The 144,179-nt window shown below is 43.6% G+C and overlaps 2 protein-coding genes, 1 long non-coding RNA gene, 4 other non-coding genes and 2 pseudogenes across 9 annotated transcripts; 4 read left to right on the top strand and 5 right to left on the bottom strand.

Annotated features, from left to right (window-relative positions):
• The window catches only part of LOC100991860 (neuroblastoma breakpoint family member 15-like), a 21,377-nt pseudogene extending 5,426 nt beyond the window's left edge, over positions 1–15,951 (top strand).
• Positions 15,952–33,796: 17,845 nt separating this feature from the next.
• LOC117981296 (thioredoxin-interacting protein-like) lies at positions 33,797–37,946 on the top strand. The gene is made up of 8 exons (XM_034965524.3): positions 33,797–34,361; positions 34,905–34,977; positions 35,090–35,237; positions 35,351–35,453; positions 35,582–35,838; positions 35,945–36,101; positions 36,215–36,366; positions 36,496–37,946. The coding sequence occupies exons 1-8, from the start codon at positions 34,112–34,114 to the stop codon at positions 36,529–36,531; spliced, it is 1,176 nt and encodes a 391-aa protein (XP_034821415.2). The 5' UTR covers positions 33,797–34,111; the 3' UTR covers positions 36,532–37,946.
• LOC117981392 (myomegalin-like) lies at positions 35,729–82,238 on the bottom strand. Of its 3 annotated transcripts, XM_063606121.1 has the most exons (14): positions 82,125–82,238; positions 59,443–59,619; positions 58,435–58,548; positions 57,804–57,993; positions 56,990–57,114; positions 53,655–53,893; positions 51,591–51,707; positions 50,798–51,024; positions 49,723–49,866; positions 48,498–48,636; positions 48,146–48,192; positions 47,201–47,252; positions 46,388–46,484; positions 35,729–35,857 (listed from the first exon to the last, which is right to left on the bottom strand). In XM_063606121.1, exons 7-14 carry the CDS (start codon positions 51,670–51,672, stop codon positions 35,833–35,835), a joined length of 813 nt encoding a protein of 270 aa, XP_063462191.1. In that variant the 5' UTR covers positions 51,673–51,707; positions 53,655–53,893; positions 56,990–57,114; positions 57,804–57,993; positions 58,435–58,548; positions 59,443–59,619; positions 82,125–82,238; the 3' UTR covers positions 35,729–35,832. The 3 variants fall into 3 exon arrangements, with proteins under 3 accessions (XP_063462191.1, XP_063462186.1, XP_063462188.1); XM_063606116.1 differs by lacking the exons at positions 35,729–35,857; positions 46,388–46,484; positions 50,798–51,024; ... (1 more) ...; positions 53,655–53,893; positions 56,990–57,114 and having other exon boundaries at positions 46,491–48,192; positions 82,125–82,226; XM_063606118.1 differs by lacking the exons at positions 35,729–35,857; positions 46,388–46,484; positions 50,798–51,024; ... (2 more) ...; positions 56,990–57,114; positions 82,125–82,238 and adding an exon at positions 70,161–71,989 and having other exon boundaries at positions 46,491–48,192.
• Positions 80,999–82,803, bottom strand: LOC134730726 (uncharacterized; annotated as a pseudogene).
• Positions 82,804–82,999: 196 nt separating this feature from the next.
• Positions 83,000–83,073, top strand: TRNAN-GUU (transfer RNA asparagine (anticodon GUU)). Its single transcript has one exon. It is a non-coding gene; the product is annotated as a tRNA-Asn (tRNA).
• Positions 83,074–92,921: 9,848 nt separating this feature from the next.
• LOC129395138 (U1 spliceosomal RNA) lies at positions 92,922–93,086 on the top strand. The gene has a single exon (XR_008622635.2). It is a non-coding gene; the product is annotated as a U1 spliceosomal RNA (small nuclear RNA).
• A 1,593-nt stretch (positions 93,087–94,679) lies between these two features.
• On the bottom strand, positions 94,680–115,484 carry LOC117974589 (uncharacterized). Its single transcript, XR_010112709.1, has 7 exons — positions 111,592–115,484; positions 109,635–109,889; positions 107,085–107,300; positions 105,818–106,020; positions 101,147–101,310; positions 98,537–100,108; positions 94,680–96,602 (listed from the first exon to the last, which is right to left on the bottom strand). It is a non-coding gene; the product is annotated as an uncharacterized LOC117974589 (long non-coding RNA).
• Positions 99,013–99,084, bottom strand: TRNAQ-CUG (transfer RNA glutamine (anticodon CUG)). Its single transcript has one exon. It is a non-coding gene; the product is annotated as a tRNA-Gln (tRNA).
• A 23,598-nt stretch (positions 115,485–139,082) lies between the features above and the next one.
• On the bottom strand, positions 139,083–139,156 carry TRNAN-AUU (transfer RNA asparagine (anticodon AUU)). Its single transcript has one exon. It is a non-coding gene; the product is annotated as a tRNA-Asn (tRNA).
• Positions 139,157–144,179: the final 5,023 nt, after the last annotated feature.

Raw genomic sequence — 144,179 nt, 5'->3', positions numbered from 1 at the left:
AAGTCCTGCTTCCTGGTGCACAGGCTCTTGTTCCTAAAGAGGAAGAAAGATCACACCCGAGAATGTGTGGAAGCAGCAGTGCAGTGTGCAAAGCAGGGACCCTCAGCCTGTCTCCTGGGCTCCATCCAAGTTGCTTGTTTTGTCTGTCCCTCAGTTTCCTCATCTGTTCAGAGGGTACTACAATAATACCTACCTCTGTAAATTGCTGCAATGAATTACATGAGGTATTTCCTGTCAATCTCCTTGAACATTAATTGGCACAGTGTAAACACTATCTATTAGTTCTTCATTCTGATGTTTCTAAATTAACACAAACTAATCTTATGCTGTTTCTAAATTAACACAACTAATCTAAATCTTAATGCTGCCTCTCATACTAATAAAGTATTTGGGCATATTTCCTTCATGGCCTTATTGTCTTATGTCTCACACTTTATGCTTCAGAGATGATTCTTAAAACCATATCTGAATATTGATTTAAAAATGAAATATTTTTAAAGTCCTTGACATATTTGTCCTTGAAATACCCAGTAAAAGGGAAACCATCAGTCCCATAGTCATAGGGGCCTTCCCGACTGTACAAGAAATCACTACTTCATGCCCCAGTGCAGTGTTTTATAGGAGAGGCTGCATGGCTTGGGAAAGTGGCCCCGCATTCAGAGTCAGACCTCAGGGGCTGTGAGTTCTGACTCCACTTCGTTGTGGTTGAATCATCTTGTCAACTTCCTTGATGCGCCCTTGAGTTTCTCTTTCTTCATCTTTAAATGTTGGAGGATCAGATGCCAGAAAGTCAGGAGACTGAAGAGTAAAGATGTGGAAATCCCTGTCTAGACCCTGGTACTGGGGAGAGTTTTGTCCTTGGGATGGACCTGGCTCCTGCCCTGTAGGCAGTGACCACAGCAGCATGTCAAACCTTCCACTGAGGCAGGCGTGTCTGTCTTTTCTCAGAGTATGAAGAGTGTAAAGACCTCATAAAATCTATGCTGAGGAATGAGCGACAGTTCAAGGAGGAGAAGCTTGCGGAGCAGCTCAAGCAAGCTGAGGAGCTCAGGTGAGGGGACCCCGTGGGGGGAGGGAGGCGGGTAGGTGTGTAGATCTCTCAAGTACAGCAGCTCGGCGGGGAGAAGTAAGAACGAAGCTGGGCCAGGGGAAGGGCAGAAATTGCCATGGCAGGCTCATGACACACAAATATTTATCAGAGAACAAGGATAATAATCAGTTATGTGTTGCAGTTGTTTCTTAGAGCCTTGTTTTCTCTTTTTCAAACAAGTAATTGTTGAGGTGAAATTTACATAACACAAAATTCACCAAAGGAGTGTGAACCACCCAGCAGCATTCAGTATACTCAAAATGGTGTGCCATCACCACCCCACTTACCCTTAGTGAGAATCAACTCCTGACTGACTGCGGCTTCTCATTCTTTCACTCAATCAATGTTGCCTTCTCGACCCTGTCATTCTTTTCTTCTTTTGTCTTTTCAATTCTCCCCATCTGCACCTGGCCTCATTTCTGTACATGGCTTTGTATCTAGTGGCCGCAAGATGCACTATGTGTATTTTCACATGGAAATGTCCATGGCCAGAGTGAGGAACTGAAAGGATGTCTTTTTGAAATGGAATTAGGAAGACACCTACTTTTGTTTACAGAAGGGAAAGATGAATGGAACATCATCGAGGATCTTGCAGGAGCCCTCTCTGATACAGAGGAAGCCTGTAAACCATTTTCTATTCTTTCTCTTGGCCACAGACATTCCTTTCAACATGTGCTGACCTTCTGCTTGAAGGTCTCCTTGAGGACATTGTCTCAGAAGTCTCTGTTGCAATATTTGAACGGATCACTCAACCCTTTCTACTCTTAAATTTTCTCTACCGTCTCACCTTAGGCAATATAAAGTCCTGGTTCACGCTCAGGAACAAGAGCTGACCCAGTTAAGGGAGAAGTTACGGGAAGGGAGAGATGCCTCCCGTTCATTGAATGAGCATCTCCAGGACCTCCTCACTCTGGATGAGCCGGACAAGTCCCAGGGGCAGGACCTCCATGAACAGCTGGCTGAGGGGTGTAGACTGGTACAGCACCTTGTCCAAAAGCTCAGCCCAGGTAAGGTGGCCATAGGCCCTGATGACCCAAAACCCCAGGCTTATGAGAGACTCCAGACCTCCATACTTTCACAATGACAGTTGAATCAATGGTGTTTTTTTCCACTAAGCTTATGTGGCCATGACATGACCAGGACTTCTTGGGTAAGAAGGGAGATGGGAAACCCATGGGGTTGGAGGTCACAGTATTGCGAGTGTCCCTCCTCCCTTGATGGAAGGTGGTCTTTGGAGTAAGAGGCAGCATCTGTCTAGTTTTAAAGGACAGGAAGGAGGCTGCGATGGGAGCAGACTTGTTAGAGTGAAAAGAGCTCTGGACTAAGAATGAAGGTTCCCAGGCTGTCTTTTCGGCAATGTTCTTAGTAACTGTCAGAGAGTGAATGACTTGTCCTTCCTGAGTTTCTCTCTCTCCCTGGCAGACAAATTGTCTCCTGCAAGGGTCTGAAGCATTCAAATGTGGGAACACTTACAACTGCTTTCCAAAATGAGATGAAGCCCCTCGCCGTGTGATGTTGGAGAAGGCACTTGATGTGGGGGTGTTTTGTGGTAGGAAGTGCTTCAGATTGGAGCACTCCCCATGGATAGAATGTCCCTGAATAACACAGCAGAAGCCACTTGGAGGCTTGAAATCTTCTGATGCATAGAGGACTGTGGGACAAGTTTGTCTGCTTCTAAGAGAAAGAATTAGGTTTGAAATGCAAACTGTGACAGGACACCAAGCCCGTGCCTGGGAATCAGATCTGGCAGGATTGGGGAGACAGCTGCCAACGTCCAGAGAGAGGCTGCACAAGCCTCCAGTGATATGGGAAGCGAAAGGTCTTTTCAATATTTGGCCACATCTTGATGGTGGCCCTCCACATCAGAAATGCATTGCCTGATGGATCAGGAAACCATGCCAGGGCATTCTGTTAAAGATAAAACATGAGAGTTTTCAGTTGAACGGTGACCCATGCCTAGATGTTCATGTCTCTGTTGCACATTGGGCTGACTGTGCTTGCAGACTGTGAAGTGGGAAATATCTGAATGAACACTTCTGTATTTACAGAAAATGACAACGATGACGATGAAGATGTTCAAGTTGAGGTGGCTGAGAAAGTGCAGAAATCGTCTGCCCCCAGGTAACACTGAATACTCAGGAACAATTAATGGATGGTAACATATGAGGAATATCTAGGAGGCACACCCTCTCTGGCATCTATGATGGGCCAAAAACCCGCATTCGCTTGGCCACAGTATGTGAAATATAACCCAGCTTAGACACAGGGTGCGGCAGCTGTCATGTTTCTCTGTGTGTGCCGAGTGTCATGTCTGCACTGTACAGGGATAGCTGAGTCTTCATCCTCCTCAGCTCCTATCTGTCCAGTGCAATGAACCCAGCTGCTCTCTTCCTCTCTGGTTCCCATGGCAGCCATGCTCTGTTGCAGAGAGAACAGGATTGCATGTTCCCTCTTAATGGGAACCTCCATTTTGCTTTCTGGGACCACTCTCTTAATGCCGCCTGTCAAAACCAGCTAGGACTCCCTGGGGTCCAATCCCTCTGTGTTTAATCTTCTGTCATCTCTGTCCCACCTGGCTCATCAGGGAGATGCAGAAGGCTGAAGAAAAGGAAGTCCCTGAGGACTCACTGGAGGAATGTGCCATCACTTGTTCAAATAGCCATGGCCCTTATGACTCCAACCAGCCACACAGGAAAACCAAAATCACATTTGAGGAAGACAAAGTCGACTCAACTCTCATTGGCTCATCCTCTCATGTTGAATGGGAGGATGCTGTACACATTATTCCAGGTAGCCTCTGTTTTCCTTGTGTCTCATACCTCTCTCTAGGCTGAGGAAGATAAACTCTGAAGACAGGCTCTATAAACACAAATTCATTTGAATAAAAAACTATGATGGGTTTCTAAACAGATATCAGGGAGTTTTTTTGTCCTTCTCAGCTAATGTCATGCCTTTGTCTGCCAGTCCCCAGTATCAAGTTACTCAACCCCAGGCAAGTGTGACAATCTCATAGTCACCTGAGTGCAGGAGGTGCACAGGCAGTATCTGTCAGGCCTCCTAGCTTCGATTCAGTATCGCTTGTCATCTGTGATTAAGTCATCTGTCCCTGAACAATGTCCATGGAGTTTCTATGCCTGTTTAAGGAAGCTGGCAGCCTTGCCTTTGTATTTGGAAATATTGTTCCCCAGGCTTCACTGCTCTCAGCTTTCATCTGGATCTCCTTTAAGTCAGCTTGCTTAGCTGCACAGTCACCCTGAAATCAGGACGGAAACTTTTCTTCTTTACTTTGCTGATATATTTCCATAAAGCAAGGCTGGACCCTGGTTTTCCACCCTGTCAATGCAATGGCTGATCCAATGTTTCTTTGTAGCATCGTGGATTTTTTTTTTTTTGCGATGGAGTCTTGCTCTGTCACCCAGGCTGGAGTGCAGTGGCACCATCTTGGCTTGGTGCAACCTCTGCCTCCCAGATTCAAGTGATTCTCCTGCCTCAGCCTCCTGAGTTGCTGGGACCACAGGTGCACAACATCACATCTGGCTAATTTTTGTATTTTTAGTAGAGACAGGGTTTCCCCATATTGGCCAGGGTAGTCCTGAACTCATGACCTCAAATGATTCACCTGTCTTGGCCTCCCAAATCACAGATTCTTTTTAAAGCAAGAGTTGTTCAAATTTATCTGTCAGTCATGTTTCATGTATAGATGCCTCTAAACATTTAATGTCCATGTTACCTGGTGATATAAGTCCGTATTGCAGCAACACTCTTAGAAAATTGTTTGACCAATTTTTGGAGATTTTTTTGGGGAAAAAATTTTGTTTAACTTTGACTCAGGCAGGGAATATGGCATTATGGTCTACACGTAGAGGGAGATTTTGGCCTGTGGGTCTGGAAAGCAGGGTCATCTAATTCTCACCAAAGTTAATCTAGGACACCCTAGAATATTCCTGTCAGAATCCTTATTCTTGCACTGAGAATAGTTATGTCCTTGTGCTGTGACTGGACAGTGATTTGTTCATATGTGAAGTATGAATTGCTTAATGTGACCTGCTTCTCTGAATTTATTTACAGAAAATGAAAGTGATGATGAGGAAGAGGAAGAAAAAGGGCCAGTGTCTCCCAGGTAATGTTGTGGAATTGTTGGCTGTTAATTCAGTAGTGACATCTGGAGATGGTAGATTTAGGGAAAATGAGGAAGTGATGAATAGAACTATTGCTTCCATTCACCCAGCTACAAATTGTGCTGATTTACAATGTTGTATGTTATTTGTGGCACTTGTATTGGTTTTAATTTCATAGTCCTCTCAAGATAGGAACTTGCCATCAGATGAGCCAGGTGAACTAGCCAAACAGGGTTTTCTTGTTGATCTTTTCAAAAAACCAGCCCTGGATTCATTGATTTTTTGAAGGGTTTTTTGTGTCTCTATCTCCTTTAGTTCTGCTCTGATCTTAGTTACTTCTTGTCTTCTGCTAGCTTTTGAATTTGTTTGCTTTGCTTCTCTAGTTATTTTAATTGTGATGTTAGGGTGTCAATTTTAGATCTTTTCTGCTTTCTCTTGTGGGCATTTAGTGCTATAATTTTCCCTCTACACATTGCTTTAAATGTGTCCCAGAGATTCTGGTATGTTGTGTCTTTGTTCTCATTGGTTTCGAAGAACATCTTTATCTCTGCCTTCATTTTGTTATTTTCCCAGTAGTCATTCAGGAGCAGGTTGTTCAGTTTCCATGTAGTTGTGTGGTTTTGAGTGAGTTTCTTAATCCTGAGTTCTAATTTGATTGCACTGTGGTCTGACAGTTTGTTGTGATTTCCATTCTTTTACATTTGCTGACGAGTGCTTTACCTCCAACTATGTGGTCAATTTTGGAATAAGTGTGATGTGGTGCTGAGAAGAATGTATATTCTGTTGATTTGGGGTGGAGAGTTCTGTAGATGTCTTTTAGGTCTGCTTGGTGGAGAGCTGAGTTCAAGTCCTGGATATCCTTGTTAAGCTTCTGTCTCATTGATCTGTCTAATATTGACAGTGGGGTGTTAAAGTCTCCCATGATGATTGTGTGGACTCTAAATCTCTTTGTAGGTCTCTCAGGACTTGCTTTATGAATCTGGGTGCTCCTGTATAGGGTGCATATATATTTAGGATAGTTAACTCTTCTTGTTGAATTGATCCCTTTACCATTATGTAGTGGCCTTCTTTGTCTCTTTTGATCTTTGTTGGTTTAAAGTCTGTTTTATCAGAGACTAGGATTGCAACCCCTGCCTTTTTTTGTTTTCCATTTGCTTGGTAGATCTTCCTCCATCCCTTTATTTTGAGCCTATGTGTGTCTCTGCATGTGAGATGGGTTTCCTGAGTACAGCACACTGATGGGTCTTGACTCTTTATCCAATTTGCCATTCTGTGTTTTTTTAACTGGGGCATTTAGCCCATTTACATTTAAGGTTAATATTGTTATGTGTGAATTTGATCCTGTCGTTATGATGTTAGCTGGTTATTTCGCCCGTTAGTTGATGCAGTTTCTTCCTAGCATCAATGGTCTTTACAGTTTGGCATGTTTTTGCAGTGGCTGGTACCGGTTGTTCCTTTCCATGTTTAGTGCTTCCTTTAGGAGCTCTTTTAAGGCAGGCCTGGTGGTGACAAAATCTCTCAGCATTTGCTTCTCTGTAAAGGATTTATTTCTCCTTCACTTATGAAGCTTAGTTTGGCTGGATATGAAATTCTGGGTTGAAAATTCTTTTCTTTAAGAATGTTGAAGATGCTGGAGAGGATGTGGAGAAATAGGAACACTTTTACACTGTTGGTGGGACTGTAAACTAGTTCAACGATTGTGGAAGGCAGTGTGGCAATTCCTCAGGGATCTAGAACTAGAAATACCATTTGACCCAGCCATCCCATTACTGGGTGTATACCCAAAGGATTATAAATCATGCTGCTGTAAAGACACATGCACACATATGTTTATTGCAGCACTATTCACAATAGCAAAGACTTGGAACCAAGCCAAATATCCAGCAATGATAGACTGGATTAAGAAAATATGGCACATATACACCATGGAATACTATGCAGCTATAAAAAATGATGAGTTCATGTCCTTTGTAGGGGCATGGATGAAGCTGGAAACCATCATTCTCAGCAAACTATTGCAAGGACAAAAAACCAAATATCGCATGTTCTTACTCACAGGTGGGAATTGAACAATGAGAACACATGGACACAGAAAGGGGAACATCACACACTGGGGCCTGTTGTAGGGTGGGGGGAGGGAGGAGGGGTAGCATTAGGAGATATACCTAATGTTAAATGATGAGTTAGTTAATGGGTGAAGCACACCAATGTGGACATGTATACATATGTAACTAACCTGCACATTGTGCACATGTACCCTAAGACTTAAAGTATTAAAAAATATATATATATACATACACACAAAAAATAATAAAGGAAAACTATACATATGGAAAAAAAAAGAATGTTGAATATTGCTCCCCCTCTCTTCTGGCTTGTAGGGTTTGTGCCAAGAGATCTGCTGCTAGTCTGATGGGCTTCCCTTTGTGGGTAATCCGACCTTTCTCTCTGGCTGCCCTTAGCATTTTTTCCTTCATTTCAACCTTGGTGAATCTGACAATTGCGTGTTTTGGGGTTGCTCTTCTCGAGGAGTATCTTTATGGTGTTCTCTGTGTTTCCTGAATTTGAATGTTGGCCTTCCTTGCTAGGTTGGGGAAGTCCTTCTGGATAATATCCTGAAGAATGTTTCCCAGCTTGGTTCCATTCTCCCCGTCACTTTCAGTACACCAATCAAACGTAGATTTGGTCTTTCCACATAGTCCCATATTTATTGGAGGCTTGTTCATTTCTTTTTACTCTTTTTTCTCTAAACTTCTCTTCTCGCTTCATTTCACTAATTTGATCTTGAATCACTGATACCGTTTCTTGCACTTGATCGAATTGGCTACTGAAGCTTGTGCATGCATCACGTAGTTCTCGTGCCATGGTTTTCAGCTCCATCAGGTCATTTAAGGTCTTCTCTACACTGTTCATTCTGGTTAGCCATTCGTCTAATCTTTTTTCAAGGTTTTTAGCTTCCTTGCGATGAGTTCGCACATCCTCCTTTAGCTCAGAGAAGTTTGTTATTACCGACTTTCTGAAGCCTACTTCTGTCAGCTCATCAAAGTCATTCTCCATCCTGCTTTGTTCCATTGCTGGCGAGGAGCTGCGATCCTTTGGAGGAGAAGGGATGTCAGGTTTTTGGAATTTTCAGCTTTTGTGCTCTGGTTTCTCCCCACCTTTGTGGTTTTATCTACCCTTGATCTTTGATGATGGCAACCTACAGATGGGGTTTTGGGGTGGATGTCTTTTTTGTTGATGTTGATGCTATTCCTTTCTGTGTGTTAGTTTTCCTTCTAACAGTCAGGTCCCTCAGCTTCAGGTCTTTTGGAGTTTGCTGGAAGTCCACTCCAGACCCTCAAACAGGGATTTCTTGGTGTTGCCTATTCTCTCCCATGTGTTTAAATCCAGGGAGAGGTGTATATATGCTTTCTTCCTATTTGTTGGTAGTATGTTGGCTAGTATTTTTGCAAGAAAAGAAATTGAAAAAGTAAATATATTATATCAAAATATTGGGAAAATGGGGCCCTTAATACACAAGATCTGTGTCTGCACTGCGTCAAGAACTCTCTTCACTTGAATGCTGCATGTAAAATTCAACCCAATTTATGCAAAGTAGTTGAAGCCCTGTGTCAGTTCTCTGTGCTGCAAGTCATGATGGTAGTTTACAGGGAGAGTCTGGGTGCCCTGAGTTGGCTCATCCGTGGCAAATGTACTGAGCACATGCTGCCCATTTTTGCTCTGTCCCCAGAGCAGTCACCCTCCACCCTGCATTTAGAAGGATAGTTTTATTTCTCTTGAAGGAAAAATGCCTTTGGTTTCTGTGACCACTCCATTCTGTCTCCCATCAGATCATCTGGGAGGTTTTGTTGTCTAATGTCTGTTGGTTAAATCTTCTATCATCCCTGTCCTGCCTGGCTCATCAGGAATCTGCAGGAGTCTGAAGAGGAGGAAGTCCCCCAAGAGTCCTGGGATGAAGGTTATTCGACTCTCTCAATTCCTCCCGAAATGTTGGCCTCGTACCAGTCTTACAGCAGCACATTTCACTCATTAGAGGAACAGCAAGTCTGCATGGCTGTTGACATAGGCAGTGAGTACTCCATTGTGAAGGTGTTAAAGCTCCAGTTAATGGCCCAGGTAGACCCCATAATCTTCGGGCCTTGTGCCCCTGGTTGGGCTGAGAGTTGCCATCACTGCGGGCTAAACCTATATATCAATGTAGATTTCAGTCACTCTGGAGTCGAGTCTGAAGCACAGGTATGGGGTGGGTCAGTGAGCTTTGCTCTCTTCCTAGTCTCAGGCCATGCCCGTGCCAACCTGGACTGACTGTCACGACATTGAACTCAAGGCAGGTGTGGCAAACTCACACCAAACTATGCAGCACATGCCCAGGAGTTGTCCGTCAGATCAGCTCATCTGAATTAAATGTCTCTTGCCAGCTACAAAATTCCTTATGAGTTTTGTTCCCAAAGCATGTCTGTGTGGTTCTTTACCTGCCCAAGGCCAGTGTCACCCTTGTCTACATCTCAGTGAAAGATGTAACCCAGGTTTCACTGAATTTATCCCCATTTTCTGTGTCTTCTAAGTTCGCTTGTTTTAGCTCATCTGTCCGTCATGTTCCTGGTATGTTTTCTAGATAAATGGCTGACTTTTCACCCGCAAAAGCCATAATAGCTGATGCTTCTGTGTAGAACCAAGTTTCATTTTGACTCAAGAGCCGGTACATTGCACCCCTTCATCAAATCTCTGTGTCCACAATCTCATAAACTATCAAATTCTGGGTATTTGATGAGAGAAAGCTTAATATTGAAGTATCTCTCCTATGAGGTGTTAGAACTATTTGCCTACAATTTATTGGGGAAAAAATTGCTCATTTGTGTACACAAACCTAGGACAGAGCACATAGGGAAGATAACATTCCAAAACAGGGTAATTTTGCCCAAGGCTCATGAAAGAACTCAAGCCAGTTTTCTCAAGACTTGACCTCAGGCCTACTGGAATATTTCTCTCAAAGTCTCCTGTTCTCACACTGACAAGACTGATGTCCCTGTGTTAGGATTGGACAGAGGAATGTTTCCGTGTGCAAGGAAGAACTGCTTAATGTAAGAGGCCCCATCTGCATTTATTTGCAGGACATCGGTGGGATCAAGTGAAAAAGGAGGACCAAGAGGCAACAGGTCCCAGGCGAGTTTGAGAAATTGTGGGCAGTTAATTTGATGTTGACACCTGGAGATGCCAAGTCCAGGGAAAACAGTACGTGCTGAAAATAATAATTTCATCTTGACAGACAAGTCTGAATTATGCCTACTAACATTGATTTTTGGTTCTCATTAGAGTAAATGTTTAGGTTTCCATTTCTTCCTACCCTTATCATTTACTAACCTAGTGAAGGTTGACCATACCTCAAAAGCTGTATTCTCATGGTGACTGCAGGGAAACTTGAGCAAATTTTATGCAAAATTATAGAGGACATGCTTTTCATGATCACTGTTCACTGTGTGTCCTGAGAGCACAAATACAGAGTGTCCTTTGACTCCCTGATCAGTGTGTCACCTGGCCAATTCACTGAGCTCACTCTGTGTGTGTGTGTGTGTGTGTGTGTGTGTGTGTGTGTGTGTGTGTGTGTCTTTCTCTTTCATCCTTTTCTACCTGGCCCTTGTCTATCCCAACATAAAGGCAATAATTTGTTACCTCATTAATGGATCTGTCCTTTTTCTTTTCAAACTCTTCCTTACGTTAGCCATGAAATCTAGCTGGGGCTGTGTGGTTTCTGATTCCCCCTGGCTTATTCTTTACTTTTTCCCACTTTTCCAGGCTCAGCAGGGAGCTGCTGGATGACAAAGGGCCTGAAGTCTTGCAGGACTCACTGGATAGATGTTATTCGACTCCTTCAGGTTATCTTGAACTGCCTGACTTAGGCCAGCCCTACAGCAGTGCTGTTTACTCATTGGAGGAACAGTACCTTGGCTTGGCTCTTGACGTGGACAGTGAGTACCTTACTATGAAGGTGATAAGCCTCCACCTGGTCTTCCAGATAGGGGTGATATTCCTGTTCCAAGTGGCCCTTACTGACCCGAGAGATGTCATTGCCGCAGGCAGGACCTATGGGCGCATATAGGTTGTAATGAAACTGTAGTCTCAGCTGGAAGCCTAGACATGAAATGGGTCAGTGAGCAAGGCTCTATTCCTAGTCTCCAGCCATGCCTGTGGCAACCTGAGCCCGCTCTCAGCACATTGGACCCAGGCAGATGTAAAAAATTCACAGAACTATGATTTGGACTCAAGGGTTTGTAGATTTCCTCCCTCATTCTAATTTCAGTGTCCAAAATTCTTGCATCCATGAACGAGCTGGGCATTTGATGAGACAGGGCTGAATACTGCAGTTTTCCTCCTAGAAATCATCTGGGGCATTTTCTTTGAACTGATGGGAACAATAAGGCATAACTGTTTGCACAAACTTGGGATAAATGATTTTGGGATAACGATCTACCAGAATAGTGATATTTCACCCTTGGTTCTGAGATGCAAACCAAAGAATATCATGACCAGCTTTCAGGCCTCCCGACGTATATCTCTTACATTGTCCTGTTCTCATGCTGAGGAGCCTGAGATCCCTGTGTGGGGATTAGACAGTGGACTGTTATGGGTGTAGGTGAATTGGCTTATTTTGTCTGTCCCTGTCTGAATGTATTGCAGGAATTAAAAAGGACCAAGAAGAGGAAGAAGACCAAGGCCCACCATGCCCCAGGTAACTGAGCAATTGTGAACAGCTACTTCTGTGTTGACATCTGGAGACTCCTGGTTCAGGGAAAACAGAGCGGGCTGACATTATCGATTACATCTTTTCAACCAAGCCTGAATTATTCCTACTAACATTGCTGTTGGTTTTCATTGCTGTAGATATTTAGGTTTCCATTTCTTCCTCCCCTTATCATTTACTAACCTACTGTAGGTGGACCAGACTTCAAAAACTGTATTCTCATGGCGACTGCATGGAAACTTGAGCACATTTTATGGAAAATTATTGAGCACAGTCTTTTCATGATCACTGTATGCTGTGTGTCCTGAGGGCACTAACTCAGAGTGTCCTGTTACTTCCTCATCAGTGTGTCACCTGGACAATTCACTGAGCTCGTTCTCTCTCTCTCTCTCAGTGTGTGTGTGTGTGTGTGTGTGTGTGTGTGTGTGTGTCTGTCTGTCTGTCTTTCTCTTTCATTCTTTTCCATTTGGCCCTGTTCTGTCCCAACATGAAGGCAATAATTTGTTACCTCATTAATGGATCTATCCTTTTACTTTTTTAACCACTTCCTTATGCTACCCATGAAACCTAGCTGGGGCTCTGTTGTGTCTGATTTCCCCTGGCTTATTCTTTACTTTTTCCTCCTTTTCCAGGCTCAGCAGGGAGCTGCTGGAGGTAGTAGAGCCTGAAGTCTTGCAGGACTCACTGGATAGATGTTATTCAACTCCTTCCAGTTGTCTTGAACAGCCTGACTCCTGCCAGCCCTATGGAAGTTCCTTTTATGCATTGGAGGAAAAACATGTTGGCTTTTCTCTTGATGTGGGAGGTGAGTACCTTTCTATGAAGGTGATAAAGATCCACTGAGTCTTCCATATAAAGATCATATTCCTGCTCCAAGTGGCCATTACTGAGCTGAGAGATGTCATTGCTGCAGTGAGGACCTATAGGCATATGTAGGTTGAATGAAACTCTAGTTCTACCTGGAAGCCCAGACATGGGATGGGTCAGTGAGCATGGCTCTCTTCCTAGTCTCAGGCCATGCCTGTGGCACTCTGATTCTACTCTCATGACATTGGACCTGGGCAGATGTGACAAATTCAGAGAACTATGATTTTGACTCAAGGGTTTGTAGATTTCCTTTTTCACTCTAATTTCAGTGTCTGAAGTCCTCACAACCACGAACAATCTGAGTATTTGATGAGACAGGGCTAAATATTGTAGTTTTTCTCCTAGAAATCATTTGAGGGTATTTGCTTTAAATTGATTGGAAAAATATGGCATAACTGTTTGCACAAACTTGGGACAAATGATATTTGGATAACGATCTACTAGAATAGGGACATTTTACCCACAGTTTCTGGGAGAAAAACCGAGGAATTTCTATCATGACCAGCCTTCAGGCCTCCTGAAATATATCTCTCACAGTGTCCTATTCTTATGCTGAGGAGCCTGAGGTCCCTGTGTGAGGATTAGACAGTGGATTGTTATGTGTGTAGGGGAATCAGCTTAATGTGTCTGTCCATGTTGGAATTTTTTGCAGAAATTGAAAAGGAGAAGGGGAAGAAAAGAAGGGAAAGAAGATCAAAGAATAAAAGAAGAAGGGGAAGGAAAGAAGGGGAAGAAGATCAAAACCCACCATGCCCCAGGTAACTTTCAGCAATTGTGGATGCTTAATTCTGTGTTAACACCTGGAGGCAACAGATTCAGGGAAACCAGAGTGTGTTTGATGTCACGTTTTCAACAAAGGCTGAATTACTCCTACTGACATTGCTGTTGGTTTTCATTGTAGTAGATGTTCAGGTTTCCATTTCTTCCTCCCCTTATCATTTCCTAACGTACCATAGGTTGACCATACTTCAAAAGCTGTACTCTCATGGCCACTGCATCGAATTTTGAGCATATTTTATGGAAAACTATTGAGCTCACTCTTTTCCTGATCACCGTTTGCTGTGTGTCATGAGGGCACTAACTCAGAGTGTCCTTTTACTCCCTTACCAGTATGTCACCTGGCCAATTCACTAGCTCACTTTCTCTCTGTCTCTGTCTCTGTCTCTGTCTCTCTCTCTCTGTCTTTTTCATTGTTTTCTACCTGGCCCTGTTCTATCCCAACATAAAGGCAATAATTTTTTTTTTTTTTTACCTCATTAATGGATCTATCCTTTTTCTTTTCTAACCACTTCCTTATGTTACTTCTGAAATCTAGTGGGGCTCTGTGGTGTCTGATTTTCCCTGGCTGCTTCTTTAGTTTTGTCTCATTTTCCAGGCTTAACGGTGTGCTGATGGAAGTGGAGGAGCCTGAAGTCTTACAGGACTCACTGGATAGATGTTATTCGACTCCGTCAATGTACTTTGAACTACCTGACTCATTCCAGCACTACAGAAGTGTGTTTTACTCATTTGAGGAACAGCACATCAGCTTTGCCCTTTACGTGGACAATAGGTTTTTTACTTTGACGGTGACAAGTCTCCACCTGGTGTTGCAGATGGGAGTCATATTCCCACAATAAGCAGCCCTTACTAAGCCGAGAGATGTCATTCCTGCAGGCAGGACCTATAGGCACGTGAAGATTTGAATGAAACTCTAGTTCCATTTGGAAGCCCAGACATAGGATGGGTCAGTGGGCATGGCTCTATTCCTATTCTCAAACCATGCCAGTGGCAACCTGTGCTCAGTCTGAAGACAATGGACCCACATTAGGTGTGACACGTTCACATAACTGTGCAGCACATGCCGGGAGTGATCAGTCAGACATTTTAATTTGAACCACGTATCTCTGGGTAGCTACAAAGTTCCTCAGGGATTTCATTTTGCAGGCATGTCTCCGAGCTTCTATAACTGCTCAAGGTCAGTGTCATCTTTGTGTTTAGCTCATCCAAAGGTGTTACCCTGGTTTCAATGAACCTAACCTCATTCTTTGTGTCTTCAGTGTTGGCTTGTTTTAGCTGATCCATCTGTAACACAGGAGGGATCCTTGGCTGAGGATTGTATTTCAGAACCACCAACTGCTCTTGACAATTGTTAACCTGCTAGGCTCCTTTGGTTAGAGAAGCCACAGTCCTTCAGCCTCCAATTGGTGTCAGTACTTAGGAAGACCACAGCTAGATGGACAAACAGCAATGGGAGGCCTTAGCCCTGTTCCTCTCAATTCCATCCTGTAGAGAACAGGAGTCAGGAGCCGCTGGCAGGAGACAGCATGTCACCCAGGACTCTGCCGGTGCAGAATATGAACAATTCCATGTTCTTGCAGAAAACGCTTAGCCTGAGTTTCATAGGAGGTAATCACCAGACAACTGCAGAATGTAGAACACTCAGCAGGACAACTGACCTGTCTCCTTCACATAGTCCATATCACCACAAATCACACAACAAAAAGGAGAAGAGATATTTTGGGTTCAAAAAAAGTAAAAAGATAATGTAGCTGCATTTCTTTAGTTATTTTGAACCCCAAATATTTCCTCATCTTTTTGTTGTTGTCATGGATGGTGGTGACATGGACTTGTTTATAGAGGACAGGTCAGCTGTCTGGCTCAATGATCTACATTCTGAAGTTGTCTGAAAATGTCTTCATGATTAAATTCAGCCTAAACATTTTGCCGAGAACACTGCAGAGACAAGGCTGTGAGTTTCCAACCTCAGCCCATCTGCGGGCAGAGAAGGTCTAGTTTGTCCATCACCATTATGATATCAGGACTGGTTACTTGGTTAAGGAGGGGTCTAGGAGATCTGTCCCTTTTAGAGACACCTTACTTATAATGAAGTACTTGGGAAAGCGGTTTTCAAGAGTATAAATATCCTGTATTCTAATGATCATCCTCTAAACATTTTATCATTTATTAATCCTCCCTCCCTGTGTCTATTATGATATTCATATCTCTACGCTGGAAATTTTGGGTCTCAATTTTTACTGTGCCTTTGTTTTTACTAGTGTCTGCTGTTGCAAAAAGAAGAAAACATTCTCTGCCTGAGTTTTAATTTTTGTCTGAAGTTAATTTTAATCTATACAATTAAAACCTTTTGCCTATCACTCTGGACTTTTGGATTGTTTTTTACATTCAGTGGTATAATATTTGATTATGCTGATTGGTTTTGGTGGGTACTGATGCGAATTAATAAAAACATTTCATTTCCATGTTTATTTTCTAATCTCTTCCACATTGTAGGCTATGTTTACCATACGTAGCAGAATGTATTTACATTTCTTGGTTCTAGTCATTTGTATTCTTCGTGAGTGTGTGTGTGTGTGTGTGTGTGTGTCTGTGTGTGTCTGTGTGTGCCTTTGGCATTTAGGAAGGGTTGTATAGCTCATGTTAAATATTGCACTAAAAATGTTTTCGATGGTTTTCCTCCCTTTGAACTAGACACACTTCTAATATTTGGTTTATAGTTTTAAATTATAACTTTCAGCATCAAATATTTCCATACAACAGTCAATTACATGATGTGTTTTCTTTTTCCTACCTCCTTTACCTGCCACTTCTCATAATAGTATTTGAACCTAAACATATACCGGTGACATTCTGTGATTATCATCTTGCCCCTACCTTGGTTTTTATCCATTGTGGTTTAGGTGCACAATGAAATATATTAACGCTCATGAGCTATTCAAAAGTGAATGTCACAGTCATCACTTGCTGAGTGGTACTCATTCTTAACAGAGTCCTCATGAGGGAATCAGGTCTCGCTGAGTTTAGCATGTTTAATAATCTTTTCTCACGGTCTCGATACATGGATCGCATTACTAGATATAAGGTGCTTGCCCAAAATGATTTTTCTGGAGTTTTTAGGAGATATTGTCTTCCTTGGGGGACATACATGGTGTATGTTCTCATTGTGGGATTCTATTTTGTTCTACCAGGACCTCTAATTTCTGCCAGTTACTTCATTCATTTGTTCTCTTCACCATGAGTCTCCAGAGGATACTTCCATGGTCCGTGCCTCCCCATCTCCCAGCAATTCTGCATTTCCAAGATTGGCACCTCTGGTCCTCTGCACGGTGAAGCCCCTTCCTTTCAATTCCCCAGTAGCCAGTGCTCTAATCCACCAGGTCTCAGGCATGATCTATGTTTCTCCACACTCGCTTTCTGAAGATAGTTTTACCTGGGTTCTATCATGAACAGGCCCTCCCTCCTGTCCTGGCCTCTATTTGCCTAGTGTTTCCTGCTCCCTCTGCCATTGTGTGGCTCCCAGACCTGGCTAAAGAAAATCACCTGAGGGCCACAGTGTTCCCTAGCCCTGGTGTTTAGGGCAGGATTATGGGTGAGATTTTTGGGTCTCTAAGTTGACTCCTACGGCTCTGAAGTGTAAGTTGAGAAATTCAGCTGTTATCATCCTAGGTGGACTTGCTCCCTCCTATCCTCCTACTTCAAATGCAGAACTTCAATCATTTACAAAAGAAGACTGAATCGTATAATAGAACACACCCTTATTCATTGGCTGGCTTCACCAATCATTTCATGGCTGAACTTGTAAAAATACAATCTTAGCCACATACCTATGAAATGTATATGTGTGTGTATATATATACATGAATTTGCTTCTGAGATTATGGAGGCTGAAATTCCCAAGATGGAAGGAAAGCTGGATACCCAGGAAAGCATTTGTTTCCCATTAGGCCTCTTAATTCTCTCCTGGCCCTTGATTGATTGCATGAGGCCCACCCCTATTAAGGAGGGCAATCTGCTTCACTTAGTCTGCCCATCCCAATGTTAATCGTATCTGAAAGACTCTCTGGAACACAACCAGAATCATGTTTGGCCAAATGTCCTGGCACCCTGGTGCTCGGTCACAGTGACAAGTACAAGTAACTATCACACATGCCCTTTGTCATATTGGTGATTTCCACTGTTTTTCTCCCAAACTGCAGCTTATATTTGTCCTCTTAATACTGTTGAGCAAAAATTTTTAATTTTTATAAAGTCGAATTTATCAGTGTTTTCTTTAATGGTTTGTGTTTATTGATAATAAAGAACACTTTGCCTAACTTTGTGTCATGAAGATTTTGTCTTATATTTTCTGCTATACTTTTTCTAGTTTTATAGTTTATATTTAGTTGCATAATCCATTTTGAGATAGTTTTTGAGTTAGTATTGAGGTTCAGGTGAATTTTTTTCCTTTGGGGATAAAAAAAAAATTGTGTAAAGAAAAGTTGTTTCTACACAATTTGTTGACAAGAGAATGCCTTCTCCACTGAATCATATTTGCACCTTTGTCAATCCATTGGGTGGTTGAGACTGGTGAGAGGACTGTCCTGGTGTTTGTTTGGACAGAGAGACAGGGCATGAAGTAGGGTGGTTCTTATGGGAAAAATTAAGGAAGACACATTTTTCCATGAGGAATAGGAAATCCCCAAGCACAATTGGGGTACCCTCTACCAGCATGTTGTAGCACACTCATCTCTGCTCTACCTGACCTGCTGCAAAAGCTTGGGTGTGCATAGACACTGAGGTTGAGTGGTGTCTTTGGGCATTTTGAGCATTGACACCAAAGTTCCAGCATCAAATATTAGAATATCAAGCAGCCAGATGGATCACCTGAGGTCAGGAGTTCACGACCAGCCTGACTAGCATGGTGAAACCCCATCTCTACTAAATACAAAAAAATTAGCCAGGCATGATGGTGCATGCCTGTAATCTGAGCTACTTGGGAGGCTGAGACAGGAGAATCGCTTGTGTACCTGGGAGGTGGAGGTTGCAGTGAGCTGAGATCACACCATTGCACTCCAGCCTGGGCAACGAGAGCAAAACTCTATCCCCTCGCAAAAAAAATAAATAAAAATAAAAGAATATCAAGCAGCCAAAGAAGCAGGAAAACATGACACATAATGAAGAATCTAATAATCTAGTTGAAATTGACAGACATGTTGGAAATAGAAGAAAAGGACATTAGAGCAGTTAGTATAATTGTATTTTAATTAAATGGGGAGGTTGAAGATTTTTTAAATATCAAATTCTGTAAATAAAAAGTATGATTTACAGTCTGAAATGGAAGAAGGCAGTGGATTAAACATTGCAGAAGAGAAGATTATTGAACTAGAAGGAATAGAAGTTGAAACTAACATAAATGAAACACACAGTAACAAATGACTTGAAAACATAAAAAGACCATCGGCGTCAAAACTTTAAACCCCCCAGTATAGGGCTAAATGGAATCCCTGAAGGGCGTGTAGAGGAGAAGAGAGACAAAGATATTTAAAACATACTGGATGAAAGATTTAGAAGCTCCATGGAAACCATAAACTTCAAATATTACAGAAATATGATTATTCTAAGAACAAGAAACATGAAGAAAACTTCACCAAGGAATGCCTTAATCAAATCCATCAAAACCAGTGATAAAAAGGAAATCCTAAAAGGAATAAAAAGGGAAAGAACATGTTACATACAGAGCACTAAATATAAGGATGGCATAAGATTTCTCATACAAACAAGAAGTTTGCAATAAAGAACTTAAAAAAAGAAAAACTGTCACCTACAATTCTACACCTGGCCAAATTATCTTTTAAAAATAAACATGGGAAAAAGCATTTTTGAACAGAAAACAAAATGATCTCAATTTGCAGATGGTGTGATCCTATGCATAGAAAATCCCAAATAATACCTACAGATGCAAACACACATACATGCACACAGAGGCCAGACACACACACACACACACACACACTCACATACACTACCAGAGTTAATAAGCGAATTCAGCAAACTTTCAGCAAACAATCAGTTGTGTTAGCAATGAACAATCTGAGAAGAAAATTGACACAATGATTTCATTTATAATAGCACTGGTAAGAATAATATGCCTGGGAATAAATTTGTTCAAGAAGGTGCAGTACTTGTACACAGACAACTACAGAACATTGCTCGAGGAGATTCAGGAAGACCTAAATCAATGGACAGACATCTTGTGTCCATGGGTTGGAAGTTGTAACATGGTTAAGATAAAAATACAACTCAAAGCAACCCACAGATTCAATACAATCCTATCAAAAAGTGGCCTTTTTTTACAGGAATGCCTAACAAGAACTTCATATTCCTAAAAAATAGTGTGTCCCCCCAAAACAAAAGCAATCTTGAAATGCAAGAAGAAACATGTTCTATTCCAAAGGTCTTTAACTGCTCTAAGCAGTACTTGGTAGTCTTCAATATATAGGCTTTCACATCTCTTTTTTTCTTCTTTTGTTTCTGCACAGGATCTCACTCTTTCACCCAGGCTGGAGTACACTGGCACAATCACAGCTCACTGCAGCATGGAATTCTCAGGCCTATGACATCCTAGGGCCTCATCCACTGATTCCTGGGACTACAGGCTCACACCACCAAACCCGGATAATTTTTCTGATTTTCAGTAGAGATGAGGGCTCACTATGTTGCCTAGGCTAGTTTCAAGCTTCTGAGATCAAGCAACCCTCCTGCCACAGCCTTCCAAAGTGCTGGGATTTGAAGCCAAGCCTGGCTGGCTTTCATGTCTTTTCTATGTAGTTTATATTTCTGGATGCCATTGAGAGTCTGACTGGCTTTCACATATTTGCTATGTCGTTTATATTTCTTGATGTTATTGTAAATGTTTATTAAAGGAATCTTTTAAAAACTTTGTTTTGGCCAGGTGCAGTGGTCCATGCCTGTAATCCTAGCACTTTGAGAGGCCGAGGTGGGTGGATCATGAGGTCAGAAGATCGAGACCATCCTGGCTAACATGGTGAAACCCAATCTCTACTAAAAATACAAAAAAAAAATTAGCCTGGCGTGGTGGCGGGCACCTGTAGTCCCAGATACTTGGGAGGCTGAGGCAGGAGAATGGCGTGAACCTGGGAGGTGGAGCTTGCAGTGAGCCAAGATGGTGCCACTGCACTCCAGCCTGGGAGACAGAGTGAGACTCCGTCTCAAAAAAAAAATTGTATTAAAATTATATATTTAAGGAATTACATATATATTTATATATATATATAATACACATCCTTAAATTATATATATTTAAGGAATACAACCTAAGGACTACATATACATATACATAATGAACTAATGCCTACTAGGTGAGGGGCTGCCTTGTGAGCAAACCCAAGGTCCCTGGCTTATGAAGCCTTTGTCTAGAAGGATGGAGGGATCAGCAAGGTGGGCACGCAGCAGGTTCTGTCTTTGGTGTGGGCATCTGCCCACTCGGGTCTCTGGCAATACTAACCAGGCTTCACGATGGGTGAGGTGAGCTAGGAATGGGAAAGTGGATGACTTCAGATCCAGAGACTGCAGTTGTCACCTGGGGACCTGGCGTAGGCGTGGAGGAGTCTCCCACTGACTTGGCCCTGGGTCAATGCCCAAACATGCACAAGGATGGGACTCTCGGCCTCAATGCTTTAGGAGCCCCCAGTCTTCTAAAGAGGGTTTGTGGTGGGGAAGAATGTTCAACAAAACAGAAGAGTTATGGGTACTCTAGCTTGGCAACGGAGAATACTTCCTTGTGCTACTAAATGGCAATATTTGACAATTATGGATGACACAATTGAGCAACAGCTTTCACTGTTTAACAAGCAGTGTCTCTGGAACACTAGGTTAGTGCTGTCGGATGTTGACTGAAAAGTCAGTGGTTTGAGCCCATCCAGTCATATTAATGTTTCTAGCTGATGTGACCTTCCATCTGAAGAGTCTCTTCCTTGGACCAAATATCTCTTAAAGCTTCTCTTCTTCTTGTCTCTTGTCTATTTTCTAAGGTGCCTCTTTGTTGCTTGGGGCAAAAAAAGTCCATTTTTAATCCACACCCAACAAACATCTACCCTTATGTATCCTGGTTTTTAGGGTTTTGAGTTTGTTGTTTGTTTTCTCAGCTTCTCATATTTGGAATACTGGAAATTCCTAAAGTGGAGAACGACAGAACGTGAATCACACTTATGGTGAAGCCACAGGTTCTGGATGAAAAACCTAATCTGCCAGGGTTTGAAGTGAAACACATTAATCTTCTGTGCCTCCATTTCTATCTGTCCAATGGGCTAAATCAGAACACTTAGGTTGTCCAGTGTTTAAATGAGCAGTGCAGGAAAAGCCTGGAGCCAATGCCTCCAGCTTTTCTCACTATATGTTTGCTAACATTTTATATATTTTTACAGTCCATGATCTGCTGAAGATTTTTAATAATTTGATATGAATGGAAGCAGATGGTATATACTCTTTTTTTTTTTGCGGGGCAACAGCTTTTTTCACTTGCATAATTACTTTGAGATTTATCCATGTTGTGTATATCAGGAATTAATTTCATTTTATTGCTGTGTATTCAATTATGTGAATTTACTGCAATTGGTGTATCCATTCACCATTTCAACATTGAGTTGTTTCTCTTCTGCAAAATGTCTTCCTGCTTACCTGGTGAGAATCAAATGTTTGTGCAACTGCGTTATAATGCATATATATAGATATATAGATGACAAAATATAATTAACAAAGAAAGTACTGGCCGGGCATGGTGGCTCACACCTGTAATCCCAGCACTTTGGGAGGCCAAGGTGGGCAGATCACCCGAGGTCAGGAGTTCAAGACCAGCCTGACCAACATGGAGAAACCCTGTCTCTACTAAAAATACAAAATAAGCCAGGCATGGCGGCGCATGCCTGTAATCCCAGCTACTTGGGAGGCTGAGGCAGGAGAATCACTTGAACCTGGGAGGTGGAGGTTGCGGTGAGCCGAGATCGCCCCATTGCACTCCAGCCTGGACGACAAGAGCAAAACTCCATCTCAAAAAAAAGAAAGTACTGATCTGGCACAGTGGCTCATGCCTGTCATCCCAACACTTTGGAAGGTCGAGGTAGGAGGATCACTAGAGCCCAAGAGTTAGAGACCAGACTGGGCAACATAGCAAGACCCCCATATCTACAAAAAACTTAAAATTAACTAGGCATGGTGGTAGTCCCAGTTCCTCAGGAGGCTGAGGCCGAGGGTTGCTTGAGCCCAAGAGTCAGAGACTGCAGTGAGCTGATCGCACGACAGCACTCCAGCCTGGGCAAGAGAGAGGCCCATCTCTTAAAAAAATTAATTCATTTTTTCAAAAGGCATTGATGGATCTAGAAAAATAAATAAATGTTTTAAAATTTTTTCTTAGAAAAGAAAGTATTATTAATTGTCAGTCTGGATAAAAAAATAGAAACTTGTTTTAATGTAGAATTTCTTTCCCTCAGTCATGAACACCACATTTCCTTCATTTGTTCCTTCTCATAATCAAGAATCATCTTTGCCACTCAGGGGAGTGATCTGGGCTGTTTTGGCTCTCAGAAAAGCTTTTATTTGTTTGAGACAATTCTTGGACTAAGAATTTTGACAGTATATTAAACTGCCCACTAGGTGGCAGAGCTGAGTCAACCGTATTTCTGAATTGTGTAAGAAATAATTTCTCAGAAAAGGGGAAGTTGGGTTGAGCACACAATGTCCCATCTCCCTCATACTTATAAACACCAACGCAGTCCAATTTTCTTCTCACAGAAAAACAAACCACCACCTCTCGCCTCCTTCCCGTCCCTGCTCTGATACATATTTGGGCCACAGGCTTTGAGGAGGGACAAATATGATACAGTTTAGCATAAGAAACTGAGGTTGAGGTGTCAAGTCTAATAGTAATAAGAAATAATACTAGGATCTGAATTACTGGTATATTCTATCCAGAGACATAACCCAATCTATCAATTCAATCAATCTCTATATGTATGTGTGTGTGTGTCTGTGTGTGTGTGTGTGTGTGTGTATATATATATATATATATATTTTTTTTTTTTTTTTTGACATGGCAATTCAAGCCATCCTCCCACCTCAGCCTTCCGAGGAGCTGGGACTACAGGCGTGCACCATCACACACAGCTAATTTTTTTTATTTTTAGTAGAGACAGGGTTTACCCATGTTGCCCAGGCTGGTCTCGAAGTTGTGAGCTCAAGTGATCCGCCTGCCTCAGCCTCCCAAAATGCTGGGATTACAAGCGTGAGCCACTGCACCTGGCCTCAATTTATATTTAATAATATATTTATTCTGTGAAATGTACTCTAAGAGATGCTAGGAAGAATACAAAGATAAAAAAGGGCATAGTTTCTATTCTCTAGGAATTAATTAGGAGAGAAAAGGCACTTTACGTGTTAGTGCTATGTAAGAAATATAAATGTGCTATGGAGTATTCCAAAGAGAATGAAAAAATATTTGATTGTAAGGTAAAAGATGAGGGGATTGGCTGGGCATGGTGGCTCATACCTATAATCCCAGCACTTTGAGAAGCTGAGGCGGGTGGATCGCTTGAGCTCAGGAGTTCAAGACCAGCCTAGGCTACATGGTGAAACCCTGTCTCTACAAGTTTTTTTTTCTTTTCTTTCTTTTTTTTAAGTTAGCCGGGTGTGGTTGCATGCCCCTGTAGTCCCAGCTACTCGGGAGGCTGAGGTGGGAGGACTGTTTGAACCTGGGAGATCGAGGCTACAGTGAGCCATGATAGCACCACTGTACTCCAGCCTGGGTAACAGAGTGAGACTCTATCTAAAAAAAAAAAAAAAAAAGTTGAGGGGATTGGGAAGCAAGAAATGTTTTTGGTTTTGCTTTGTTGCTTTGAGATAGAGTCTCACCCTGTCACCCAGGCTGGAGTGCAGCAGCATGATCTCAGCTCACTGCAACCTCCACCTCCGGGGTTCAAGCAATTCTCCTGCTTCAGCCTCCCGAGTAGCTGGGATTACAGGCACCTGCCACCATGTCCTGCTAATTTTTGTATTTTTAGTAGAGATGGGGTTTCACCGTGTTGGCCAGGCTGGTCTCAAACTCCTGACCTCAGGTGATCCACCCACCTCGGCCTCTCAAAGTGCTGGGATTACAGGCGTGAGCCACTGCGCCCAGCCAAGAAAGGTTTAATAGAGGAAAAATTATTTGGCTGTCTACAGAAGAGTGGGTAAAATTTCAAAAAGCAGAGATGGGGAAGGACAGGCACTCCAGGTACAAGGAAAAATGTAAGCAGGGACATAGAGACAGAGAAGGATATATTAAGGGAACACTGAGTGCTCAGTTTTGGCTGAAGCATAGGGTACATATATGAGGAAATAGTGGGAAATGAATGAGAAAATTTGAGGACATTTCGTGAAGGCTTAAATGCCAGGTTGAAGCATTTAAATGTGATTCAGTAAGCAATACATTTTGCATTATTATAGGAACACACAGGAACTCAATTCTGTGAGATTAATCTAGTGATGTTCTATAGATTACAGCAGGAAAATCAGTTAAAAGCTATTAAAGTAATCTAGGCAAAAGTAACAAAAACATGAACCAGAATGGTGGCAGTAGAATAAGAAACAGGAGACAGGTGCTAGAAACACTAGAAAGACGGCTCTATAGAATTCAGCAGTTGACTGGATGTGGGGCATGACAGAGAGGAAGGAATTAAAGGCAATCCCTGGATTTTAAGCCTTTATAACTTGGGGAATATATAATGGTTCTATTAAAACAAACAAGGGGGCTGGAGGCAGTGGCTCATACCTATGATACTAGCACTTTGGGAGGCCAAGGTGGAATGATCCCTTGAGCCCAGGAGTTTGAGACCAGCCTAGGCAACAAAATGAGATCCCATCTGTACCAAAAATTAAAGAATTAGCTGGGCATGGTGGCATATGCCTGTGGTCCTAGCTACTTGGGAGGCTGAGGCAGGAGGATCCCTTGAGCGCGGGAGTTCAAGATTGCAGTATGCTATGATCCCTGATCCCACCAGTGCAATCCAACCTGTGTGGCAGAGCGAGACCTTGTCTCAAAAAGAAAGAAAGAAAAAGGGGGGGAAAAAAAAGGCCGGGCGCGGTGGCTCACGCCTGTAATCCCAGCACTTTGGGAGGCCGAGGTGGGCGGATCACCTAGGTCAGGAGTTCGAAACCAGCCTCAACATGGAGAAACCCAGTCTCTACTAAAAATACAAAATTAGCCGGGCGTGGTGCTGCATGCCTGTAATCCCAGCTACTTGGGAGGCTGAGGCAGGAGAATTGCTTGAACCTGGGAGGCGGAGGTTGCGGTGAGCTGAGATCACGCCATTGCACTCCAACCTGGGCAACAAGAGCGAAACTCCGTCTCAAAAAAAAAACAAGGCAAAGAAATGGGTTTGACCACCAGGGAAAGATTATGAATTCATTACTAGACAAGCTGAATTTGAGATACCAGCTGGAACTTTGGAGACAGGCTAAAGGTATAGCATAGATTTAAAGTCATTTACACAGAGTGATGTACAGACAGTCAAACTGAAAAGTGAAACTTCAAGAAAGAAAAGGAGAGGGCCCAGGACAAGCCCTTAAGAAGAATTTTCAGGGAGTAGAAAAAAAAAGAATTGTTAGCAAAGGAGAAAAGGATGAAGTCCAAAAGTCAAGATTTAAGTGTTTAAAATTTTAAAACGTGGCAGTTTCCAAATCATATAGAAGTCAAAAGGAATAAAGCCTATAAAAAGTACTCTGACTGGCCGGGCGCAGTGGCTAATGCCTGTAATTCCAGCACTCTGGGAGGCCAAGGCAGGTGGATCGCCTGAGGTCAGGAGTTCCAGACCAGCCTGGCCAGCATGGTGAAACCCCATCTCTACTGAAAATACAAAAATTAGCCGGGCGTGGTGGCACGTGCCTGTAATCCCAGCTACTCAGGAAGCTGAGGCAGGAGAATTGCTTGAAGCCAGGAGGCGGAAGTTGCAGTGAGCCAAGATCGCGCCATTGCGCTCCAGCCTGGGCAACAGAGTGAGACCCTGTCTCAAAAAAAAAAAAACACCCTACGTTGATTTTGCCAGGTATGGTGGCTCATGCCTGTAATCCCAGCACTTCGGGAGGTCGAGGTGGGTGGATCACTTGAGGTAAGGAGCTTAAGACGAGCCTGACCAACATGATGAAACCTGGTATCTATTAAAAATCAAAAATTAGCTGGGCGTGGTAGCACACGTCTGTAATCCCAGCTACTTGGGAGGCTGAGGCAGGAGAATTGCATGAACCCAGGAGGCAGAAGTTGCAGTGAGCCAAGATCGCACCAATGCACTCCAGCCTGGGTGACAGAGCAAGACTCCATTTCAAAAAAAAAGGAAAAGAAAAGAAAAACTACTCCAATTTCCGCTGGAGACCTTGAAGAAAATAGTTTCAGAGAGACCAGAAGGCAGACTACAAAGGGACAAGTTCAGTCCACAGAAAAAGCTGATACAGGTTATTCTCTTAAGAAATTTGACAGTAAAAGAAGAATACCGCCTGGGCACAGTGGCTCACGACTGTAATCTCAACACTTTGGGAGGCCAAAGTGGGTGGATCATTTAAGGCTAGGAGTTCGAGACCGGCTTGGCCAACATGGTGAAACCCCATCTCTACTAAAAATACAAAAATTAGTCGGGCTTGGTGATGGGCACCTGTAAACCCAGCTACTCGGGAGGCTGAGGCAGAAGAATCGCTTAAACCCAGGAGGCGGAGGCTGCAGTGAGCCGAGATCCAGCCACTGCACTCCAGCCTGGGTGACAGACTGAGACTGTCTCAAAAAAAAAAAAAACTGTAATAACATGAGAAGGGAAATAAGATATTTTTATCACACATAAAGGCAACTTTAAGAACTATGGCCCAGCACAGTGGCTCACGCCTGTAATCCCAGCACTTTGGGAGGCCAAGGTGGGTGGATCACTTGAGGTCAGGCGTTCAAGACCAGCCTGGCCAATGCCTGTAATCCCAACTACTCTGGAGGCAGAGGAGAATCGTTTGAACCTGGGAGGCAGAGGTTGCAGTGAGCCAAGATCGTGCCATTGCACTCCAGCCTGAGTGACAGAGTGAGACTCTATATAAAAAATAAATAGATAAAGCTGGGCATGGTGGCTCAAACCTGTAATCCCAGCATTTTGGGAGGCCAAGGCAAGTGGATCACCTGAGGTCAGAAGTTCAAGACCAGCCTGGCCAAAACGGTGAAACCCCACCTCTACTAAAAATACAAAAAATTAGCTGGGCATGGTGGTGGGTGCCTATAATCCCAGCTACTAGGGAGGCTGAGACAGGAGAATCACTTGAACCTGGGAGGTGGAGGTTGCAGCGAGCCGAGATCACGCCACCGCACTCCAGCCTGGGTGAGAGTAAGACCTTGTCTCAAAAGTAAATAGATAAGTAAATAAAGCTAATTACAAAAAAAAGAAAGAAAAGAAAAAGAACTACCTTTAGGAAGTTATTGTAAGGGCCTTCAGAAAAGAAAAAAAACTTTTTTGTTTTTTTTTTTTTGAGACGGAGTTTTGCTCTTGTTGCCCAGGCTGGAGTGCAATCTTGACTCACTGCAACCTCCACCTCCCAGGTTCAAGCTATTCTCTTGCCTCAGCCTCCCGAGTAACTGGGATTACAGGCATGCGCCACCACACCTGGCTAATTTTGTATTATTAGTAGAGACGGGGTTTCTCCTTGTTGGTCAGGCTGGTCTCAAACTCCTGACCTCAGTTGATCTGCCTGCCTCGACCTCCCAAAATGCTGGGATTAGAGGTGTGAGCCACCACGCCCAGCCAAAAAGAACTATCTTAAATGAGCCTACAATACCTCCAAACAAGTTAATTCAGCCCCTCTCCCCATCTTGCCATGACATTGGACAAGACTGAGATCTCTATCCTTTGCTTATCATGGTAGAAAAATTGATCTCAGTAAACACGAAATGTGGGCTTCCAGATGAGATATTTTTAAAAGTTAAAACTAAATTAACAAACAAGATTGGACATGGTGGCTCATATCTATAATTCCAGCACTTTGGGAGGCCAAGGTGGGTGGATAGCTTGAGCCCAGGTGTTCCAGACCAGCCTAGGCAACATGGCAAGACTCCATCTCTACCAAAATATACGAAAATTAGCCCGGCATGTGCCTGTAGTCCCAGCTGACTCAAGAGGCCAAGGTGGAAGGATCACCTCAGCCCTGGAGGTTGAGGTTACAGTGAGACATGGTCATGTCACTGCACTCCAGCCTGGTGATGAAGTAAGACCCTTTCTCAAAAAAAAAAAAATTAGCTGGGTATGGTATATGTTCCTAGTAGTTCCCGCTACTGAGCTATGCTTGTGCCACTGTACTCCAGTCTGGGCAACAACAAAATAAACAAATAGATAATAAAGAGAATCCTGGGTTTGGAGAGTGGCTCCACCAGATACTAGCTTATGTCCCAGGTCAAGTCACTTAACCAAAATAAGAACTGGTTTAAAAAAAAATAAAAGACTGCTACAGTCCCATTTAACTCTAAAATTCTCTGAGTCTTGCCCTGAATCCTTTATTAGACTATTGTGAGAATCAAACAAGATACTGTGTATCAAAGCACTGAGAGCCAAGACAACACATTTTTATAGTACATACTTTTAGACAGACATGGGCGGGTTCAAGATCTTGCTCTACTTACAAAATCTGTGACCTCAGGCAAATTACTTCACTTCTGAGCCTGACTGAACCAACACCGAGTCACAAGGTTATTGAGAGAATTAAATGAAACAATCTAACCTCAAATACTTTCTAGAACAACATGACAGATGACCTTATAAATATCACTGACATAATTATATAAAAGACTTGGTTCATTATAGGTGCTTAATAAATGGCAATTACTTAAAAAGTCACTTGGAACTCTAACATGCTATACAATTTCTTTTTTTTTTTTTTTGAGATGGAGTCTCACTTTGTCGCCTAGGCTGGAGTGCAGTGGCGAGATCTCGGCTCACTGCAAGCTCCGCCTCCCAGGTTCACGCCATTCTCCTGCCTCAGCCTCCCAAGTAGCTGGGACTATAGGCGCCTGCCACCACACCCGGCTAATTTTTTGTATTTTTAGTAGAGACGGGGTTTCACCGTGTTAGCCAGGATGGTCTCAATCTCCTGACTTCGTGATTTGCCTGCCTCAGCCTCCCAAAGTGGTGGGATTACAGGCGTGAGCCACCGCACCCAGCCTTTTTTTTTTTTTTTTTTTAAAGAGAGATGGGGTCTCACTACAATGCCCGGGGTGATCTTCTTGAATTCCTGGCCTCAAGTGATCTTCCCATTTCAGCCTCCCAAAGTGCTGGGATTACAGGCATGAGCCACCACACCTGGCTTACAATTGTTAATTGATTCTTATTGATCTATGACTTGGGGCAGTCTTCAAACTCTTAATTTGCCTCTAAATTCCTTAGGGAAAAAATTGAAAGGGAAAAGGGTGCCTATAATCCCAGCACTTTGGGAGGCCGAGGTAGGCGGACTGCTTGAGCAGGAGTTTGAGACCAGCCCGGCCAACATGGTGAAACCCCATCTCTACCAAAAATACAAAAATTACCTAGGCGTGGTGGAGCACATCTGTAGTCCCAGCTACTCGGGAGGCTGAGGTGGGAGAATCACTTGAGCCTGGGATGCGGAGGTTTCAGTGAGCCAAGTGACACTGCATTCCAACCTGGTTGAGAGTGAGCCCCTATGTGGAAAAAAAAAGAGAGAGAGAAAGGAAAATGGGTAAGGGTAAAAGGGAAGTTTACAGAGTAGAGGTGAGAGAAGTGATTAAAAGGACCAAGAAAGGGCTTTGTTCTGCATTAAGAACTATGAGTCTTCATGTTCTAAATGTTTGTCAGGCCAGAGGTTAAAGAAAAGAGAAATGCAATCAATGTCTTGTCTCTGACTGGCAACAAAGTGCTGAGGGCACTTCCCTCCCTGAAACTGCTGGCTTTATTCTGTCACTTGCAGTAAAGCAAACAAACAACAATCACCACTTGGTTTCCTGTTGGCACTGGGACTGAAGAGGGTAGAGAAGGGGCAGATACAGATGATCCAACTTGCAAAACTCTTTGACTGTGCCCTACTTTGCTGTTCCTCCTTGGCCCACCCCTTTTCCCAAACCTCGCAAGTGTTTTTATACCCTGAATTTAGGACAAGAGTTTACAAAATTTCTTTCTTCTTAGACCCAAGAACTGGGAAAGGAGAATCGGGGCAGGTTTTTATCAGAATACCAGGTTACAAGGTGAAAGGTCGTAAACAACTGTGTCCAGGAGGACTCCACTTCACAACATGCCTTGGCTACAGGCCTGGTAGGCAGCAGCTGCTGCCAAAGCTAAATAATTTTTTGGCATTTAAAGGAACCCAGGCATAACACAGAGCAACGTAGTCTGTAGTGAGCTCTGCAAATGGGAAGATACAAGGAAACCAGAGCCCAGAAGAGAAACTTAGAACGAGAGAATTGTCATAGGATTTTTTAAAACTCAGCAATTCAGTACTTCAGAGATGTGCCCAAATAAATATCTAATAAATTGAAAGGGAAAAGGGTGCCTATAATCCCAGCACTTTGGGAGGCCGAGGTAGGCGGACTGCTTGAGCAGGAGTTTGAGACCAGCCTGGCCAACATGGTGAAACCCCATCTCTACCAAAAATACAAAAATTACCTAGGCGTGGTGGAGCACATCTGTAGTCCCAGCTACTCGGGAGGCTGAGGTGGGAGAATCACTTGAGCCTGGGATGCGGAGGTTTCAGTGAGCCAAGTGACACTGCATTCCAACCTGGTTGAGAGTTGGATGTCTTAAGATGTCCCATATTACCACCACCCTGATCCATCACTAGCCACCATCTTTCCTATTCCCTCAAAATGTATGTAGTTAAGATTTAACAATATTTAACAATATTGACTATGTAGTTAACAATATTGATTCATATATTTGTCAGCATTTTGATGTTTGATAGTTACACTTTCATACCCATCAAACTAAACGTTCTCCCAGAAGCCACAATTTTGAACTTTTAAAATTACTTCAGTCAGGCCAGGCACAGTGGCTCACGCCTGTAATCCCAGCACTTTGGGAGGCCAAGGCGGGTGGATCACCTGAGGTCAGGAGTTCAAGACCATCTTGGGCAACATGGTGAAACCCCATCTCTACTAAAAATACAAAAATTAGCTGGGCGTGGTGATGCATGCCTGTAATGCCAGGTACTCAGGAGGCTGAGGCGGAGAATCGCTCTAACCCAGGAGGCAGAGGTTGCAGTGAGCTGGGGTCAGGCCACTGCACTCCAGCCTAGGCAACAAAGCAAGATTCCACCTTAAAAAAAAATTACTTCAGTCAGAGTTCCACCTCCTCTGCTCCCAGTAACTCAATCAATATTGTTAACCAACTGAAAACACCTCAAGCCTAGCTGGTTAAGTTTCTAGAACAGGGTGCCGCCTCAAACACACCCTAAGGATCAACATGTTCCTGGGGTTTCATGCATGTGTGTGTTTTCCAAGAGACTCATGATGCCTATTCTTGAGCTTGCTTAATATTGGGGTTGAGTTGTAACTCTCGTTAGCCTTAGGGTGTCAATCCAGCTAGGCTGTCTGAGGAAGGAAGAAGGCTCTTTAACAGCAATGAATAGGTTTTTTTTTTTTTTTGCTGATTGGGTAGGGTTTCAATATACTTGAATGCTTCTTAATTACCTCCCCATCTCAATCTTGGGACATTATCTTCCTCTTTCCAGCACAAGGAATTAAATAATAATCTTCTGATACCCCAGCACAGATATAGGAAGGGTCAATGAATCAAAAGGAGGAAGAATCCCTGCACTTTTGCATACAGGTTTTTCCTATTACATTTAAGAGTAAGTTCTCAGTACTCAGCTCCTAAAGCATCTCACAGCCAGCAGGGGAAAATCCATCTGACAGCTGGCCAAACGAAACCAACAAAGAATGAAGACAGAGGGTAGGGTCTCTTCTGGCTTGAATTTATAGTGCTCTGTTGACCGATCTTTCTTCTGTTTTCCTTCTTACTGTTTTCTAAACCGTTTAGGGAAAAACCTTTGAAAATATTTTTTAAAATTGTTCCTTCAAACAGGTGTGTGGCCATCTCTCCACTGAAAATTTGGATATAAACAAGAGGACTTTCTCACTTTTAACCAGATTTATGGATGTACATTTGATTTAGTGAGTTGGGAGAGGGGATGGAGACAAGAAAGAGTGAACATAACTGGAAAAAAGTGAAAAGAGTGAAGCATCCTTTTTTTCCCCCTTTTCCTTTTCCTCCAGAAGCAGGTAGGAAGTGGGAGATAATGAGCGCCTGGACACACCTCACTAAAGAGGTAATGAGGTAAATGGGGAACACAGACAAAGTGTTCCCCAACTTTGCAGGTAGAAATTGAAGAGATGACAGGATAAGCAACAGGATGTAAACACGCCCCTCCTATTTCCGTTCCACAGAACAGAGAGAACAGAAGAGAGGGTACAAGCTGGGGGTGGGTGACGAACAGCACAGGCACGCAGCCCCCAGCCCTAGCCCCAAGGGACTGGAACGGGAAGGAGAAGACATCAGTCCTACACACACAATGAGGCCTGAAAGTTCTCCTTTCTCTCAGAGACGGTGGTGTTTTTTATACTTAATAGGGATGCGGGGCAAGAGAAGGACAAAGGGCTGTTCCTGAACAGTAACACCAAGCATTCTGCGCTCCACAGCCCCAAACCTGAAAGTATTCTTGGAGCTATGGGATTTTCACACACTTGCTATTTATGAGCCAGGAATAACGACAGGCTCTAAAGTAACTGCACTGGCTAAGACTAGGCATGAAATTCCCTCATAAGCACATTTTCCTTTTACCTCAAAACACCGCTCTCAGACCAGAAACGTCCACACCCACCCTCCGATGGCCTGTCGCCCTGGCTAGGTTTTAGGGTCAATGGGATCCTCCTTCCACTGGACCCGGGAGAAGACGCTCAACAGCCCCCTCCTTCCCCTCCTTCCTCTCCTTCCCCCCTCCCTGTGCCGCTCCAGAGCGCAACAACCATTTTCCCCGCCAGGAGCACACCGTGTCCACGCGCCGCAGCGATCTCACTGATTGGTCGGGCTCCTGGTAAACAAGGACCGGGCAGCCAATGGGAGGGATGTGCACGAGGGCAGCACGAGCCTCCGGGCCAGCGCTCGCGTGGCTCTTCTGGCCCGGGCTACTATATAGAGACGTTTCCGCCTCCTGCTTGAAACTAACCCCTCTTTTTCTCCAAAGGAGTGCTTGTGGAGATCGGATCTTTTCTCCAGCAATTGGGGGAAAGAAGGCTTTTTCTCTGAATTCGCTTAGTGTAACCAGCAGCGTATATTTTTTAGGCGCCTTTTCGAAAACCTAGTAGTTAATATTCATTTGTTTAAATCTTATTTTATTTTTAAGCTCAAACTGCTTAAGAATACCTTAATTCCTTAGAGTGAAATAATTTTTTGCAAAGGAGTTTCCTCGATTTGGAGCTTTTTTTTTTCTTCCACCGTCATTTCTAACTCTTAAAACCAACTCAGTTCCATCATGGTGATGTTCAAGAAGATCAAGTCTTTTGAGGTGATCTTTAACGACCCTGAAAAGGTGTACGGCAGTGGCGAGAAGGTGGCTGGCCGGGTGATAGTGGAGGTGTGTGAAGTTACTCGTGTCAAAGCCGTTAGGATCCTGGCTTGCGGAGTGGCTAAAGTGCTTTGGATGCAGGGATCCCAGCAGTGCAAACAGACTTCGGAGTACCTGCGCTATGAAGACACGCTTCTTCTGGAAGACCAGCCAACAGGTAAGCGGCCCAATTCATTGTTGGAGGGTGAAAGCTAATTAGAGAAGAGAATTGAATACACAAAACCTGTACGAAATGTTTTAAGTTGCTCAGTTTGAGTGGTTTGAATTACGTGTTGTTGCTTCCTTTTTTCTGTTTTAATTTGCAGACATTCTCCGCCCCTCCCCCCCAAAAAAGGGTGATTTGTACAATTTTTTATGGTGCTGTGGTCCTAAAGGGGATCCTGAGGGGCGTTGCCTCGGGTAGTTAAAGTCTTATGTGTGCATAAGTTGCTTATTCTTTGTCTACTTCCTGTTTGAGATGTTAGTAGAGAACTGTCCTGGGTGAATCTTTCAGTATTGCAGGGCTTGGCAACTTGCTGCCCGACAAAATACATCAGAATTTCGCTTTAAGAACAATATGGGATGGATTAAAAAATATATATATGGGATGAAATTGGGGGTACTTCAATACCTTGCATGCCACCCAAGCATTCCTTATCACACAGATGCATTTTAAGTGTAACAGGAAGCCTAATGGCTACTCGATTTTCTTTCCCTTCAGGTGAGAATGAGATGGTGATCATGAGACCTGGAAACAAATATGAGTACAAGTTCGGCTTTGAGCTTCCTCAGGGGTAAATATCAGCTAAATGCATCTTTGAACTTTTCTGTCTAAAATATCTTGCCCTCCTTTGATCACTTACTGTTCTTGGAGAGCGTTTTAAAATTTTCATTTTCTTGACACAGGCCTCTGGGAACATCCTTCAAAGGAAAATATGGGTGTGTAGACTACTGGGTGAAGGCTTTTCTTGACCGCCCGAGCCAGCCAACTCAAGAGACAAAGAAAAACTTTGAAGTAGTGGATCTGGTGGATGTCAATACCCCTGATTTAATGGTGAGATCCATTTTAAAGATTCTATTCTCCTGGGTCATGAGGATGATAAATCAGACGTCTTGGGCATTAGATTGAAGCATCTCAAAACACCTTTTTATCCCCTTCTATTATAGGCACCTGTGTCTGCTAAAAAGGAAAAGAAAGTTTCCTGCATGTTCATTCCTGATGGGCGGGTGTCTGTCTCTGCTCGAATTGACAGAAAAGGATTCTGTGAAGGTAAAATCCTAGTGCTTATGGCAGTTAAAACAGGAACTGGGTTTAGGGGCAAGGGCATGGGACTGGGGTAGAGGAAGTGTCATTAACTATACTGAGTATCAGTAAGTTTTCATCTTTCTCATTGCTAGGTGATGAGATTTCCATCCATGCTGACTTTGAGAATACATGTTCCCGAATTGTGGTCCCCAAAGCTGCCATTGTGGCCCGCCACACGTACCTTGCCAATGGCCAGACCAAGGTGCTGACTCAGAAGTTGTCATCAGTCAGAGGCAATCATATTATCTCAGGGACATGCGCATCATGGCGTGGCAAGAGCCTTCGGGTTCAGAAGATCAGGCCTTCTATCCTGGGCTGCAACATCCTTCGAGTTGAATATTCCTTACTGGTGGGTAGATGCAGGGTGGCTTCAGCAGAGAAATTGTTCATCTGTTACCACAACTGTCTTGTTTCTCCAGACCTCTGGTGTAATAAACTGCCATCTTCCTTTCTAGATCTATGTTAGCGTTCCTGGATCCAAGAAGGTCATCCTTGACCTGCCCCTGGTAATTGGCAGCAGATCAGGTCTAAGCAGCAGAACATCCAGCATGGCCAGCCGAACCAGCTCTGAGATGAGTTGGGTAGATCTGAACATCCCTGATACCCCAGAAGGTGAGCCAGACCTAATGTCTTTTCTTTCTTTCTGGTCTACCTGGGTTTGTAAAATTGTGATGGTCCAGCATTTCTTGGGCAAGATTCTTATGTGGCCATATTTTCTTTTCTAGCTCCTCCCTGCTATATGGATGTCATTCCTGAAGATCACCGATTGGAGAGCCCAACCACTCCTCTGCTAGATGACATGGATGGCTCTCAAGACAGCCCTATCTTTATGTATGCCCCTGAGTTCAAGTTCATGCCACCACCGACTTATACTGAGGTGAGGATTGTCATTTTTACTGTTAAATTTGTCCTAAGCTTTCTATAAGAAGTTGACTTAGATGGATTGCTAAACTGGTTTGTTCTTTTTGTTCTTACCTGAACTGAAATAGTCCGTTTCTTTCTTTAGGTGGATCCCTGCATCCTCAACAACAATGTGCAGTGAGCATGTGGAAGAAAAGAAGCAGCTTTACCTGCTTGTTTCTTTTTGTCTCTCTTCCTGGACACTCACTTTTTCAGAGACTCAACAGTCTCTGCAATGGAGTGTGGGTCCACCTTAGCCTCTGACTTCCTAATGTAGGAGGTGGTCAGCAGGCAATCTCCTGGGCCTTAAAGGATGCGGACTCATCCTCAGCCAGCGCCCATGTTGTGATACAGGGGTGTTTGTTGGATGGGTTTAAAAATAACTAGAAAAACTCAGGCCCATCCATTTTCTCAGATCTCCTTGAAAATTGAGGCCTTTTCGATAGTTTTGGGTCAGGTAAAAATGGGCTCCTGGCATAAGCTTTTCAAGGTTTTTTGGAGGCTTTTTGTAAATTGTGATAAGAACTTTGGACCTTGAACTTATGTATCATGTGGAGAAGAGCCAATTTAACAAACTAGGAAGATGAAAAGGGAAATTGTGGCCAAAACTTTGGGAAAAGGAGGTCCTTAAAATCAGTGTTTCCCCTTTGTGCACTTGTAGAAAAAAAAGAAAAACCTTCTAGAGCTGATTTGATGGACAATGGAGAGAGCTTTCCCTGTGATTATAAAAAAGGAAGCTAGCTGCTCTACGGTCATCTTTGCTTAGAGTATACTTTAACCTGGCTTTTAAAGCAGTAGTAACTGCCCCACCAAAGGTCTTAAAAGCCATTTTTGGAGCCTATTGCACTGTGTTCTCCTACTGCAAATATTTTCATATGGGAGGATGGTTTTCTCTTCATGTAAGTCCTTGGAATTGATTCTAAGGTGATGTTCTTAGCACTTTAATTCCTGTCAAATTTTTTGTTCTCCCCTTCTGCCATCTTAAATGTAAGCTGAAACTGGTCTACTGTGTCTCTAGGGTTAAGCCAAAAGACAAAAAAAATTTTACTACTTTTGAGATTGCCCCAATGTACAGAATTATATAATTCTAACGCTTAAATCATGTGAAAGGGTTGCTGCTGTCAGCCTTGCCCACTGTGACTTCAAACCCAAGGAGGAACTCTCGATCAAGATGCCCAACCCTGTGATCAGAACCTCCAAATACTGCCATGAGAAACTAGAGGGCAGGTCTTCATAAAAGCCCTTTGAACCCCCTTCCTGCCCTGTGTTAGGAGATAGGGATATTGGCCCCTCACTGCAGCTGCCAGCACTTGGTCAGTCACTCTCAGCCATAGCACTTTGTTCACTGTCCTGTGTCAGAGCACTGAGCTCCACCCTTTTCTGAGAGTTATTACAGCCAGAAAGTGTGGGCTGAAGATGGTTGGTTTCATGTTTTTGTATTATGTATCTTTTTGTATGGTAAAGACTATATTTTGTACTTAACCAGATATATTTTTACCCCAGATGGGGATATTCTTTGTAAAAAATGAAAATAAAGTTTTTTTAATGGAAAAAAAATGTCTGTGAGATGGCTTTGGAAAAGTTTTTGGAAAGAAGTTGTGTCTAAAGGAGTTTTCCTCTACTTAACAATCCACACTAATGAAAACCTTGTGGAGAAAACACTCCCTATGGACCCTAAGGAATGTCGGCAGAGTGGGGGCTAGAAGGTGAAGAGGGAAAAGAACATCAATGCCACTGCACTCCAGCCAGCAAAACCCTGTCTCTACAAAATTCTGGGTTGAAAAGAATTTTCAACCCAGAATTTCATATCCAGCCAAACAAAGCTTCATAAGTGAAGGAGAAATTAATCCTTTACAGAGAAGCAAATGCTGAGAGATTTTGTCACCACCAGGCCTGCCTTACAAGAGCTCCTAAAGGAAGCACTAAACATGGAAAGGAACAACCGGTACCAGCCACTGCAAAAACATGCCAAACTGTAAAGACCATTGACGCTAGGAAGAAACTGCATCAACTAACGGGCGACATAACCAGCTAACATCATAATGACAGGATCAAATTCACACATAACAATATTAACCTTAAATGTAAATGGGCTAAATGCCCCAGTTAAAAAACACAGAATGGCAAATTGGATAAAGAGTCAAGACCCATCAGTGTGCTGTACTCAGGAAACCCATCTCACATGCAGAGACACAGATAGGCTCAAAATAAAGGGATGGAGGAAGATCTACCAAGCAAATGGAAAACAAAAAAAGGCAGGGGTTGCAATCCTAGTCTCTGAAAAAACAGACTTTAAACCAACAAAGATCAAAAGAGACAAAGAAGGTCACTACATAATGGTAAAGGGATCAATTCAACAAGAAGAGCTAACTATCCTAAATATATATGCACCCAATACAGGAGCACCCAGATTCATAATGCAAGTCCTTAGAGATCTACAAAGAGGCTTAGACTCCCACACAATAATAATGGGAGACTTTAACACCCCACTGTCAACATTAGACAGATCAACAAGACAGAAAGTTAACAAGGATATCCAGGAATTGAATTCGGCTCTGCATCAAGTGGACCTAATAGACATCTACAGAACTCTCCACCCCAAATCAACACAATATACATTCTTCTCAGCACCACACTGCACCTATTCCAAAATTGACCACATAGTTGGAAGAAAAGCACTCCTCAGAAAATGTAAAAGAACAGAAATTATAACAAACTGTCTCTCAGACCACAGTGCAATCAAATTAGAACTCAGGGTTAAGAAACTCACTCAAAACCACTCAATTACATGGAAACTGAACAACCTGCTCCTGAATGACTACTGGGTAAATAATGAAATGAAGGCAGAAATAAAGAGGTTCTTTGGAACCCACGGGAACAAAGACACAACATACCAGAACCTCTGGGATGCATTTAAAGTAGTGTGTAGAGGGAAATTTATAGCACTAAATGCCCACAAGAGAAAGCATGAAAGATCTAAAATCGACACCCTAACATCACAATTAAAGAACCAGAGAAGCAAGAGCAAACACATTCAAAAGCTAGCAGAAAGCAAGAAATAACTAAGATCAGAGCAGAGCTGAAGGATATAGAGACATAAAAATCCCTTCAAAAAATCAATGAATCCAGGAGCTGGTTTTCTGAAAAGATCAACAAAATGGATAGATCACTAGCAAGACTAATAAAGAAGAAAAGAGAGAAGAATCAAATAGACGCAATAAAAAATGATAAAGGGGATATCACCACCTATCCTACAGAAATACAAACTACCTTCAGAGAATACTATAAACACCTCTATGCAAATAAACAAGAAAATCTAGAAGAAATGGATAAATTTCTTGACACATACACCCTCGCAAGACTAAACCAGCAAGAAGTTGAATCTCTGAATAGACGAATAACAGGCTCTGAAATTCAGGCAATAATTAATAGCTTACCAACCAAAAAAAGTCCAGGACCAGAAGAATTCACAGCTGAATTCTATCAGAGGTACAAGGAGGAGCTGATATCATTCCTTCTGAAACTATTCCAATCAATGGAAAAAGAGGGAATCCTCCCTAACTCATTTTATGAGGCCAGCATCATCCTGATAGCAAAGCCTGGCAGAGACACAACAAAAAAGGAGAATTTTAGACCAATATCCCTGATGAACATCGATGCAAAAATCCTCAATAAAATACTGGCAAACTTAATCCAGCAACACATCGACAAGCTTATCCACCATGATCAAATCGGCTTCATCCCTGGGATGCAAGGCTGGTTCAACATACACAAATCAATAAACGTAATCCAGCATATAAACAGAACCAATGACAAAAACCACATGATTATTTCAATGGATGCTGAAAAGGCCTTCGACAAAACTCAACAGCCCTTCATGCTAAAAACTCTCAATAAATTAGGTATTGATGGGACGTATCTAAAAATGAGAGCTATTTATGACAAACCTACAGCCAATATCATACTGAATAGGCAAAACCTGGAAGCATTCCCTTTGAAAACTGGCACAAGACAGGGATGCCCTCTCCCACCACTCCTATTCAACATAGTGTTGGAAGTTCTGGCCAGGGCAATCAGGTAGGAGAAATAAATAAAGGGTATTCAATTAGGAAAAGAGGAAGTCAAATTGTCCCTGTTTGCAGATGACATGATTGTATATCTAGAACCCCCCATCACCTCAGCCCAAAATCTCCTTAAGCTGATAAGCAACTTCAGCAAAGTCTCAGGATACAAAATCAATGTGCAAAAATCACAAGCATTATTATACACCAATAGCAGACAAACAGAGAGCCAAATCATGAGTGAACGCCCATTCACAATTGCTTCAAAGAGAATAAAATACCTGGGAATCCAACTTACAAGCGATGTGAAGGACTTCTTCAAGAAGAACTACAAACCACTGCTCAATGAAATAAAAGACGACACAAACAAATGGAAGAACATTTCATGCTCTTGGATAGGAAGAATCAATATTGTGAAAATGGCCATATAGCCCAAGGAAATTTATAGTTTCAATGCCATCCCCATCAAGCTACCAATGACTTTCTTCACAGAATTAGAAAAAACTACTTTAAAGTTCATATGGAACCAAAAAAGAGCCTGCATTGCCAAGTCAATCCTAAGCCAAAAGAACAAAGCTGGAGGCATCACGCTACCTGACTTCAAACTATACTACAAGGCTACAGTAAACAAAACAGCATGGTACTGGTACCAAAACAGAGATATAGACCAATGGAACAGAACAGAGGCCTCAGAAATAACAGCACACATCTACAGCTATCTGATCTTTGACAAACCTGACAAAAATAAGCAATAGGGAAAAGATTCCCTATTTAACAAATGGTGCTGGGAAAACTGGCTAGCCATATGTAGAAAGCTGAAACTGGATCCCTTCCTTACACCTTATACAAAAATTAATTTAAGGTGGATTAAAGACTTAAATGTTAGATGTAAAACCATAAAAACCCTAGAAGAAAACCTAGGCAATACCATTCAGGACATAGGCATGGGCAAGGACTTCATGTCTAAAACACCAAAAGCAATGGCAACAAAAGCCAAAATTGACAACTGGGATCTAATTAAACTAAAGAGCTTCTGCACAGCAAAACAAACTACCATCAGAGTGAACAGGCAACCTACGGAATGGGAGAAAATTTTTGCAATCTACTCATCTGACAAAGGGCTAATATCCAGAATCTACAAAGAACTCAAACAAATTTACAAGAAAAAAACAAACAACCCCATCAAAAAGTGGGCAAAGAGTATGAACAGACACTTCTCAAAAGAAGACATTTATGCAGCCAACAGACACATGACAAAATGCTCATCATCACTGGCCATCAGAGAAATGCAAATCAAAACCACAATGAGATATCATCTCACACCAGTTAGAATGGTGATCATTAAAAAGTCAGGAAACAACAGGTGCTGGAGAGGATGTGGAGAAACAGGAACACTTTTACACTGTTGGTGGGACGTAAACTAGTTCAAGCATTGTGGAAGACAGTGTGGCAATTCCTCAGGGATCTAGAACTAGACATACCATTTGACCCAGCCATCCCATTATTGGGTATATACCCAAAGGAATATAAATCATGCTGCTATAAAGACACATGCACATGTATGTTTGTTGTGGCACTACTCACAATAGCAAAGACTTGGAACTAACCCAAATGTTCATCAATGATATATTGGATTAAGAAAATGTGGCACATATACACCATGGAATACTATGCAGCCATAAAAAAGGATGAGTTCATGCCATTTGTAGGGACATGGATGAAGCTGGAAACCATCATTCTCAGCGAACTATCGCAAGGACAAAAAACCAAACACCGCATGTTCTCACTCACAGGTGGGAATTGAACAATGAGAACACTTGGACACAGGAAGGGGAACATCACACACTGGGGCCTGTTGTGGGGTGGGGGGTCGGGGGAGGGATAGCATTAGGAGATATACCTAATATAAATGACAAGTTAATTGGTGCAGCTCACCAACATGGCACATGTATACATATGTAACAAAGCTGCATGTTGTGCACATGTACCCTAGAACTTAAAGTATAATAAAAATATATATATATATTGAAAAACAAAAAAAAGAGTCAAGACCCATCGGTGTGCTGTATTCAGGAGACCCATCACACGTGCAGAGACACACATAGGCTCAAAATAAAGGGATGGAGGAAGATCTACCAAGCAAATGGAAAGCAAAAAAAAGCAGGGGTTGCAATCCTGGTCTCTGATAAAATAGACTTTAAACCAACAAAGATCAAAGAGACAAAGAAGGCCATTACATAATGGTAAAAGGATCAATTCAACAAGAAGAGCTAACTATCCTAAATATATATGTACCCAATACAGGAGTGCCCAGATTCATAAAGCAAGTTCTTAGAGACCTAAAAAGAGACTTAGGCTCCCACACAATAATAATAGGAGACTTTAATACCCCACTGTCAATATTAGACAGATCAACGAGACAGAAAATTAACAAGGATATTCAGGACTTGAACTCAGCTCTACACCAAGCAGACCTAATAGACATCTACAGAACTCTCCACCCCAAATCAACAGAATATACATTCTTCTCAGCACCACATCACACTTATTCTAAAATTGACCACATATTTGGAAGTAAAACACTCCTCAGCAAATGTAAAAGAATAGAAATCACAACAAACTGTCTCTCAGACCACAGTGCAATCAAATTAGAACTCAGGATTAAGAAATTCAATCAAAACCACTCAACTACATGGAATTAACCTGCTCCTGAATGACTACTGGGTAAATAATGAAATGAAGGCAGAAACAAAGAGGTTCTTTGGAACCAATGAGAACAAAGACACAATGTACCAGAATCTCTTGGATACATTTAAAGCAGTGTGTAGAGGGAAATTTATAGCAGTAAATGCCCACAAGAGAAAGCAGGAAAGATCTAAAATCGACACCCTAACATCACAATTAAAAGAACCAGAGAAGCAAGAGCAAACACATTGAAAAGCTAGCAGAAAGCAAGATATAACTAAGATCAGAGCAGAACTGAAGGAGATAGAGACACAAAAATCCCTTCAAAAAAATCAATGAATCCAGGAGCTGGTTTTTTGAAAAAAATCAACAAAATGGATAGACCCGCTAGCAAGATTCATAAAGAAGAAAAGAGAGAAGAATCAAGTAGATGCAATAAAAAATGAAAAAAGGGATATCACTACTGATCCCACAGAAATACAAACTACTCTCAGAGAATACTATGACACCTCTATGCAAATAACCTAGAAAATCTAGAAGAAATGGATAAATTCCTGGATACATACAGCCTCCCAAAACTAAACCAGGAAGAACTCAAATCCTGGAATAGACCATTAACAGGTTCTGAAATTGAGGTGATAATTAATAGCCCACCAAGCAAAAAAATTCCAGGACCAGACAGATTCACAGCCAAATTCTACCAGAGGTAAAAAGAGAAGCTAGTACCATTCCTTCTGAAACTATTCCAATCAATAGAAAAAGAGGGAAACCTCCCTAACTCATTTTATGAGGCCAGCATCATCCTGATACCAAAGCCTGGCAGAGACAAAACAAAAAAAGATAATTTTAGGCCAATATCCCTAATGAACATCAATGTGAAAATCCTCAATAAAGTCCTGGCAAACCGAATCCAGCAGCACGTCAAACAGCTTATCCACCATGATCAAGTTGGCTTCATCCCTGGGATGCAAGGTTGGTTTGACATACACAAATCAACAAATGTAATCCATCACTTAAACAGAACCAACGACAAAAACCACATGATTATCTCAATAGATGCAGAAAAGGCCTTTGACAAAACTCAACAGCCTTTCATGCTAAAAACGCTCAATAAACTAGATATTGATTGAACATATCTCAAAATAATAAGAGCTATTTATGACAAGCCCACAGCCAATATCATACTGAATGGGCAAAAACTGGAAGCATTCCCTTTGAAAACTGGCACAAGACAGGGATGCCCTCTCTCACCACTCCTATTCAACACAGTATTGGAAGTTCTGGCCAGGGCAATCAGGCAAGAGAAAGAAATAAAGGGTATTCCATTAGGAAAAGAGGAAGTCAAATTGTCCCTGTTTGCAGATGACATGATTGTATATTTAGAAAACCCCATCGTCTCAGCCCCAAATCTCCTTAAGCTGATAAGCAACTTCAGCAAAATCTCAGGATACAAAATCAATGTGCAAAAATTAGAAGCATTCCTATACACCAAGAACAGACAAACAGAGAGCCAAATCATGAGTGAACTCCCATTCACAATTACTACAAAGAGAATAAAATATCTAGGAATCCAACTTACAAGGGACGTGAAGGACCTCTTCAAGGAGAACTACAAACCACTGCTCAATGAAATAAAAGAGGACACAAACAAATGGAAGAACATTCCATGCTCATGGATAGGAAGAATCAATATCATGAAAATGGCCATACTGCCCAAGGTAATTTATAGATTCAATGCCATCCCCATCAAGCTACCACTGACTTTCTTCATAGAACTGGAAAAAAACTACTTTAAACTTCATATGGAACCAAAAAAGGGCCCTCATAGCCAACATAATCTCAAGCAAAAAGAACAAAGCTGGAGGCATCATGCTACCTGACTTCAAACTATACTACAAGGCTACAGTAAACAAAACAGCATGGTACTGGTACCAAAACAGAGATATAGACCAATGGAACAGAACAGAGGCCTCAGAAATAACACCACACATCTACAACCATCTGATCTTTGACAAACCTGACAAAAACAAGCAATAGGGAAAGGATTCCCTATTTAATAAATGGTGCTGGGAAAACGGGCTAGCCATATGTAGAAAGCTGAAACTGGATCCATTCCTTACACCTTACACAAAAATTAACTCAAGATGGATTAAAGACTTAAATGTAAGTCATAACACCATGAAAACCCTAGAAGAAAACCTAGGTAGTACCATTCAGGACATAGGCATGGGCAAAGACTTCATGATTAAAACACCAAAAGCAATGGCAACAAAAGCCAAAATTGACAAATGGGATCTAATTAAACTAAAGAGCTTCTGCACAGCAAAACAAACTACCATCAGAGTGAACAGGCAACCTACAGAATGGGAGAAAATTTTTGCAATCTACTAATCTGACAAAGGGCTAATATCCAGAATCTACAAAGAACTTCAACAAATTTACAAGAAAAAAAAAACCATCAAAAAGTGGGCAAAGGATATGAAGAGACACTTCTCAAAAGAAGACATTTATGCAGCCAACAGACATATGAAAAAATGCTCATCATCACTGGTCATCAGAGAAATGCAAATCAAAACCACAATGAGATACCACTCATGCCAGTTAGAATGACGATCATTAAAAAGTCAGGAAACAACAGATGCTGTAGAGGATGTGGAGAAATAGGAACGCTTTTACACTGTTGGTGGGAGTATAAATTAGTTCAACCATTGTGGAAGACAGTGTGGCAATTCCTCAAGGATCTAGAACTAGAAATACCATTTGACCCAGGAATCTCATTACTGGGTATATACCCAAAGGATTATAAATCATGCTACTATAAAGACACGTGCACACCTATGTTTATTGAGGCACTATTCACAATAGCAAAGACTTGGAACTAACCCAAATGTCCATCAATAATAGACTAGATAAAGAAAATGTGGCACATATACACCAAAGAATACTATGCAGCCATAAAAAAGGATGAGTTCATGTGTCCTTTGCAGGGACATGGATGAAGCTAGAAATCATGATTCTCAGCAAAATATCACAAGGACACAAAACCAAACTCCGCATGTTCTCACTCTTAAGTGGGAGTTGACCAATGAGAACACATGGACACAGGGAGGGGAACATCACACACCGGGGCCTGTTGTGGGGTAGGGGGCTGGGGGAGGGATAGCATTAGGAGAGTTGATGGGTGCAGCAAACCAACATGGCACATGTATACCTATATAACAAAGGACTTTGTTACCAAAGGACTATGTATACCTATATAAGGACTTCTGGTGGCTGCACTTCTTGCATGGTTCCTGGAAAGCAAGGGTCACAAGGCTGGAGTACACAGCAGAGCCCTTAGGGATTTTACCTGCAGACAAAAATAAACCAAATCAGTGCCCTATACTGCCAGGCCCTACTGATGGCTACCTGAAACTGGAGTGAGAGCCACGTGGTGACCAAAGCCAGGAGCACAGTGAGAGCCAGTTAAGAGGATGAGCTAAGAGCATGCGCTGCAGTCTGGAGGAGCAACAGGTGCCCGAGGTTAGGGGGAGCCTCCCCACCTCCCTGTGTGCTGAGATCCCTGCTCCAATTCACTGCACACTGGGTGGCTGGATCCTACCACTCCCTCTTCAGGGGCCAGGTGACTCTCCAAATCACTTTGTCTCAGCAGAAAGAGGCCTTTGCCATCTCCACCCAAGAAAGAAGTGCTTAGCATGGAACATGCACATACAGAAACAGCCTGTTGTAGGAAGAAGAGGACACTCTGCAGGGAAGTCCTCTGTTAAGTTTATGTCCAGTCGCCATAATGAGGGTGTGGAGGGGCCAAGTCCACAGGGACCTCAGAGCTCAACTAAGTCCAGTTCCATCTTTGACAGATGAGGGTGCAGCAGTCTCACAGAGACTAAGGGACAAGCCAAAGCCACACAGCAGTTAGTGATAAGCCTGGGATTAGAACCGAGGCCTCAGGTCCTTCCCAGTGATCTATGGGAGGTGGAGGGGAAAGCTTCCACACTGGAGAAAGCCAGTGGATACTAGAGACTTTTGGGTTACCTTTTAGAGGATACTAGAGACTTTTTCGGTTACCTTTTCTGGGACAGGAATAAGGCTTTACACAGGCAATCCTGTAAGTGCTGCTCTAAAGAGGCTCAGGAAAGAGAAGAATTATCAGAGAAAAATAAAAGGGAATTAGTGAAAAAATAAAAAAAAAGAGCAAGTTAAACTGGCCCAAGTCATTTTTACACTATGGAGATCAACATTCTCTCAGGTTATGGTTTAGAAACATTTCTAGGAATATGCTGAATTGCTTATGGCAAAGCTTTGAAGTCCACGTTAAAAGGTTTAGTTTCTGATTTTTAAACCATTTCATATACCTCAAGTTTTTCTTCAAAGCACTTCCTAGGGAATGATTAACACTTAGTGTTTTATGTCGATAATGTCTGGTACATATGTAACATTCCGCCCCCACCCAAGGTTCAGTTGTTATTTATTAACAAATTCTCTTTTAGACCAATGAGACACAACAGATCTCTTTTGTCATGTTACTTAAAGATACATCAAAATCAAATTGCTGTTCTTAACCCAGGAGTATGCAGTGAAATCAGTTTATTAGGTTGCAAACTGCTTTTACTTTTTCATGAACAGTAGAACACATAACTGGCCTCAAGATCCCTCTAGCAAAAGCTCATTCAGAGGCAGACTCCTGAATGTCTAACAACTTCAAGAGTGAGCTGAATTGCATTTCTCCAGTCTCCGAACTTGGCATCAAAGAAGAAAAATTGGAGTAAAAAGGAGAGATGATGACAATGTGAGAGTGAACCAAGATACAGGGGCAGGAGCTGACGGGGTGGGAGGGTGATGGGAACAGAAACTATCAGGAAGCTCACTGAGGACCTGTGATCTTGCAAGTGGACTGGAAATCTTCTCCTGGAAGGCCAAAGCAGGCCAAGGGTCGCCTACAAGATCTGCTAACGGATGGTGATGGGTGGGGGACAGGCTTGGTGCCTCTGACTGGTGCAGTAGTTTCCTTACCTCTAAGTTAGTCCTTGCCTTCTTTAAAACATCATGTGTTCTGGTTACTGAAACAACAAAAGAGCACCACAGAGTAGAAATCACCAGCAGAAATTAACCCTACTTGCTTAGCGTGAGAATTCTAAAGCATTTATTTCTTTCTGGCTATTCAGCTTGGAGTCTCCTTCTATCCACCCCCTGTCCTCCCCTCCTTCTGCAGCCACAATTGCTCCTGGCACAGGAGGTTTGGGGACATCAAATCAGTCTCCACTCCCAACATCCCCAAGCCCCCCGATCACTTCTCATCTGAAGCACAAGCGGGGCATCGGGAAGACTGCCTGTTTCTTCCCCCATTCCCTCTCAGGGAACCTATGCTGGCTGACGATGAACTGCTCCATGCTCTCCTTCTGTTGGTTGGCGGTCTTCAGACGCTCAGCTGTGCTCTGAAGGAGCCGCTCCTGTTTGGATACTTTGGTTCTCAGTTCCAGAAGTTCCCTTTCTGTTGATTCTCCCTGGATAAGAGGAACAGACTCTTACTGACCAGGCAGAAGGCCTAAAGCACCCTGTGCTTTGTGGCTCTTTCCAGTTCAAAGAAGGATTCTACAATCTTCTCAACCCTCCTGAACTGGATTTCCTCCTTCACAGCCTCGAATACCTCCAGCTGAGGACAGTTCAGGATGAGGCCATTAGGCAGGAATAATGAGACTCTGGAATTCCCCATGCAGACTAGCACAGGCCTACACACCTGTAGCTTAAGAGAACCTCGCCTCAGGCTGGTATCAAACTCCCAACTCTGAAGAGGACCTTGCTTTAGTCCTGATATCAGTTCTGTCACTCTCCCTTCACAGGTAAGATTGAGAGTTCAGAAGTGTTATGCTGGGGAGAGAGATCTGGACTCAGGAAAGTTTGCAAGTTTGTAAATATTTGTGCCAACATGAAGATGGCACAACACCCTCTCCCTGGAATTAGCATAGTTGGATCCAAAAGGTATTGGTGACATTGACCTGGAAGTAGAATCCCTGGGGAGGGGATCCTGAAACCTACCTACACAAGGGTCTGCCAATCAGAGTTAGCCTGAGCTCTGAGCAGATCCTGAGGGGAGGCTGACTTTCCCCAGGCCTGGTCCAGCGATGCCAGCTTAAGTTGTATGTTGGGATTCCAGGCAGTGGCTAAAAAGGCTCAGTCTCATGGGGCATTCTGTGATCATTTGACCACGGGACCTGTGGGGTGGGAGATGGGTGCTAAAGCTTTAACTGAATTTCAGCTCATCCAAACTTCAGAGAGGTAAAGAAACTGAACATTTATGGATTGCCAGGGTTCTGATGTCTCCGCCTTCTCCACACTCCTTCCCCTTCTTCTTTGATTTCTTATCCAGGGTTCAGGGGGCTGGTGGGGAATGGGATGTATTTAGAGCTGCAATGAAAGCAGCCACCAAGGGTCAGAGATGTCCCTCCAGGGACACTCCTCTAAGTTCCTGTCTATCCCAATTCACTATGTGGCTCCTGATTTTCTGGAAAAGCTGTGACATTGAGGAGACAGAACAGTATTGGAGGGCAGGAGAACTGGGTTTGAACCGAGAAAGGACACTGGCATCTTACCACTTTGCCAGGCAGCACAGGGATGTGGGTGCTTGGCAGGGCCACTCTCCAGAACATGGTGAGGAGGGAAGCCGACTCCTCTAGGGCATGGTGCAGGGCACTGGTGCTGCTCCGAAGCTCATGAATGCCTTTGCTGCCTAGCACCTGGGGAAAGGTAACACCACAGGAGCGGAGAGATTACTTTCTTCCCCCTGCATGGGCTCAAGCTTCCTTTGTGAGTGAGGCGCAGAACATGGGCCTGCTTGAACCTGTGAAGCCCTCGCACAACCATTTGCAGCTCTCAGAACTAAGGTGCTGCTCCTTTTACCAGGAATGCCTTCCTCCACCTGCAGAACCCACAAGGCTTTCAAAACTCACCCCCCTTGCTATGTCCTCTATGAATCTGTTACCTTCCTTGCCTGAGATAAATGACCACATTTGCATTGGTGCTCTCACAGCACAGAGGATGATTTCTCATACTGCGCCTATAGCCCCGTACTGTGCTTATCTACTTGGGTGTGTGTCTTGCATTCCAGTGTGGGGGCTCCATGGAGGCAGGGCTGTCCCTATGCATCCATGGGTCTCCAGCAGCTCAGACAGCATAGCCACAGGTTCCTGGTCTCTCTCACTGGCAAGGTGCTCTCAGAAGCTTTGCTGACTGCCTTCCCTCCCCTATGCAGTCTGCACAAGGAAATGCCTTGGCTGCCAGGCTTCTCACCCCTTCCACATGTGGGGGCCATACACCTGCAAATCCTTCAGTTTCTGTCCATCCCATTGAGTCGACTCTGCCCACATATGGTCATGTGCCTGCATGACTGTGGTAGATAATAAGCTACCAAAGGCTGCTAGGCAATGCCACGTGTTTCTGTGGGGCTGAGGGGAAATATCCAGTCAGGTACATATGGAACAGAGCAGAACTCACAGTGAAAATAGGAGATAGAGAAGAAAGGGCCTGGCTGCTATGCACGGAAGAGGAAGCCTCAGCTGTTGAGAGATGCAAAGCATGAAAAAAACAAAAATGGTGGGAGAAGGAGTTAACATCAAAGGAAGAAAGGGCACAAGGAAAGAGTGCACCTAAAGCTTCAGGTGTGATTACCCCTGTGCCTTGGGCTTCAAGGCCAGGGAAGCTGCGCGCTGATCTCACAAGAGACACTATCTTTTTGACCAGCAGCTTGCCCTCCGCAATCTGCTGTCTTAGGGTACTGTAGTCATCAATGTGGCCAATGACATGGCGGCCATGCTTATTGGCAAAGGAGCCATCAGTAGCATCACCCTCCAGCTTGGGAGGGGTCTTCATTACTGGAGAAGTATCCAAACCCAAGCCTGAAAAAGAAAATGACAACACAACAGAATCTTCTGTTATTCATAATGATATCCTCAGTTTGCTCCAACTAAAAAAGAGGCAGGGAACAAGAAAAGGACGAGGCTGGGAACAAGAAAGGAAGCCTTGGAATGTACAAGGGTGGGGCAAAGTCCATAGAGATCTTCTGGCTTCTATAGTTTTATAACCTTTCTTACATTATCTCTTAATGATAAATTTGCCAGGAGACAATTTTTTCCTTATTGGCAAATGAAATAGGATGAATCATAAATAATAAGTTTCTGGGCAGAGAAGACACAGACAAGGAAATCAAGCTGGATACAGAGAGCATTTTCAAGAATAGAGAGATTATGGCACAATGAAGCAAAAACAGCAGTAGGAAAACTACAGGAGGATGAACAATGGCAAGAAAGGCAGCCACAGAAGGTGCAGGGAGTAGGGCTAAAGGCCTTGGGGCATGCAGAGAAAACTCTCTAAATACAGATAATATGTTTAGAGACAACAAAAGGTTGTTTGCATTAATCACTTTCCAACATCAGTCCCTGGGCCCTTTAGTTGCCATATTTACCATGTGTTCTGTTGATTATGGCCGTTTCTGAGCCAGGAGTAGAGGAAGCAGAGCTGGGGAGGACCAGAGCTGGGGAATTCATACCAACATCCCGGACTGGAGGGGACACAGCTGAATCTAGGGGGTAAAGGCAACCACAGTTTTCAGGAGCCCTGGAACACCCTGCACATGAAGCACATGCACACCTAGCCGTCCCCACTGAGACCTAAGGTGGCAGGACTCTCCTCTTACAGAATTATCCATACCCCACAAGCAAAAGCAAAAGCCCATGAGTCACTGAGTTCAGAATGTTTCCATTCTTCAGAACAAAAAGATATTCCTTTAATGGAGGGGTGTTCCACGAGAATGTAACTTCTAGTTTGAAAAATTATTAGGTGTATTTTAATAAACCGAGTCTTGAGTATAATTTGTGTGTGGTATCTAATACGATGCCCTGTAACTAAATGTAATATGTATAAATATACATAGTACATATTAAAATCTAGGATCAAGGAATGAATGGATTCATGGGGGACTAAACTCAACATTCTAGTCATCATTCAGATGAGGTAATACTGAAAAAAATTGACTTGTATGGGAAGAACGGAGAGAGAGGGCTTGGTGGGTTAACATTGTCTTGCTGGAGACTAAAAAGCAACCCTATGGTGGAGGAATTGGAAAATATCACAAAGAAGGTAGAAAAGGTCCTGCTCAGGCAAGTGTGGCCCAGTGCCTGCTTTCCAGCTCAGGCCTCGGGGGTGCTAGAGAAAGATGGGCAGGGACTGCACCAGTGGGGCTGAGTCTTGGCTGCTGTGTGGGAAGCCAGAGAGAGAGGAAGGCCTGGTTAGAAAGAAGGAAGAGTTGGAGACATCACTGAACACCACAACCATCAGGGCAGCCCAGAGAAGGGCAAGGCATCCACCTAATGTAAGCTGAAAACAGCATAATCTTGTTATTGTCACCTTCATTTGACAAATAAGGTTACTGTCAGATAAATGAGCATCTACAAGAACCAGAGAAAAATAAAGATTAACATGACCCAGAAATAGCTGGCAGGAGAGTTTGAAAGCTCAGCTTTAGAGAAACTGAACAGAAGTGGTTCCTGATTTGAATAAAATTGAAGGTATGGCCATGGAGGTGAGTGGAGATGGTGTACTAAATGGTGTATCAAAAGGAGAAAAGGACAGAGGAAGTAGAAATTGAATGATTTAAGAGACTAGGGGGACACCATTGACATTTCAATGAAAACTTGGAGAAGTGAGATTGATGGGGGATATTGAGAAGAGAAGGGGGACCTGGTCAAACACGCCTATCTGAAAAGGCAGGCAAGGGGTGGGGTAGAGAAAGCGAATGATGGCCACCCGAAATAAATCACCCACCATCCAGGACTTCCCCAGAGCCCTGTTTCCTTGGGTGCAGGAACATTTTACCACACACTGAGTTCCCCACCTGTGAGGGAAAGGGGGACTAGAGAATCTGGGAAGGTCGGCAATACTGAGACAGGGCACAATGAGCTGGAAGGAACACAGACTGAAAATCACAACATCTGGTTCTGATCCTGGCTTTGTCTATAACTTCTCTAAACCCCCGCTTGTCTGTTAATATCTCAGGACCTAAGTTTTCTTATGTGAAATACAGAGATAGCAAAACCTGCTTTACTTCAGGTGAAATTATATATGTGAAAACACTTGGCTAAAACTAAAGCACCAAGCAAATCCAAGAAAAAGATATGAACATATACAGCTGCTAATTATTGAGCAATTCTTAGTGTGCCAAGCACTTGTAAATGATCTCATTTAATGGTCAAAATCATATAAGGTATATATTATTATTATCCTCATCTTAAATATAAGGAAACTAAGGCTTAAACCTCTGAGACTTTAAACACCTTGCCCAAATCAAACGACCTCTAAGCGGTAAACTCAGAATCTGGAGCCCAGTCTGACCTAAATCCCACGCTTTCACTCAGGCTGCTAGACTAGAGCATCTCTGATTTCAACCTGACTATAAGGAGCATGGACCAGGCAGACATCCTGGTGATCTCCCCACTGGCCAAGGGCTTTCTAAGTCCCTTTTCCTTCCTACCTTGGAGGAGCAGCTGCTTGTTTCCAGGGTCAGCGCTGGCTGGGAAGTTCTGGTTAACAGAGGAGGGGCTGAGGCTGGCTTTGCCAGCAGGCTATCCAGCTGCTGTTGCAGCTGCAGTCACAGACAATTGTTCCCCTGAATGCTCTTCTCCAGCTGCCCTCTCAGAGCTCATACCTCTGCCACCAGGTGGCTCAAGTCACTGCTCAAAGGGATTTGGTGACAGACATCCAAGCTGTAAGCTGAGAGAGAAGAGGAGTCTGGTAATATTGACCCAAGTATTTCCAAGCACTTGTCAGAAGCCTCCTCTGTGACATTCTTTTCTGCCAAGGACCCCACTATCATCTGAGTCTCATGCAACCCATCTATGATGGAGATGTCACCATTTCTGTGTGTGGCCGGGGGATGGCACTGAGATGGCACACATCCAGTCTGAAACTTCCTTGCGATTTAAGTTACACACATGCACCTATAGAGCATTTGATTGGCAGATAAGGATAAGTCCATATTTCATCTCCATAGTAACCTTAGTCCTGTAGGCTAAAGTATAGGATCCTCCAAGGTAGAACGTCAGTACTGAGCTAGAGAAGGGTAGGGGATGAGGGAGAAAGAGATTTCACAGTCTTCACTCTCAAAAATGAAAGAGGAGAAGGAGGAGGCCTTTTGGTAGCATGTGAGAATGCGAGTTGGGCACATTAGACCAGGGATTATAACTAAGCGAGTTTTTCAATTTCTCTCTCTCTCTCTCTCTCTCTATATATATATATGTGTGTGTGTGTGTGTGTGTGTGTGTGTGTATGTGTGTGTACATATATATACACCTACATATAGTGTGTATATATATGTTGTGTGTGTATATACATACTATATATAGGTGTATACATGTACATATATACATGTACGTATATATACACACATATATACACATACATATATATATAAATATATATATGTACATATATTTACCTCCATTCACCACATGTAGTCTATTTCTTTGTACTGGGGATGAAGAGATCTAAGAAATATTCTACAAGGCTACAATCCCTTATCTGAAAACCTTAAGGCCAAATGTATTTCGAAAGGTAAAATTTGTTTTAGTTTTTAGCAAGGCAACAGGGTGCATATATCATATATAACATGTACCCAGTTGCAGGTGAACCACAATCCTTAATCAAACATACAACTATTTCCACAATGAGCTATGTGAATATCCTAAGTAGATAAATAAAGACTTATGAATATCCTCATGTCAGATCATCTAGATTTTGTCACTAAATGAGTATTTGAAAAATTTAGTTTGGAGATCTTATTGAATTTTGAAATTACAGATAAGGGATTATGGAGCTTTAGTGGTTGTAGCTTTGAAATGAGTCCTAAAAGGCAGGGAGAAAAGCATGAAAGGAAAGGGAGCTCAGGATGAAGTAGTTTTAGAGACTTTGGTAAATAATCTACTCTTGAATTTTGCCCGAAGTTTTGTGATGTTCCTCTCTCTCTTTCTCAATCCAAGTTCTCACTAAATTTTGCTTATTTTTTTAAGAGACATTTTAAAATCTATCTATACCCTTTCATCTTCCCAACAGTGCCTTATATTAGACTGTCATCTCTTAATGTGCCAGAATATCACTAGACCCATCCAATAGGTTTCCCAGATTCTAATGTCTCCCAATTCCAGGACATCCCCTGAGACTTAGCATCCTAAAGTTCTGTTTTCATCATATGCTTATCTTCTTTGAAAAAGAATAGACTTAGTTTCATGATCTACTCTACAGAATGTCAACTTTCACCCTGACCTGTGAGCTTTCATGGTTTGGTGGCTCTACTCCACCATCCTGACTTCTCACTCCCCCAACCCCAAGCTTCTCCTGTGGTCAGGCTGGTCCCACTGACCCAACACTCACCATGACTGTGTACTTAAGCTATTCTCCCAGCCTGGTGAGCCCCCTCTATTTCTTCAAGTTCCAGTTCACCTTCTCTTTAGAAAATCAGGAAACTAAATCAGGATTTATGATAATTCCAATCTAAATTCCACTGCCCTTCACGCATTGTTTAGCCCTCTGGAGGGACATAAAATACATGAGTTCTTTTTCACCTGACACTTCTTCAAATATCCGAAGCCAGTTCTCATGTCCTCAAGATCTTTTGAAAGCCTACATTTCTTTAGTTTCTTTGACCAGTTGGAGATTTCTGGTCCACACCATTGTGCGCCCTGTCTTCATTATGTTCCCTAGTGTGTCAATGCCCTTTTCAAAGATAGTGCCCCTTAATCTAACAATATTTTAGACATGTTCTCCACAGGCGAACATCACACTTACACTACTGTAGTGTCAGTTTGAGCTGGCATTTCTAGCAACCTCTGGCCTATGACTTACTTGTGTGATCATGTTTCTACCAAACCCCATACTCTCAAGTCCACAAATGGCTGCCTGTCCTATATTTCTACCCTCATCCTATATTTCTACCACTGATATTTTTAATCGAGCTCAGGATTTTGCTTTTTATCTTTGCTAAATTTCATGACATTGATGTCAGTCCTCTGTCCCAGCCTGCTGTGACTTATTCACATTATGTTTTGAATACCCTTCTCCATTTAAAGAATGAAGAAATATATCAAATTCTCAAATATTAGATTATTATTTCAGCAGGCAACAAAGTCTTCAATAAATGTCCTTAATATTTAAATCCAGGATTGAAATTTAGGTCCTATCAGTGGTATTTCTATAAGGGTTTTTTGTTTTCGTGTCTTTTAATTTTCTCCTGTGGGCAGGCTGGTCCCCACTGACTCAACACTCACCATGACTTTGTACTTAAGCTATTCGCTCAGCCTGGTAAGCCCCTGTATTTCTTCAAATTCCAGTTCACCTTCTCTTTAGAAAATCAGGAAACTAAATCAGGATTTATGAAAATTACATGAAAGGGCAATAAACTGAGTGCCAGATGTCACTAGGGAAAGGGTCAGGGTGGGAGCAGACTGCCTGCTGCATTGGGCTGAATGGGTTGTCAGTATGTATTACCGACAATATTAAAGGCCTTTTCAAATGATGATATCATTAGGATAGTTCTTTTGCTTTCAAAAATGTTATAATTTAGACATTGATAGGAATGTCTAGATTTTCTTAAAATAATTAGGAATGATCAGGCTGGATCTTGTTCGTGTCACCAACCTGTCACCTTGGGCTTTGTGTATGAGAGTTCTTATTGTGAGCCCCAGGCTCGGGTGGGAGTTTCTGAGACAGAACTCTGTAGCTTCCCATGATCTCCACAACTCCCAAAGGAAAGACCTCACTAGCATCCTATGCAAGGGCAAAAAGCTCATGGGGTGAGGGGAGAAGAACACATACCTTTCAGCCCCTTCTTGGAATTGCCATAAAGTGCCTCATAGATTTGTAACTCTGACTGGAGGGACTCAAAGAGCTGCTGTTTCTCTTCACACTGTTGCTGCAGGAGAACCAGCTTGTGCTGCAGTCTGACCAGGGAGAGGCAAGGCCCACTGAGATGGCAGAGCCACTCAGCCACACCAGAGCAACAAGCTGAGAGCCAGATGTCAACTCAGAGGGTCATAAAGGGTTACGGTTAGGGTTACATCTGAGCCCCAGATGTCAACTCAGGGGGTCAGGAAGATCATCACTTTTATTTCACAGATGTGGAAATGGTGGCTGAGGGAGGTCAAGTAACTTTGCTTGAAAACACACCATTACCTACATTAGTTCAGAGCAGAACAGACACACCAGCACAGTCTCCTTACTGCTCCTACAGTGCTCTTTGCATCCTGACAAGCAGTTACAGGGCTTATGCTGGGACCAAGCATCACAGCCAGTATAGAAGCTTCCTAGGTGATGGTGAGACTAATGTCCTATATCTAATTGGAAGCATGGGGACCCTTCTTTTTCATGTCTCTGATATACTGAAGACTTCTATAACAGAGTTTTACTCTCTCAACTTGGGAGTGACAAGGCATTCCCAGAGAAGTCCTTTCTTCTGCTCAAAGCGCCCCTCCCCCCACCCCACTGACACACAAAAATCAGGAATGGCAGAGGGAACATTGAGGTTTCCAAAAGAGGACACCAATTATCTTGCCAATATCCCTTCTTATATTGTAAGAATGAATGTAAGAATGAAGAATGCTACCTTCTCTGTCAATGGGTCCCCTCTTACCTGGAGTCGTTTTCCTGGAGGGAAAGACGTTCCTCCCTTAAACGCAAGACCTCTTACTGCTTCTCCCTCAAGTCTTCCAAAAGCTGCTGCCTTTCCACCTTCTGGTGCTCCAGCTCCTCTTCCAGCTCTTGAAGGTGGGATCGAGAGGACAGCAGAGCCTTCCTCAGGCTTTCCATCTCCTGGGAGTGCTCTGGTGAGAGGAACACAGGAGGATTGATTTATTTTCATGGGGCCAGAGCTCAGCAGGAAGATGACCCCAAGCACATCCGCCCTGACAAACAGAGCTAAGGAGCAGGGGGAAGGAAGGCCCTATGTTGGTGGGAAGAGCATGCTGGCTCAACATCCCCCGCAGCCTGGAGAATGGTACATCTCTGTCTCTGCAAAACCCTTCATTCCACTTATTTAATCTGTCCTACCTTGCTCTTAGAGAAATTCTGGTTTCTAATGCTCACCACTTTCCAAGTGCTCAGATACCATCTGTTCAATAATCGATCCTGATCGCTGTTATTTAACACGATGGCAGAATAGAAAACCAAATCCAAAACCAGCAAATTTAAGTAAACACAAATTTCTATAATACCTATGTAGATAGAATAATCCATAGCATAGTGGGCGAAATGATGATACATACCTCCAGAGCAACAGCTTTATCATGTATTCGCTGGCGAAGTTTCTCAAGCAACGTTTCATTTGCTTCAAGGGTTTTGTCTGAGTTATCTCGATACCGTAGGAGCTCCCGAAATTCCTGAGACCAAAACATCATTTCTTTTATTCTTTTATCCAATATTAACTAAATTGCCAAGTAATTTGTTAGTTATTCAGGATAAAAAAACAAGATGTGATCACTCTCCTCAAAAGTAACAAGTTTAGCAGAGATAACAGACATAAATTGTAAAGTATTCTGCAACATACATCAGACACAACACATAGAATTAACTGTTGTGCAACATACGCTAGCCACCAGGGGAACACAGGATGCACTGCCTAACTCTGCCTGCAGGTGTCAGTAAAGACCTCACAGAGGAGGTAATATTTGCAGTGAGTCTTAATTAAAGGACTAGGATTTCCTAAGTGAAGAAGGGAGAGGAGGACATGTTAGAGAAAAAAAAATATGCACACTATGCATACAATGAAAAAATTGTACATTCAGTGAAATGTAGTGGATTCAATGTGACTGAAGCTTAGAGTAGGTGGCAGAACAGATCAGTCTCTTCTTAATGCTCCATCTTCCCCTCAAACTTTCATTCTATCATCAAAATTACTCTTTGGAAGTTTCTGTACAGTTTGTCTTCATCTATTACACTGAGATCAGTAGCCAAATCTTTTGTCTTCCCAACATCCAGAAAAGTGTTTGACTCACAGAGGTGCTTAATAACTATTTTCTGAATATTAAGTCTTTATAAAAGACTTCATAAAAGACTGCATAAATCAGGGCTATATGTACTGTTTCTTACACTTGTTAGTAAGCATCTTAATTCACAAATTATATTTTCTATTTATTTTAAATCCTCCTGATTCCCACCTCTCAATGTTTTCCATATAGCAGGGACTCAGCACAGGTGGATTAATATCTTAAAATTATATAAACAAATTTCAGAGTTCTATGAACCCAGTGTTCATTGAAATCATGTAAACTCACCTGAAGCAACTGCTCCTTGTGACTCAGACTATGGTTGAGGTGCTGGACGTTTTGTTCCTGGGTTTGAATCTCATTGTATTTTTCAGCCTCCCAGGCACGAAGCTGTTGGCTCTTATTCTGCAATTCTTCTTGTAGCTGCTGCAAGGCTTTTCGCAATTCCTGAATTAAACATATTACCTTTTTAAAGAGATCAAAATTGTCACATGGTTATCAGAAATGACAACCAGACTTGTAAAGCACTTAAAAGCCATCACTCCCACTCTCACCAGAAAAAAGCTGAACAAACCGAACATCAATAACTACTTATATGCAACAGAAAATGGAGGTCCTAAGACATGCCAACCCTATGAAACCTGGAGCCATGGGCAAATACAGAGAATCACAACTTACCTGGATCAGAAACCACCACTGGAGCCAGCATTGGGTAGACATACTTCAAAGGGAGCTGGCTAATTGCTGGAGCTGACAGCAGCCTAGCCTGAGAGGTAAAAACTCCTGGGGGCCTAACTAGTGGGAGCCTCCCATACCTTCATGAGTTTTGTCTCCAGAAGACTTAGGGTGAGAATCAGAGAAAACTCCTTGAGTGCTTCTGGAGGGGAAGGAGAGGTAACTGTTGAAAAATATGCCCGGTGCATTCTGTTCTACTTAACAAACACGTGCCCTCAAAAGAAAATTCTGTTTCCAGAGTCTAACCAATGTAGGGAAAGGGAAATACCCAACTCCAGTGACCTCTAGCCATCCTGTCTCACCTAAGAGGGAACAAAATTTGAGAAGCACTTTTGAAGGTCACAGCCCAGGGGCACAGGCCCACCACAAGACTGAGACCTAATCATAGGATTATGGAACACTTCCCTCCCCTACTCCTTACCACTGTATCAATAGTCATATACATACATATACACACACACACAGTATATATAAATACACACACACTGTACACACACACATATATATAGTAAGAGAGAGAGATTTATTACATTTGATCCTCCATATCTGTAGGTTCTGCATCCATGGATTCAACCAGGCCTGACTCCAAAATATTTTTTGAAAACTTATTATTGTGTTTGCACTGTACATATATGGATTTTTTTCTTTGTCATTATTCCCTAAACAATACCACATAACAACTATTTACATAGCATACGGGAGGATGTGAGTAGGTTATCTGCAAATTCTACGTCATTTTGAGAGGTGACAGCGTGCTGGCAGTCCTCACAGCCCTCGCTCGCTCTCGGCGCCTCCTCTGCCTGGGCTCCCACTTTGGCGGCACTTGAGGAGCCCTTCAGCCCACCGCTGCACTGTGGGAGCCCCTTTCTGGGCTGGCCAAGGCCGGAGCCGGCTCCCTCAGCTTGCAGGGAGGTGTGGAGGGAGAGGCGCGAGCGGGAACCGGGCTGCGCCCGGCGCTTGCAGACCAGCCGGAGTTCAGGGTGGGCGTGGGCTTGGCGGGCCCCGCACTCGGAGCAGTGAGGGCAATGAGGGGCTTAGCACCCGGGCCAGCGGCTGAGGAGGGTGTATTGGGTCCCCCAGCAGTGCCAGCCCACCGGCGCTGTGCTCGATTTCTCGCGGGGCCTTAGCTGCCTTCCCGTGGGGCAGGGCTCGGGACCTGCAGCCCGCCATGCCTGAGCCTCCCGCCCCCTCCGTGGGCTCCTGTGCGGCCCGGGCCTCACCGATGAGCGCCGCCCCCTGCTCCACCAGTCCCATCGACACCCAAGGGCTGAGGAGTGCGGGCGCACTGCGCGGGACTGGCAGGCAGCTCCACCTGCAGACCCTGTGCGGGATCCACTGGGTGAAGCCAGCTGGGCTCCTGAGTCCGGTGGGGACGTGGAGAACCTTTATGTCTAGCTCAGAGATTGTAAATACACCAATCAGCACCCTGTGTCTAGCTCAGGGTTTGTGAATGCACCAATCGACACTCTGTATCTAGCTACTCTGGTGGGGACGTGGAGAACCTTTGTGTGTAGCTCAGGGATTGTAAACGCACCAATCAGCGCCCTGTCCAAACAGACCACTGGGCTCTACCAATCAGCAGGATGTGTGTGGGGCCAGATAAGAGAATAAAAGCAGGCTGCCCGAGCCAGCAGTGGCAACCCGCTCGGGTCCCCTTCCACACTGTGGAAGCTTTGTTTTTTCACTCTTTGCCATAAATCTTGCTGCTGCTCACTCTTTGGGTCCACACTGCCTTAATGAGCTGTAACACTCACGGCGAAGGTCTGCAGCTTCACTCCTAAAACCAGCGAGACCACGAACCCACCGGGAGGAACGAACAACTCCAGACGCGCGGCCTTAAGAGCTGTAACACTCAACGCCAAGGTCCGCAGCTTCACTCCTGAGCTGGGGAGACGGCGAACCCCACCAGAAGGAAGAAACTCCGAACACATCCGAACATCAGAAGGAAGAAACTCCGAACACATCCGAATATCAGAAGGAACAAACTCCGGACACGCCGCCTTTAAGAACTGTAACACTCACCGCGAGGGTCCACGGCTTCATTCTTGAAGTCAGTGATACCAAGAACTCACCAATTCTGGACACAATTTTATATAAGGAACTAGAGCATCCGTGGATTTTGCTATCTGCAGGAGGTCCTGGCACCAATCACCCAGTGATATTCAGAAATGACCGCACAGGAAATTGGTTCATGTGATTAGGAGTCTGGAAAGTTTGAAATCTGCAGTGTGGCCTGCCAGGTTGGAGGCTCAGGAGAACTGATGGTACAGATGAATTCCAAAGGCCGTCTGTCAGGGAATTTGCTCTTAGTCCCTCTTGCTTGAAGAGGCTGGTCTTTTTGTTCTAGTCGGGCCTCCTACTGACGGAATGAGGTTCACCCACATCATGAAAAGCAATCTGCTTTTTCCAGATTCACCAATTTAAGTGTTAGTCTCATCCAAAAACACTCCCCATGTTGACACACAAAACTAACTCTCACGGGAAGAAAAGAAGTATTTTTCCAAAATTCATAAGCGATTCCAAACCATAGCCAAGAGGTTCAGAGAACACCCAGCAGGGTAAATAGTAAAAACTCTACACCTAGGCATGCAAACCCTAGTAAACATTCTCTAGAGAAACAATCAACAGAAGGTTGATAGAAATAAAGATAGATAGAGAGAGAGATCGAGATTGATTTTAAGGAATTGGCTCATACAATTGTGGATGCTTGGTGAGACCAAATCTGATGAGGTAGGTGAGCAGGCTGGAGACTCAGGAGAGACAGTTGCAGTTCAAGTCTAAAGGGACTCTGCTGGCAGAATTCCTCCTCCTTGTTAGGGGGAGGTCAGGTTTTATACTATTAAGGCCTTCACCTGACTAGATGAGGCCAACTCACACTATAGAGGGTCATCTGCTTTCCTCAAAGTCCGCTGATTTCAATGTCTCATTTCATCAGAAAACACCTTCACAGAAACACCAGAACAATATTTGACCAAATATCTAGTCACCATGGCTCAGCCAAATTTACACATACAATTGAGCATCACAACATATAATATTGAAAATGTAGAAAATCAAAGACCAAAGAACATCTTGAGAGAAGCTAGAGAAAGAAAACACCTTACCTTAGAAGAACAAGGATGAGTATTACATTAGATTTCTCTTCATAAACCATGCAAGCAAGAACAGCATGCAGCTGACATATTTAGTGTTGGAGGAAAAATAACCCTGTCAACCTAGAATTCTGTAGAATTACCTTCAAACGCGAAGGATAAATAAAGACTTTCTCTGACAAACAAAAATTGAGGGAATTTGTTACCAGTGATTTTGTCTTCCTTGAAAGGTTAAAAGAAGTTCTTCAGAAAGAATAAAAACTACAAAAGTCAGAGACATATCTACACCAAGGAAAGAAGTTAGAGAAGAAATAAATGAAGATAAAATAAAATATTTTATTATTTTTATTCTTAATTCATATAACCGTCTGTCAAAATAAGAAAAATAGCAATAATAGATTGGATGATTCTAGGTTATGGATACATCAAATGAATGACAGCAATGTTTTAAAGGGTGGTAGGAAAGGAATAAGGAATTTTGTTTTTAAGGCAGCTGCATGACCCATGAAGCATCATAGCATTACTTATAAGTTGACTTAGATTAGTTGTAAGTATATATATGGCAAGCAATAGGGTGAAAACAAAAACACTGTTTTTTTTTTTAAAAGAATGGAATCGTATTGTATGGAGAATAAAAAAATGGGATCATATAACATGTTCAATTATAGCCAGAGAAGGTAGATAAAGAGTAAAAGACACAAAAGAAAACAATGAAGAAAGTCAAAGAATACAAACAATTACACGTATGGTACATATTAATCCGATGATATCAATAGTCACTTTAAATGTGAATGGTCCAAATACACCAACTAAAAGACAGAGACTGGCAGAATGGAAATTGAGTCCCAACTATATGTTGTCTACAACAAACCTACTTTAAATAAGAAGACACAGAGATATTTGAAGCGAAGAGATGGAGAAAGATATATCATACTCATCATAATCAAAATAAAACTGGAGAAGCAGCTGGGCACTGTGGCTCATGCCTGTAATCCCCGCCCTTTGGGAGGCTGAGGCAGGTGGGTCACTTGAGGTCAGGAGTTCAAAACCAGCCTGGCCAATATGGTGAAACCCTGTCTCTACTAAAGATACAAAATTAGCTGGTCGTGGTGGTGCATGCCTTTAATCCAAGCTAGTTGGTAGGCTGAGGCAGGAGAATAGCTTGAACCTGGGAGATGGATGTTGCAGTGAGCCGAGGTTGTGCCATTGCACTCCAGCCTGGGCAACAAGACGGAAACTCAGTCTCAAAAAAGAAAACTAGATTAGCTATATTAATTTGAGACAGAGCCGACTTCAGAGGGAGGAAAATCATGGGGATAGAGTCATGACATAACGATAAGGAGGTCACTTCTCCAAGAAGATATGACAATCCTTAATTGATATGCACCTAACAACAGAGCATCTAAATATGAGAGGCAAAAGCTGATAGAACTTTGAGGACAGATAGACAGATTCACTATTACAGTGGGAGACTTCAGCATCAGTAATGGACAGATCCAGCAGGTGGGAAATCAATAAAGATATAGTGGAACTGGACACCACCATCATTCACCTGGATGCAACCAACTTTTTAGATTACTTACTCCAACAAGAGCAGAATACCTATCCTTTTTAGGGTGACATGGAATGTTCTCCAAGATCCACCATATTCTGGCCCCATAAAACACACTTCAACACATTTAATGGAATAGAAATCATACCAAGTATGTCCTGCATTCAAAGTATGAAACTGAAGTAGAAATCAACAACAGACAGATAGCTGGAAAGCCCCAAAATTGGAGATCAGACAACACACTTCTAATACATGGGCCAAGAAAAAGTCTCAGGACAAATTACATATTTTGAGCTAAATGCAAGTGAGTGTGTAACTTATAAAAAAAATTTCTGGGTGCAGGAAAATTGGTGCTTAGAAAGAAATTCATAGTATTCAATGCATATGCTAGCAAAGAAAAAATCTACAATTAATAATTCAAACTTACAATTTAGGAAACTCAAAAAACAAGAGCAAAGGAAATCCAAAGTGAGTGAAAAACAGGAAACTAAAAATTAGAGAAGAAATCATGGAAATTGAAAACCAGAAATCAAGAGAGAAAAATCAACAAAACCAAAAGCTAGGTCTTTAAAATAATCAATAAAATTGATAAACATGTAGCTGGTGAACAAAGAAACAATGAGAGAATATACAAATTACTAATAAAAAAAAGAAAAGAAGATCCTCACTACTGATCTCATGGATATTCAAAGGATAGCAGATGAAGATTATCAACAATTCTGTGCTCACAAATTTGATAACGTTGATGAATTGGACCAAGTCCTTGAAAGACACAATCTACCAAAACTCACACAAGGAGAAATATATAACCTAAATAGATCTCTATTACTGAAATTGAAGCAAAGCTTAACAACCTTCCAGAACAAAACACCAGGTCTAGATGGTTTCACTGCCAAACATTTAAGGAAGAAATGATACCAATTATCTCTAGAAAATGGAAGCCGAGGGAACATGTCTTATCTCTGGTCTAGGAGGCACTTTAGTAGCAAAACTAGACAAATGGTTTTGAACCAGGATGTTGAACTAGTCTGGACTGCTGAGCAGCTCCTGAAACTCAGCCCTGGAAGAACTGTACAAGCAAGAAGGAAACATGGCTTACGGGACCTGTGAAAAATGGTAAACCTCCCTTAGAGACCAAGGCGGTTTTTAACTGGTGTGTGTGGAAGGTTGATGTTCACAGGTAGGAGAGAGAGAACCACATAGAGAAAAGTATTTTCGGTTCTGCTCTTGTTTGTTATTCCATAGCTACAGGCCAGCTGCCGCTCTTTCCCCTTCACGAAAGAGATTTGTCAGCGGCTCTTAATCTGCCAACGCGGCAGCTGCAATGTGACATCCTGGATCCATGTAAGTTTCACTGAGGAAAAGGGTAGATGAAAACAGGGGAGGACAAAGCAGATGATCCCGGGGCATTCTTTTTCCAGGTTTCCTTCCCAAACCTCCAGAGCTAATGGTTGTCATGGCCTCCCCACCACGCTGCTTAAAGAGAAGCAGCAAAAAGAATCCCTTGGACAGAAGATTTGCCTGGTGGAGCGTAAAACAAAAGGGGGTGATAGAAATGAGTTTCGGGGACGTGCTGCTCTCCACTCGGGGCCCATCCTTCATTTTGCCGAGACCACCGAAGACTGGAGCCTTCCTCGATAGGAAAGTTCGAGGCCCCTCTCCGCAGCTCTCCTCATCTGTACGCGGGTTCCTCCCCACACTCCTCCCTTTTCCCTGGGCCCCCTTGCCCAGGGAATCTGCCCGACCCCACAGCTTCTCTCCTTTCGGGAATGTCATTTATTTCTTAAGCTGCACTCCATCGCCAGACGTGGTCAAATGGTCTGTCCAAGGTCCAGGCAGTGAAATCAATGTCCAGGTGACTCTTTATATTTCAGGGATCGGAAGAGACTATAAAAGTCCCGCCGATTTTAGGGCCAAATATGCAAAAGTGCAGAGACTAACCAGACACACTGGCTGCTTCCAAGACAGTCTCTGCAAAGTAACTGCTTAGAGAAATTCCACTCTGGGAGGAACCCGAAAGCTATCCAGTAGTTCCCTTTTTCTTCTCTTTATTATCGCGGCTGTGACCCACCTGAGGAACAGTTATGGTAAGTAAATGTAAAAACCAGAGGGCACAAAACCGGGGCCTGCATTGGCCAGGAATCGAACCCTGGTCTTTCGTGTGGGAGGCAAGAATTCTGCCACCAAACCACCAATGCCTACTGGTGTGACGATCTTTCGCTGGAAAGAGGTAAGATATAGACGTGGCAAAAAGATTCAAGATTCTCCAAGACTCCAAGGTTCTCTTTGGAAGATGTAACTAACAAAAAAGACACACAGAGCAAAGGCTTACAGTGGAGATTTGCATCAGGCAACACCACAAAATTACGGCTTCGCATTAAAAGAACTGACTTGAAAAAGCCTTATTTTGAAGTAGGCTCTGTACAACTGGATAACAAACCTCTGTAGGAAAAACATCAGAAATTCACCCAGTTTCTTGTCTCTGGTGCTATATCCAACGTGAGCCTGTGGAAAGTTCTTGCCTGGCTTCTTGATATCTTCTCTTTGCCTTCCCGCCGCTTGGGGCCTTCCAAACCCTTTCCCCCCAACCTTGACAAAAACATCAGTACTTTCCCCAAAAAGGCCTTCAGAACCCAGGGACCCCGGTTCGGAAAGCTGGACTCTTGGCACTATACCTGGGATACTCCCGGAGACCTGGGTGATAATTGAGCTGCTTTCCTCATATACCTATTTCAAATTCCTGGAAAACTCCAAAGATCAGATCTTGCTTTTTAACTTCCTATGCCTTACAGAGACCAAAACAAGAGCAAAGAAATGGACATTGCACTCCAAGATGTTTTCCCTTCACCATGCCCTGGTTGGCCACCCAAGGAGGCCAGTTCAGGGAAAAACAGTTCCATTCGATTCCATTCGACTTTAGTTAGATGCTAGGATATTACTCCTTTAGCTAATATAAAGCATTGTTTTGCTGTTTGCCTTTGTCTGATACCCATGTTTTCACTCTCGTTCTTTTGTTTCCAATAAGCCTGGTACAGATTTGCACCACTCTTTTTGTTGTTATTGTTGTTTGTTTTCTTTTCTTTTTAAATGTTTTATTTCCAGTTTTACTTTAAATTTAGGGGTACATGTGCAGGATGTGCAGGTTTGTTCCAATAGGTAAATGTGTGTCATGGTGGTTTGCTGCACGGATCATCCCATCACCCAGGTACTAAGCCCACCATCCATTAGCTCCTCTTTCTGATGCTCTCCCTCTTCCCAGCCCCACCTTCTGGCAGGCTCCAGTGTGTGCTGTCCCCACCCCCATCCTATCTGTCCGCATGTTCTCATCATTCAGCTCCCGCTTATAAGTGAGAACATGTGGTATTTGGTTTTCTGATCCTGCATTAGTTTGCTAAGGATAATAAGCACTGCTTTTAATATTTAACCCTTTTCTGTCCATTAAACTGTTAGAGCCAGCATTTCCTTTTCTATCCAATCTGAGAGATTTAGATTCATTACAATTAGCAGTAATTAGTGTTATGTTGGAGATGATGGGCATAGTCTCATTCCCAGCATCTCATTGTATGATTTCTCTGTTTTTGCTTTGTTTTTTAAAGTCTCTTCCTGCCTTTCTTATCTAGACTGGTCTGTCTGGGTGAACTTTCTGTTTTCAAAATTCCATGTCCTTAGCACAGGGCACATTATGGTGGCTGCTCTGAGCAAGGCCCTTACTGTCTCTCCTTTTCTCTGTTTATCGCATTCCCATTCCCTTGTCCACTTCCAGAAACTCGTTCTGAGATGTTTAGTATATGCTCTTTTATCCCACACTTTCTCTGCGTATTTCAATAAGGGGATGTCTTTGGAAAACATACATTGTTCTTGAACAATGTGTTAACCATAAAATGTGAGTTGGTTCCCCAAACCCTTTCCAGCCTCTTTACTCCATTCTGTGTACTAGCTTCTCAATTTTTCTATTCTAACAGTAAAGTTTATGTAAAAATGGGTGAGGGGAAAGAGTCAAGCCAATTTAAAATGAACAAAACACTTGAACAGTGTTTGTTCACAAAGGAGGATTTCTTCATGTCCAAATGTCAAAAGAAAGAATTATCAGCATCGTCACTCATTCAGAAAACACAAATTTAAAATGCCATGATACACCATTACACGCCCATCAGAATGGGCAACATTTAAGAGACAGGGAAAACCACTAGCTTATAAGAGTGCAGAGCAAATGTATCCCTTGTTGCTGGCAAGAGAATATGATAGTGCAACCATTCTAAAAGAGTGTCTGATAGTTTCTAATAAAGTTAAAAATATGCCTGCTCCATGACCTGGCCATTCCATTACCAGATTTATACTCAAGAGAAATGAAGGCACAGGTCCATAAAAAGGCCCATAAACACCTTATTCACAATAGCCAAAAGTAGAAATATTCCAATCTTCCATCAATGGTATGGTATTCATCAATAACATCAAAAAGTTGAGATACATGCCATAAAATGAATGTATCTCAAAACCATTGTTGCATGCAAAAAAGAAACAGAATCAGTATATTCCTTTACGTGAATTTCAAGAAGAAGCAAAAGTAAACCATGGAGATAGAAATCAGAATGGTGATTGCCTAAGTGGGGATGGGGTGAGGACTGACTGGAAAGGGGCTCTGATGACTTTTTGGGCTGGTGAAAATGTCCTGTAACTTGATCTGGGTGATGGTTTCTTACGTCAAAATGCACTGGGCTGTGCACTTCAGATTGGAACACTTTGGTCTGTGTGGATTATACTTCAGTCATTTACTGATAGCAAAAATACATAAACAAATAAATAGATAAAAACAAATAAAAATTGGGTGTTGGGGAATGACATTAAGTTTAGATTTTATTGTATTCTTTAGGCTTTACTTAAAATTCCCAGTTGGAGTGCAAACTATCCTCATGTCCTCTCGCTTGTTTCTGATTCGGCCTTAAAAGGCCCCACGGATGTTTGAAATATCTGAACCAGAAAAACGGTTATGGCCACATCGTGGTAATAGTGGAGGATTCCAATAAGGCTGACTGAGAGGGAGCACCTCACCTTTTGGGTGCTGCACTTGCTCAGAGAGGGGGCAAAAGCCCAGCCTTTCAAGATGACTGGACCCCAGCATGCAAGGTAGGGGTTCCTTCTATTCTCACCACTGCACAGAGCTCCGAAGGCACTGGTAAGTTGTAACCTCTCTAGTCGCAGGTAAAGAGCACAGCCTAGGCAGAGGTTGGAGTCTAAAGGAAAGGAGGAGTGCCACGCCCCAGGAGGGACACTGCCATGACTGGGATTCCACCCTTGGCCGCGATGCAGAGTACTAACCAATATACCATCACAGGAAGCCGCCTGCTTTCTTCTTTAAACTTAATATAGGGCTGCTTCGGCCTAAGGGTCCCCATGATTTTCCTTCTTTCTTGGTGTCTCTCCATTTTTCCTGCCTTTCTCCCCACTCTGCTACAGTAGAAAAGATGATTTTTGTCTCTCAGGGATCCGGTCCTTACCGCTGAACAAAGCTACTGGGAAGTTTCCTCGCCAGGGTCGCCGCCTCTACCGACTTCCTTGCTCTCCCCCTTGCAGTTACCCGTTGGACCCACCCAGTGCCCCGCTCCCGCCCTAGTGCCCCAGGCACCCACCCAAAAACAGCGCAGCTGAGCCCCCGCAGCTCCATCGCGCAGAAGGTTTACTGGAGGCCTCAGCCCGTTGTCTGCCCCACGGGATGCCAGGAAATCAATCGGAATAAACGCTTTTTAAAAAGAATTTACCGCCGGGCGCGGTGGCTCACGCCTGTAATCCCAGCACTTTGGGAGGCCGAGGCAGGCGGATCACGAGGTCAGGAGATCGAGACCATCCTGGCCAACACGGTGAAACCCCGTATCTACTAAAAAAAAAAAAAAGAAAGAAAGAAAGAAAGAAAGAAAGAAAGAAAGAAAGAAAGAAAGAAAGAAAGAAAGAAAGAGAAAAAAAATTAGCCGGGAGTTGTGGCGGGCGCCTGTAGTCCCACCTACTGGGGAGGCTGAGCCAGGAAATGGCGTGAACCCCGGAGGCGGAGCTTGCAGTGGGCCGAGTTCGCGCCACTGCACTCCAGCCTGGGCGACAGAGCGAGACCCTGTATCAAAAAAAAAAAAAAAAAAAAAAAAGAACTTACTTTCCCTTCGCGACCAGCCTGGGCAACACGGTGAAATCCCGTCTCTACAAAAAATACAAAAATTAGCCCATCGTGTGGCGCACGCCTGTAGTCCCAGCTCCTTGGGGCGCTGAGGCAAGAAAATCGCTCGGCCCCAGGAGGTCGAGGCTGCAGTGAGCCGTGTTTGCATCACTGCACTCCAGCCTGGGCTACCAAGTGAGACCCTGTCTCACAAACAGAACAAAACAAAACTTCCCCATGGAAAAACAGTTCATGATTTCTATTTTCAGAGCTCTTCAAAAGACTAAAAACTGAATGCGACGATGGATTAATTCAAGTCCTAGTCGTGCGCTCTGGTGAGTGCCATACCCTGTTTCCCGCGAGGGCACCCACGAGCGACCCTCACCATCATCCCTACCCTGGTGGAGCCCCCGTGCGGGACACAGGATCCGAAGATGGCAGCGGAAGCTCCGCAGCGGCCCCGAAAGCGACTGGGCAGGGTGGGCACAGGCTCCCTCAGTGGGTGAAGGCGGCGCAAAGAACGCGAAGATGCATCCCAGGAGCCCACCGGGCGTTCAGCTTCCCCTGAGCCTGGAGGCGGCGGCTCGGGTCGCGGACGGGGGCGTTTCCTCGGGCTTCTGAAGCAGGCGAGGGGCAGCGCGGGCGAAGGCCATTCGGCTGTCCTTCGTGCTCTAGAATATCCCAACGCGCAGGTGTCCAACACTACAATTCACCGCTCTAATCTCTCCGGTTTTCCAAGGACTTGGAACTTGCACAGTCGTCCTGCCAGGAGGGCCCCTGAAGATTGAGGGGATGGGGAGTTTGCTGAGTGCACCCTTCCTATAGCGCCCAGAAGAAGGCACGGAACGTGTACCTGTAGCGCAATTCGTTAGAGCATTCTGCTGTTAATAGAAAGGTTGGTAGTTCCAGCCGGGGCCCTGGGGCTTTATTTTAACCTATTTCTGTTGATGGGACAACCAACTCCTGATTGATCACAAGACACACATGTCCCCACTTCCTATCCACCTTAAGTCTGAGGCTTGGCAAGGGCCACCGCGCGTTATACCTATCAAACTCAGGAATCCCATAGACCTTAGAAAGGATCTCACCTGTGGTGTGATAAAAATCTTCCTTGCTCCCATGACTTGGGTCAGTTAGTGGACATTTTGTGCTTCAAGTTTTTCATGTTTAATAATAGGAGGCCTATTACAGTAGTATCCTATCCCCAGGATGTGCCTGGGTTTACTGATTGCTCTATCAATAATGTGGCCAGTGGAATCAGTCATCCTCATGGTGATCCTCGCCAGTGTTTGTGAGAACAGCATTTCTTCTTGAGTTTGTGCATGATTTATTTAACCCTTTTCAAAATGTTTTTGAAGTGAGGTGCGTTTCATAGTTTTAGGATTACAAATGATGCTGCAATCACCATCATTCTTGTACACATATCTTCGGTCACTTGTGCAGATATTTCTATAGTGTGGACAACAGGATGTGCTAATTTTACATTATAGAATTTATTTAATGTTTCCAATTTGAGTACATTCTGCAAATTTATCTTTCGTGGGAGCGGTACCAAATCGTATTCCAATTTGTTTCTCAGTTCTGTTAATGTCCCCTTTGTCATTTACTTGCCGGCACAACAAACTTTCTACACATGGATGTATGATATTCCAGCCTTGGTCACCCAGGATGGCATGCAGTAGTGCAAACATGGCTCACTGCAGCCTCAACCTCCTGGGGCCGAGCGATTTTCTTGCCTCAGCGCCCCAAGGAGCTGGGACTACAGGCATGCGCCACACGATGGGCTAATTTTTGTATTTTTTGTAGAGACGGGATTTCGCCGTGTTGCCCAGGCTGGTCGTGAGGGGAGAGGCACCCTCCCGGCTTAACTGAGGGGTTGTACAACAGAAGGACATGGTGGACATCGCACACAGAAACTCTGTGACATAGGATGAACTGCTAAACTTCTAAGATATTTTAAAGTCCTCCAACATCCGTGATTGTTTTCTGTGATGACCAAGTCACACTGGTCCAGAGAAGATGGGCCACAGCGACCTCTTGGAAAGCTTTCTGTCAAGTCCCTTACACAAGGGGAGCAAAATCACAAAGGTCCCAGGCAAGTTTTTTCTTCTCCCCTTTCCTCTTTTCCTCATAAATCTTGGTTTTTCTTTTATTTGCCAAAACCAATCTAATGCCCTTTCTCCCTCCTATACAATGGTAAATTAGCATGCAGATAGCTGTCCCTGTATTATTATTTGATAGATTTTTTCAGGGGCTATGTCCATAACAATTAGCACATCTGAGAAACATCACTGGAGCCAACAGAACCCTCCACCCAACAGGCATCTTGTGTAGACCTGAACCCTCAGAGCTATTAGCTCCTGTTTCCTTGCTTCTTTTAATGAATATCATGAATAGAAATTGAGCTCTTTGGCTTTTAATCACTAAGTATGGCTATAGTACATGTCTCTGTCTCCCTCTATGTCTTCTCTCTCTCTCACACTGTTTCTTTCTCGTTTTTGCATTATTATTTTCTGTCATCAGTGGCACCAATGTGGGTTTCTGGTTTTGATGTTATGGAGTGAACTTCTGGGGACAATCTCTGTTAGGTGGTGGTTGACAAGGATCCATTCCCTGATTGGCAGTACATGACAGCTAATCTAGTCTGTGAGTCTTTCTTGATTGTCCATTATCCTAAAGATTCTGGTCTTTCCTGACATTTGAGACTGCAGCAATGAGAAGGTTTTCATATCTTGTCTATCTGATGTTTGGTAAAAGTCTTAGGGACACATTAGTTGTCAGTATCTGCAAGAATGGCATCTCTGTAATAAGGATGATCTTAATACACAACATGCCACACCCCATTTCATAGGAACTCTTGGCTCCAGGAAAGTGCTATACCTAAATGGATCTTAGCACAGGAAAGAAACTAAATTCCTAGCATGTGAGGGGAACCTTTCTTTGATTGGCATATTCAAGTTTTTCACAGCTGAAAAGTATCAAATTAATCTCCTCTAAGGATTGTGTAAATTACAGCACAGGAAGGAGAAAAAAGACAATTATAACATCCCAAACAGGCAACTGAGTCAGCAACATGAGCACTTCTGATAATTATACGAATCAAGACCTCATAATTTCCTGGAATTTAAGCAAGTCCAGCCCTTAGTAAAAATGGATGAAAAGCAATGACCTGTAAAAGTTGTCAGGATGAAAAATGGAGTCACGTATGCCAAATCCTAACAAAATTCAATCAGGAGATCATAAAGGAGGGGTGCTCACACACACATGCCTGTGATAAAAACTATTACAAGAACTCTCTGAAAACCACAACTTTGCACAAAGGCCACCACAACCTTACCCAAAGAATCTCTCTGCAAGGACATCTGCCCAGCAACTGCCTATTCATCCTTGGACTGATGCCACCCTTGTGATTATTCCTTGTGGCCAAGGATAATTGTTTCAAAACAACTATGTAACCTTCCTCATTTTCGCTGTTAAAGGTTCCCCTTCTCAGCCTGCCTGGTTGTGCCTTTGGGTCCTCATACGATAGTGCGCATATCCTGGATTGAAATCCTCTGTTTATTCCCAAACATTCACTTCTTTGGAGAACCACTCTCTCGGTTGTTCTTTTAGGTTGGCAACTTCGTACTCTGGAAAACAGAATAACCTGCTAGACTCAAAAGTGTATCACAGAATTACTGAGATTTTTGGCAGAGGGGCCCTCCAGGTATCCAAGGGTGCTTAATGATTCCTTTTGTTTCCCTCACTGATAAGCATCCTTGATAGACACCACTGCCTCTGTTTCCACTTTAAATGATATTACTTATGACATTTAGATGCTTTAGAATGCCCAGTATTTTAATGGATTTTTTTCATGTATAAATACACAGTATTTTCTCAGGAAACAAAGTAGAATACTTTGTCTTCCTCTGGAGGGTATAGACAAATTGAGTATCTGATCAATATAAAGGAGGTACTGCCCCAATTGTCTTATTATTACTATATGATTATTATTAATTTTCAGAGACGGGGTCTCTATTCCTCACCCAGGCTGGAGTGCAGTGGCATGATCTAGCTCACTGCTGCCTTGAACCCCTGGACTCAAGTGCTCCTCCTGCCCCAGCCTCCTGAGTAGCTGGGACTGCAGGCACATGCCACCATGCCTGCCTAGTGTTTTTATTTTTCATAGTTACGGGGTCTCACTGTGTTGCCCAGGCTAGCCCAATTAGCTTAAGAACACTAATAACCATGTGTTTAAATTTACAATAAGAAAACTAAGACTTTTTATGAAAAAAACCCCACTTTTTCTATGTATGCTTTAAATGTGATGTTTCTCTGAGGGAAAAAATCCTGCTGCTGAGTTTCCCAAGAGGAAAAACAAGCTGCAGGTCAGCCGAGACAGAGATGGGGTTGAGGTGATCTGTGCCTCTGGTGCCTGCCAGGGGCAGAGGGGAATTAATCTTCAGAGACAGAGAACACGACTCAGTCCTTTCATAATTTTTCACACAGAGACCCATCATTCAGTCATAGTATTCTAGGCATATAAAGAAGCAGAGGCAAGAGAAAACAAACTCAAAACAGGAAACAGTAGGTTTTTCACAGATGATGGAGACATCGAGGTTATAAGACAGTAACATTCAAATGATATGATTTAGATGTTCAGAAGAATGGAGAGACGGTAAAAATTTTCACCAGAAAATAATAACCTATTTTGAAATAAAATGGAAATTATACAAATAAAATACGGTAATGGTAGAAATAACATAGAGATGTAATAAATACTTATAATTGGAAAGAAAATCTATTAAAGTTAGAAATAAAATGCAATAGTTATTATTTTAAAAAGTCAATAGATTGGTGTAATGGCAGTTTGGATCCATGCGAAGATGGATTACCAGCCTGAAGATAAGTAAGCGGAGACTTTCCAGACAAGTGGAGAGAGAGCTAGCAGGAAGGAAAACTAAGAAACAAGTGTGTGTATATATATACATATATATATATATATGTATATATATATGAGTTATGTCATAAATGCTTAAAATAAATTGTCACTAATGTCCTGGAAGCTGGAGGAGACAGAAAATGGGACAGAAGCAATACTGAAAAGAAATAGTTCTTACCTATGGACAATTAAGAGAAACAAACCCAACGAGGCATCAAGCCACATGTGCAAGAAGAGCTATGAACTCCAAGCAGCATAAGGACAAACAAACCACACCTAGGCATGTCATCAGGACACTGCTGAACGCGGAAGGCACATGGGAAAACCAGAGCAGCCCCCAGAGGGGGAAATTCCTATTGTGTCCAAAGGTCAGGTGCTAAATTCACAGCAGTGAAAAAGTAAGACATCATAGAGTTCTAAAATACTATCATTTTCAACTGACTGCTGGCTCCTAACCCAAGACTACAGATCTTTCAAGTGAAGGTGAAGTGCAGACCTTTCTGGAGAAGCAGCACATGCTAACTAAGGGAAATGCAAAAATGTGAAATATCCCCGGGGAATGTGGAAAGGGAACGAAGGAATGCAGGGCGATGTGTAGGTTTAATGTGTGGCTCAGTCAAATAGTACGTTTTACTAATCCAATGATCATAATGATGTCCATGTGACTTAAAATATATGGTACCTTAAAATTAATGAGAGTAACTTGAGAATCACAAGGAGGGTAAATGGAATTAAGATGTTCCAGACTTCTAGCATTGTGTAGGAAGAGTAAAAAGGTCTAATTTACTCCAAACTTTATTATACAGATTTTACAGTATGTATAAAAGTAAAAAATATATCTCAGGGTTAAACCAATACTAAAACAAATATTCATTTTGGGATTTCGGCAGTTTAAAAATAATTAACATTATTTTTATATTAAAAATGTAAATGTAAAAAGTGTACCGTGAAGCTTAATAAATGTATAGACCCTTGTAAGTATCAACTAGACCAAGCCACATAGAACATTTCCATCAACCCAGGAAGTTTTCCATCAAAGTACGTCAAAGAGGGAGCCACTGTTGAGTCCTGATGCTTATTTTTATAGGCATCTTTTGCTAAGTATAGTGTTTGGAGGGTTTTACCCATGTTACTGTGTTTTTTCATACTTTTCCTACTTTTTTTTTTTTTTGCTTGTTTTTGTTTGCTGTGCATGAGGTCATTTTATGACTATATAACAGTAGGTATTAAATTCTTCTGTTAATGAAGACTGTGCTGTACCCAGTTTTTCCTTAGTATAAAAATAAGGTTGCTATGAGCATTTTTTGTAGAAGCCTTATTGGATGTATGTGTTCATTTTTCATGGGTAATGAATGAAAGTAAATTTGCTTCCTTATAGGGTAGGCTTAACTCTGCAAGAAACTGCCAAATATTAGAAAAGGTGTTGTGCTCAATTGCAGTCCAACAAACACCGCACAGCAATATCGTACACGCTCTGAATGAGGAAGGAGAGGCAGCAACTTTCAAAATCAGGTTTTCTGTGTTTCCTTCCATTTTCTCGCAAGCCTTTAATGACATTTTTGAAGGTGGCTATGGGGACATCAAGTGTCATCACCAGCCTATTCAAGTCTTGCCACAGAGCCATGGAGATATACCCCAGGGAAGCCCAGCCAAGTGTCAGGCTTATAAACACCAGGCAGGAATAGATACCTACGAAATGAAAAGGGTCAGGTGATCCCTCCCTCTCCTCCCATGTCTGTGCCTCTCTTTGCAGCTGCCTTGTCCCTAAAAATCATCGCTCCACTTATTTTGTCAAAGATAAAGCCAGACATTAGTTAAAGCAGAGAAAACAGATTTTATTCAGTAACTACTGATAGTAGAGAACGGGGCTGAGCTGTGTTCCCATTTGTACAGAGGTGATGGCATTATAGGGGGAGAGGGAGGTAGGGGAGAGGGCAGGGGGCAGGGCACAAGTGAAACATTGTGAATGTCTGCCTCATCAGGCCAGCTGTGTCTGCTAGCTGACAATATTAGAAGATAGGATTCTAACCTCCCACAGAGACTGGAAGACAGAGGCTCAGTCCTTCCTGAGAACTACAGCTCAAAGGAATGGCTTTCGGATCCTAGGGAAAGACACACTGGAGTCCCTAGGAGATACAAACACATCTCAAAGGGATGGAGGAAGGATTCCCTTCTTAGTAAGTGCTATACAAAAGGGAGATCCTGAACCTACCATCATCAGCAGGTATTGGCTGGAACTAAAGTAAGTTCCTCTGGCAGCCTTGAGCTTTCTGGGGTAAGCATTGTCATGGGAGCCTACAGTCACCCTCCAGACAAAGCCTTATGTCCCAGAAGCCATGATAGATCTCTTAGCCCAGAGATTTAAACTGAGTCATTGTGTGCTGAGTTTGGTGTTTCTCACTTTCCATCCCCCCATTCCATGGCTTAGATTTTAGTCCACTCTGTCAGATGTACAAGGCCACGGGCCATTTTCAGTGGCTTTCAGGCAGCCCAGGCATATCTATTGAGACCTGAATGAAAATTTAAAAAAACAAAAAAACCCCATGAGATTGAGAGTGGGCCCCACAATAGGTATCCATTACCCATATTCAAGGAGATGGACATTAATATTTCTAGGCTTTATCAAAATGGAAAGTGGCTTATGGAGTCAGGATGAAATTCAAACTTACATTAGCACTGCATATAGCTTATTGATATATTTTTATATCAAAGGCATGACAAAATGACAATCCACAAGTGCAAAGGTATGTAGGGGTTGGGGAGAGACTCCATAAGGTCAAAATTAACCTCACTCTATTTATTTATTTTTATTTTTAATTTTTTTGAAATGGAGTTTCACTCTTGTTGCCCAGGCTGGAGTGCAATGGCGGGATCTTGGCTCACTGCAATCTCCACCTCCCAGGTTCACATGATTCTCCTGCCTCAGCCTCCCGAGTAGCTGGGATTACAGGCATGCGCAACCACGGCCGACTAATTTTTTGTGTTTTTAGTAGAAATGGGGTTTCACAATGTTAGCCAGGCTGGTCTCAAACTCCTGAGCTCAGGTGATCTGCCCGCCTCGGCCTCCGAAAGTGCTAGGATTACAGGGGTGAGCCACCGTGCCCGGGCAACCTTACTTTCAATGAAACTGTTACATGTTGCTTCTGTAAGAGAAAGGAAGACAATGTTGGGCTGGAATACATTAATTGTCATGGGATAAACAGGCAGGACATGATGCTACATTTGTTAGTCACTTTTATTGAGAGTATTTGTGAAGATGAATTTTTCTGTCAGTTTGAACGGGCCATGGGGTGCCCAGATATTTGGTTAAACATTATTTCTCACTGTGTCTCTGAGAGTGTTTCTGGATGAGATTGACATTTGAATCGGTAAACTGAGTAAAGCAGATTGCCCTCCCCAGTGTGAGTGGGCCTCATCCAACCCACAGAAGGCTTGAATAGAATGAAAGGCTAAGAAAGAAGTCTCTGCTCCACTGTCTTTGAGCTGGGACATCAGTCTTCTGCCTTGGGCCTTGGACTTGATAGAGAACTATATTCCACTCTCCTGGGTCTAGAGCTTACTCAGTGTAGACCTTGGACTTCTCTGCTTCCATAATCACATTAGCCAATGTAAATCTCTCTCTGTGTGTGTGTGTGTGTATGTGTGTGTGTGTGTCTGTGTGTGTATCCTGCTCGTTTTCTTTTTCTGGAGAACTCAGACTAATGTAGTAATATATACCACTTGCCAGTCTTTGTCTCTATGCTTTTAAAAGATATGGAATAAATAAATAAAACCCTGGAGGTTTCTCAAAGAAGAACAGCAAAGGAAATGAATTCTGACAGGTTTTGCACTGAGGACATTCAGGTGTGAGGAAAACATGAAAACCACTATGCTAGGGAAAGCAAATGCTGTTGAGAATGTCTCACAAACACAACTTACACGTCAGTAGGTAGGTTTGACCCTCAGAGTGGGCACATTTTACTCTAAGTGCACTTTCGGTGAAACTTAAGATGAATCTAGGACTCTCACGATGGATGTATTTCTCTCTGTGTGTATACATATATCTATAGAGAGAGAGTGTGTGTATATATTATATATATATAATATATATACACAGAGAGAATGTGTATATATATATTTTATATATATATATATATATATACACACACACACATATATATATACACACACAGAGAGAGAGAGAGAGAGAGAGTCTTACTATCTTATCCAGGCTGGTCTCCAACTCTGGGCCTCAATCAATCATCCCGCCTCCCCCTCTCAAAGTGCTCAGATTACAGGCGTGAGCCACCTCATCCAGCCCATTTTCATATTTTTAATTTAGTTCAACCATTGTGGAAGAGACTGTGGCGATTTCTCAAGGATCTAGAATCAGAAATACCATTTGACCCAGCAATCCCATCACTGGGTATATACCCAAAAGATTATAAATCATTGTACTATAGAGACACATGCACACGTATGTTTATTGCAGCACTATTCACAGTAGCAAAGACGTGGAACCAACCCAAATGCCCATCAATGATAGACTGGATAAAGAAAATGTGGCACATATACAGCATGGAATACTCTGCAGCCATAAAAAAGAAGGAGTTCATGTCCTTCACAGGGACATAGATGAAGCTGGAAACCATCATTCTCAGCAAACTAACACAGGAACAGAAAACCAAACACCGCATGTTCTCACTCATAAGTGGAAGTTGAAAAATGAGAACACATGGACACATGGAGGGGAACATCACACACTGGGGCCTATAGGGGGGTGTGGGGCAAAGGGAGGGATAGCATTTGGAGGAATACCTAATGTAGATGATGGGTTGATGGGTGCAGCAAACCACCATGGCACATGTATACCTATGTAACAAACCTGGACGTTCTGCACATGTATCTCAGAACTTAAAGTATAACAAATTTTTTTAAATTTAAGTACACATTCCAAAAATTATATAACAAGTACAGGAAGCCTCCTTTATGCCAGTTTTACAAAAACAGAAAAGATGATATATCAATGACAAGGCATCAAAGTGGCAACATAATAAAGTAGTGAGAGAGAGAAAAAAAGTTATTTTGGAATTCTATGCCACAATGAAAAATCTCTAAAAAATGTGACTGAAATAAGGACATTTAAAGACATACACATGCGCAGTGGCTCACACATGTATCCCAGCACTTTGGGAAGCCGAGGCGGGCAGATCACTTGAGGTCGGGGAGTTGGAGACCAGCCTGGCCAACATGGCAAAACTTCGTCTCTACTAAAAATACAAAAATTAGCCAGGTGAGGTGGCACATGCCTGTAATCCCAGCTACTCAGGAGGCTGAGGCATGAGAATCACTTTTACCCAGGAGGTGGAGGTTGCAGTGAGCCCAGATCATGCCACTGTACTCCAGCCTGGGTGACAGAGTGAGACTCCATCTTAAAAAAATACAAATAAAAATAAAGACATACAAATAAATGAAAGCATTCACCGACCCGCACTACAAGAAATGTTGAAGGAGTCCTCCAGGCCTAAGGATAAGGATACCAGACAGAAATCTGAACCTACACCAATAAATGGAGACGACTGGAAATCACTATGTATGTACTTAGATGTTGGGGTTTATAACATGTCTAAAATCAAATGACATGGCAACACTAGCATAAAGGCCAGAAGGGAAGGTATAATGTCACTTGAGGGCAGACTGATAAAGATGTATTCTAGAAACCTTAAAGCTATCACTGACATAACAAAAGAAAGAATTATAGCTAATAAGCCAAAAAAGGAAAGAAAATGGAATGATATAAAAAACCATGTAATCACTATGCTGGAGCAGCTGCTCTCCAGGCCTCTATCCTATAGAAATACACCAGTGGCCAATGAGAAGTGCCCAAGAATGGTGACTGCAGCATTGTTTGTAATCATAAAGTAATAGAACCAACGTAATTTCTTTCTTTCTTTCTTTCTTTCTTTTTTTTTTTTTTTGAGACAGAGTCTCCCTTTGTCGCCCAGGCTGGAGTGCAGTGGCGCGATCTCTGCTCACTGCAAGCTCTGCCTCCCAGGTTCACGCCATTCTCCTGCCTCAGCCTCCCGAGTAGCTCGGACTACGGGCGCCCGCCACTACGCCCGGCTAATTTTTTGTATTTTTCAGTAGAGACGGGGTTTCACTGTGTTAGCCAGGATAGTCTCGATCTCCTGACCTCGTGATCCGCCCGCCTCGGCCTTCCAGAGTGCTGGAATTACAGGCGTGAGCCACCGCGCTCGGCCAAACCAACGTAATTGCAAAGATACATGAAAAGGTTTTATTTATTAAACAAACACAACAATTTAACAAACAAACAATGGAAGCAAGTCCTTATGCCAAAAGGAACACAGAGGGTCATGATGATGCTACTCCTCCAAGGATGTCAGGGTTCCCAGACGCCTAGTTTTCGGTCTAATCTTTCTGGAAGATCTTATTCTTGGGGAGCTACAGATTCTCACGTTTGGGGCTCTTTCAGGTTCTATCTCCGTTTTCCCCTCAATTCCTCCCCATTCTGCTACAGTAAAAAATTCTCACCTCCGGAAGATCCCGCCTCTGCCTCCGCACGAGCCTTTCAGGTCTAGATGTCTGGTCCACCGCTCTCCGGCTTCTTTCCCCGCTTTTGCTTTTCCCTTCCCCCGCTCCCGCCCTCCAGCCCCACGACCCGACCACTGTCCAGCTGAGCCCCCGCGGCTCCACTGCGCAGAAGGTGCACTGGAAGCCCTGCCCGTTGCCCGCCCCGCGGGGTGCCGAGAAATCAATCTGAATAAACGTTTCGTAAAAAGAACTTCCCCCATGGAAAAATCTCTCATGATTTCCATTCTCAAGGCTCTTCAAAGGACTAAAAGATAAAGGCGACGACGGATTCATTCAACAAGTCCTAGTCGTGCGCCCTAGTGAGTGCCAGACCATGCTCCCCGCGAGGGGATCCACGAGCGACCCTCACCACGATCCCTGCCCTGGTGGAGTCCCCTTGCCGAACACAGGATCCGAAGAAGGCAGCGGAAGCTCCGCAGCGCCCCGAATGCGACTGGGCAGGGAGGGCACAGGCTCCCTCACTGGGTGAAGGCTGTGCAAAGAACGGGAAGAGCCATCCCGGGAGCCCGCCAGGCGTTCAGCTTCCCTTGAGCCCCCTGGCTGCTCGAACCCCGGTCGCAGACCGGGGCGTTTCCGGGGGCTTCTGAAGCAGGCGAGGGGCAGGGCGGGCGAAGGCCATTCGGCTGTCCTTCTGGCTCCAGAATCTCCTAACGCGCAGGTGTCCAACGTGACCAGCGCGATTCACCGCTCTAATCGCTCCGGTTTTCCAAGGCCTTGCTCAGTCATCCTGCCGGACGAGCCCTGAGGCTGGAAGGCACAGGGGAAATTTGTTGAAGGCGCCCTTCCCATAGCGCACAGTAAAAGTGGTAGTTCTTGTCTCTGTGGCGCAATCGGTTAGCGCGTTCGGCTGTTAACTGAAAGGTTGGTGGTTCGAGCCCACCCGGGGACGCTTGCTCTAGCTTCTAAAGCGTTCGTGTATTATCGATCACTAGAGAATCTTCCCTTTTTCTTCCCATAGTCCCAAGTCCTATAGGTTCCAGGCCAGCCAGGGATGCTTACTGCAGGGAAGGTTTTATCTTCTCAGGATTCTAGGCACAGTTAACAGAGATCCCTGTCAAGGGCCATTCCCCACACTCCCCACACCCTCGCCTCACAGATCCAATTCAGACAGAGAATCTCCTGAAATGTCATGCTGTCTTGTGCCTGTGTACAAGAAACAGAGACCAAACGAGTCACTTCTGGTGCCTACAAAATCCTCATGCTGCCCCTTATAGGCTTGGATGGGTTATATGCCAACCTTAATTTTTTCATTGTTAATAGGAGGCCTAGAGAGATATCCTATCCCCAGGATGGGCCTGGATTTACTGGTTGCTCTATCAATAATATGGATAGAAAGTGGGCCGGGCGCGGTGGCTCACGCCTGTAATCCCAGCACTTTGGGAGGCCGAGGCGGGCGGATCACGAGGTCAGGAGATCGAGACCATCCTGGCTAACACGGTGAAACCCCGTCTCTACTAAAAATACAAAAAATTAGCCGGGCGTGGTGGCGGGCGCCTGTAGTCCCAGCTACTCGGGAGGCTGAGGCAGGAGAATGGCGTGAACCCGGGAGGCGGAGCTTGCAGTGAGCCGAGATCGCGCCACTGCACTCCAGCCTGGGCGACAGAGCGAGACTCCGTCTCAAAAAAAAAAAAAAAAAAAAAGAAAGTGGAATCATTCATCATCATAATAATCCTCTTCATCATTTTTGAAAACAGCATTTTTTATCAGTCAGTTTGTGCATGATTTATTTAACCGTTTTCAAAATGTGTTTGAAATAAGGTTGGCTTCATGGTTTTAGGATTTCAGAGAATCCTGAAATCGTCATTCTTGTACACATATCTTTGGCCACTGATAGTTGTATAGTAGCATAGAGAACTGGATGTGCCACTGCTAAATTACAGGCTTTTTAATTTTTATTTTTAGTTTTTGTGACAGGGTCTCATTCTGTCTCTAAGGCTGGAGTGCAGTGGCCTGATTGCGTCTCACTGTAGCCTCAACTTCTCAGGCTCAAGCGATCCTCCCATCTCTCAGCCTTCCAAGTAGCTGAGACTGCAGAAGTGGGCCATCATGCCCTGCTAATTTTTATTTGTTTTGTAGAGAAGGGGTTTCACCATGTTGCACAGGCTGGTCTCCGAACTCCTGGGCTCAAGCAGCTCCGCGGCCTTGCAAAGTGCCAGGATTTACAGGCATGAGCAACTGCAACGGGTCTTATGTAATGCCTCTAAATTCAGCACTTTTAGCAAATTTATCTTCTGCGGGAGAGGTATCAAATCATATTCCAATTTATTTCTCAACTCTAATACTGTCCCTTTCTTCATTTACTTGCTGGCACAACAAACTTTCTCCCCCTTCCCCCACTTTTTTTAGACTAGGTCTCACTCTGTCACCCAGGATGGAGGGCAGTGGCGTGATCTCAGCTCACTGCAGCCTCCACCCCCTGGGCTCTAGTTATCCTCCCACCTCAGCCTCCAGAGTAGCTGGATCTGCAGACATGCACCACCACATTCAGCTATTTTTTTTTTTTGTAGAGATAGGGCGTTGCTATGTTGCCCAGGTTGGTCTCCAACTCCTGGGCTCAAGAGATCTATGTGCCTCAGCCTCCCACAGTGCTGGGATTTCAGGCGTGAGCCACTGTGCTAGCCATGTGCCCATGATATTCTAATAAGGGGACAGGTGCCTTCCTGGCTTAACTAAGGGGATGATACAACAGAAGGACATGGTGGACATGACACATAGATATTCTGCTGCATAGGATGGACAGCTAAACTTCTAAGACATTTTATTTTATTTTATTTTTTGAGACAAGGTCTTTCTCTGTTGCCCAGGCTGCAGTGCAGTGGCACAATCATAGTTCACTGTAGCCTGAACCTCCTGGGCTCCAGTGATCCTCCCACCTTAGCCTTCCAAGTAGCTGGGACTACAGGTATGCACCATCATACTTGGCTATTAAGAAAAATAATAATTCTGTAGAGATGTGGTCTCACTAAATTGCCCAGGCTGGTCTCCAACTGCTGAGCTCAAGTGATCCTCCTGCTTTGGCCTCCCAAAGAGCTGTGCTGAGATTACAGGCATGAGCCACCATGGTTGGCCCTGTTTCTTTTTAAAATTTAATTAATTTATTTTGAGTCAATATTTTATTTTCTCTGGAAAGATAAAGGGAACAAGTTTTTTCCAGAAACACGCATATGGTATGGGCCCAGTGATACCCTGATCCACCCCTTAGGCTTCAATTACCCATTTTAAAGTAGTTCATAAGCTGACTCGTTGGAATTCAGACAAAATGATAGCATGGGGAAAGCAGTGTATTGAAAATCATCGCCTGCCATTGCGCAAAAGGTTTATTCTTGCTGTACTGTCTGTTCTGTCCCAAACATAATCCTGGAAAACCCCTTCATGTGTCACAGGGACATTGTATCTTTAGGACCTTTTGAGACATGGCAGTTAGACTTTATCCAGCTGTCTCCATCTCAGGGTCACAGATACTTTCTGGTGCTAATTTATACGCGCTGTCGCTGGAGTGAAACATTTCTGTGCCAATGAGCCACAGCCCAAGCAGCTGGTAGACTGTGATTAGAGAAAATCATTCCTCATGGGGAGTGCCATCTGATCTCCATAGCAAATGAGGAACACACCTTATCAGTCAGATAGTTGGATCCATTTGTAACGTTTGGCCTATGTCCCAACATTTCCATTGTGCCTATCACCCCTAATCCTCTGGACTAGTGCAACTTAATAATGATAAGATAAAAACTCAAAAGGGAAGTTTTTAACCTTCCCTGGCCAAAGATCCCCCACTGTTTCTGGAAAACTTCCACTCCCTCCCTTTGAAATTAGAACAGGAAGACCCATGCAGTGGTTAGATGAAGGGGCTTATGAACCTGCACTGCACTTCTTAAAGGTAACATTCTCCATTATTTCTAAGGTCTCACAAAACTTCTTATGAAGAGCTCCAAATTAATAAAGGATGCCTTTCATAATGAGCTGATGGGAGATGAAAATATCAAAAACTATGCCTATAAACTGGAGATGTCGCTTACTGGAAACAACATCAAATAAAATACTCCCTCCAAGTCCACTGGAGAGCACCACGTAGGTATTATTAATATTAATTTATTTTTTTGAGATGGGGTCTCACTCTGTTGCCCAGGCCGGAATGCAGTGGCGTAATTATGACTCAATGTAGCCTTTATCTCCTGGGGTCAAGCCATCTTCCTGCCTCAGTCTCCCAAATAGCTGGGACCAGAGGTGTGGGCCACTGCACCTGGCTCACATCAGGTATTATTGCCTAATCTCTGTGGCAGTAAATATAAGGGCATTGACACACAGATTCATGTTTCTCATATCTAAAAGGCAACCCTACCAGAGTGGACATCTGTCAGTGGAGGTTTTCACTTAAAGGTGACCTGCCATCTTCCTGACGAAGATGGCAAGTAGCTGACATCTGTTGTAGCCCACTTCCACCCAAGATACTGGCCTGTATAACCAGCTATTCACAATTCCAGTGCTCACTGCACCTGGAAGAGTTAGTCTCTTTTTCTCTTGACTGGAATACATGCACCATCAGGGCTCCTTTAAGTTGTAGGGGTCATATCCTATTGGTTTTGGTAAAATCACCCTATATGTATATTCTCTAAAGATATGACACACTAGTCCTATTGCACGTACATGTATATACATATACATACATACATAGCAAAATGCCTATGATCAGATTTCTGTTTTACTGTCCTTAATTAATTTGATTACATCAGGGAGGGATAATTCTGTGATCAGAATCTCACAAACCATTGCCACTGTGGGAAATGTGACAAGGTGCTGGGTTTGCCACCTTAAACCACCAACCACTTTTGACCATAATGACCCATTGGTACATCCTGTGCCAAATTTCACCTGTATTCCTCCTGATTGCACTCACGATGCAACTCGGGGTTACATCAAGCAAAACCTGTTTATCGAATCTGTCTGAGTCATCCTAACCTTCCTGCCGTACGTCTCAGTTTAACCCATCATAATTGTACTGTCAAAATAACTGCCTGTAATCCCAGCACTTTGGGAGATCGAGGCAGGAGGATCACTTGAGCCCTGGAGTTTGAGACTATCTTCCTGGGCAAAATGGTGAAACAATCTCTACAAAATATACAAAAATATACAGTTGGGTGCATGGTGGCACCCAACTGTAGTCCCAGCTACTCAGGAGTATGAGCTGAGAGGAGACTTGAGCCCAGGAGTTCGAGCCTGCAGTGAATCCAGATGACACCACTGCACTCCAGACTGGGCAAAAGAGTGAGACCCTGTCTCAGAAAGTAAATAAATAAGCTGGGCATGGTGGTGTGTGCCTAACTCCAGCACTTGGGAAGCTGAGGTAGGATGATTCATTGAGCCCTGAAGGTCAAGAGGTCAAGACTGTACTGGGCTGTCATGTTGCCACAGCATTCCAGCCTGGGCAACAGTGAGACCCCGGTTGAAAAAAAACCAAAGATCAGAAAGAAAACCAACAAAAAATTGTTGCCTCACTCTGAAATGACAGTGGTAAACACCATGATGCTATTGGAAAGTTAAGAGAAAAACACTCCCTCCTGCTATCAGGATCCAACCTGCCCTCTTGCTCTAACATGTCTGACCCATGCATGGTTTAAATGCCGAAAGCTGATGTACCCAAATTATACTACACTTACCTGTTGTGCACTAGCATTTATTTGGTCTGTGGAGGAGATCACCATCCATGGCCCTTAAATGTCTAAAGACATGGAATGATGAAGTGCAATGTCTTTTAGGATATTTGGTCATGCCTATATATATATATATAGCTCTGAAGAAACCCAACATTGGATGAGTGGGGAGGCCGAGGCGGGTGGATCACCTGAGGTCAGGGGTGCAAGACCAGCCTGGCCAACACTGTGAAACCCCGTCTCTACTAAAAATACAAAAATTAGCTGGGTATGGTGGTGTTCACATGTATTCCCAGCTACTCAGGAGGCTGAGGTAGGAGAATCACTTGAACCTGCGAGGCAGAGGTTGCAGTGAGCCAAGATCATGCCACTGCACTTCAGCCTGGGAGACAGAGCGAGACTCCATCTCAAAAAAAAAAAAAAGAATTGGATGAGTGTCCTCAAACTTTTCACTAGGCATGCCCACCACTCTATTTTATTAATAGATGGAGGTCCTATTGGGAGAAAACTTGCTAATTACCTGCCTGACCATTAAGAAAGTAGCTCCATACATTTTTGGGGGAGCATGTTTTGCTTTGATGGGATGTTGCTTCCCCTGGTTAGAAATCCTTCTTTAACCTTAGGTAACATTGCTGATAAAAACCGGGCATGGGGGCTCTGGCCTATAATCCCAGTGACTCAGAGGCTGAGGTGGAAGGATCACTTAAACCCAGGAGTTCCAGGCTGCAGTGACCTATGATGGCGACAGTGCACTCCAGCCTGGGCGACAGAGCCACTCCTTCTCTCTGAAAGAAAAATAAAGAGTCCAGGCTTGGGGGCCTATGCTTGTAATTCCAGCACTTTGAGAGGCTCAGGTGGGAGGATTGCTTGAGCTCAGGAATTTGTGACCATCCTGAGCAAGACAGCGAGACCCTGTCTTTCAACAAACAAACAAAACAATCAAACAAACAAAAACAAAATTAGCCAGGCATAGTGGTGCATGTCTGTAGTCCCAGCTACTCGGGAGGCTGAGGTGGGAGGATTGCTTGAGAGAGGGAGGTTGAGGCTGCAGTGAGCTGAGACTGCACCACTGCACTCTAGCCTGGGCAACACAGCAAGACTGTGTCTTAAAAAAAAAAAAAAAGAAGAAAGACAAAAGAAAGAAAGAAATATTGCTGATGAAACTGTAGCCTCTTTCACAGCTCAACAAAAAGCTATTTATTCACTGGCTAAGATTGTACTAGATAATTGCATTACTTTAGATGATATATATTTTCAAAGACAATATTATTCTTATTTAAAAATGGTTAGAACCTGGGCACGGTGGCTCATGCCTATAATCCCAGCACTCTGGGAGGCCCAGGCAGGTGGGTCACCTGAGGTCAGGAGTTCGAGATCAGCCTGGCCAACATGGTGAATCCCCATCTCTACTAAAAATACAAAAATTAGCTGCACACAGTGGCGTGTGCCTGTAGTCCCAGCAACTTGGGAGGCTGTGGCAGGAGAATCACTTGAACCCAGGAGGCAGAGGTTGCAGAGAGCCGAGATTGTGCCACTGCACTCCAGCCTGGGAGACAGAGAGTCTGTCTCAAAAAACAAAACAAAACAAAAACAATGGGTAGATACAGCAGCACTTACAAGAGTTCATAAAAGGAATTGTACATTGTCAACTGACAGTGTGGAGAGAGCAGCCCCCTGCCCACCTGGTTGTGATCTCTGCATAACGCTTGCCCACAACCACCTTCTCCACTTAGTACAACGCAGCCCAGAACACCAAGGGGAGAGCCCCAGCAACAGCAGCCTCCACAGCCCGCTTTAGATGATAGATTTAGCTGAGCAGGGAGGTGGATGTGTGGTGTTTACAACCTCTTGTTGCGTATACAAAAATAAATACTCCCATGACATAGAACCTCATCTAGAAAAAATTAGAAGTCATTTGGCTACAAGAAATCATGAAAGAAGAACTGGGATGTGATGTTTTCCCTGATGTTTTTCGTTGGCTCCCTAATGGAATAGGTTGCCTTACTGTTCTGGCATGCGGATTCTCTTTGTGATTCTCATTCTTGTGTGAATTATATCTGTGCTATTCAAATTATTAATGTTATATATTTCCTGTTTTACTTCTGAGAAAACTGATTTTATGGTATCTGAAGACTAGAGATGATTAAACAAGTGACAGCTGTAGATTTAACTGAAGTCTCTCTCTCTTCTTTTCTTTTCTTTTCTTCTTTTTTTTTCCTACTCTGTGACGTACTTTCAATTGGGCTTTGGGGCGCTCTTAAAAATTCCTCAGTGAGGCAGCTCCTGTCCTCCCCTGCCCTCAGCGTGGGAAAGACTATCCGGGAATGAGTGTTCCTGGCAAAGAGGGACACCTTGGCTGAGCTTTTGATCATCAATGCTTTCAAGAAGAAAGATTTTTAAAAGAATTTTTATCTGAGGAATGTGAGCCACTTCACATGATCAGAGAGACATTAAATCAAGACAGCAACCACTTTCTGCTTCCTTCCTTTTGAGCTATGTATTCATCTGTTGAAACTGCTTGCTATCACCCCAGGTAGCTGTAAATTAATCTAATAATGCCACACCAAACACTGTATCCCACACCCTATAACAAGGGATAGCCAAGCTCTCATCAATGCTATTTCTGAAAACCAATGAGAATTCCTGACAGGCACCTTTCTGTCAGCCCATTGTGCATCCCCCCTTTTGACCTTTAAAAACCTGCTTGTGACAAAGGCCAAAGGGAGCTCAGATCCAAGGTTCTTTTGGTGTGAGTCTTCCAGGCAGCTGTCTTCATGTTGGCTCAAGTAAACTCTAGATTCTATTTTGTGCTTCAGCCTCTTTCTTTTAGGTCAACATGTTCAGCAACAGTAGAATAAATAAATAAATTGGCCTATATTCATACAAAGGAATACACACAGAAACAAATAACCACATGAATAACATGAAAAATTCATAGATGTAAGACTGAGTGAAAGAAGTCAAACCTATGCCTCTGCTTCTGAGACCGACTTTGCAAAAATTATAACTGGGAGAATTATCACAGCGAAAGAGATCTGACCTAACTGCTTCCGTCTTGCTTCCAGCATCCAAGCTGTCCTTGTTCATTCCTGGGCACAGGCCAAAATAACTTTGAGAGGAACTTAGTTTATGGTTTAGCTGTGAAACAAAGATGATAACAGCCCTTTCCCAAAACAAATCCCCTTCCTGCCTGGGGAGTAGACTGCCTTTGCAGGACTAACAAATTAGCCACAAGATTAGAAATGATGGTTTAGTATCATGCAGCCTCCAACTTACGAGATTCTAAACCTCCCTGAACTGTGCCTGGGGATCACATCACTATTGTAAAACCTAAGATCAGTGCGTGAGGTATTTTGTAGCCCTGCACTTGATGCATCAGCTGGCACCACCCAGATGGATAAACCAGCTCATCTGATCTTGTGGCCCCCACCCAGGAACTGACCCAGCTCAAGAGGATACTTTAGCTCCCTTTGAGTTCATCTCCGACCTGACCAATCAGAACTCCCAACTCACTGGCCCCCACCCACCAAATTATCCTTAAAAATTCGGGTCCCAGAATACTCAGGAAGACTGATTTGGGTAATAATAAAACTGGTCTCTCACACAGCTGGCTCTGGGTAAATAACTTTCTTTACTGCAATTCCCCTGTCTTGATAAATTGGTTCTGTCTGGGCAGCAGGCAACATGAACCCATTGGGCAGTTATATTCCCCCAAAACCCACTATACACTTTATGATTCAGTTTATATGAAAGCAAAGGACAGGAAAAACTTGCCTGATAGATTTGGAGTCTGTGGAGTACTGTCAGAGTTTGGTGTTGTATTCTACAGATTAAAAGTAATCTGTTAAGCACCTCAAATAAAGTTTCCCCCAAATATATATATATTTTTTCCAAATTTGGACCACTTTGTTTCTGTCTTTGCAGAACATAAAGTGCTAACATGAGGTAAGTGCTAAGGTCTGGAGAAGGCCGTGGAAGAGATGACAAACTCCAGCATCATGCCCGAGTGTCTAGTGTGCTCTGCTGGGACAGCATATTTGTACATTGCTGTATTTGAAAAAACCCTAAAAGATTCCTGAAATTGGACCACCGTCCTTATAACACTACTAGTGGTAAAACAAGTAAGGATGGCTGGTTTGCAGTCATCTGAGCAGCCTCTCTAGTTTCATAGATATGGTTTCTCTGATATCGAACGGCTTCCAATTTCAAGTAGAATGCTACATCACAAGGATAATGATGTGAAGTGAACCAGTTTCTTGTGTAATCCTCCATGTTTTAGTCTGCGCATTACAAGCCATTATTTGAAGAAGGGTGGACGGGCTCCAGATTTCTGCCAAAGAGGTCCTTGGCAACACAGGCTAAGAACCGGCTTCTGGGCAGTCGTGATGGCTCACGCCTGTAATCTCAGCACTTTGGGAGGCCGAGGTCGGCGGATTACCTAAGGTCAGGAGTTCGAGATCAGCCTGGCCAACATGGTGAAACCCCGTCTCTACTAAAAACACAAAAATTAGCCGGGCTTGGTGGCGTGTGCCTGTAATCCCAGCTATGCGGAAGCCTGAGGCAGGAGAATCGCTTCAACCCGAGAGGCGGAGGTTGCAGGGAGCCGAGATCATGCGACTGCACTCCAGCCTGGGCGACAGAGCGAGACTCGGCGCAAAACAAAAAACAAACAAAAAACTACAACAGAAACACCCGCTTCTTTGGGGAAGACCATGGGCGGGGAAGAGAGGGAAAGAAGGCAGAGGCAGACATCACTGCCCCCGCAGGCTCTGGCACCATATTGGTCGGCTGAGTGGCGGAGGGTGGGGCGGAAAAGCAGACGGGGACGAGGAAGGCGCTGTCGGTGACATCACGGATAGGGCGACTTCTATGTAGATGAGGCAGCGCAGGGGCTGCTGCTTCGCCACTGGCTGTTTCACCACGAAGGAGCTCCCGTGCCGTGGGAGCGGGCTCAGGACCGCTGGTCGGACCTGAGGGTCCCAGCTGTGTGTCAGGGCTAGGAGGGCTCAGGGGTGCGCGGGGCAAGTGACCATGTGTGTAAAGGGTGAGGTATATGGAGCTGTGACAGGGCAGGAGTGTGTGTGAACTCATACTTACCTGGCAGGGGAAATACCATGATCACGAAGGTGGTTTTCCCAGAGCGAGGCTTATCCATTGCACTCCGGGTGTGCTGATCCCTGCGATTTCCCTTAAATGTGGGAAGCTCGACTGCATAATTTGTAGTGGTGGGGGACTGCGTCCGCGCTTTCCCCTGAATTTTTGTAATGAAAAAATAGACTTCTCTGTAAGGGTTACTTTTAAAACTGCAGTTTTGTGGCTTGGGTGGCATGTTAAGTGTTCTCCTTACTGCAGTTTTATGGCTTAGGTGGCATGTTAAGTGTTCTCCTTACAGTCGCAATGATGGGAAACAGAAAGTAACGCGTTATGCTCTCCGCCGCCGTGAGCTCCTTTAACACTAGCTAAGTGGCCGCAGGGCTTTTCTCTTCCCTTTCTACTTGGGGCTGCTTTTTGCAGATCGCTTCATGGTTTCCAGTCTCTTGGGTTCTCACGCTCTGTGAAAACCTTCGTGTTTTTTCATAGCCCCTAGAGTCACCCTTCACACAGCCTCTGCTTCTAACCGCAGCCTCGGCAGGAGTTTGTAGGATTTCTGTGCTAGCGGGGAATGTGTTCTCACCTCCTAGACCCAGGGAGAAACTACGCAGTCGGGTGCTGTTCTTTGGGATGAAAGCAGGGTCCCCGTTCGGTTGTTAACATAACACGCTTGCTTTTTGTAGGGGAAGGGAGGGCTCTCCCGGCGCCCAGGTGCCCTTGCTCATGTTCACCGAGGCCTGCAGGTCAGAACCGCAGTCTCACTTGTCGCCAGAATGTGCTGCGATCTACCCCAACTACCCGAACTACCCAGCAATAAAATAGGACACATTACGGAAACATGAAATAGCGTGGATCATCTCAAAAACATTATGCCGAGTGATGAAAAGAGTGCACCCTGTGTGGCGCCATCAAGGTGAACTTCTACAACAGTTAAAACTAACCTGTATGGTGACAGAAACTACATCATTGACTGCTGGCCTCAGGGGGAGGGCGGAACTGACTGCAAAGGGCACAAGAGGACCTTTTAGAGTAATAGACACGTCATCAAACTTGAAATGGATGCACTGTACCAAAGTCAACTCACACCTTAATCAACCTGATTGTAAAAAGGAATAAGAAAACCACTCCAAATCTTAATGTCTTCTACTTAATTTAGTGTATGTTTATCCTTAGAAGATTCCTTTAGAAAAATATCTCTCTAACTGTAATCGGGAGTTGAGGAATTCCTTCGTTTCTGTTTCTGTCTCTTTGCAGTTAAGTTCATGCACTATTAAATGGAATGTTTGTAAAATAAAAATAGAGTCTAAGCTAAATTTTATAAAAGCATACATATATGCGTCTTTATTATTTTATTATTTTTTCAGGTATAAATATCCTTCTTTATTATTTTTTCTTCCTTTTTCTTTCAGGGACAGTCTAGCTAAAATATACATTCTTCTCCCTGTAGATGTACCACAAGACTGTGACTCCAGGGTTGCCCAAATGTTATGAGAAGTTATTTTTGAACGTAAAGTTTTCAAAAATTTTACATATGTTTACATCTTCTCTACTGTTAGTATGGTCTATGCTTAGCATGTATAGTTTAACAATGATTTGGAAGAAAAATATGTAGGTATGTTAACAGTAGTTAATTCCAGGAGGTGTGAATATGGATGACTGGTTATCTTCCACTTTATGAATTTTTTATATTTTTAAATGGAAAATTCTCAATGACCTGGAAGTTAAAGAACAGATTAGATATGGAAGGGGTGTAGGGTAGGTGAGAGGAAAATGTAAAGGGAAGGACAAACCCAGTTCTGGCAGGACCATGTTTAAGTTGAAGGTTTCTGGGGAGAAGTTGTTGGGATAAGAAGGATACGAAGGAGGCAGGAGAATCATGAAAATATGTAGGACAGTGTATTGCCTGTCTTATCATTCCTCCTCCTTTTGTGTTTCTTCCAAAGAAATACACAGACTTATATTTCTTTTCAAGCATGCTTATCATTTGTGTTTCTCTTTTATTAATGTAACTGCCTGGTAGGTTTATCTTGCCCATTGCCCAGGTAAGCCAATGGAGCTGAGAACAGCAGGCTTTCTACAATAGAGAAAGAATTTAATAAATGCAGAGGCAGCTGAGGGACCAGGACAGGGGTTTATTATTACTCAAATCTGCCTCCCCCAAAATTCAAAGACTAGGGTTTTTTTTTCTTTTTTCTTTTTCTTTTTTTTTTTTTGGATAATTTGGCAGGCAAGGGGCTAGGGAATGTGCAAAGCTGATTGGTTGGGTTGGGGATGAAATCACAGTGTCAGAGCTTGTTTACTGCACTGAGTCAGTCCCTGGGTGAGGGCCACAGGACCAGAAGAGCCAGTTTACCGGTCTGGGTGTGCCAGCTAGTCCATCATAAGGCAGGGTCTGAAAAATACCTTGAACACCAATCTTAGGTTTGACACCAATAATCTTATATACAGGCACAGCTGGGGAGCTTAGGAATCATGTGGCTTCTGGCTGCATGGCTCCTGAGCCGTAATTTCCAATCTCGCACTTAATTTGTTAGCTTTGCTAAGGAGATCTGATCCCCAAGATAGGAAGGAGTTTGTCTCAGGAAGACATCTTTGTTTCAGACTTAGACTTGGAACTAAACTTCTCTCATAGTTAGCCTGGCCTATGCCCAGGAATGGACAAAGGCAGCTCAGAGGTTAGAAGTAAGATGCAGTCAGTTAGGTCAGATTTCTTTCACAGTCATAGTTTTCCTATGTCAGGTTTTTCTCACTGTCATAATTTTTGCAAGGGTGGTTTTGTTAGGAGCAGTATAAATGCAGTGGTTCTGAGAATGTCTTCTGGAGACAGGCTACCTTCACTTCAAATTCCTGCTTTCAAATCCTCCTTTGCTGGCTGAGTGACCCTGGACAGGTCACTTAACGTCTTTGTGCATCTCACATGGAAGATGAAGGTGATAGTGTGACCTCGGCCTGAGGTAAGGACTAAATGAGTAAACACATGCACATAATCAACTGTGCCTGACATGTGGCACTTTGTGTTGCAGACAAAGCTGATGATGTGCATGTGTTACTCATGTGCATGTTAGCTCTTGTATTTTGCCTGCAACACTGCACAAAGAGCAGATGTGATGAAAACCAATTGTATTGAAGTTACAGCAGTGATACTTTCCAGTGGCCGTGCACCCTCCCAGGGAGACTGCAGCAATCTTCTCACCAGCAGTAACCTCCTGGGCTGGGAGATCCCAGGAAGGCCCCTCAATCTCCAGCAGGTTTGACCCTCAAGGAGCTTCGGGGAATGAACTAGAGAAGTATTTCTATCTGGGAGGAACTGGGAGTTTATTAGCTCATGTGTTCAGCTCATCCAAAGGGGAATAATGATTCAATTTCTTGCTTCAAATCTGCCCCAGTAAAATTCTTATAGTTTTGCCCAAGTGCAGTGGCTCACGCCTGTAATCCCAGCACTTTGGGAGGCCGAGGCGGGCGGATCACCTGAGGTCAGGAGTTCGAGACCAGCCTGGCCAACAAGGTGAAACCCCATCTCTACTAAAAATACAAAAAGTAGCCGGACGTGGTGGCAGGCACCTGTAATCCCAGCTACTTGGGAGGCTGAGGCAGGAAAATGGCTTGAACCCGGGAGGCGGAGGTTGCAGTGAGCTGATATCGTGCCATTGCACTCCAGCCTGGACAACAGAGTGAGACCCTGTCAAAAAAAAAAAAACATATAGTTTTACAGTGGAAGACATTTCTACATGTAGGGGAGGAAATATGACTTTTTCTCACCCAGCCTAGGTTCGCTGCTGAGACCCTCACAGCAAAAGACAGACTAACAAGGGAAGTGCATACAGATTTATTTAATGTAAATTTTACATGACAGGAACGCCTTCCAAAGGAAATGAAGGCCCATGGAAACAGCTAAACCTCAGTTTTTGTTTTTGTTTTTTTAACAGTAGGTTTATTCAAGAATGAATAGTCATGGAGAAGTATGATAAGTCAATAAAAGTATGATCTAACAGTAACAAAGTGGGGGAAAGGTAGCCAGGCCTCTGTGTTCAGGCTCTTCTCTGTGTCCCTGTGTCTTCAGAATCAAGGATGCACCTTTCCTCTGGGTACAGAGAGGGCACCTCTCACATAAAAGTCTTATACTTGATTTCAGGGAAGGGCAGGGGGAGGGTGACAGTGACCTTCCTGCTTCTGTGGTTTACTCATATTCCTTTAGCATAAAATATTCAATACCCCAAGATGTTATACTTTGGAGTAGCATGTCCTGAATCCCATCATGCACATGCAGCAAAACCCAGAATCTTTGAAGAGTGATGACTACAAAATATTTAAATTCAAAATACAAATGATGGCCAAGTGGGGTGGCTCATGCCTGTAATCCCAGCAGGGAGGTGTAGGGAGGCCCAGGCAGGCGGATCACTTGAGTTCTGGAGTTTGAGAGCTGCCTGGCCAATACGGCGAAACCCCATCTCTACTAAAAATACAAAAATGAGCCCAGCACATGGTGCACACCTGTTGTCCCAGCTACTTTCAGGGAGTGGGGAACGGGTGGGCTGACGATCAACTGAAACAATATCATATTTAAGAATGATTTTTTTTTCCTATAGGGCTAGTCAAGTGAAGCAGTGGAAGTGGAGAAGGAACAAAGAAACCTGTAACTGGTTGTGATCAAATATTTGTAAACAGGAATGAATTTTTATGCACTATACACTGTTATCAAAGTTACATATGCTGCAAAGCTGGTAGTGAACAGCAGTGCCCTGGTCCCTTCCTACACTTATCTGTAGGGATAACAATTTTTAATGCACGCAACCCACCTATACATAAATATTGTTACTCTTTGACTGTCCAATTTTCCATCCCAGGTCCTGCAGTTCTGCCTGCAAGGGGAAACGGAGTTTGTGTTTCCTTACCTGCCAGTCCACTCCAAGGAGCCAAGAAGGCGTCCTCTCACCCCCTCAACCCCGGCTCGTCCTCCAAACTGAGCCCCTCAAAGACTGCGGTATTTTTCAGTCCTTCGTAACCGCTCTCAGCCCCAAAATATGAAAATGAGAGCGATGGTCCTGAGCGCCTGGAGTGACATCTTAGTTCGCTCCCAAGACCCATCAGGAACCTCATCCCAAGTGCTCTGAAGAGCAGGAGAAAACATTTTTAACTAAGGCGTCTTCTCCGTGGGGCAGGGTCCTGACGGGAGAAGGGGGAGCCCCATCTTCAGAGACTCGCCCCTCAGAGCTGCTCAGGTTCCTCTTCCCCGTGGCCCTGAGGGAGCTCGGCCGGGGCGACCCAGGATCAGAACCCGCGCTCCCAGCCCGCGCGCTTGAAGACGCCGCCGCGCGGATCTCTCTTTCTGGCTGAGATCTTGGGACGAAAGAATGAGATTTCCCGGAGTCAGGTTCCAAAGCTTAGTGAAACAGCGACTTTTAGGGCCCGCAATAGAGACGCAGGAGCTAGAAATTCGGCATAAAAATCTGAATATGAAGAACAGAGCAAATTAACATTCGGAATCGGATGGGCCATCTGAATAAAGCAGTGCTACTGCCAAGTTAGGTCTGGAACCATCGATCCTAAACTGAGACACACTCTCCAATGACTGAGCTAACCCCATCAGAATTTCTCACGCCACCGTTTACTTACCAAAAAGACAATGGGTGCCATTAGGAGATTCCCGAGTGAAAGGAATCTCGGGGTCTAGGATAGAGGGGCAGCAGCCTTTTTAGTGGAGGAGACCTGTCACCCCGAGGCCCAGGGTCGCCCTGAGAGGGGGTGGGGACTTCCTGGGTCGCTGGGTCCCTGGCGGGGGTGTCCGGGCCTCCGATTGCTGGGTGCCAGGAGGCTCGCCCAGGAAGGGGACCCTGCAGGCTCGCTGATCCCGACTGGATGACTCGGCAATTTCCCTGTGGTCCGGGCCACTGCTAGAACCCGGTTTCTGGGACCCCGAACACCGAAGAGGGAGACGAAGAGGGGACGAGGAGCGCGGGGCACATCGCGAGGCTCAGACAGCGGGAGCAGAAGGCACACGGAGGCCCACAGCGCAGAGTTTCTGAACGTCAGGGGAATCCCCATTCCATTTAGGGAGTAAAACACAACATTGCCGTCCTAATTAAACAGAAAGGTTCCACCGAGACTCGAACTCGGATCGCTGGATTCAGAGTCCAGAGTGCTCACCATTACACCATGGAACCTCACCGCGCGAGTTTGCTGGAAACGTCTGAATTCCCAATAAGTAGCAATAGTTCCCATTCAACCATGTCAAGGCATTTCTATTATCCCACAAGCAACACTCGAGGAAGGTGGACCTGCGGGAAGGAGCCATCCTTCTTGCTTTCTCTCTGCCCTCTCCTTTGATCGACTTCTATCATTTCATTTGCACCTCGGAAAATGAGGCAAAATCCACTGTGAGTTTAGGGCCAGAGAAGAGCCCTTGAAGCCTCGGTCATAGAGTTTCCTGTGCCACAGTGAAATTTCTTTCTTCCTTTCTTTCTCTCTTTCTCTCTCTCTTTATTTGTCTCTCTTCTTTCTTTCTTTCTTTTTCTTTCTTTCTTTCTTGTCTTTCTTTCCTTCTTTTTTCTTTCTTTCTCTTTCTTTCTTTTCTTTCTTTCCCTTTCTCTTTCTTTCTTTTTCTTCCTCCCTCCCTCCCTCCTTCCCTTCTTCCCTCCTTCCTTCTTTCCTTCCTTCCTTCCTCTCTCCCTCCCTTCCTCCCTCCCTTCCTCTCTCACTTTCTTTCTTTCTTTTCTTTCTTTCTTTCTTTCTTTCTTTCTTTCTTTCTTTCTTTCTTTCTCTCTCTTTCTTTTCATTGAGGCAGAGTCTCGTTCTGTTGCTCAGGCTGGAGTGCAGTGCAGTGGCAGTGGGCGATCTCCCCTCACTGCAACCTCTGTCTGCCGGGTTCAAGTGATTGTAATCCGCAGTAGCTGGGATTACAAGCGTGGGCCACCATGCCTGGTTAAATTTTGTATATTTAGTGGAGATGAGGTTTTGCCAGGTTGGCTAGGCTGGTCTTGAACTCTTGACTTTCAGTGATTTGCCCACCTTGGGCTCCCAAAGTGCTGGGATTACAGGCGTGAGCCACTGCGCCCAGACCGGAGATGAAATTTCTGCAAAATTTCTGTTATTTTCTTTATGCTTTCCCTGTTTTCTGTTTGCCCAAGGAGGCCAGATGATTATCAAAACAGGACGTGGGACTTCCTGGGCACCTTGCCCCCTTCCTCCCTGTAGTATATAACAGAAGACAGCAATCAAGTGAGATTGGGAAGCAGGGAATCCCTTATTTTTTTATTCATATTCTTCTATGTTTGTTTGGTTGGTTTTAAAAAAATTTTCTCACCAGAAATGGAGATTTGTTGGATTTAAAATAAATGCAATCAGCCATATTTTATATTTCTATAAAACACTGAAACCAGGCCATACTCACCTGCTATGACTCAAAATCAACCATATACTGTCGAGGTCAGGAGGCAGGGCCCTGACATTTAAGCACAGTGTGTTTTCTCAGAATTGGCCAAGTTGATGCCATTCCAATTTCTCAATATCTCATGACCCATTAATTGCAGTGTTTAAAAGTGTACATGTATCGTTACTGAAAGCCCAGGAGTTCCATCTAGGCCCTGCTGCTCAGCTCACAGAAAGCCAATCATTGAGACATTGAGTATTGCTGAGGAAGAAGGCTTTAATTGGGTGCTGCAGCTGAGGAGATGGGAGATCAGTCTCAAATCAATCTCCCTGATCAACTAAAACGAGGGGTTTATACAGCAGGGAAGAAACGTAACTGTGTGTGGGAAAAGAGGAACTAGGGAAGGGTGAGGAAGCACTCATGATGAGTGAAGGGACTGGCAAGTCATTGTCTGGATGCTGTGATCTGCTGAGTTTCAGGTCTATGATGCTTTTTGAGAGGCTGAGGGTCCTTTCCTGAGGAAGGAACTCAGATAAAACAAATGTAAGTTTCAAGCTTTAAGACCAGAAAGGTCCATTTTTAAGTCTATCCAAAAACACTGTATGTGGGACTATTGGGTCAATTTCAGTCCCCACTTTCTATTTGTCAGTTCCTCAATCATGGGGAATCTGGTCATGCATCTTTCTGGCTTTGTCATGAGGAGAAGGGGCATCCTGAGCAGCTCCACACCATGGGTGACCGCATGGCCACCCAGGAATCAAACATTCATCTAATACTGTAGTTTCTCCTGAAACACAATCTTCCTCTCTCCAGTTCCCCATTTCCACTAAAGACAAAACACAGCAGGACCAACCTACCTGCAAAAGAAGCTTCAGTCCCATATACTTGGCCTGATTACCCACACAAAGTGCAGCAAGAATCCTTGTCCATATAGGCTCTCCTAAATGGGCTTTGCTGGAACATTTCACAACACCATTTCAGGCAAAGCCCTGAGAAGATTACCAGTTCCTCCACCTGTGTCCTGTTATAAAAGAAAACAGAATCTTATTGAACTTATGCAAACAAACACATCATCATGAGTTAAGAATATTCAGTTTACAAATTCTGGAGAAATTCGGCAGAGAGAGAAAAATATGCCTCAAATTCTGTTTAGAAGACTATTCTACTCAATTGTTGCAGGCTATAAATAGCTCAAAATGACAAAAGTTCTCCAGGCTTTGAAGAATAAACAATGTTTTAAACAAACAAACAAAGACCATAAAAACTTATTTCAGTCCTCCATTAGTTCAGTCCATACAATCAGCTCCTGCTCTGCTTCATAGTGGGCTAGCAATCTTTATGAACGTATCAGCCTTTCTATTAGTGCCCTGGGTGAAATTTTCTCTTTACTTCAATGGCACAATCTCCAAAGTTATCAGAAACCTGCATCCAAGAGTCCTTTTCGTGGACTTCCCCAAAGAAGCAAGGCCTGGACTGTAACTGATTATAAGTCACTTTTTGAGAAGAATCAAAGCAAAACAACAATTGTGGATAACAAAAGCCTTAAGACAGCCATGGTTATAGACACAGTTGACAAGGGAATTCTGTTGCTTCTGTGGCACACACAATTTAACATAATAATCATAATTATTACTGACAGCATAGCAGAACTCTAGGAATCTCATACTATCCTGGAACACACATTAACAACACATCTGTGTCAATAGAACCCAAAGGAAGTGAAACACCACCTCAGATTTGACAATGCTTCTTGCAGAATTCTACATAACAAATAAGCCTAAGAAGCCTAATATATCTCTCTTGGACTTCAAGAACCTAATATCCAAAAAGTTAATTTGAGGCCCAAAAGGCTCAATATGAAAATTTCACTCTTAGAAAGTTAGCCAAAGTTTTGAGAGACTTGATATCACAAAATAGAATCACAGGTCACCTTAAAATAGTCAATCATTTAGGCAAAAGGTAAACAAAAATATTTTATTTTATTAATATTAATAATTTTTATTTTTTTAAATAAAATTTAAAATAAATTATTAAAAATTTTTTCAAAATAAATAATAATTTTTATTAATATTACACAAACATTTTGATCAAGAGAAAACCAAATTTTGCCTTTGTGTGATGTATTAAAATGTTAAAGCTAATTTTAATGAAACCTTATACACAAATTTAATTATAATCAGTTCAACCATAAGGTAAGAGTTTCAAAAACCTTTCATGACCTTTTATACTTTTCTATGAAAAAGCAGATGAATGCTCAAGAAAACCCTGTTATTCTGATACACGGGCCCAGTTGCTGGCCTTGCATCAGTGTGTTTCTGAGTGTAAAGTCTAATTTATAGAAAAATCTCTGAATTTGAGAGGCCAGGGTGGGTGGATCACTTGAACTTAGGAGTTTGAGTCTAGCCTGGGCAATATGGTGAAACATTGTGTCTACCAAAAAAAAAAAAAAGAGAGAGAGAAAGAAAGAGAGGAAGGAAGGAAGGAAAAGAAAAGAAAAGAAAAGAGAAGAAAAGAGGGAAAGAAAAGAAAGTCTCTGAACTAAACTTATCTCTCAGACTCCAGCCTTAAAATTCTCATGTGCCCACCTCTTCTGTCCAGAGGAAGAGGGGGCATGAGGTGGAAAAGGGTGCATGTGGGATTGTTGGGCCTAGAGGGATGGAATGGTTTCAATTTCTGGTTCCGTGTCTCATGGAAGCAGTTCATTTTGATTGTCATCTTCCCCAGGGTCTGAAGATGAGGCATTCATTGGCATCAGTATTCAAGATTTAGCAGAAGTATGTGCCTTTTTCAGACCCAGGAGTCTAAGCCCTGTAAGCTAATAGCACAAGGATTAGTTCACAGGACATTTGTACTGCAGAAAGTTCTATTTCTCTCTCATGTCACTGTGATCTGCTGTCCAGTAGTTACTGCCTGCAGCACTTCAAACCATTGTATTAAAGTGGTTAGGATATTCTTTGCATGTAACTAGTTGCCAGCATTCTAATGACAGAACTGTGATCGAAAGCATCAAAAATGTGACAGAACCTATGCCAAACTTTTCAAAGTAAGACAATTAAATTTTCTCTCCATCATTTAACAAAATGCTAAATGCAAATATCAGTTTTGGAAATTCAGTATGAGGATAAATAATCTCCTTTTATTTAAATACTATACAACAAAACAAGAACAAAGTGAGAGTAAACACACTGTCATTTCTTTTCAGCTATTTTATTTATTTATTTTGAGACAGAATCTCCCTCTGTCACCCAGGTTGGGGTACAGTGGCAGGATCTCAGCTCACTGCAGCCTCCACCTTCGAGTCCAAGGTTCAATGGATTCTCTTGCTCAGCCTCCCGAGTAGCTGGAATTACAGGTGGGCACCACCATGCCCAGCTGATTTTTGTGTTTTTAGTAAAGACAGGGTCTCACCATGTTGAACTCCTGGCCTTCAGTGATCTGCCCACCTTGGCCTCTCAAAGTGTGGAATTATAGGAATGAGCCACCACACCCAGCCTTCTTTTCAGCTATTTTAAAAGAGCATAATCACATATTTCCAAGATTCGTTTCTAGATACAGTACTGATTACTGATTAGGTCACTTCCACCATTAAAATCTTCAAACCAGTGCAACAATTGTACATGTTTTGTTTTCAAGTACACACATGAAGACCCAACAGTGATACAAGGCTTGGGATCAAAAATCACTAGAAATTCTCACAACCTGTTTGTATTATCACTTCATCCAAGTGAATGTCACTTAATTTTAGTAATGGTAAACACAACTTAAGGAGGTTGAGAGAAATCCAATCAATATAATATCTGTAAGGACAAGGCCAATCTTTCTGAACGTGGAAACTTTGTACCCACATCATAGTTTTTCCTCATTAGAGGAAAGGGTCTGCAACCAACTCAAATGATTGGTTGAAACCAACTCACATTACTGATTGCATTGAATGTGTATCAAACCCCAGGCCATGGATACCTGGGTCCTAGTGTTCCTGTGACATCCCCTTGGGGTAGCGGAACACTACCTTTCAATGATGGGAAGTCTTGGGCAAGAGCAAGTCTCCTCCCCTTGTCCAATATAGACAGTTTTTCTGTCTAACCCTACCTCAGCAGTTGCCCTATCCCTGGGGCCAAGGGTTGGACGAGTTCCTAGCTCCAACATCAGTGGTAGATGCCTTTTGTTTTATGTGAGAAGCAACCAGGTTTTGTGCCTGTACTCTGGTGGTGGTCGATCATGTGATCATGACTTTTATGCCTACGCCACTGTGGCAAGCTTGAGAAATCCTCTTTCCCTGCTACATGTGTCTTGTCAGCACTAAGGACGTGGGAGGAAAGACCCAGCAAATGGGCAAAACCATGCTATGTATCTGGGACTCTCAGAGTTTCTAATCTGTCACAATAGTTCACACTTGGCCTTTAAGAAATGATGAAATCTTCAGTGATTTTCTCCAATGAACATTTATGGCTGCCATCTTTTCCTTCCATTATCTGTCAAAGATGAACTGCTTCATGTGTTTGTCCTTCTATAGGGGGTTTTCTCACGCTTTGGACTTCAGCTGACTCAGGGGCCTTGCAACTTCAGCTCTCTGGTGGGATCAAAGCACGTATGATTTTGCAGACCATACAGCTTTTTCTTGTCATTAGAGTGGGAACAACTGTCTCTTACAGCTTTCTGCATCTTAAACAACTGTTGAATCACATGTCTGTTTTAAAAAATCCTTATCTTTTCCTCTATATCTGGATTAATTTCCCTTCAGGATACTACACAAATTCTGTTAGCTGATCACTTCTTTTGAGGCTATGAGGTAGACATAGTGAGCATCTTGACGATCTCTGCAAATGAGTCTATTCATTAGGTGCTCACGGGAAACCTGGGCCCAGACCAGTAGTGAGACACACAACTGTCACCCACAGCTCTAGCTGAATTTTTGTCATGAGGCTCTTTCTCCTCAGTCAGCATACAAGTCTTAGAACAAGTTTGAGATTGGGACTATCTTAAAATAGGCTTCCTGAGTGGCTAGTAAGATTTGCTGGGACTCCAATTTCTGGTCAAATGTGAGCCAGCAGAGTAAAGACAACATTCTTGACCCAGGAGAAGGCAACAGTACATGGATACACCATATTTTTCATCAACCTCAGAATAATTACCTCAATGAATATTTAAATTAGTGATTGAAATACTTGTTTTCCCAAGCGTGTGATGCTGAAAATTGGAAAAGTTGCCTTGGTTGTCTAAATGATTGTGCGCTCAGATTGAATTTGAGTGTACACAAGGTGCAGTCTCCATTGGAAAAGATTCTAAGAACTGGATGTGGGTAGAGGATGCAATTATGGAACTTGGTATCCTTCCCACCTTCTTTTCTTTCTTCCCATTTCGACTAGTCTTGTAATGCTAGGCCCAGGCATCAATATACACACAACTAAAAAAGGCAAAATCAGTGCAAAAGACACAATATCTATACAATGAAATCAAATGGTGCCTATTGCTAAAGTTACTTTAACTTCTCATCATGTAGCCCAATAAGGTGAATGCTGCCCACCTACCAAGGGTGTTAGTCAGCTCAGGCTGCCATAGAAAGATACCAAAGGTTGGGTGGTTTAACAGCAGACTTTTATTTTCTCAATGTTCTAGAGGCCAAAAGTCCAAGATCGATGTGCTGGTAGAGTTGGTTTCTGGGGAGGCCTCTCTTCCTGGCTTGCAGAAGGCCACTTTCTTGCTTTGTGCTCCCATAGCCTTTCCTCTGTGCCTGTGTGGAGAAAGAGAGAGATTCTTTGATGCCCTTCCTCTTCTTATATGGACACCAACCATTCTGACCAGATTAGGGCCCCACTTGTATGGTCTAATTAACCTTAATTACCTCCTTAAAGACTCTATATCTAAATACAGTCAAGTTGGGGGTTAAGCTTTCAACATATAAATTCAGGGGAAAACAATTCATTTTATAACACCAAGCAATAGGGACGAGCCTAAGATTCTTTTTTTTTTTTTTTTTTTTTTTTTTTTTGAGACAGAGTTTAGTTCTTGTTGCCCAGGCTGGAGTGCAGTGGCATGATCTAGGCTCACCGCAACCTCTGCCTCCCGGGTTCAAACAATACTCCTGCCTCGGCCTCCCAAAGTGCTGGGATTACAGGTGTGAGCCACTGCGCCTGGCAATCCTATGATTCTTTACCTATTAAATCCTATGACATTTGCCTGGTGGTAGGGCCAGGAAGAAGTTGTTAGCAAGGCTGCTATTATTGCTCATTCTACAATTAGGAAAGCACACCTGAGCCGAAGTGCCTGGCTTATGGGAAAGAATGCGGGTCAAACAGGTATGAAATAAAAATAGGGGAAAATGGTAGTAAACAAAAGCAGTGCTCTTACGTGAGTCATGCATCCAGGAAGGATTAAAATTGTGCAATTTCATGGAAATCCTATTGTCTTTATCAGGAGAATGACTTAGAAGTTTTATTAACTGGGGGGGGGGGGGGTGAAAAGGATGGTGTCGATTAAGGACAACACCTGATTGCCCAGCATAATGTGAATTCTTGACTAAACAGGTATAGGATGTGAAGGAAAGATCAGCAGTCAAAGAAAACTCAAAGATTTTTAGACTGAGCATACGGAAGGATGGTGTTTCCATCCACAGAGGTGAGAAAATAGCATGTGCTGCAGGTTGTAGGAAGAAAAACAGAGATCAGCTCAGGGCCCCAATACCTTGCTTGAGTTTTCCATTCACCCTGTCCCCATTTCTACATCCCCTTGAGATTTTTGTGAGGCTGAATGCAGAGGTGCTTGGCCACTTCTCCCCCTGGGCACCAGTCCTCTCACCTCCTCCTGACAGCGTCTTCCATGGCCCTGTATCTGATGACCATCTCCCAACAAGATGTCATCCTGCAAAGGTGATCTGAGCCATAGCTGGGGCAAGGCCATCCACTCCTTGACTTGTGTGGCCTTGGTGGGCCCCAGGAGCACTTCACCGCTTCTCAGGGTAGTAGATCTTTTGTTTGGAACTCTTCTTCTGAGGAAAACAGGGAGGGAAACAGCCTGAGGGGTGGAAAGGGAGGGCTGTACCAGGGAGCCTAGGAAAGTTGAGCCTAGGCTCTCAATGCAAAGAACATTTACCACCTGAGAAGTTCTACTCAGTTACTATTGTTAGTTTAGAATCTCATCAATGAAAATGGTATAGAAATTTGCTTTCTTCCTGGTTATATGTGCACCTACATAATATCCTTAATTTTGCCTCTTGGCTCACAAGCCTAGAATACTTCCTATCTCCCTGGCCCTTTACAGAAAAAGTTTGCTGAACTCTACAGACAACAATGCCCCACACTTTACAGAAAAAGACACCCAGGAATGTCTTTTACTAATTTTCATTTGTTGGACATTTTTCCTGGTCACCAATAAGTTCCCTTTCTTGGCTTGTAATGATTAGTCTGTGGTTGGTTGTCATTTGCAATGACACAATATATACTGGGACCTCAAGGCAGAAAAGGTGTAGAAGAAAACCTAGGAAATATCATTCTCAACATCAGCCGTGGCAAAGAATTTATGGCCAAGTCCACAAAAGCAATTGTAGCAAAAACAAAAATTCACAAGTAGGACCTAATTCAATGAGAGAGCTTCTGCATAGTAAAAGAAACCATCAACAGGGTCAACAGACCACCTACAGAATGGGAGAAAATGTTCACAAACTGTGAATCTGACAAAGGTCTAATGTCCAAAACCTATTAGGAACTTTAAAAAATCAACAAGAAAAAAAATAATCCCATTACAAAGTGGGCAAGGTGACATGAACAGGCACTTCTTAAAAGAAGACATACAAGCAGCCAGCAAACACAGGAATAAATGCTCATCATCACTAATAATCAGAGAAATGCAAATCAAAGCTACAATGAGATACCATCTCACACCACTCAGAATGGCCATTATTAAAAAGTCAAAAACCAACAGATGCTGATAAGGCTGTGGAGAGAAAGCATATAAACACTTGGAGTGAATGTAAATTAGTTCAGTCTCTGTGGAAAGCAATTTGGAGATTTCTCAAAGAACCTACAACAGAGCTGCTATTCAACCAGTAATCTCATTACTGGGTATATACCCAAAGGAATGTAAATCATTAAAACAAAAAGACACATGCGCTTCTATGATCACCACCAGGCTATTCACAATAGCAAAGACATGGAATCAAAGTAGGTGCCCATCAATGGTGGATTAAATAAAGAAAATGTGGTACATACACAACATGGAATACTGCACACCCATAAAAAAGAATGAAATCATGTCTTTTGCAATAACATGGATAGAACAGGAGGCCATAATCTGGAAGAAACTAATGCGGAAACAGAAAATGAAATACTGAATGTTCTCACTTAGGAATGGGACCTAAATATTGAGCTCACACGGACATAAACTTGAGAACTATAGACACTGTGGACTACCATGAGGTAGGGAGGGAGGGAGGGAGAGTGGGTTGAAAAACTAGCTATTGGGTACTATGCGAACTACCTGGACCCAATATACCCATGTAACAATGCTACACTTGTACCCTTGGTACACAACAAAAAACTGAGATTTTAACAAGAACAAAATTATAGTACACTAAAAAAATTACTGCACAGAAAGTCAAATAATCATGGATTTTAAAAATTAAATATTACAAATAAAGATCTAAAATCAATAATCCAAACTTACACTTTAGGAAACTCAAAGAAAACAAGAGCAAATTAAGTCCAAAGTGAGTGGAAGACAAGAAACAATAAACACTAGAGCAGAAATCAAGGAAATTGAAAACCAGAAATCAATAGAAAAAAGTCAAAAAAACCTGAAGAGTGTTCTTTGAAAGGACCGATAAAACTGATAAACCTTTAGCTGGTGAACCAAGAAACAATGAGAAAAGATACAAATTACTAATATGAGAAAGAAAACAATGACCCTCACTTCTGATCTTGTGGACATTAAAAGGATAGTAGAGGACTATTATGCACAATTCTCTGCTCACAAATTTGATAACTTCGATGAATTGGATCAAGTACTTGAAAGATAAAGTTGACCAAAACTCTACAAGGAGAAATAGATACACTAAATAGGTCTCTGTCTATTAACGAAATTGAAGCAACAATTAATAACCTTCCAGAACAAAGCGCCAGGTCTAGATGGTTTCACAACCAAACACTTAAGGAAGAAACTATATCAATTCTCTCTAGAAAACAGAAGCCGAGGGAACACGTCTTAACTCTGGTCTAGGAGGCAAGCTTCACCCTAGTAGCAAAACCAGACAAACGATTTTGAACCAGGATGTTGAACTAGCCTGGACTGCTGACCAGCTCCTGAAACTCAATCCTGGAAGAACTGTAGAAGCGAGAAGAAAACGTGGCTTACGGGAACTGTAAAAAATGGTAAACCTCCTGTAGAGACCAAGGCAGTATTGACCCGGTGTGTGTGGAAGGTTAATGTTCACCGACAGCAGAGAGAAAACAAGATGGAGAAAAGTATTTTCGGTTCTGCTCTTGCGTCTCTCTCCATGGCTCTGGGCCAGCTGCGCTTCTTACCCCTTCCCGAAAGAGATTTGTCAGCGGCTCTTAACCCTCCAATGCGGTAGCTGCGATGTGACATCGGGAACCCATATAGGCTTCGCTGAGGAAAAGAGTAGATGAAAACAGGGGTGAAACCAGATGATCGCGGGGCTTTCCTCTTCAGAGTGTCCTCCTCAGGCCTCCAGAGCTAATGATTGCCATGGCCTCCCCACCACACTGCTTAAAGAGAAGTATTAAAAAGAACCCTGTGGACGGAAGATTTGCCTGGTGGAGTGTAAAACAAACAGGGGTGATAGAAATGAGTTCTGGGGACGTGCTGCTCTCCACTTGGGGCCCATTCTTCATTTTGCCGAGACCACCAAAGACTGGGCCTTCCTCGACAGGAAGGTCCGAGGCCCCTCTCCGCAGCTCCCCTCATCTGCACTCGGGTTCCTCCTCACATGCCTCCCCTTTCCCTGGGCCCCAGTTCCCCACCACTGCTTGTGTCCGCCCCACCCCATAGCTTCTCTCCTTTCGGGGAGTCTCGCTCTGTCACCCAGGCTGGAGTGCAGTGGCGCGATCTCGGCTCACTGCAAGCTCCGCCTCCCGGGTTCACGCCATTCTCCCGCCTCGGCCTCCTGAGTAGCTGGGATTACAGGCGCCCGCCACCACCCCCGGCTAATTTTTTGTATTTTTAGTAGAGACGGGGTTTCACCATGTTAGCCAGGATGGTCTCGATCTCCTGACCTCGTGCTCCGCCCGCCTCAGCCTCCCAAAGTGCTGGGATTACAGGCGTGAGCCACCGCGCCCGGCCGGGAATGTCATTTTTTGAGCCGCACTCCATCGCGAGATGTGGTCTAATGGTCTATCCAAGGTCCAAGTAGAGAATCAGTGACCAGGTACCTCTTTGTATTGCAGGGATCCGACAGCAGAGACGATAAAAGTCGCGCCGGTTTTAGAGCCAAATATGTAGAAACGCAGAGACCAACCAGACCCACTGGCTGCTTCAAAGACAGTCTCTGCAAAGTCTCGGCTTAGATAAATTCCTCTCCGGGGCCCGGGCTCACGCCTGTAATCCCAGCACTTTGGGAGGCCGAAGCTGGTGGATCATGTGAGGTCAGTAGTTCAAGATCAGCCTAGCCAACATGGTGAAACCCCGTCTCTACTGAAAATACAAAAATTAGCAGGAAATGGTGACACGTGCCTGTAATCGCAGCTACTTGGGAGGCTGAGGCATGAGAATCTCTTGAGCCTGGAAGGTGGAGGTTTCAGTGAGCCAGGATCGTGCAACTGCACTCCAATTTGGGGGACAGACAGAGACTCTGTCTCAAACGAACAAACAAAAATAAATAAATAAAAGAAAAATAAATTCCCCTACGGAAAGAACCCAAGGACTATACAGTAGTTCCCCCCTTCCCCTCCTTTTTTTTCTTTATTAGCGCGGCACAGTAAGTAAATGTAAAAACCACAGGGCACAAAGACAGGACGCTGCATTTGCCGGAAATGGAATCCGGGTCTCCCAGGTGGGAGGCGAGAATTCTACCACTGAACTACCAACGCCTCCTGACCCCGAGCTGTGCAGCCTTGGAAAGTTAAGACACAGACTTGGGAACAGGAGTCAAGATTTTCACCGTGTTCTCTTTGCAAGATGTGACAAACAAAAAAGACACCTAGAGCAATGGCTCGCAGTGGAGAATTGCCATCAGGCAATACCACAAAGTTATGGCTTCACATTAAAAGAGCTGACTTGAAAAAGCCTTATTCTGAGTAGGCTCTGAAGCAACTGCATAACAAACCTCTGTAGGAAAATATCAGAAACTCACCCAGCTTCTTGTCTCTGGTCCTGTATCCAGTGTGAGCCTGTGGAAAGTTCTTGCCTCGCTTGTTGATGTCTTCTCTTTGCCTCCCTGTTGCTTGGTTCCTCCCAAACCCTTTCTTCCCAAACTTGACACGAACATCAGTACTTTCCCCAAAAAGGCCTTCAGGACCCAGGAACTCGAGTATGAAAAGCTGAACTCTTGGGACTGTGCCTGGGATACTCCAGGAGACCAGGGTGATAATTGAGCTTCTCTCCTCCTACACCTCTTTTGAGTTCCTGGAAAACGCCAGGGATCAGATCTTGCTTTTAACTTCTTATGCCTTACAGAGACCAAAACAAGAGGGAATAAATGGACATTTCACTCCCAGAATTCTCTTTACCTGGCCCTGGTCAGCCACCCAAGGAGGCCAGTTCAGGGAAAAACAGTTCCATTTGATTCTAGGTAGATGCTAGGCTATTACCCCTCTAGTTAACATAAAGCGTTCTTTTGCTGTTTACTTTTGTCGGATATTCATGTTTTCACTCTCATTCTTTTGTTTATAATGAGCGTGGTATAGATTTGCACCGTTCTTTTTGTTGTTGTTGTTGTTTATTTTCTTTCCTTTTTACATTTTTTATTTCCAACTTTTATTTTAAGTTCAGGGGTACATGTGCAGGATGTGCAGGTTTGTCTCATAGGTAAACCTGTGTCATGGTGGTTTGATGCACAGATCATCCCATCACCCAGGTACTAAGCCCAGCATCCATTAGCTACTCTTCCTGATGCTCTCCCTCCTCCCAACCCCCACCCTCCAACAGGCTCCAGTGTCTGTTGTCCTTGCCCCCTAACCCCATTTATCCATGTGTTCTCGCATTCAGCTCCCAGTTATAAGTGAGAACACACGGTGTTTGGTTTTCTGTTTCTGTGTTAGCTTGCTAAAGATAATGTGTACTGCTTTTGACCCGGTGTGGTGGTTCACATCTGTAATCTCAGCACTTTGGGAGGTCGAGGTGGGTGGATCACGAGGTCAGGAGTTTGAGACCAGCCTGGCCAATATGGCGAAACCCCATCTCTACTAAAAATACAAAAATTAGCTGGGCATGGTGGCGCGTGCCTATAGTCCCAGCTACTCGGGAGGCTGAGGCAGAAGAATCCCTTGAACCTGGGAGGTAGAGGTTGCAGTGAGCCGAGATCTGGCCACTGCACCCCAGCCTGGTGACAGAGCGAGACTCTGTCTCAAAATAATGATAATAATAATAATAATAGGCTGGGTGCAGTGGCTCATGCCTGTAATCCCAGCACTTTGGGAGGCCGAGGCGGGCGGATCACCTGAGGTCAGGAGTTCGAGACCAGCCTGACCAACATGGAGAAACCCCGTTTCTACTAAAAATACAAAATTAGCTGGGTATGGTCGCACATGCCTGTAATCCCAGCTACTAGGGAGGCTGAGGCAGGAGAATTGCTTGAACCTGGGAGGCGGAGGTTCTGGTGAGCTGAGATCACACCATTGCACTCCAGCCTAGGCAACAAGAGTGAAACTCTGTCTCAAATAATAATAATAATAATAATAATGTGCACTGCTTTGAATATTTAACCCTTTTCTGCCATTGAACCATTAGAGTCCACATTTCCTTTTCTATCCAATATGAGAGACTTAGATCCATTATAATTAGCAGTAATTAGTGTTATGTTGGAGATGATGGGCATAGTTAGTCTCATTCCCACCACCTCATTGTATGATTTCTGTGTTTTTGCTTTGTTTATAAAATCTCTTCCTGCCTTTTTTTTCTTTTCTTTCTTTCTTTTTTTTTTTTGAGACGGAGTCTCGCTCTGTTGCCCAGGCTGGAGTGCAGTGGCATGATCACGGCTCACTGCAAGCTCTGCCTCCCAGGTTCATGCCATTCTCCTGCCTCAATCTCAGGAGTAGCTGGGACTAAAGGCGCCCGCCACCATGCCTGGCTATTTTTTTTGTATTTTTAGTAGAGATGGGGTTTCACCATGTTAGCCAGGATGGTCTCGATCTCCTGACCTCGTGATCCGCCCGCCTCGGCCTCCCAGAGTGCTGGGATTACAGGCATGACCCACCGCGCCCGGCCTCTTCCTGCCTTTCTTAACTAGACTGTTCTGTTTGGGTAAATTTGTTGTTTTCCCTTAGTGTTTTTGAAATTCCATATCCCTGATTTGTTAATATATTCTCTTAGATCTGAGGTGCACAGGGAGAAGGTAATCATGTACCTTAGCTCAGGGCACATTATGGTGGCTGCTCTCAGCAAGGCCCTTACTGTCTTTCCTTCTTTTCTCTGTTCATCCCACTCCCATTCCCCTGTCCACTTCCAGACACACATTCTGAGGAGTTTAGCATATGCTCTTTTATCCTACACTTTCTCTGCATATTTTAATAAAGGGATGTCTGGGGAGAACACACATTGTTCTTTGGGGGTGAGGGGTGTTAACTTTATTTTATTTTATTTATTTATTTATTTTGAGACGGAGTCTCGCTCTGTCACCCAGGCTAGAGTGCAGTGGCCCGATCTTGGCTCACTGCCAGCTCCACTTCCCAGGTTCATGCCATTCTCCTGCCTCAGACTCCTGAGTAGCTGGGACTACAGGTGCCCGCCACCACGCCTGGCTAATTTTTTGTTTGTATTTTTAGTAGAGACGGGGTTTCACCATGTTAGCCAGGATGGTCTCGATCTCCTGACCTCGTGATCCACCCACCTCGGCCTCCCAAAGTGCTGGGATTACAGGCATGAACCACCGCGCCTGGCCTAAAACAACTTTAAAATGTGAATGGTTTCCAAAAACCCATTTCATCCTCTTTACTCCATTCTGTGAACTATCTTCTCAACTTTTCTATTCTAATACAAAAGTTTGTGTATAGGCCGGGTGCGATGGCTCACGCCTGTAATCCCAGCACTTCGGGAGGCTGAGGGGGGCAGATCATGAGGTCAGGAGATTGAGACCATCCTGGCTAATACGGTGAAACCCCTGTCTCTACTAAAAATACAAAAAATTAGCTGGGTGTCCTGGCACACACCTGTAGTCCCAGCTACTCTGGAGGCTGAAGCAGGACAATCGCTTGAACCCAGGAGGCGGAGGGTGCAGTGAGCCAATATCGTGCCACTGCACTCCAGCCTGGGTGACAGAGTGAGACTCCATCTAAAAAAAGAAAAAGAAAAAGAAAGATAGAAAGCAAGCAAGCAAGCAAGCAAGACAAAATCAAAATATCAGAGATGATAAATTCGCTGGATGGGATTAACAGCAGATTAGACGTTGCAGAAGAAATGATCAGGGAATATGGAACCATGAATAATTGAAAATATGCAAAATGAAACTCACAGACAAAAGATTTTTTTTAAATGAAAAGATTATCAGTGAACTGTAGGGCAGATTTAAGAGGCCTAATTTATGAGTAATGTGAGTCCCTGAAAAGGAGCGGGGAGGAAAGGAAGCATTTATTTTCTTTCTTTGTTATTTTTATTACGAGTGGGGTTTCAGTATGTTGCTCAGGCTGGTCTCCAATTCCCGGCCTCACTCAACACCTCCTGACTCCTGAAGGTGTGAGCCACTGTTCCCAGCCAATTTTTGAAGAAACAATAGCTGAAAAGTTCCCAACCATAATGAAAATTATAAATCCAGTGACCCAAGGAGCTGAGGAAACCAAAGCACAAGAAACATGAAGAAAACCACTGCTAGATACCTCATAATAACATTGCTGAAATCCAGCCAGAAGAAAAAGACATTGTACATACACAGGAACAAAGATGAGAATTGCCATCAACTTTCTTTCTGCTCTCGCCGGCCCCCACTGGGAGCAGCAATGCAATAGGAGCAGACAGAAAAGCAACATCTTTAAGGTACTGAGGGCAGAGGAAGTTAATCTAGAATACTCTGCCAGAAAAAATAAATTCCCAAAACTGGAAGTGAAGTAAGGACATTTAGAGACTTACATAAGCTGACCGAATTCACTACCAGCTGACCCACACTACAGAAACGTCAAAGGAGTCTTCCGGGTAGAAGGAACCCAATACCAGATGAAAATCCAGATCTACATGAGGAAATGAAGAACACCAGAAATAGGTAACTATACTAGGTATTTTCTTATTTTGTAAATTTCTTTTGTAAAAGTTTGACCATTTAAACAAAAGCAATAACAATGGGTTGTGGGTTTATAACATCCGTAAAAGCAAAGTACATGTCAGCAATAACTTCAAGGCCAGAAGGCGAGGTTTAATATCACTTGAAGGTTGACTGTGATCAGTTAAAAAGGTTTGCTATAAGCCCTAAGGGAATTACTAAAATAACAAAAGAAAGAGTTATAGCTAATAAGCCAACAGAGGAGAGAGAATGGAATGATATAAAAACCGTGTGAACACTATGATGGAGTAATTGCTCTTCCTATAGTAATTGCACCTCTATCCTATAGAAATACACCAGTGGCTGAAAACGCCGAAAATGCCCGTACAAGAATGACTAGAACATTATATGTAATCATAAAATCACAGAACCAATTTAACTTCAAAAGCGTATGGAAAGGGCTAAATGAATGACAGTAAAACAAACAAACAAACAAACAAACAAAATAGAGAGAAGGCTGGGCGCGGTGGCTCAAGCCTGTAATCCCAACACTTTAGGAGGCAAAGGCGGGCGCATCACGAGGTCAGGAGATTGATACCATCCTGGCCAACATGATGAAACCCCCGTCTCTACTATAAATACAAAAATTAGCTGGGCGTGGTGGCGCGTGCCTATAATCCCAGCTACTCGGGAGGCTGAGGCAGGAGAATCGCTTGAACCAGGGAGTCGGAGGTTGCAATGAGCCGAGATCGCGCCACTGCACTCCAGCCTGGTGACAGAGAGCGACTCCGTCGAGAGAGAGAGAGAGAGAGAGAGAGAGAGAGAGATCCTAGAATCCTAGCGGACCTTGATTTACGTCCTCATGTCGTATGGGAGACACGGAGGAGAGGCGGGTAAAGTTGGTCTTGCTCTGCCATTCCATGAGAGAATGTGCCGGGTAGAAGAAAGTTGCCAGCGGTTTAAGCATTTTTAAAATGCAAGAAACGCTCAGTAGAACGAGCTTGAACCAGCCAACTCCAGACTTGGAAGCAAGCACACCACCCGACTGCGACATACGGACAGTCGACCCTCGCTCCGGCATCACCATGCAGAGCAAGCGCCCATCCAATGCTAGGCGGAGCCACCGTCTTTTGCAGAACAATTGTGCAGGTTCCAAAGCCTCGGAAAACCGGAGAGGCGCATCTTGCCAGCTACGGTTGAAACCCGTTCACTGGGTGATTCTGAAGCTAGAAGGGCAGCCGAATGGCCTTTCCCCCGTCCTGCCCCTCGTCCACTGTAAGCTCAGCGGGGAGCGGGACCCAGGGAGGTGAAGTGCACAGACTCGGCAGAGGCGGCGGGCAGAACCGCGGGGGTGAGAGGGCGCGGTGGCTGTGGGGCGGGAACCGCTGCTGAAAGGAGGCCTGGGTTGTTGGGAGGGTGACTGTCCGTGGAATCTTTGGCGGAGGGTGGTTTGGAAGAATGGCGAGGGGAGAGCAGAGGAGAAGGTGGTGACCCTGAGCGTCGGCCAGGGGAGAGTAGGCTGTGCTGTCCCTCCTCTCCCCTTATGTGGCGGGGGACATACAGTGGTCAGGAAGGGGGTTCTCCCTGGAGGAGGCTAGTCCACCACACTTCGGCTCCGCTGACCCCTGCGATTTCTCCACATGCGGGGCCCTCGTCTGCGGTGGTGTTTGCGCTATCCGGCGGCTGGGTTCGCGCACTCACTCTCCTGACGCCTTGGCTCACCGCCGACGCGGATATCGCCGCCAGGGACCCTTCCCGCCCTCCTACGAATCTTGAGTGCGCTTCCTTGGTGTTCTCACCGAAGCTTACGAACAGACAGATGTGAGCTCTCTGTCTTTTACACGCTGAATTTGGCTATAGCAAAAAAGCCTTGACCAAGAGCTTGGGTCTTCTTCGGACCTGCACACGACTCCCCAACTCCCGCCTGCAACGTCGGCTCTTGGATCCCGGGCAGGCAGCGTCCACCCAGCGTGGAACCGTGGCAGCCGCAGCCCCCGCAGGTTGGAGGGCAGACACTAGCAGGAGAAAGGCCACAAGGCCTGCGTGGTGGGAAAGCATGGGAGACGTCGCTTTCCTACTGGGCGAGAAGGTCTCCCTACAGTCTTTGGAGACAAGATGGAGGGAGGCACCCCTTCCAGGAACAAGGCGGCTGCTCCTGAGGCCTGGCTCCGCATGGAGGCTCCTGGGTCCCGCGCGCCCTCTCCCTACCCGCTGTAGCCAGAGCTGCTTCACACATCTCAACCGGCCTCGTCAGGGGAGGGGTTGGTGGATTGTTCCTTTCATAATTTTATAACATCCCTCTCTCTCTCTGATTAGTTTCTTTGTTCTGAAATATACTATATCTGGCATTAATATAGCCAGTCTTACTTTCCTTTAGCTAATGTTTGCATGATATATCTTTTTCCATCCTTTTGATTTCAATTTGCCTGTATCATCATATTTGAAGGTAGTCTCTTTGTAGCCAGGATGTAGTTGGGTCATGTCCATTAACCTACTCTGCCAATCTCTGTCTTGTAATTGGTGTACTTAGCCCATTGATATTTAATGTGATGATTGATATGGTAGGGCTTAAGTCTGCCATTTTATTTTTCCTTTTCTGTTTGTTCTCTCTGATTTCATTTTCTGGATATGCTTTATTTTTCTTACCTGCTGTGGTGACTTAAGCATCTTTGAGAATGGTGTTTTGCCTTATCCATAGTATTTTTTAGTATATGTGTTTGTATAGCCCTCTTGGTTTTTCCAGGTATATATATATATTCATATGTCTGTGCATCTATATCTGACCACACAGTATACTGGTGTCATTGTTTCACCAGTTGAGTGAACAATAGACAAGCAACCTCCTATGTAGGTCTCTTTACCCTTCCAGTTTATAATTGTTTCCAACATTTTCTGTATGTAGAGTTAGAACCACATCGGATGGTGCTATGATTTTTTTCTGAAACCATCAGGCATAGTTTAGAAAACACAAGAGGAGAAAGAAGGCCTATTTTGCTCACTGTTTTTTAAAAATTTTCTTTCTGACGTCCCAAGTTTCCTTCTTTAATCATTTCCTTTCTGTCTGGAGAACTCCCTTTTGCCTTTCTTTTAAGGCAGAACTGCTGGTCAGAGATTCCCTTAGCTTTTCTTAATCTGAAACTGTTTTGATCTTCCCCTTAATTCCTGAAAGATGTTTCTGTTGGACAGAGGAGTCTGGGCTGACAATTATTTTCTTTTACGGCTTGAAAAGCACTGCACAACTTCTTTCTGCCTCCATGGTTTCTGATGAGAAATCCATCATCACCAGAATTGTTTTTCCTTTCTAGGTAAGGTGTCACCTTTCTGTGTTGTTTTCCAGATATTTTCCTTGTTCTTTTCCAACATTTTATTTTTTCATGTCTTGCCATAGACCTCTTTGGTTTTTTTCCTATTTGGGGTTCTAACAGCTTATCGAGCCTGTAGGTTTATGTCTTTTGCCAAATCTGGGAAGCTTTCAGCCATTTACTTCTTTGAGTATGTTTTCAGCCTTGTCTTCTTCCTCTTCCCCTTCCAGACACTGATAGCAACATGAAAGTGAGAACTTTTGAGGTAGTTTCACAGGTCCCTGAGGTTCTGTTCACTTTCCCCCCCCCAGTCTATTTTTTCCCTGTTAGGATTCTGTAATTTCTGTTTTTTTCATCGGCAGTATATGGATTTGTTTGCTTTGCACCATCCATTCTGCTGCTGAGCCTATCTGCTGGACTTTTCATTTTAGTTGTTGTATTTTTCACTTCTAATACTTCCATTTGGTTCTCATTTATGTCTTGTATTTATTTGCTGAGTCTTTCTACTTGTCCATTTGTTTCAAGTGTGCTTATAAGTACCATTAAATCATTTTCATCAGGCTTGCCTGCTTTAAACTCTTTGTCAGACAATCCCAACACCTCTCTCATCTCATTGCCAGTGTATATTTGCTGTCTATTTTCATTCAGTATGAGATTTTCCTAGTTCTTGGTATGATGATTTTCAATTGAAACTTGGACTTTTGGGTATTATGCTATCAGAGTTTCAATTTTATTGAAACCTTCTGTTTTGACTACCTTTTTTTTGAGTCTGTTTCTGCAGGGGAAGAGGAGTGGTGCCATCTCATTGTAGCCAGGTGTGTGTAGAAATCCAGGTTTCTCATCTGACCGACCTCTGTTGACACCCTGAGTGGAGGAGCTGCTAAGGTAGGAGAGGGAGTTCCAGCAGCCCACTGCTCCTCCACTGCTACCTCCCTGGCTGGGTGGGTAGGAAAGCTACCTCCACTGCTTTCCACGTGGCCTCCAGTGACACCACAGGACAAGAGCAGCCTTGTTACTGCTGGGTGTTGATGAAAGTCCTGACTCTGCACTAGGACTTCTCTGATACCAGCCTAGCAGACAGAGGGAGAGGTGCCTCATGACCATCTAATGAAGTCTAGGCTCCAAATGTAGTTTCTATTGACAGGGAGATAAACATATTATCACCTGGCAGGGATGATGATGACAGCCCCAGCTTCCTCCTCTAACATCTGTCATTGAAATTGTTTTTCCCCTCTAGGTAAGATGTCATCTTTCTCTGTTGCTTTTGAGGTATTTTCTCTGTCTTTAGTTTCCAGCATTTTAGTCACTGTGTGTCTCATGATAAATAAAATGCTGGAACCTAAAGAACCCCCGGGCAAGGTGGGGGTTTAGCATATGTCATTATACCTGTGCAAGTGTGAAACCCGAAGCCCCTCACTGGGATTTTGCTAGCTTTTATGTTGATGCAGCCACAGCTTTTCTTCCATGGTGCTTGACCTGAGGAAACTGATGATCGTATATAAGTGTCTTGTCTTGCTAGACTGCCTCTTTGCTGATCCTTTGCCTAGAGAGAGCAGGATTGTATTGGGGTTTGTTGGATCTGTAGCCGTTGGTATTTCTGGGTTGCCATCTCCTTTGGCTCTACATCTAGGATCTAGGGGGGGCATGGAGGAATCCTGGGAACCCATCTCCTGGCTTTCTGTGGGTCTTGAGGAAGCCAGATGGCCTCCTATCTTCTCTTTGCCCTTCAGTCTTCCTATGTTTGTTTTATATACAATGCCCAAGGTTTTTAGATGTAATGAGCAGGAAGAATAGGGCAAAGTTCATCTATTCCACCTTCCCAGTGTATGCCTTTGATTTCCTTGTCTTGCCTTATTGATTTGGGTAGGATAGTCATGTGAAATATCAGTGGTGAGCGTGGTCTTCCCTGCTTAGTTCCCAGTCCTAGAGGGAAAGCATGTAGTCTTTCACCGTGAGGTAGGATGTTAACTGTGAATTTTTTTGTAAGTGGTCTTTATCAAGCTGACAAAGTCCTGTATTCCTATGTTTCTGATACTTGCAAAACATTCCGTTTCTTCCCTTCTTTCTATTTTGTCTTATTTCTTTTTTTGTTTGTTTTGTTTTTTTGAGACGGAGCCTCGCTCTGTCACCCAGGTTGGAGTGCAGTGGCGTGATTTCGGTTCACTGCAAATTCCGCCTCCCGGGTCCAAGCAATTCTCTGCTTCAGCCTCCTAGTAGCTGGGATAACAGGCGCCTGCCACCATGCCCAGCTAATTTTTGTATTTTTAGTAGAGATGGGGTTTCGCCATGTTGGCTAGGCTGGTCTCGAACTGTTGACCTCAGGTGATCTGCCCACCTCGGCCTCCCAAAGTTCTGGGATTACAGGCATGAGCCAAAGAGCCTGGCCTCCCTTCTTTATTTCTATCACGAATAGATGTTGAATTTGTCAAATGATTTTTCTTCATTGACTGATAAATGTTTTTGTGGTCTGGTTTTGGAGTTGGGGTAATCACAGATTTACAGAAATAGTTGAGAGGTGTTCCTTCATCTTCTATTTTCTGGAAGAGATTGTATAGAATTGACGTTAATTCGGCTGGGCGCAGTGGTTCACGCCTGTAATCCCAGCACTTTGGGAGGCCGAGGCAGGCGGATCACAAAGTCAGGGGATCGAGACCATCCTGGCTAACACGGTGAAAACCCGTCTCTACTAAAAATACAAAAAATCAGCCGGGCGTGGTGGCGGGCACCTGTAGTCCCAGCTACTCCGGAGGCTGAGGCAGGGGAATGGCATGAACCCAGAGGGCGGAGCTTGCAGTGAGCCAAGGTTGCACCACTGCACTCCAGCCTGGGAGACAGAGCAAGACTCTGCCTCAAAAAAAAAAAAAAAAAAAAAAAAAGGAATTGATGTTAATTTTTCTTCAACCGTTTGGTAGAATTCTCCAGTGAAACCATCTGGACCTGGAGCTTTCCTTCCTGGAAATTTTAAAATTAGGAATCCAATTATTTTCATAGTTACAGAGCTACTCAGATGACCTATTTTGCTTTAGGTAAGTTGTGGTAGTTGATACTTAAGATGAATTTGTCCAATTCATCTGGGTTGTCAAATATATGTCAAATATTATTGATCTTTTCAAAGATACAGCTTTATTTTCACTAGTTTCCCCTTTTGTTGTTTTTTGTTTTCAATGCCATTGATTTCTGCTGTTATCTTTATTATTTCCTTCCATTTGCTTTAGGTGTTTTTTTTTTTTTTTTTTTTTTTTTTTGTAGATTCAGTCTCATTCCCATGGCGCAGGCCGGAGTGCAGTGGTGCGATCTCAGCTCACTGCAACCTCCACCTCCCGGGTTCAAGCGATTCTCCTTCCTCAGCCTCCAGAATAGCTGGGATTACAGGCGGGTGCTACCACGCCCAGCTAATTTTTTTGTATTTTTAGTAGAGACGGGGTTTTGCCTTGTTGGCCAGGCTCGTTTCGAACTCCTCACCTCAGGTGATCCACCCACCTTGGCCTCCCAAAGTGCTTGTATTACCGGCGTGAGCCACCGTGCCTGGCCTGCTTTAGGTTTCTTTTACTTGCCTATTTCTTGTTTCTTGAGGGGGGAGCTTAAGTGTATTCATTTGAGACGTCCCCTCTTTATTTTTTATCCCTTTTTAAAACTTTTCTATACAATTATTATTGTAGGAAGTTAGGCTTGGGCCCGCAAACTATGGAAGGACAGAATATACTAGGCCGCTGCTTTAATAGCTGGTGCCTGCTTGTCGCCCACCCCCACTCCCCCACCTTAGTTGCCTATTTCTTGGTATTTCCTAATCTTGTTGAAAAAGAAGTTTTTCTTTTTCTCAAAGGCTTCAGTGGAAGCCCATCTGCAAAATCTGTTATTAATTTAAATTAGAAAATAACTACAAGTGCCATTGACATGCTGGTTATTGTTTTTTCGAGTGACCTAAGGTCACCTCTCAGGGGAGCTGGGGGTTGCCTTCCGATGTCTGCGCGTCTGCACCGCATGCCGGGGCCTGGAAGTCAGACTCGGGGGCGGTGCTGCAGCGCCAGCCTGCACTCCTAAGCCCGGGGTCGCTCCGGGCTCCCGAGGGGGTGTGTCTTCTGCCCCTTTAACCTGGCAGGGGCGGTTCAAGTGGCCCGGGAAATCAGCGATTTGCAGGGTCAAGTGCTGGTGCCTTGAAAGAGAGGCGGAGCGGAGAGAGGGATTTCCCGGTCTCTGCTGCACTCGGTCCATCCGCTCCCTTAATCCTTTTCTTGGCCCGCGCGAACCCGCTGTGCGGCAGAGGCGGCCAGGTACCTTTAAGGCCTCGCTGCGCCTGCGCCTGCGCCTTGGGCTCTCTTGACGCGCCTAGCGAGACCCTGAGGATCCAGTTGGCCGCAGGCTATGGGCTGGGCGGCGGTTGAGACAGCGGCGATATTGGGAGGGGTAGGTGAGGGTCGCGAGGCTGCGTGAGCTTCTGAGTGAACGCGGTGCTTTTGGGAACGCGGGACGGGCGACCTGTGGCGCCAGGAGCGGGCCGAGGCGCGGCGGCGCGGCTGCCGTCTGGATGGGAAGTTACGGTTTACAGTGAAGTCCACCCAGCGTTTCCGAGGTGAAGGCGCCGCGCCAGGCCGGGCGGGCGGTGAGTCCGGGACCCGCGGGTACACAGCTGGGTCGAGCTGCGGCTGTTGCAAGCTTTGTTGCGAGCGACGGAGGGCGAGGCGGGGTGGGGGGTTGGGAGGGCGTGTGTTCCGGCCCCGCCGGGGCTTAAGTTGCCTGCGTTGGATTCCTCGCTTGCCGCTGCCTCCCGCAGCCCTCATCTCTTGGGCGCTGGGGAAGAAACTCGCTGGCGGGTGTTGTGTGGCATCCCAGGGGGTGGAGGGACGAGCAGCTTCGGGGGCACGTCCTCGTGTATCCTGTGGAGGACCCTGACCCCGCACCCCACCCTCGAGGCCAGAAATCGGTTGCCTCTGGGGACCTGAGAGGCGAGACCACTCGCGCCCCTGGTTGCAAAGTTGGGGTCTTTATTGGCCTCCGGGATTCTGCTCCTGGCGGTTTCTCCAGGCCGGTGATGGGCAAGCCGGGTGTACCAAGTCCATGATGCACATGAGGAGCGTTTGTAGCCATCACTGAATCACCTCATGACTAGCGGGGCAGGCCTCTAATTCACCGCAGGATTTCCGGTAGGTTGGATTGTGGGGTTGGTGTTTGCACTCCAAAGAGTTGGTGTGATTTCCCTGTGTCTGTCTGTCTTTCTGGCTTGTTAGATCATCTCATTTGGCGTCCTTTCTCCGAAGAGTTAACCAAGACGTTTGGCATGGTTTCCTTGCTTTCCTCCTATCTTTTGCTGCTAGAGCTGCTTTCGAAAAGAAGTCTTTTCTTGCAGTGATACCTTTTCTTTGGGTTACAGTGTTGTTCATCCTTTCTTTGCCGAAAGAATGAATCCCAGTGCTTCACGAAGTTAAAGAAAAGATCTGCTGGTAGTGTTTAGTTTTTGTTCTGAGCTGATATGTGTTAGTAGCTTTTGTTTTAAAATTTTATTAGTAAAATTTCACCAGTGAACCAGACGCTCTTTTTTTCTGTTGTGAAATGCTAGCTTTAAGATTTCTGAGAACTTTGTGTCAAAGAAATCTTTGAAAAGTTACTGAAGTATACAGAGAGGTTCACAATTTTAAATGTGCAGGTGGTCCGGGCGCGGGAGATCACACCTGTAATCCCAGCACTTTGGGACGCCAAGGTGGGCGGATCACTTGAGCCCAGGATTTCCAGACCAGCCTCGGCAACGTGCCAAAACCCTATCTCTACTAAAAATAGAAAAGTTAGCTGTGTGTGGTGGTGTGTGCCTGTAGTCCCAGCTACCCGGTAGGCTGAGGTGGGAGGATCACCAGAGCCCAGGAGGTTGAGATTGCAGTGAGCCGTGATCATGGCAGTGCACTCCCGCCTGGGTGGCAGAGTGAGAACCTGTCTCAAAAAAAAAAAAAAAAAAAAAAGTACAGGTAATGAATTTTTACCAAGTGAACCACCACAGATCAAGAAATAGAACATTACTAGACTGGGGTATATTTGTAGGAGTGGCATTGTTGGTTTTAGAGGTATATGAATGATAAAATTTTAGTATTACGTATTGTTGAACGTTTTCCCAAAGTGGTTGTACCATTTAGCAGGGATATTCTGGTTACCCCACATCCTTGCTGATGCCTGTCAGTTAAAAATTATTTTGTCATTCTAGTAGGGGTGCAGTAATGTATCAGTGTGGTTTCATTTTGCATTTTCCTGGTATTGAGATTGAGTATCTTTTATTGGCATTTATATGTCCTCTTTTGTGAAGTGCCTGTTAAATCTTTTTATCCAGTTTTCATTGATATGCTTGTTTTTCTGTTGATTTGTAATACTTTATTCTGGATATGCGTCCTTTCTAAGATATATGTGTATTGCATTTCCCTGTTTTCAATCTGTAGCTTGCCTTTTCACTCTTTTAATGGTGCTTATTCATGAGTGGAGATTCTCTAACTTTTTTTTTCTTTTTGAGACAAGATCTCACTCTGTTGCCCAGGCTGGAGTGCAGTGGCACAATCACAGCTGACCACAACCTTGACCTCCCAAGGCTCAGGTGTTGCTCCTGCCTCAGCCCCCAAGTAGCTGGGACCTACAGGGGAGCACCACCACACTCAGCTCTTTTCTGTATTTTTAGTAGAGATAGGGTTTTGCCACATTGCATAGGCTGGTCTGGAATTCCTAGGCTCAGGTGATACACCTGCCTCGGCCTCCCAAAGTGTTGGGATTACAGGCATGAGCCACTGCACCCAGCCTGAGATTCTTAATTTTAATGAAATTATACTTTATCAATCTTTTCCTTTATGGTTACTGCTTTTTGTGTCCTGTTTAAAAATCAATGCCTAACCTAGGAGTATGAACACATTTTTCTGTGTTAACCTTATAGCAATTTTATTTTAGTTTTTGCATTTCTTTTTTTTTTTTTTCAGACAGGGCCTCACTCTGTTGCCCAGGCTAGAGTGCCGTGGCAGGATCTCAGCTCACTGCAACCTCCACCTCCTGGCTCAAGCGATCCTCCCACCTCAGCCTCCTGAGTAGCTGTGACTATAGGAGTGTGCCACCATGCCTGGCTAATTTTCATATTTTTTGTAGAGATGGGGATTCAACATGTTTCCCAGGTTTGTCTCAAACTCTTGGGCTCAAGTAATCTTCCCACTTAAGCCTCCCAGAGTGCTGGGATTACAGGCGTGAGCCACCCCACCCGGCTATGATTCACTTTTTACTACATGGATGTGTCTGCTTGATCCAGCACCATTTGTTGAAAAGACTATCCTTTTCCTTCTGCACCATTTGGCACTTTTTTTCATAAATTGGATGACTGTATGGTCATCCGATTTATGAAATTAGTGTGGATCTGTTTCTGTTTCTGGACCAACCTGGGCAACATAGTGAGATCCCTTCTCTACAAAAAATAAAAATAATAAATAAATGAGTAAAATTTAAAAAATAAGTGCATAGAGCAGATGGAGTCATAGGTGATAATTTATAAATGATTGTCAGTTTCTTGGCTACATATGGTGTTGGTAATTCAGATGTGTTGGGCGTTCAGGCAAAATGTATTAAGTGAATTATGTGGTGTTCACAGTGATTGCTAGATGTTCATTGTGACTTGAATTAGATGTTATTTGAGCCTCACAGAGCTACAGTTTTGACTCTTATTTATTTATTTATTTATTTGTCTTTTTACAATTTTTACAATCTTCCTGTCAAGGCAGTAACTCTTTTATACTTAATTGTTCTTCGGTATACTTAATTACCAGGAAAACTTTATGGATTGTACCTAAATAAGCGTTAAGCCATTTAAAGGGCTGACGTGATGTGATGTAAACAATAGTATTCTACATAATAGTTTTAGGACTACATCGAATAATTTTTTTTTTCCCTTGGGACAGTGTCTCGCTCTGTTGCCCAGTCTGGAGTGGAGTGGTATGATCATGGGTCTCTGCAGCCTTGACCTCTCAGGCTCAAGCAGTCTGCCCACCTCAGCTTCCTTAGTAGCTATATATATATAGCGGTGACCAAATATCCTAAAAGACATTGCACTTCATCATTCCATGCCTTCAGACATTTAAGGGCCATGGATGGTGATCTCCTCCAGAGACAAAATAAATGCTGGTGCACAACAGGTAAGTGTAGTATAATTTGGGTACATCAGCTTTCGGCATTTAAACTATGGGTCACACATGTTAGAGCAAGAGGGCAGGTTGGATCCTGATTGCAGGAGGGAGTGTTTTTCTCTTAACTTTCCAATAGCATCATGGTGTTTACCACTGCTATTTCAGAGTGAGGCAACATTTTTTGTTTGGTTGGTTTTGTTTCGGATTTTTGTTCCTTTTCAGCCAGGGTCTCACTGTTGCCCACGCTGGAGTGCTGTGGCAAGATCACAGGCCAGTACAGTCTTGACCTCTTGACCTTCAGGGCTCAATGAATCATCCTACCTCAGCTTCCCAAGTGCTGGAGTTACAGGGACACACCACCACCATGCCCAGCTTATTTATTTACTTTCTGAGACAGGGTCTCACTCTTTTGCCCAGTCCGGAGTGCAGTGGTGTCATCAGAATTCACTGCAGGCTCGAACTCCTGGGCTCCAGTCATCCTCTCACCTCATACTCCTGAGTAGCTGGGACTAAAAGTGGGCACCACCATGCCCAGCTAATTTTTGTATATTTTGTAGAGACAGGGTTTCACCACTTTGCCCAGGCTAGTCTCAAACTCCTGGGCTCAAGTGATCCTCCTGCCTTGGCCTCCTAAAGTGCTGGGATTACAGGCAGTTATTTTGACGTACAATTATGATGGGTTAAACTGAAACATGGGGCAGGAAGGTAAGGATGAGTCAGACAGATTCGATAAACAGGTTTTGCTTGATGTGCCCCTGGTTTGCATTGTCAGTGCAATCAGGAGGAATTTACAACTTAAAGGAGCCCTAACAGTGTACGTATTCCAGTCAATAGAAAAAGAGACCAACTCTTTCAGTTGCAGTAAGCACTGGAATTGTGAATAACTGCTTATACAGGCCGGTATGTTGGGCGAAATTGTACCATAACAGATGTCAGCTACTCGCCATCTTGGTTAGGAAGATTGCAGGTCACCTTTAAGTGAAAACCTCCACTGACAGATGTCCACTGTGGTAGGGTTGCCTTTTAGATATGAGAAACATGAATCTGTGTGTCAATGCCCTTATGTTTACTGCCACAGAGATTGGGAAATAATACCTGATGTGAGCCAGGTGCAGTGGCCCACACCTCTGGTCCCAGCTAGTTGGGAGACTGAGGGAGGAAGATGGCTTGATCCCAGGAGGTGAAGGCTACAGTGAGTTATAATCACACCACTGCATTCTGGCCTGGGCAACAGAGTGAGACCCCATCTCAAATAATAATAATAATAATATTAATAATACCTATGTGGTGCTCTCCAGTGGACTTGGAGGGAATATTTTATTTGATGTTGTTTCCAGTATTTGATGTTGTCTCCAGTTTATAGGCATAATTTTTTATATTTTCATCCCTCAGCAGCTCATTATGAAAGGAATATTTCATTAATTTTGGAGCTCTTGGTAAGAAGTTTTGTGAGAACTTAGCAATAATGGAGAATGTTACCTTTAAGAAGTGCAGGTTCATAAGACCCTTCATCTAACCACTGCATGGGTCTTCCTGTTATTATTTCAAAGGGAAGGAGTGGAAGTTTTCCAGAAACAGTGGGGGATCTTTGGCCAGGGAAGGTTAAAAACTTCTGTTATCTTTGTCAATTGAGTTTTTATTGTATCATTATTGAGTTGCACTAGTCCAGAGGATTAGGGGTGACAGGCACAATGGAAATGTTGGGACATAGGCTAAACATTACAAATGGATCCAGCTACCTGCCTGATAAAGTGTGTTCCTCGGTTGCTATGTAGATCAGATGGCATTCCCCATGAGGAATGATTTTTTTCTAATCACAATCTACCTGCTACTTGGGCTGTGGCTCATCAGTATGGAAATGCTTCGCCCCAGTGAGAGCACATATAAATTAGCACCAGAAAGTATCTGTGACCCTGAGATGGAGACAGCTGGATAAAGTCTAACTGCCATGTCTCAAAGGGTCCTAAAGTTAAAATGTCCCTGTGACCCATGAAGGGGTTTTCCAGGATTATGTTTGGGACAGAACAGATAGTACTACAAGAATAAACCTCTTGTGCAATCATAGGCGATGGTTTTCAATAGCACTGCTTTCCCCATGCTATCATTTAGTCTGAATTCCAATGAGTCAGCTTATGAACTACTTTAAAAAGGGTAATTGAAGCCTAAGGGGTAGATCAGTGTATCATTGGGCCCATACCATACGCCTGTTTCTGAAGAAAAACTTGTTCCCTTTATCTTGCCAGAGATCTATCTTCTGCTTGGGAGATCCCACGTGTGCTTCTTCTAATAACGTTTTCAATGGGTCATAAGTCAGCAAGGTCATTTAGAGAAGTTCTGTGTCTCTTGTCACTTTCAGAGCTGCATTCTTAGCTGCAGCATCAGCAAAATGGTTGTCCTTGCTCTCCAGAGTACCTAATTTTGAATGACAAGGAATTTTGATGATGGCCAAAGATTTGGGTTTTCAAATTGCTCCTAAGAGTTCAGAGACTTATTGGTCATTTTTGATGGGTTGACCTGGTGAAATAAGAAACCTAGGTTGCTTCTAAAGCATTCCAAAATCACCACCTTCTCCAAATGCATCTCCGTGGTCAGTGTAAATATTAGGCTGACGCGGGAGGATTGACTGAGCCCAGGAGTTCAAGACCAGCCTGGAAACCACAGTGAGACCTCCTCTCTATAAAAAGTTGAAGAATTAGCCAGGCGTGGTGGCATGCACCTGTGGCCTCATCTACTCGGAGGCTGAGGTGGGAGGATTGCTAGAGCCCAGAAGTTTGAGGCTGTGGTGGGCCATGATGGAGCCACTGCACTCCAGCGTGGGTGACAGAGTGAGAACCTGTTTCAATAAATAAATAAATAAATTATTTTCAACCATTTAAAATATCAATGACAGATTTATTTGGCCTTTTAAGTGCATTGCTAAATTCTCCTCCAATCTACTTCTAAATCTAAAGCAGAGCCTGCTTTAGAAAGAGAAGAGGAAAATGTATTTCAATTTAGAAAAGGGAAGTCTTTTACAATATTCTTAATTCACATTATGGTGAAGCAGTATACACAATAGTAGGCTCCCCTCTTCCTGTGGGTTTTACCTTGAAAGGGGCTGCCAGAACAGAAGTTTCAGGGAAGGGGCCAGACCCCTGGGGACTTTCCTCAGGTGATGGTGATGGAAGAAGAGGCAAGGCAGGACAGGAGGGCTCAGGTAAGGGAGACTATGCAGGTGCAGGGGCAGGAGGAAAAGGAGCAGTTGGAGGCGAAAGAGACAAAGCCTCCTCAATATTTCTCAATTCAGAAAAAGCATCAGATATCCCCAGTTTAAATCCTCAATGGAGGCAATTTTCTCAGTAGTTCTTTTAGAAATTTCTAGGTATCATTGGAAGTAAGTCTCCCATTTAATTTGCCTGATTCTAAAACCAAATTTTTCCAATTGTGTGCCCTAATAAATTATTTTAGTCATTTCAAAAGATCCCCGTTTTCTCCATTCTACTTATGAGTTTTTCTGGTTAGGTGGGTCAGGTTTCTTGGATATTTACAAGAGGATGCTTCATAACTGTTATACAGAAACCCAGCTGGTGGTTCTAAACGGGGTTGTTTCTTCAAAGTATGCTCAGATTTTGAAGCTTGATTTCCCATAATTCAGGAGCTTTGCAAAGATGACCAAAATCTGGGATGTGTTTTGGGTCACAGTGTCCTGCTTATGTAGTCACTCTTACAGATATCACCGGAGTTGTGTATCACTGTCTCAGTGGCTCCCACTGTTTCTAACCACCAGGTGGCCACAGAGTGCATCTGCTCTGGGGGACCCATCGCTCATATACCCTCCCAGAAGAGCAGGAAAGGGGATTCGTAAATACGTTCTTCTGATGGGGAATGCTCTATGAGGGCGCCTTCACATGGTGAGTAGTGACCGTGACACCTCTGCAGCGTCCCTGGTCACTTGTAGCCCCTGAAAGGGTCAGCGGGAGCAGATCACTTCTTTTCTTCAGGGCTGGAGAAAGTACCTCCGTGCATTTTCCAGGTAAGAACTAACAGGGGCCGGGCACATTGGCTTACGCCTGTAATCTCAACCCTTTGGGAGGCCGAGGTGGGCAGATCACCTGAGGTCAGGAGTTTGAGACCAGCCTGAACAACATGGAGAAACCCTGTATCTACTAAAAACACAAAATTAGTTGGGCGTGGTGGCAGGTTTGTAAAACCAGCTACTTGGGAGGCTGAGGCAGGAGAATCACTTGAACCTAGGAGGCGGAGGTTGCGGTGAGCCAAGATCCCGCCATTGCACTCCACCCTGGGCAACAAGAGCAAAACTCCGTCTCAAGGAAAAAAAAAAGAAAAAGAATTAGTCACAAGTGAAAACCTAAGTTCAAACTTTCATAAAAGCATGCTACAGAAAACAAAACCACCGGTGCCTACCTGCCAATATCTTGACCCAGACCTTCCTGATGAGGGACAGAGGCAGAAAAGGCAGAAGCTTTCCACACAGTCCTTTGCCTGACTGTGACCCAAACTTTCTGTCCTGAGGCAGAGGTGGAAAGGGCAGTTTTTTCCCCCTGAAACTCAAGTCTCTTAACCCGAGGGTAAAGACAGAAAACCTCCATTGTAGAAAGGGAAGGCTGGAAAGGACAACTCAAGCAAACTCCAGGCCTTCAACCAAAGAGTGGGAAGGTCCAGATTTCAGGAGGATTCACCACTTACTGCCCGTCTGTTTCTCTGAGTCAGAACGTGAGGATTTCAAAGCTGGCCAGGCACCTAGTCCAGGAGGAATGTGGTCTGAGAGACAAAAATAGATGTCACCTTGTAGACTAAGACAGACTCTAAGGTTAAGAAAACAAAAGTTACCTACGGGTCAAGGATTCAGGGCTGGACTGGCATAGCAACTTCCTAAATTTCTGTGTCTACAAGAAAAACCACACTCTTGCTAAACTCCTTAACAATAGGAGCTAGCAGGCAAATTGTCAAAATCTTCCCAGCAATTTTCAACTGGATTTACAACCCAGATCACCAGACCTCTGATGGGACAGAGGAGTGCCCTTCCATTCTTTCCTGATAAGCAACTGCAGACCTCAAGCCAGTTTCAGCCATGTTACAGGGACTGCACACAAACCGACTTCATGTCCTATAGTTCACCTTTTGACATAAAGAGCCAATTTCCATCTAATTTTAATGCTAAAATCTCTTCCCAATGTGAAGATGGGGTGCACGTTACATATATGTTTACCCGTTGCACATGAGCTCAACACCCCTCAGAAATGGCGTTTCTCCAAACCTGCTGAATATGTATAACTCCATTGTGTGATACACACCGTGTGAGGCACAAAAACCAACCTGCCCTCTCTCGCTCTCTCTCTGAAGAGAAAGCACCTCTTCAAAGACACACACTGGAGACTGTCTCTTCCTGGACTGCAAACTGATCTCACCAATCAAATTCTTACTACTATGTAGCCACCCTGGAGGCCTTTGAGAGGACAGTCAGATGGTCAGAGCTGAGTCGTTCTGCATTCTGCTCCCTGGGCCAAAAACGTCGACCTAGAAGGAAGGGGCTTAAGCACAAACATGATTTAAAAAGTTTGTTTGAGCCAATGTGAGGACACTTGCCCGGAAGACTCAGATCCAAGCAATCTTGGATGTGGGCTCCATTTGCCCTTTGTTACAAGCAGGTTTCTAAAGACCAAAAAGGGAGACGGGGAGTTGGCTGGTACAAAATTGCTTGTCAGGAACTCCCTGAAGTTTACAGAAATAACATTGATTAATGATTAGCTATACATTGTTCAGCTACAGGGAGTGAGAGATGGTGTCCAGTGCAGCATGTTTAGGTTGCTTTATAGCCACTTGTGGTGATAGCAAGCTGTTTCAATAGATGAATACACGGCTTCAAAACAGGGACATAAGACGTTGTTGCTGTCTCATTTTAATGCCTAACTCTGGGCTTGTTAATTTGAAAGCACTCACTTTCCTCACATAAAATTTCTTTTCTTTCCTCAGACATTTGAATTCTTTATAGTTTAGGAATATTTTGAATAAATATGTATTTGTTTTACATGTCTTTGGTAAACCATATTCACATGTTTCTCTAGAAATAGAAATTCCAATAGAAATATAATGCCAGGCATATATGTACTTTTAAATGTATTAGTAGACATGTTTTAAAAAGTAAAAAGAAAGAGGTGAAATTATTTTTTATAATATATATTCCACTAAATATATTTAAGGTATTATCATTACCCCATGTGACACTAGCAAGATTTCAAGTGTTCAATAGCTACCCGTGGTTTGTGGCTGTCATATTGGAAAGCACAAGTCTATGGGGTAGAAAAGTTGAATTTCTGGGTCACAGCATATATGTATGTGTGTTTTACCACTAGAATATACAGGCAAACAATTTTCCAAAGTTTTTGAACTTATTTATACTCTTGCCAGAAATGAATAGAAGATTATAACGCTTTTGTTGTGCCAAAATCTGGGAATGTCTTTTTTTTTTTTAAGTCAAGTTTACTGAGGTATAATTAAAACTCACCAGTGTTACATGTTGTACATGGTTCTCAGTGATATACTCTCTTTGCAAAGCTGGCTTTTGGTGGTAGCTTTGATTTAAAAGCTAATGCCACGTAAAAAAATTCAATACGTAGGGCCAGGCGAGGTGGCTCATGCCTGTAATTCTAGCACTTTGGAAGGATGAGGTGGACGGATCACTTGAGGTCAGGGGTTTGAGATCAGCCTGGCCAAAATGGTGAAACCCCATTTCTACTAAAAATATAAAAATTAGCCAGGTGTGGTGGGGGGAACCTATAGTCTCAGCTACTTGGGAGACTGAGGCAGGAGGATCATCTGAGCTCTGGAGGCTGAAGTTTCAGTGAGCTATCATTGCACTACTGCAGTCCAGCCTTGGTGACAGAGTGAGACTCTGTCTCAAAAACAGAAAAAAAAATGTATATATATATATGTGTGTATATATATATATGTGTATATATATATACATATATATATACACACACATATGTATATACACACATATATATGTTGTGAACTCAACAAGCAACACTATTCTCCAAGTAAAGTAATATAGAGAGAGAATCTTAAGGCAATCAAAATTATTTATTATTATTTATTAACTAATTTTAAGGCAATCGAAATTAATTATTATTATTTATTAACTATTATTATTATCAAAATTATTAACTCCATTATTAACTCCATATAATCATTAATATTGGTCATGGATTTTAAAATTAACTATATATCTTGAAATTACACATTGAGCTGACATTTAATAGAGGATGATGGCATCATGTATTAGATGACATCTAAATATATTTACGAAGAAATTGTAAGTGGAATAATTCAGTCTCCAAGTTTCTAGAATTATCTCCTTTTAAAGATATTACCTACTGGATTAGTAAGTAACTGAGTCCAAATCTCACCCTACTTGCTGCATGACAGCCAAGAAGTCAGGAGACACAAGGTGTTGGGGCAGGGAAGGTGACTTTATTTAAGAGGGCTAGTAAACCAAGAACATGGTGAACTAATGTCCTAAAGAAACATCTCAAGTTAATAAAAATTTCTGGCTTCTTGTATGTTAGGGAAAGGGGTAAGAAGCAGGGGATTGAGGTCAAGAGGTGGCTGACACTCCCAGACATCTGGGCAGCAGTGAGGGCCCAAGGGGGCTTTGAAACTTCTTTCTCTTTGGTAAGGTCACCTGAATAGAACACGGTTACTTGTGTGCATACATCCCTTAGCTCCTCAGGGGTTAGTTTTGGGAAGGGACTATTACATCCTTGCATTCTTGTTATTATTATTATTATTACTATTGAGCCTGAGTTTCGTTTTTGTTGCCCAGGCTAGAGTGCAATGATGCGATTTCGGCTCACTACAACCTCTGCCTCCCAGGTTCAAGCGACTTTCCTGCCTCAGCCTCCCAAGTAGCTGGGATTACAGGCATGTGCCACCAGACCCAGCTAATTTTGTATTTTTAGTAGAGATGGGGTTTCGCTATGTTGGCCAGGCTGGTTTGGAATCCCTGACCTCAGGTGATCCACCCACCTCGGCATCGCAGAGTGCTGGGATTACAGGCATGAGCCACTGCGCCTGGCCTAATTAGCTAATTTTTTAAAATTTGTAGAGACAGGAGTCTCACTAGGTTGCTCAGGCTGGTATGGAACCCCTGGCCTCAATCGATCTTCCCTCCTCAGCTGCCTAAAGTGCTAGATTACAGCTGTGAGCTGCCACACCCTGCTTAATTTTCTTATTTTAATTTTATATATATGATTATTACTGTACTTAAGATAATCAGGAAGTAATTTCTTTAAAGTTTTAGAGACTTAATTTATCTATTCACTCCACTGAAAGAGTATGCCAATTGGTTTCATAAGAAAATATATTTATACATTAGAAAAATTCCTTCCACCAAACCAGGGGGCATTTGAAAGCAAATAAATGGGTTATGTAACATCATTTAAGGTGAAAACAGAGGCAATTGTGTCTATTAACAATGCTTATGAGTGAGGGAAACAAACTGAAAAATTAACATCATTAGATCCTTGGAAAACCCTCACTGCTGAAAATCTGAGTAATTCTTTGATCCCCTTTTGAGTCTGGCAGGACATTCTCCTTCCAGGCATATAAAAGTGAATGAATAATTTCTTTTCATCCATTTTCATTAAGGGCTGAACTTCCTTACTGTTCTAGAGATTGTTAAATTTGATTTGTGTAGTTGTGAGAAGTGCTCAAATTGCTGATTCCATTGCTTACTTGTGATCATATCACTCTTTTTTTCTCCTTTCTGTAGTGTGATTTAAACTTCATCCTTAAAGGGCATATATTTGAATTTTTCAGCTAGTTAGAAACCTGAATATATGAATCAAAGAAAACTGTTCCTTACATGCTGCAGATTCAGTTTTCCTCCTGTGCTAAGATCTCTTTTAGGTCTATTAATTTGTTACGGCCAAGAGCTCCTACGGAATGAAATTTGGTTGGGGGTGAGGGGCATTGAGTAGTAAGATCATCTTTATAATAGAGATGCCACTCTTGCAGATATTGACAGCTACTGGGCCCATAAAATTTTTACCAAACATTGGAAAGATGAGATATGAGCAACTTCCCATTTGCTGCAGTCTCAAATATCAGGAAATACAATTATCCTCAGGACAATGAATAAACAATCAAAAAAGACTCACAGACTACATTAGCTGTCAGGTATCACCAAACGGATGGATTCTTGCCAAACACCACCCAACAGAGAGTGTCCTGAGAAATTCATTCCATAATATTTACCAGAAATCTACACTGATGCCACTGATGGCAGAAAACAATGATGCAAACATGAGAGAGAGAGAGAGAGAGAGAGAGAGAGAGAGAGAAGGAAAGGACTTGTCCAATGACCATACTTAGTATTTTAAAGCAAAATTGCTCAGTTTCTGCTCATGAAAACAGAAGAACTGCGGGAACAAGAGCCAATAGCTCTAAGGATCCAGGTCTGCACCAGGGGCCTGTTAGGTGCAGGATTCTATTGGCTCCAATGATGGGTCTCAGATGGACTAATTTTTATAGACATAGCCTCTGAAAGAAATCTATCAAGGAATCATATAGAGACACTTATCTGCATGCTCATTCTCCATTAATATAGAAGGGAGAACTGGCATTAGATTGTTTTCAGCAAATAAAAGTAAAATCAAGATTTATAAAGAAAAGAGGAAAGGGGAGGAGAAAAAAAATATCTGGGACCATTGTGATTTTGCTTTCTTTGGATAAGCGACTTGGCAGAAAGCTATCAAAGAAGTCACTGTGATCTGTCTTCTCTGGACCCATGTGACTTGGTCACCACAGGAGACAATGACAAGCCAGGCACAGTGACTCACGACTGTAATACCAGCACTTTAGGAGGCTAAGGCAGGTGCATTGCTTGAGCTCAGCTGGAGAGCAGCCTGGTCAATGTGATGAAACTCCATCTCTACAAAAAAATACAAAAATTAGCCAGGCATGATAGTGTATGCTGCTAGTCCCAGCTACTCAGGAGGCTGAGGTGGGAGGATCACCTGAGCCCAGGGAGGTTGAGGCTGCAGTGAGCCGTCATCATGCCACTACACTCCAGCCTAGGTGACAGAGTGAGGCCCTGTCCCAAAATAAATAAATTTTAAAAAGAAACAGGGCTGACCATGGTGGCTCATGCTGGTAATCTCAGCACAAAACTTTGGGAGGCTGAGGTAGGAGGATCACTTGAGCTCAGGAGTTGGAGACCAGCCTGGGCAAGATAGTGAAATCACATCTCTACAGAATTATTATCATTTTTTAATAGCCACCTATGATGGTGCATACCCATAGTTGCAGCTACTTGGAAGGCTGAGGCAGGAGGATCACTTGAGCCCAGGATTTTGAGGCTACAGTGAACTATGATCATGCCACTGCACTGCAGCCTGGACAACAGAGGAAGACCTTGTTGCGAAAAATAAAATAAAATAAAATAAACATAAAATGTCTTAGAAGTTTAGCTGTCCATCCTATGCAACAGAATATCTGTGTGTAATGTCCACCATGTCCTTCTGTTGTATTGTCCCCTTAGTTAAGCCGGGAGGGAACCTGTCCCCTTATTAGAATATCATGGGCACATGGCAAACACGGTGGCTCATGCCTGAAATTCCAGCACTTTGGGAGGCCGAGGCAGATGGATCTCCTGAGCCCAGGGGTTGGAGACCAACCTCGGCGACATAGCAAGACCCTATCTCTTAAAAAAAAAAAAAAAAAAAATGGTGAATGTGGTGGTGCATGCCTATAGATCCAGCTACTCTGGAGGCTGAGGTGGGAGGATCACTAGAGCCCAGGGGGTGGAGGCTGTAGTGAGCTGAGATCAAGCCACTGCACTCCATCCTGGGTGACAGAGTGAGACCTAGTCTAAAATAAAGTGGGGGTGGGGGGGTGGGTAGGGTGGCAGACAGTTTGTTGTGCCAGCAAGTAAATGAAGAAAGGGGCAGTATGAGAGTTGAGAAATAAATTGGAATATGATTTGGTATCGCTCGTGCAGAGGATAAATGTGCTAAATGTGCTGAAGTTAGAGGCATTATGTAAGGTCCATTGCAGTGGCTCATGCCTGTAAATCTTGGCACTTTGGGAGGCCTCGGAGCTGCTTGAGCCCAGGAGTTTGGAGACCAGCCTGCGCAACATGTTGAAACCCCTTCTCTACAGAACATACAAAATTTAGCAGGGCACCGTGGCCCGCGCCTCTAATCCCAGCTACTGGGAAGGCTGAGAGATGGGAGGATCACTTGAGCCTGGGAAGACGAGGCTGCCATGAGACATGGTTGGGCCACTGTGCTCCAGCCTGAGAGACAGAATGAGACCCTGTCATAAAAACTAAAAATAAAAATTAAAAAGCCTGTAATGTAGCAGTGGCACATTTAGTTCTCTACACTATAGAAATATCAGTGGTCAAAGATATATGTACAAGAATGATGGTTTCAAGATTCTTTGTAGTCCTAAAATCATGAAGCCAATCTCTTCAAACACATTTTGAAAAGGGTTAAGTAAATCATGTACAAACTGAGGGGGGAAATGCTGTTTTCAAAAATGATGGAGAGGATTATTATGATGATCAATGATTCCACTGGTCGCATTATTGATTGAGCAATCACTAAATCCAGGCCCATCCTGGGGATAGGACACCTCTCTAGGCCTCCTATTAAAAATGAAAAAAATGGAAGCTGGTCTATAATCCATCCAAGCCTATAAGGGGCAGGCATGAGGATTTTATCGCACCAGAAGTGACTTGTTTGGTCTCTGATTCTTGCACTCAGGCACAAGACAACCTGACATTTCAGGAGATGCTCTGTCAGAATTGGATCTCTGAGTGGGGTGGCTCTTGATAGGGATCCCTGTTAACTGTGACTAGAATCCTGAGAAGAGAAAAACCTTCCTGAAATGGGCATATCCCTGGCTGGCCTGGAACCAACCTTTCGGACTTAGGACTATGGGAAGAATAGGGGGAGATTCTCTAGTGATAATACATGAATGCTTTAAAAGCTAGAACAGGCGTCCCTGGGTGGTCTTGAACTACTCACCGTTCGGTTAATAGCCGAACGCGCTGACCGATTGCGCCACAGAGACAGGTACTAGTGATTCCACTGGGCGCTATAGGCAGGGCGCACTCACCGAACTCCCCAATCCCTTCCAGCCTCAGAGCCCGCCTGGCAGGACTACTGAGCAAGGCCTTGGAAAATCGGAGCGATTAGAGTGGTGAGTCGCGCTGGTCACACTGCACACCTGCGGGTTGGGAGATTCTGGAGCCAGAAGGAGAGCCGAATGGCCTTCGCCCGCCCTGCTCCTCGTCCGCTTCAGAAATCCCCGGAAACGCCCCGGTCCGCGATCCGGGCCCGAGCAGCCAGGGGGCCCAAGGGAAGCTGGATGGCTCTTCCGGTTCTTTGTGCGGCCTTCACCCGGTGAGGGAGCCTGTGCCCCCCTGCCCAGTCGCTTTCGGGGCGCTGAGGAGCTTCCGCTGCCATCTTCGGATGCTGTGTCCCGCACGGAGGGTCCACCAGGGCAGGGATAGTGGTGAGGGTCGCTCGTGGATCCCCTCGCGGGGAGCAGGGTCTGGCACACACCAGGGCGCAGGATTAGGACTTGTCGAATGAATCCATCGTGGCCTTTATCTTTTAGTCCTCTGAAGAGCGTTGAGAATGGAAATCATAAGATATTTTTTCCATTAGGAAGTTCTTTTTACAAGGCGTTTATTCAGGTTGACTTCTCGGCACCCCGCGGGGCGGGCAACGGGCAGGGCCTCCAGTGCACCTTCTGCGCAGTGGAGCCGAGGGGGCTCAGCTGGGCGGTGGTCGGGTCGTGAGGCGGGAGGGCGGGAGCGGGGGGAGGGAAAAGCAAAAGCGGGGAAAGAAGCCGGGGAGCGGTGGACCAGACATTCAGACCTCCTGAAAGGCTCGTGCGGAAGCAGAGGCGGGATCTTCCGGAGGTGAGAATTGTTTTCTTATTGTAGCAGAATGGGGAGGAATTGAGGGGAAAATGGAGATAGAACCTGAAAGAGCCCCAAACGCGAGAACGTGTAGCTCCCCAAGAGTAAGATCTCACAGAAGAACTAGACCGAAAACTAGGCGTCTGGGAAGCCTGAAATCCTTGGAGGAGTGGCATCATCATGACCCTCTGTGTTCTCACTTATAAGTGGGAGCTGAATGATGAGAATACATGGACAGATAGAGTGGGGGTGGGGACAACACACACTCGAGCCTGCCAGAGGGTAGGGCTGGGAGGGTACCCTCAGTTTCTTTTCTTCTGCTTTTCCTCCTAATTCAGTGTGGAAGATGATCAAAGTATGACATTTCTTCTACCCCAGAGGTTGGCATTTCTGCAGGCACAAATGAGCTTGGTTTTCAAGCACCGCTCTTTGAACACAAGGAATTCCTTTAATGATCACGCCGGACTATATAGACTTTGGAATCAGACTCTTTGAATTCCAGCTCTGCCATTTACCAACTTTGACACTTTGGGTAAGTCCTTTTAACCTCTTTAAGCCTCAGTTTCCTTTTCTGTAAACAGGAATAATGATAACTAACAATAATAATAATAGTCCTTTCTCATCGATTAAAAATAAACTGAGCTGCAACTGCTATTTGTATGCTCTCGACATATGTGTGTGCAAGTATATATTTATTTTATATAGGTACCGATATACTATATACAGTATGATGTAAATAATAAAATGCAAAAAAGTAAACTAAATAATAAGGTTACAAAATAAACAAAAACAAATAATTTAATATTTTCTTTTTATCCTGCACAAATACTGGGAGCATTACTTCCACTTTCAAGAACCTTAATGCATGTAGTGTGTTTAGCAGGCTGCATAGCACAAAGTAGTACTCAGGATGTGTTAGGATATTACTTATGTTCGTGCCTAAGGAAAAGTTTAATTGGCGAAACTTCAGTCATTCTTGCAATGGAGAACATTCTGTTTCCTTTGGCTTCTTTTTTGACGTGACTTTGCTCTTATATAAGCAGCAGAGAATGGCTGAGTTGTAAGTCAAACTCTTTCAACATGGAAGAAACTTATTGCACAGTTCTGGTCAGCATTTTTTTTCTGCTCAGGTGTGCTCTACATTCACAATTATTTTCCACAAGGTTTCCTGTTCGAAGTAGGATTGGTGACTTCCCTTCCTTCAGACAAGCAATGATAACACAGTTGTGTTCCCTTGTGTGAGTCTGGGGTGACGTTGGCTCCTTGAGAAATGAAAACTTTATCATAAGAATCTGTGAAAATGGGGAAAATGGGAAAAGGAGGACAGATTCAAAATTGGAGGAAAACAGGAAAATCTCTCTTCATTTTTTCTAATTGTTCTTTTAATGAAATCAGTACTGCCCTTTGGCATTAATGATCATATGCAAAAGGTAAGACACATTGATTTTGGATTTTATTGTTGTAGCATGGAGTATAAGTCTAGATATTTGTATAAATATTCTTGGTAGTGATGCTTCTAATTTCACACTCATTTATTTGTTATTCCTAAGCATTGGTATATATGCTTAGCATTTACATCTATGTCAGGCCCTGTGCTACTTTGAGTGTGAATTTATCTTCTGAACAAAGAGAAGCAAACCAAGGGAAATCAGGAAGCAAATCTAGCAAATCAGAAGCAAATCTTGCAAACGAGGAACCCAAGATTTGCTAGAAAATTTAATGTGAACCAAGTAGTGATTGACCTTACATTTAAAAATTAGTATCAACCTTTCTTCTTGGAAGATCATTTCTTTTTCCTTTTCTTTTCTTTCTTTTTTTTTTTTTTTTTTGGACAGGGTCTTGCCCTATTGCCCAAGCTGGAGTGCAGTGGTGCCATCATAGCTCACTGCACCCTCAACCACCTGGGCTCAAGTGACCTTCCCACCTCAGCCTCCTGAGTAGCTGGTACTACAGGCACATGCCACTATGCCCTCCTAATTTTTAAATTTTATTATCTTCTGTAGAGTTGGGATCTCACTATGTTGCCCAAGCTGGTCTTGAACTCTTGGGCTCAAGTGATCCTCTCATCTTGGCCTCTCAAAGTGTTGGGATTACAGGCATGAGCCACCATACCAGGCCTTGGAAATTCTTTTATAACCTAAAATGTAAAAGCTTGGCAAAAATCTTAAAATATTTTTAAAAATCAAGGAATTAAAGGCAGAATAGAAATTTGCATTAATCTTGAGAAAAGTACTCAGTAAGTACTCAGTAAGTATTTTAATTATGTTTTGGTTATTCTGGATCCACCGGGTGTCCAGGCTTAGAGATTTCCTTTATGTTCAGCCTTTTCTGTTGGCTTCACTCTTCTTGAAGCATAAAATCTTAATGTAGGCAATGGTGATGTGAGTGTGTTTGCATACTTTTTTTGTTCTTCTCTTATTTCTGCACACAGAAAAGACCACATTTCCTGGCACTTAGGGGACTTGTGACTTGCACTAGCTAATGGGCTATAAACTGAAGTGGGACAATGTTCATTCTGGGCCTAGGCATAGAAGAATGCTATGAGGTCCTCTTTGTCTTCTACAGTAGGGACATGACCAGATGGTGTAATCACCTTCAACCTGGGTCCCTGAGGAACTACCTGGAGTTGCTCCTGGTGCCTGAGTAGCCCTAGGAGCAGAGCATCTCACTAACTTGTGATGAGCATGTAGTGAAACAAAATAGAAACCTTTGTTTTGATGATCCACTGGGATTTTAGGGTTAATTTGTTACCTCAGCATAATCCGGTCTATCCTGAGAGTTGCAGGGTTTTTAGTTTTTATGTTTTTATTTTTCCTAGAAAAAGCAGAGATGTCTAGATCTTTCTCTAAAAATGTTCTACTCTGAGAAATTGTGAGCAAAGTACCAAGATTTAAAGCCATCAGGGGACTGAAGTGAAAGCAACTTATGAAAAGATCAAGCAAAAGGACTCAAATATTTGAAATAAACATACATGTCCTGCTGGTCAAGTGTGCACATTGGAGAGTCAGCACTGTGTGGTGATTCTTTAAGGGATTCATCTAGGGAATTTGAATTTTGACAAGACTTTAACTTCATGAAAGATGAGGAAGAGTGCCCATTCAGGCTTTTAAAAGTGAGAAATAAAGGGTGACTTTTTAGTATGAGGTTTTCAGAACTTGAAAATAAAGAATTTGTACCACAAATATCTCTAGGAATGGTGATCACTTAGGTCTCTGAGAAAAAGATCCACAAGAGTGAACCACAATTGGAAGCAAACAGAACTTGTCAACACAGGAAAGTCCAGAGGGAAAATAACATTTTGGGTAAGAGCTCTCAAGTGTGTATTGAAGAGCTCCTAGTGTAACATTTTTTGTCATTGAGCTAATCTGGCATTATATAGGATGAAATCATTTTCTTAAATTGCTAACTAAGAGATGTCATGGAATAAAGCCCCTATGAGTAGAGTGGATATAATCAATATTCTAAGTTTGAAAGGTAGTGACATTTCTGATTCCCCTAGCAGCCTGGAAGTGGTGGTTGCATGGCAGGCTCTAAGGCTGACTTGTTGACCTGTGAGGCTCTTTAAAATGTACTTTTAAGGCTGCTTTCTCCCTAATCTTAAACACTTGACCTTTGAGTCTGATATTCTTCAGTATTATTAGATTAGATGATTAGTTATTAAATATACTGTCTCCAGCAAATAGGTAATTGTGTAATGCAATGGCCCTCAGCCTTTCCAGGCCATGTTCCCAAGACATTTAGGGTTAGAACACTGAGTCCTTTTGTAGTAGGAATCTTTAACCCTTTCTATGGGTCGAAGAACGTACAGGGGTTTCCCTAGGTCTCAAAATCAGCTGACTGACGAAGGGCAGTAAAAAATGTAGAGTGTCACATGTTTTTGAGAGCCATAAAATTCAAAGATCACAGAACTTTTATCACATTTATGCCCACATAATAAGACTGAGTAATACATACACCAAGATTTTCCCTGTGACAAGCTGGGTGTGATGAACAAATCTAGGTCCTTCCCAGGCTTTATGTTGGGAGTTTGAGAAAAGCTTAAGCACTGTTTTGCAACCAAAAGCATGCAGGTGTTAAAGTTTTAAATGTCTCTATTGCTTCTTGCCAAATTTTGCCTGGCATGAAGGGGTGGGGATGGAGAGGGGACGAAGAATAGAGGGAGGGACA

This window comes from Pan paniscus, chromosome 1 (genome assembly GCF_029289425.2).
Source record: "Pan paniscus chromosome 1, NHGRI_mPanPan1-v2.0_pri, whole genome shotgun sequence".
Classification (NCBI taxonomy): Eukaryota; Metazoa; Chordata; class Mammalia; order Primates; family Hominidae; genus Pan; species Pan paniscus.
This window is presented reverse-complemented; position numbering and strand designations above follow the sequence as displayed.

Excerpts from the sequence above, each read along its gene's own strand:
- LOC117981392 (XM_063606116.1), bottom strand. The coding sequence starts at position 58,493 with ATGAAACGTTGCTTGAGAAACTTCGCCAGCGAATACATGATAAAGCTG. Across the intron at positions 49,867-57,803 it reads CTCCAGGAAAACGACTCCAG|GTGCTAGGCAGCAAAGGCAT; the intron begins GTAAGAGGGGAC and ends ACCTTTCCCCAG. Across the intron at positions 48,193-48,497 it reads GCAGTTCATCGTCAGCCAGC|TAACCAGAACACATGATGTT; the intron begins ATAGGTTCCCTG and ends TTGTTGTTTCAG.
- LOC117981296 (XM_034965524.3), top strand. The coding sequence starts at position 34,112 with ATGGTGATGTTCAAGAAGATCAAGTCTTTTGAGGTGATCTTTAACGAC. Across the intron at positions 35,454-35,581 it reads CAGAAAAGGATTCTGTGAAG|GTGATGAGATTTCCATCCAT; the intron begins GTAAAATCCTAG and ends TCTCATTGCTAG. Across the intron at positions 35,839-35,944 it reads GAGTTGAATATTCCTTACTG|ATCTATGTTAGCGTTCCTGG; the intron begins GTGGGTAGATGC and ends CTTCCTTTCTAG.